Source organism: Ictalurus furcatus, chromosome 12 (genome assembly GCF_023375685.1).
Source record: "Ictalurus furcatus strain D&B chromosome 12, Billie_1.0, whole genome shotgun sequence".
Classification (NCBI taxonomy): domain Eukaryota; kingdom Metazoa; phylum Chordata; class Actinopteri; order Siluriformes; family Ictaluridae; genus Ictalurus; species Ictalurus furcatus.
This window is the reverse complement of record NC_071266.1, coordinates 25,630,191-25,774,369: the sequence shown is the minus strand read 5'-3', so window position 1 is coordinate 25,774,369 and position 144,179 is coordinate 25,630,191. Positions and strand designations below refer to the sequence as shown.

Genomic DNA, 144,179 nt, shown 5'->3' with positions numbered 1-144,179 from the left:
ATTATAAGCCGCTTCCTAGTCAGTGGCAAATGATGTCATACACACGTAATGCGATGCTGCTAGCTTTAGCAGACACCCAGAGTCACCGACAATTATTTTCTTCAGTTTACTCTTTATGTCAGCTGTACCTTTGTCGCGGAAATTAGACAACACTCGCAGACTCATCCTCTGAAGGTAAAAAGGGTTTATTACAGAAAGATGGTTAATACAGGATAGAATAAAGCAGGATAGAATAAAGATAGTGCACTCACGCCCTTTTACTAAACCACTACTATATATATGAAACGCAGACACATAATTCTGTGTGCCGATAAGAAGCAGTTTGAGGCAGTTCCAACAGGCTTTGTTTTAGGAACTTGGAAGATGTGCAGATGAACCTTGAACAGAAGAACATGTTTGTGTTTCTGTAAGCAGATAAACATTCTGTACTGATCTCAGTGACATTACATGGCCTTCTTAGGCGTTACCCTCACAAGAGAATGAAACAGAACAAGAACAAACTCATTACAAAGTAAAAATGAGTAATTTCTCTCACATTCCCCCATGTTATCATTACAAAATATGATAACTAAAATTAACAGAGAAATTACTATGCTGTGAATACATTAGAACTTCAGAATCCTTTCACGGCTCAACTGAATTCATCATAAGACAGAAATAATGAAGGCACTAAGGTTTTTTTTTGGCTGATATAAAGTATCCTGTAATCAAGCAAACTCATTTAGGGTGAAATGAGAATCATTATGGTCAAAGGAATATTTACAATTGGTGTGAAATGGATGTCAATGGGTCGTCATCATCAGTGTCACTGGGAGAATCTGATACCCAGTCAGGTTTAGGATACAAGTCAGGTTGGTCCTCATAGGGATCGTAATCAGTCTTTGTCAACAACAGCGTTTGGTCAGTCAAACCCCATCTCGCTAGTCTTTAGAGGTTTGCATATCACAGACCACATGTGTTTAATGATAGAGTAACCATAATGTTTCTGCTGCAACGATGTGATTGGCGTGATTGATCATTAAGTCTTCCACTAATAAACTTCAATATCGTGCTTTGGTTTATCTTTCTAGCTTAAGAGTCTACCCCCGGACTGCCAGTGTTGTCGGGAAAGGTCCCAGTGATTTGTGAGTTTATTTCTGTGACAGGGCTTAGTATCAGACACCACCTATACTAGGAATAGGGTGCACGATTAGGAATAGGTTTGTATCTATGAGTGGATGTGCAGGTCGACATCTAATGATTTATGTCTAGTCTGCAACAGTAGTCTGTGGTCAGGGAGCTTTGGGGCGTAAGAGGTGGGGTAGCAAAGTCACGTCGTCTAACCTTTGTCCTGGTCACGTGGCCATATAGTATGCACTAATGAAGTTCAGTCCTCCTAAGAGTACAGTTTCCGTGTTGTCAAAATTTTCTCCAAAAACTACATGTCCAAGATTTCTCAGGCTACTAGACACTTAAGACCGTCTATTGTGGAGTCTTGTGGGTTTGGTGTGTTGATGTGTCGGGGTGTAGTGCATCATGTGTGTGGGTGTGTATATGCAGATCGTTGCTCGTGAGCGTAGGTCCACCTAGAGGCCTCTTGAAAGAGAATTACGGTCTAATTCTCCTGTCGAAGTCCTGTCTTCTCCAGCTCATTGCACGGCTCTGGCACTCTTCTGCAGTGGCTCGCATGCATCCATGTGGCTGTCTGGTTGACTTTAACTGCCGAATGAGTGACAAAGAGAACCTGGAATGGCCTAAACCACCTTGGCTTGTTCCACCTGCTCCTGCGGAAGTCCTTGATCACGATCCACTCTCCGGGTTTCAGATCATGCAGTGGACCCGTGGCTGGAGCTGAAAGTGCTGCCTTTACTTGCTTGTGGATAAAGTGCAGAGCAGAGGACAGAGTTGCACAGTAATTTAACATTGCATCATCACATGCTGTAGCGTCGGGAAGAGGAGCTGTCACAGGTCCAATTCCTGTGTGTGGAGGTCTCCCAAGCAGTATCCCAAAGGGGCTAAGCCCATCCTAAGCCTGTTTCAGAACAGCATTTGCTCAATCTATTTTTTTAGTGTCCCATTTTCTCTCTCTACCACCCCACCACTAGCTGGATGATATACACAGTGCTGCTTTAAGTCAATACCCAAATATTCACCCACCTACTAAAGTGCATGGGATATATTCGAATACGGTGTTCGATGGAGTAAGACGCGAAGTTGGAGGCTCCAGCTGATTTCGATTAAAATTGTAATTAATTAGCACTTTTTAGTCATATAATATATTTTGACTTACAGTATTCTACTTTGTTTCCTTATTTGCACTTTTAACTTTGTGGCACGTTAAGATGTCTGGAAAGAACACGAAAACCCGTGGTAGCATTCAGACACGACTGAGACCTAGTGTGCGCGCCGTGAGCGAGTCCCCTTCTCCCCCTGAATCCGCGTCCCCGAGCAGTGACCCTGACTTCGCCGCACTCAAGCTTGAGTTGCTGGCTTCACTGAGGAAGGACATTGCCAATATTTTTAAAAAGGAGTTTCAGGCGATGTTCAGGGATGCGCTGTCTACTATCCAACTTGACCAGCAGGCCGTGAAAACACAGCAGGCTGGTGATAAAATCGCTACCGATTTTAACATATCAACACTGAAAGTTACTGTTGGGGAAATGGGGCACGCTCTCTCCGTTTGCACCGATGACATAGTTCATATGAAGATTACTATTGAGTCTCTCACTGACTCAATTAGAGAATAAATGTGAGGATTTGGAGTCGAGGTCACGGCGCAATAACGTTAGGATAGTTGGAGTACCAGAGGGTGCTGACACCTGTACAACTGCTGCTGTAACGGCCTTGTTAAAAGAGGCGTTTGGTCTGGAGAAGGAGCCGGTTCTGGACCGGTCCCACCGGACCCTTCAGCGGAAGCCCAAGCCTTGGTGAACGACCACGAGCTATTGTGTGCAGATTCCACTATTACAGTGACTGTGTTGATATTTTACGCCATGCGAGAGAGATCCAGCGGATTAAAGTGAGGGATTTGACCGTCTCCGTTTTCCCTGACTACACAGCCAAGACAGCCCGGGCCCGGTCTGCGTTTAACGAGGTTCGGCGTCAACTTCGTGGTATCGAGGAAGCTCGCTATGGAATACTTCACCCAGCTCACCATTCACATTCACTCACACACCAATGGTAGCAGAGCTGCCATGCAAGGCGCTAACTTGCCATTGGGAGCAACTTGGGGTTCAGTGTCTTCCCCAAGGACACTTCGGCGTTTGGAGTCATGTGGGCCGGGAATCGAACCGCTAACCCTACGATTAGTGGATTAGTGGACAACCCACTCAACCACCTGAGCCACAGACAGTGGCTCAGGTGAGCCACATGAGCCACATACATACTGTAATTTGTACATACTGTAATTTGGAGAGACTGGCTTTGTGTCCCTCTTTGGCAAGATGCTGCAACAATTTAATGGTGTCAGTTTCACACTGTGCCCTGGAGAAAGTGGTAGACTCATTAGTGACTCTCAATTTCCTTAACACAAGCGAGTGAAAGTGTAAGGACGTCCGTCAAATATGAATGCAAACCGAAACTGTCTTTATCAAGAGATATACTGAAAAAACGCATTAGCTAAATCTACGACTGAAAACCATTCGCTATTTGCTGGAACCTGGCTTAATGTAGTGTAAGAATTTGGTACGTCTGGAGCTCTCTGTTTGACTGCTGCATTAACCACTTGCAAATCTTGTACAAATCACCATTCATCAGTTTGCAAGGTTTTTTTTTGTTTTTTTTGCTTCTTACAATGGAAATATTGGAGTGTGCACTGACGAATCAGGACAGGGAACAATGACCCCTGCTTTCAATAATGAATAGAAATCCGGTCCAATGCCCTCAAAAGCTTCTGATTTAAGAGGGTATCAAGATTGTCTGGGCCTAAAGTCAGATTTGGGTGTGATCACAACTGGTGGTGCACTTCTAATCAGGCCTATGGCATGTTTCCCTTAGGCCCACAGCCCAAGAGGCACCTTCTTCAATTGTGGGTGTATCTCTAGGGGTGTGGGGCTTGTCCCAAGGTTCAGAAACATTCCCTTGTCATGACATATTACATCCAGGTTAACCTTGTACATTTCCAGAAAGAATTTTTTGATAAACTCCCAGCATCGGGCTGTGCCACATGTTGGAGGTGGGTTTCTGTTCCCAATCTGTAATTTTCCCACTCTCACATAATCTGACCCACAGTAACACGTCTTTCTACTGTTTGTTCTTTATTTTGACTAATGAGCCATGAGGCACTGATTCTGGGATGAAAAATACACGCAACTGCGTGTCATTCAATTTGACTGAACTTGCACAAAATTTGTCACACCAATATAGGTACAGCTCTTCACTTTCTGGGATATCCATAAACCATTCTTTCTCAAAATTAAAGTCTCTTCCTTCATGCACTTGTGCTTGTGCTGTCCTTCATCTTATCATGTGCCAACGTCAACAAACGAGCACAGGCTCTAGGCTTGTTATGCATGGACCATTGATAAACACAGAGCTCTGTTTCTTTAACAAATGGAGTTCCCAAAGATGAGTCATCAGTTATTGTTACTCCCTGAGGTGAGGACATCAAATTTAAGTGTAAAACACACAGTGTGTAAAACACACTGGGAAGTCCCTTCCCAGTAGATTGACTGGACATGAAGATGAAATTAGTAATTGGTGGGTAACTCTTTTCCCATTTTCACATTCACAAACTAGCAGTTCAGATAGATGTTCTAATACTGAATGTCCCACCCATGGATCGCAGTGACCGTGAACTCATTTTTTAGGGATTCTTTTAATTCGCAGTGTTTTACTTCTGAATATGTTGCTCCTGAATCAAAATGTGACACTTTGCCCATTAACCACAAGAGATATCCATGGCAACTGTGTGAAAGGAGAGGCATTATACTTTAAAAGGTTAAGGGTCAAGACTGGTTCAGACATTTGTGAACTGTCAGTATGACTAATGTTGGATGTGGGTGTGTGCATATATTCCTGTTCTTTGTGAGCTAACTGATAGTTTGGGTGTCTGATGTCACCTCTTCTGTTCCCAGGTGCCTCACCCTTCCCTTAGCTCTGCCCGTCAGTTCGCTTCTGCTCTGGACAGTCTCTTGCAATATGTCCAACTTTTCCACAGTTGTAACAGTTTAATACTGGTCCATAGCCCTGACAGCCAGGTCTTCCTCGTCTGTGTGCTTTTGGTCTTTCTCTCCTCTCCATCTTTCTCTCCTTTGCCTTTCGTAGGAGCTTCTCCGCATGGATTTCATACCTCTCCACTTGTGTGAGGTTTCTGGTATCAATGGTGATACATTGTTGTTTGATTATAGCGGCAATTTCTGGTTTAATGCCGTTCATAAAGCTGTTTCTGAGATGTGCCTCCCATGCTGTGATGGCCGCATGCTCATCTGCCAGAGCGTCGGGTTTCTCCAAGCCTGAGTTTGCATCATGAATTTCAGTGAGCCTGGACAGGTACTGTGATACAGTCTCTGAATCTTGCTGCTTGCACTCTGTTTTTTTGTCATGTCCAGTCGCACAGGAAAGGCGTTTACCACGGCGTGCATTGTCCCTTCTCTTTCCGATTTTGTTGGTCTAAAACCCTCAGGCAGCAATGTTGTTGGTCCCTTCACTTGGGATCTCATGTATAACGCCTCCAGTGAAATTAGGAAGGCTGGAGCATAGTTCGATGGGGGTTGGTCGCTCAGTTCTGACAGGTTCGGATGGAGTGGCTGAAACTGCAGGTTCCTCCCTCCTTACTGGCTGTGGGCGTCACGGTGGAGCGGAATCCAGGTCTGGATCGGCTTTCTGCAATTTAGCACACTGAGAATCATATGAGGGCCCTTTTATGTGCCTTGCTCTGCCATTCAGCAAATGCCTTCCAGTCAGTCAAAAACTGCATTTTGCTCTTTGTTTTAGGGGTCTCTCTCTCCTTTGTCTCTAAATTAAGTTTCAGTTGTTCTAACTGTCTGAGGCTAAAACTACCTTTTTCGGGAAAAGCACATTCTTTAACCTATACATCAAATTGGTTCAAACATCCTTCCCCATAATTCACACGCATAAATGTGATATTAGGACCAACATATGAGCACCCTGTACATACCATAGCATGTGTCACAGGATGTGCTTTGCTACATGTTTTTCCAATATTTTTTTTCTTTTCTTTTTTTTCCTTTTTACCCCTTCTATAACTAAAAGTTTTAGTCAATTTAAAATTCTATGAAAATCAAATGAATATGCATTCTCATGCACAGACAGAAAAGGTTCAAAATGTGTGCCAAATCTCTAGACATTCAATTAAACACATAACTTATAGGTTCAAAAGAGCAAATCTTAAGAATGTAAAAGAGTTTACCTGTGAGGGTGAGTCCACATACAGCAATTTGGAAGAACTTAGTTTTCTCTTCCCTTCTTTTTTTTTATCTAAGTAAAATTTAATTGTGCGTTAAATTTGCCAAACATATCATGTACCGCTGATATGATGGAATGAGTCAATGGGGCATGCCACTTAATAATCTGCTGTAAAAATACTGTGCCCCTTGCGCTTCTTAATAAGTACTCTCTTTACTTATTTATTCCTCGAAACGGACTCTTTCCGTTAGCAAATATTTTTACTGTTATTATCTCTCTCTATACATATACCCGTCGGTATAAGGCAGTGAGTAACAGAAATTACAAGGTGCAGTGAAAGTGAGTTTTTAATTTTCATTTAATGTAGTTTAATTCAGTGCTTTTTATGCAGCCATAAAAAATAATGCATACATGCTGTTATACAATATAAACACACACAATATATTTATGTTATACACACACACACACACACACAATATATTATATATATACATACATATATATATATATATATATATATATACACATATTTTTTATCCACAGTGGGGGAGGGAGGGTGGGGGATGGTTCAGCCTGGTTGGAAGGCTAATCCTTGACATACCGCAGAAATAATAACATCGTACTATATAATTATATTGTACTTATATATTCACTTCTTCAAAATATACTGTATTCGACTGATACAATTATGGAAAATATTGCAAGTAGAGTATACTTAAGTAATAGAGATGGCACTGATCCCATACTGGGTATGATCAGCTGATACTAGCAAACAAATGGGGATCAGATATCAGAGAAAATAAAGAACAGATTAGATCTGATCCTGTAACCAAAAGATCTACACTATATTAAATACCAACTAAAGGACAGAGGGATAAATGTGACTTGTAGTGAGTCTCCTAGGGGCTTCTTCACATAAACTCCTCAGATGCTAATCCTGTCAGGTGAGAATCCCACCAATGTCATGAAACTGTTCCTGTCCATTTCAGCTCCGTCTTCCACTGACTGGGTTCAGCTGGTGTTCGTGTGGTTTTTCACCTGCTGTTCCAAATAATCCCTCAGGTTTGCATTGGGACTGAGGATAATTTTGTCCAGGGACCACATGTCGTTCTACTCAGGCATCAGATGTCTAGTCTATTAAAATGTAAAAGACAGATGTCTGAATTAATAACCAAAAACTAGACTGTAGTACTTCATGATCAACAGCATGTAATCATCTCTGCTGCAAGGAAAACATTATTATCTCCTGTTCATAATCATTCAACATTTCTTCATTCTTATAGAATACATTTGTTAGAACATTTAGCTAGAACAGATGAGAACTTCCACAAGATCTAACAGGAACATGAGCAGATATTTACCATCACATCACTGCTCTTATACAATCACAGGCTGTAGAGCTTTATTTTGAAAACAGTGATCACTGCTGTGTGTTTTATCTCTTGTTCTACACGTGTATTTAAGTGCAGACGTTAAGAACAAGCGGAGGGGAACTTTACAGGAATGACAGAAGACACGGTGTGGAGGTGGAGTGCTGGAAGGAGTGTCAGAGTAAAGTGACTCCTTAAATTAAATATTTGTAGCAGTGTGGCATCAAAGATGATGATTTTAATTCGCTTTTATGAGAGCGGAGAAGAAAATCTGCTGCCGATCAGAAACGGGGAAAAGCCGAGATCATCTTATTCAGACAAAAGCAGCAGTATGAAGTCAGAGATAGCAGGGTGTCACAAGGAGACGAGGTGTTCATTTACAATCACTCTCATGCACTCAGTGCTGACATTTTGTAGACTCTGTCTGACTCCCTGTCTTCTGCTTTCACATCAATTTTAAATCAATACCAAACAGCATTAAAGCTCATTGTTAGAAAAAGTCTGATTAAATAGAATATAGTACAATTTTAACCCAGTATCTGATAATCTGATATTTACTGCAACTCAAATTAAATGTACAAAATAATACTAATGTACAAAATAATGTACAAAATAATGCTGTCAGTCTTTTAATTTGTTTCAGTGTTTATCTAAAAAAAGATCATTACTCACCCCAGTGTGTGTAGTTTGTAATGTTTATCTTTCTTTAGAGCAGAGAGACACTTCATTCCTGAGTCTCCTAGTTTATTCTGAGACAGATTCAGTTCTCTCAGGTGTGAGGGGTTTGATCTCAGAGCTGAAGTCAGAGCAGCACAGCCTTCATCTGAGACAGAACAATCCCACAACCTGCAGAGACACAATGACACACTCTTCACTCTCTCAGTTTATGAACATCAAGACATACTTTGTGTATGTTGAAAGGAGTGGTGTGTGTGTGTGTGTGTGTGTGTGTGTGTGTGTGTGAGTAAGAGAGAGAGCGATAAAGAGAGTGAATGTTTAAATGGTTTATTTATAAATTTATATAAAAATTGTATACATATATTTATAAATGGTTTATTACTTAATAACAAAATTTCCACTTTAAGAATTTCAACCTGCATCACACACAGTGTATTTAGTTTGTGTCTGAACTGCAGTTTGTGTGATTAGTTACAGTGTTGTAGTAAATTTCACAGTAATTTTAGACACATTGCAGTAGCATCAAGTCACGTTTTGTGCTGCAGCTTCTCACATACGTATATCTGACCCAAAGACTCTGTGACAGATCATCAGTGTGCAGTGAAAAGAAACAATCTTCCTCCTCAGGACATTGATGATGAACCTAAAACCTCTGCTTCAGTCTCACTATTAGAGGATGTGTCTTACTGAGGAGCAGGTCATGTGACTCTCAGAGAGATGATCTTACTTCAGTATCTCCAGTTTACAGTGAGGATTCTCCAGTACAGCAGAGAGACTCTTCACTCCTGAGTCTCCTAGTTTATTCCAGGACAGATCCAGTTCTCTCAGGTATGAGGGGTTTGATCTCAGAGCTGAAGTCAGAGCAGCACAGCCTTCATCTGAGACACCACAATTCCACAACCTGCAGAGACACAATGACACACTCTTCATCAACACATTTTCATTACTTTAAAGATGATGTGTGGGATTTTATTATTCATAATGACATGAGGATTTAATATCATCTGTTTATTCTAATTAACAATGTGCCTCATTTATAAAACTGGATATGAACGGGTTTGTGTGTAAATCGTTTGTACGAGCGTTTACACAAGAAATTTGCTATTCATGAAAATCCTGTTCATTCGTATTTTACTCGTGCTCCTGAGTGTGTGTACATTTATACATAAGAAGAAGTCTTTATTTATCACATATACATTACAGCACAGTCAAATTCTTTTCTTCACATTTCCCAGCTTGTTAGGAAGTTGGAGTCAGAGCGCAGGATCAGACATGATACAGCGCCCCCTGGAGCAGATAGGGTTAAGGGCCTTGTTCAAGGGCCCAACCTTCTGATCAGTAACCCATGGATTACTGCAATTTTACATCTAGAATATTCTGTTGAGTTTAAATTTTTTATTTTTAACATGTTTACAGCATTTAGCAGACTCCTTTATCCAGAGAGACTTATAGAAGTTCTTTGTTGTTTCTATCAAAAACACATCCTGATGCTAGTTCACTAGATCAGGGACTAAGAGCACCACTGAGAACATTTGTGAAAACCAGAAGTTTTATATTATTGGAGTTTAATAAAGAATATAAAAAGTGAGCCAATACAAACCCATAAATTAAGACAAATAAAACTAATCATTAAAGCGAGAACGAAGAAAATCAGACTTTCAGAGACTTTTGTTAATCCGGTGAAAAATTGAGTTGGGTTTGACTCACGCAAACATTTACACACAACTTTACTAAAAGATCGAAAAATGACCCCAAAGTCATTAAAATAATACTTTGGGTGTTGATAAGTCTAAAGGAGTGAAAACAACTGGAGAGGTTAGAGAACAACTGTGAAAGATGGTGGAAGGATTCTCCAGTACAGCAGAGAGACACTTCACTCCTGAGTCTCCGAGTTTATTCCAGGACAGATTCAGTTCTCTCAGGTGTGAGGGGTTTGATCTCAGAGCTGAAGTCAGAGCAGCACAGCCTTCACCTGAGATATAACAATAATGCAACCTGCAGAGACACAATGACACACTCTTCATCAACACATTTTTATTTTGGTTTAAAACGTACTGTAAAGATGATGTGTCTGTTATGTTGGACTGTCTCCCTTCTCTTGTCCAATCACAAGATATTATTAATACTGACCAATTATGGTGTAAAACTATTGATGGTTTATGTTAAAAGTAATGAATCAGGTTTTTTTTTTTTTTTTTAAAATCTCTGTTTAAATGTATTTTTATACACATATCTAAGAGCATTTAATTATTACTTTAATGCACAAGTGATATGTTTAGTGACTAATATATTTGTTCTGTATGTTGTACTGATTTAACTGAAAAAACAGATCTGTACACAACTATTAACTGCAGCTTTTAGTGAGTACTGTGTCTCTCAGAGAGATGATCTTACTTCAAACTTTTTACTTTACACTGAGGATTCTCCAGTAGAGCAGAGAGACGCTTCACTCCTGAGTCTCCTAAATTACTCTCCCTCAGATCCAGTGTATTCACAGTCAGATGCAGTTCTCTCAGATTGGAGGTTTCTGAGCTGAGCACTGAGTCCAGAGCTGACCAACCACTGTTTTGAATTGTATCACAATATGATAAATGTGAGGAAAAATGTATAAACTTTGATTATGGCCCTTCAGGGTCTCACAAAAATGCTGAAGTGGCTCAGGCAGAGTTTGAGTTTAACGCCCCTATTGTACTGATATTGCAGTGGTTTGATTTGTGTAAACACCGTCTCGTCAGTATCGTCTTCTGAAGCCTGTGTAGGGATATGTCTCGTATCGTGGCTTTAGTGTATTGTCTCATGTCTCTTTACTGTTCCACTGTATGGTTCATTTTCATAAGGACATCATTTTATTACAATCAACAGAATCTAGCAGTTTTTTCAAGTGATGACTGATAACTTCTCATGCTCAGTATAAATTTGTGTTATTATTTTCATATAAACTCATTATATATTTCAGATATGAATATTTAATGACTAAAATACTAGGACATGGAAGCTTACTGGTTGTTTGAGGGTGGAGTCACATTATCTGTGTCCAATTCAGGGGTCTCCATGTTTGAATATTAGTGTAAACACAGACAGCTCATGGACACACAGCTGAGTCCTGAAGATGCTGATCTCTTCTGCTGGAATTACTTACACTCCTAGAAAACACAAAATAAACACAGTTAAAATTGGGGAAAAAATCTCTCATCTCTCAACTAAAGAAAATGTTGCTCCTTTGATAAAACAAAATCTTGTGTGTGTGTGTGTGTGTGTGTGTGTGTGTGTGTGAGTGTGTGGGTGTGAGGTGAGGTGAGGTGAGGTGAGGTGAGCAGTTAAATAATCAAGGGAGGGAGACCTCTGCTGGAAGGGAGGAGACACAGTTTGAAGTATAAGTGTGACGCTTTAAATAAAAAGTCCGAACCAGAAGGCAGCTAAAATGATTTGTAGTTAATAGAAGTGCTATTTTAACTCTAATATCACTTTCTCTTTAACAGTATTACATGGGTTTTAGTTTAAATAAATGTACTGTAAATTCTTAGCCAGAAGTCAGTAAGTCTGAAATCAGTTGTACTAAACAGAGATGATTTCTGTGAGCCTAAAGTAAGGGTGTCCCGTATGACTGTTTTAGACCGTGAACGATCCATGATCTGTATTTACAGAGGGATCACATGTACCATAATACTAATTATATTTTGTCACTTGTGCTGAAAATGCTTAGACGTGGCATTGTTTTATGAACCAGACTTCACTCTATTCACTATAGAGCTGCAACAACTAATCGATGAACTCGATAATAATCGATTATGAAAATCGTCGTTAACGAATCTCATTATCAATTAGTCGGTCTGCGCCCGGCACGGGACACGTTTACTCACTGCGTTGCTTCTGTTCCAAAAACACGTTTTGGAAAGTAAATACTAAAATTGTGTCCTAAATGAAGTACACTATGCAGTCTGTACTGATTATCTATAACTTATCTATATAATTATCTATAACTGATTATTATTGAATGATTATCAATATGACTTTATTTCTTTATACTCGAGTCCAAGCTGAAAATAAACCTCTCTGAACCGCTGCATTGTGAAGGTGTTCTGTCTGAACCACCGCCCTGCTGCAGAGAGAAATTAAACCGGAAGTACTATTTGTACAAACACAACGACGGGGGATTATTATACATCATCATGGCCTTTTCTGGACTTCAGTAGAAGACAGATCTTAAAACATATGATGTTTGTTCCACACTAATAAATCTAAATCCCCCAAACACTGAATGTTCATCCAAGAGAGAAAGTTATATATAAAATATATAACACACAGCTGATAAACAGCAGCTTTACAGGGAAGATGACGTCAGTCCCGGGGAAGTGACGCAGTTTTCTTACTGCTGTTTTTACACGAGTAAAATAAAATATAAAGTCGTTTCTGTTAAAGAAATAACTTACTTTTATTCAGCAGTCCATGTTGTGTGACATTAATATCACCGTTTCTGCCTGGTGTTGAGGTTTTTCTGCTTTTCCAACAGAGACAAAATGGAGTCGAGTCTGAGAGAGAAACTCTTTCACTTTTACCTGTGACGTGTAGCTCCGCCCCCTACCTGCTGAAGCCTGCAGAACGGGGCGGGTCTTCGCACCGCTGAAAAAGAGAGTTGCGACACGCCCATAGAATTCTACAGGACTCGGAGGATGCGGAAGTGACAGGTTTGCTGAACCACTAGCTCTTCTACTAACATTTTGGTAATATTAGCAGCATTTTAGATGTTTATCGCCGGTAGTTTTCAGATGGATTGAGAGGTAATGAGTTGTAAGTACTAGCTACTAAAGTTCGTTACATTTCCAGACATGCACGTAACCTTGTTATATTATATGTAGGCAAGGGCGCATGGTATGGACATGGGGGGTCCATTAAAAAAACATTAGAGTTCATCTGTATTTCATCTATGGATGATTTTCCATAGATCTCACTGACTTTGACCCCAGTATGCACAGCAGTCTTTAGATTTTACAAAGAATGATTGGGAAAAACAAACAAACAAACGAACAAAAAATCCAGTGAGCAGCAGTTCTTCAAGAGAGGGCTCAGAGGAGAACATCCAGACTGATTCAAGCTGACAGGAAGACCACGGTCTCAAATAACTGCTTTACAACCACGGTGAGCAGAAAAACATCTCATCTTTATAAAAGTAAAGTATTTTATATAGAATTTTTGTGTATTAATTAAACATGTCTGTGGTTGCATGCCTCTATGAGCTAGATTAGAATGTCGTAAATGGCTATTATAGCTGGAAGTTTTATTTCCAGATTTATCTTTATTCATATAAACTGCAAAGACCAATTTTCAGCAGCCTTGGTGTCAAATGATTGAGTCTAAGCACTTTTAGCTCATCCTTAATTAATCTTTAATGTTTTAAAATCATACTGGTTATTAGAGACACCTTTGTAATTGGGTTAGCATACCTGGAACCCAATCTACTATTTATTTCAATAAAGCAGGTAAATTGTTTGCTCGGGATGCAAAGTTTACCAACGACTTTATTTCTTACTGCAGTAGGTTACATACAAAGTGGTATGAATATAAAGTGTGCTACAAACACTTCCCTTTTCAACATTTGTGACACTGTGTAGAGAATAAACATGTGCTGATAAACTTTACCACATCGGTAACTAACTAACCTTTTATCACAATCTATGGTCTCATTACCTTATTGCTGTACAGTAGCCAATTATAAATGGAATGTTTAGTATTTAGTATAAGGTTGTTTCTAGCAACTATACTTTTGCAAAAGACAAATGACCTTTACTCTGATTAATTTCCCCAGATGCATTCGGTACTTGCAGCAATGTTGCGATATTTTAAATTTCAAAAATAAAATCTGATGATGTTCCACCATAGTTTCTCTGCTGTCCAATCACCAAAACAGAGATGCGCTGCTCGGTTCCCAGGCTTCACCCTATAAATAGCCGCTATAAAGATGCGACTCAGCAGGACGACTCATTCACAAACCACACATCACTACATTTTTTTCACTTTATTACTCCCAGAGGAAAATTCACATCACCGTGACATAGACAAAAGTCAGAGGCTGTTAAGAGTAGGCAAAATGATGCACTTTAGTGGAACAGGACATCAACAAACAAACAGTTTATTCTTTTCACCGATTAGTACAGTTGAGTCATGCACATCTGACCATGAGCTAACAAAGAAATAAGGTCAGCTTTAATTTCAGGTCGTCTTTAAAAGTTCTATGGACATCAGTATTAGTACTTTACTACAAAGAAAATGCTACACTAAAAAGAAAATAGTATTAAGACATAACATGCTATTTGAACTAACATGGATCACAGGTTTGAATTGAATGTAATATTATATTATAACATGATTTGATTTTAGTACCACTTTTTTGTGCAAGTCAAAAACTGCCACCTGGTTCAAATGCAATAATGTTGGACAGCTAGCTCTAACAGACTTGTGTCCTGAAACTTTGATAAACAAGGATTATAGAAGCTGATAAATTCACTTGAATATTCGGACACTAACTACAGTATGTATTATCAACATAAGGTTCTACAGTCAATGCAAAATGTAACTTTAAAGAAGAGAAACACTACTGGATATTACAGGATATTAAAGACACTACTGGATATTAAAGATACAACAGGATATTAAAGACACTACTGAATTTTAAAGACACTACAGGATATTAAAAACACTACTGGATATTAGAGACACTACTGAATTTTAAAGACACTACTGAATTTTAAGGACACTTCAGGTTATTAAAGATATTATTGGATATTAAAGACATTACTGGATTTTATAGACACTACTGGATTTTAAAGATGGTGTAAAAATCCTGTACAAAAGTCTTGCTCAGTCTTTCTCCCATCTTGCCAAATGCATTGTCCTGTGCGTACGTACACACACACACACACACACACACACACACACATAGAGTCATTAGGTTTTTCCACAAATTATTTACCTATTTCCCTGATATTTCATATGTTTTAAAGAAAGACTTATTCCAATAATGCAGATATTATATATTATTAAAGTGAGCATTGTGTCACATATTTCTGAAACAAGGCACGTTTTAAAATGGTGCTATTAATGAATGATTTGCATGAAGCTCAACATTGGTACTAGCTATAATTTGTTACTAGTAAAAATGGGGTTTCTTGAGCTTTGTGTCTTCCCTCTGTTTTCCATTTGCATGATATTGCCCTATTACACCTCACATAATAAGAGGGATGTTATAATAAATAGTCTACATTATTAGCCAGTCTTTTGAACATACTGTTTAATAGATGGACATACCAAGTCAAGAGCCTTGTACTGAATGATATGATGCCATATCATTATATATTATCGTACTCCTGGAATTTGCATCTCACCTTGTTAAAAGTTTTGCAGTTGTTGAAGATGAGAATAATATCACACACAAACACTGCCATGGTTTCATACTCCTTATTCTGCAGTTTAGTTTTCACTCTGTTCAGCCACATGGGCTTGGAGATTACACTGCGGTATCTCTTCACCTGCACAAGGGCACAGTTTAATAAAGGTTATGTGAAGTAATATCATGTCTTTTATCCCATTTTGTATAGTGATTGAAAATCAGATTTGACCTGTATGACCTGTGCTAGTGTACTGGCACGTACATTTAAATTATTTCCTACTTTCTCCCAATGTACAGTTCATCCAGGGCTAAAAAACATAGCCAGGGCGTCCAAAATTTTTCCTTTTATTTCATTACAGTGGTGGAAATCACAACCTAACATTATCAAAAGATAATCAATGATACATTTGCATTTCTCTTTGTTAAACACTGTAGTCAATGTAAACAGATCAAACAGATCTGAGCAGAAACCCTGATGTGTTGAAAATGATCATTTGGGACCGTTGGATGGTTCGTGTCATGAAGCGATTGTACCATTCCTTTCCTCTTCCAAAACATATCAACTATGACTGAAATAATCAATGTAGTAGGCTTTTGTTAGACTTCAGGATATTTAATCTTCATGTAAGCATTTAGAAGAAATTCTTACTGTTGTAGTAGGATCGTCAGTAAACACACGCTCTGTGTCCTCCTTATACAAACGCAACAGCAAATACTCACACTGCTGATGAAGGAAAAAAACAGATACAATCGGAGACACAGCTTTGTATCCATTTGTTTGTGCGTGTGTGTGTGTGTGTGTGTGTGTGTGTGTGTGTGTACCGTAATATTTCCAGAAACAGGACTTTGCAAAGCATCTTGCATGCTCATTATTGGTTCCTCATTCCACAATCCCTGGTTAGTCTTTATCACACAGAAAGTGCACATCCATTTACCCCTACACACACACACACACACAAGTTTGTCTTACTATTCTTCAGGATCTACTTTTTATATAATAAAAACTCCATTTCCCCGGATGCACCACAAACTACAAACATGGCCGAAGAGGATTACACTTCCCACACACACGTTCACTTTCTCCGGAATTCTAGTCACACACACCTGTTGCCAATCTCACACTTACTCACTCCACCCTATATAAGAGACTTTTTGAACACTATGAGTTTGTGAAGTATTACGCTCAGTTGCCATAGTCTCTGTCGTATACCAAGCTTTTATTCATAGCATCATGTTTCATGCTTTCGATCTGGTTCTCATCCTCGTTATTTGAGTAGTGTCTTAGTCTAGTTTATCCTGTTTGCTGATCGCCTGACCATTTGCCTGTTTTGTCAAATCTATTGTTTGGTGATTTGCATTTGTCAGCCTGTATCTCCTATAATAAAACTCTTATCTGCACTTGCATCTGTACTCAACCTCCTTACGTGACATTATATCAAAACAATATTATAATAATTAATGTCTAACTGTCTATACACTACACGTAAACGTAACACTACACGTAAAAAATAAAAGTTACAGGTTTTGTAAAAAATAAATAAATAAGTGCCCAAAACGATCAAAAGCAATCAAAACTGTCACATATTCCTATCCTTGTGGGGAAATTCGACTCCCACCAGCCCAAACACAAATACACTGACACACACAAATGCATCATTAGCACTGGGATTGTGGCAGTATATTGATATAGGTTAGTTGTACAAATAATATTACTACGTCACATTATTTCTTGGTATAGTGCATTAATTGAAATGGCCTGCAAAGTTTTTAAACAGGATGGGTCTCGGTGCTTGTCTTGCGGGCATGTAGCGACTGAACATTTTTTATATATATATATATATATATATATATATATATATATATATATAATTAGTGTGTGTGTGTGTGTGTGTGTATAATATAATTAAAATGTTCAGTCACAACTTCATACATTTTAAATTCTGTTGAATTATCTCTGTTGGGTGACCAACAATTTTAAAAATGTGGCTATTTGACAAATGTAAGCCGATCCAAGTTCCATTGAATTGACAATTTTTTTATTTTGATGTTGCACAATCATGGGGCAGCGTGCTCATGGCCCCATTTATCTCCATAAAATTATCACACCAAGTGGTCAAAAATAGGAACTGCAAAAAGCCCTAATAGTGGACCACTGGGGTAGATATAGTACTGCCCAATGCTCACTGTATGAATATTTTCAGTGGAGGAGGAGCACTGGACAGGAGACTAGTTAAAAATAGACTGTGACTGACAAGGTCTTCTTTAATAGGAAATAATAAAAAAATTATTTATTAACTCGAAATTCCACAAGATTCCATATCTCAATGCCTCCATTTTTGGGTTAGTTTCACGTCTCGTTTTTGAGCTGTAGCTGGCTCAAATTTTTGCTGAAACCTGGCAACCCTGCATAATGATATTAGTTTAAAAGTTTAACGAAGATAAAAAAAAAAAGTATCTAAAACTGCTCAAAACATGCTGCTGGACTGTATGCTGAACACTGTATGTTGATGACTCTCAAATGCCTATTACAGGTTTACTCTAAATATTCACTACATAGTAGCTATTAGCAAATATATTCTTTAGTCAACCTTTCTCTTTCTTTGTCTCCATTTCTCTCTAGTTTCTTTTCTTTCTCACCCAAGTGTGTCCTCCTGTAGAGTTGGTAAGTGGCAGTGATGGTGAAAAGCTCGTGGACACTCGTCACAGCACACCAGATTTCCCGCCGAGTCACAAATGTAGCACACGTCATCATTATCCTGGTCCAGCTGGTTCAGAAAATGAAGAAAATTGAGTCATAATATGTTTATGCTTATGACATGTTTATGATGTGCTGTTCTTTAAAAATGCATGTTTAAGTAAAATCTCATGCTCGCATGACTTATTTTGTTCTGCAGGATCCCGGTATACTTGGTGGAACCAACTTTGGGTGCAATTACAACTGCATGTCTTCTGGAATCTTTTCCTTCAGTTCTTTAAACTGTATTCAATTATTAGTAGTAACCAAAAAAAAAAAACCCAATAACTAAACCTATCTAATCTAATTAAACCAGTATAATCCAACTTAAACAGTAACAGATGTTCAACTGTTTGAAGGACGCAATCACATTTTCTCTTCATTCTTTAGTACTGTATATGCACACTTCGGTACACTGGTTACTGTCAGAAATATAACACTTTGGATATTGTGACACAATAAGCTTTTCAGAGCAAGATAGTCAATGGAAAAAAATTGCATCACATTTTTGAAAAGAGACTAGTAATTAGATGGTGTCATGGGTTTGAGACTCACCCGGTTCTCAGGACAGCACAGACGACAGGGACACAGCAGTGAATGGATATACAGGATTTTTTTCTGAAAACATACACAAGAAGATACAATATACTTCCAAAAAGAGTTATAAAGTTTCTCTGTATCTAATCTGTCTAGTTACTCTGCCCTTTTAAACACAGAGAACGAGAGAGTGGAAATGAAAGTTCTAGTTGAAGACAGCAAACAGTGAATTGTAGGAGCAACACATACAATTAACAGTAGGAGCTACAATATGATCAAGCTGCGTATGTAAATATCTTCAATCTCTCACATTACCTTCACCAGGTAGTTAAGGGTTTTGCCGTGACACAGTATGTCTTTCTTCCAGTGTCCGTCTGTCAGCGTTAACCCCTGCTTTACGAACTCCTCAGGAGTGAACCAGTGCTCCTTTGTACGGATGCTCTTACTGCGTGACCCTGCAGCACAAACAATGTCTGGAAACACACTCCCAGAGACACGGCAAACTTAGCTCTGATTACCACCTACCTGCAAATCTGTCTTTATATAAAAACCCGCTGACAGAACCACAGCTGACTGGTAAAGCAAAAGCCTGAAATTCAGACAAATCCACTGGCTCGCTGTCTTCTTCCTCTTCTTCTTCTTGTTTATTGTCCTCTTCCTCTATCCACTTTTCATGGTCTTCACTGGATTCATCTGTCACCACACTGGATGCTGACTCTTATCGGGCAGCAGTGGAGCAACACATGCAAACAGAAAAATACAAAAAAGAAATGGTCCTAGCCTATGTAAATAACAAAAAAGGAAATGTAAATAAGACCCTGTGTATACTGACGAGGGCTGGAGCTTTCCACACAGCTAGAAGAAAATGTCTTGTTCTGCAGTAAGAAGAGCAAAGATATTTTACTGAAAAAGCAGGACAAAGATTTAAAACATGATACAACCGGAAACTACGAAATAGGTACAGCACCTTCTGACCATAGACTCTGTATGTGCGTGGACACTGCAAATGACCCTCCTACAAAACAAAACAAGGACAAAAAGGAAGGTTCTTAACATTCATTTTTAATAATAACTTTGTGTATGCCTGTGCAGTATGTGTACCCGGGCACATAGACACTTTCTTCTTCTTCAACTTCTATGGCTTACTCCTTTTCAGGGTCACGGGGAACCTGGAGCCTATCCCTGGGAGAATCAGGCACAAGGCGGGGTACACCCTGGACAGGGTGCATAGGCACTTTTAGTTCATCTTAATAGTGATAAACAGTAGATTTACCTGTATAAGTTTATGCAGTGTAGTGTTTTGGCAGGAGATGGTGTGTTTCCATTTCCTGCTATTTCTCTTTCCTGAAAATCTCTCAAAGTCACATGGGGTGAACCAGCGGTCCCGGGACAAAATACACTTCTCTCCTGTAGGAACAAAACTTTATTTAAATTCCAATTTAAATTAACTATAAAAGTAAATTGCTTCAACACAGCTTCATTTCTGTATGAAATCAGTTTTACTTACCCTCTTTTCTCTTTCATTCAAAATGTTCTAGCAACATGTGTTAACACAGTGCCTCCACTCATCTATAGCTGGTGTAATAACTGTGCTTAGAGGAATAGCCCTAATAAACACCTAATCTAGTCATAATAAAGCCCTAATCTATCACATCGTCTCTCATGCTGTATCTCACACATATACCCACATTTTATAGTACTAATGATGATTATGATGATGAGGGAGAAAAGTTGAGCTGTTATTTTTTATTACCTTTTTATGTTCTCTTAAACAAATATTAGGCCCAATGTTAAATCACGAATAATAACATTACTTATTTATTAAAGATTTTTGATCGTTGCAAGATTACAGAACAAGTGAAGCCATCTCTATATATTAGGATAAGGTTTGATGATATGAAAATGATGAAGGTGTACCTCTGGCAAGCTTGTCACGATACAGTGTGCCCTCTTTACCTCCACAGGTAACAGGAAGCTGATTCTTATCACAATCCAATGTCCAAATATCCTCCTTCTTTACTCTCTTTAATGGTAGGGCTATAAGAGAGAAAGAATACCATCTTAATATCTTAAAACTGCATTAAATCTCAATAACCCATTGACAAAAGGGTTAATGAGTAATTGATTCATGCATCATAGTACACTCAGCAAGCTGGCCTATACACACATGCATTGCTGTTTTAGAAGCGCTTGACTTTCCAGGTGCCTGAAACTGACAACTGATAACAGTAACGTTGTCCTGTAATCACTAGTCCCTTTTAACATTAGTCTTTAACAATTTTAATATATGATGCAGAAAAACTAGTCCAGGCTTTCGTTACCTCTAGGTTGAACAATAGTAATGCATTGCTGACTGGGTGTTACGTACCAGTAGGTATAAAACAAGCTCCAGTTAGGCCAAATTAATTATTCATATGACATTAATGAAAAAATAAAAGTAAAATATGGTTTGAATAAATAGGTAAAATATTAATAGCCATAATATTATTGTGCACATTTAAATATTGCGCCTATTGAAAACTTCTTTATAAAATAAATCGGTAACACTTTACAATACTGTTCTACAAGTCCATGGTAACTATGCAGGAACTAAGCAGGAATAAATTAGTAGTTCCTCATTAACACTTATCTTTCTCCAATTAACTACTAATAAGTGCTAATTAATTATGATGTTAGTAGGAGTTCGCTATTAACTAATTGTTACCCACATTGAATTATCACCAATAAATAATTCATAAAATGCATAAATATGCTAATAAGTTAAAACATATACATGTAAGAAACAATTAAGAATGGTTAAAAACAGTTTGACAGTGATTTAATGTAAACAAACAGAAGTATGGCTGTAAGGAATTGTGGTGACGCTTCCCCTTTAAGAGACTCGGTGGCCCATTTTGAAGCAGCACTGAGCAGAGAGCTGAGAGGAGAAGCAGACAGACTAACAAGCTAAAAAGTTAAAAGCTTTTGTGAAGAGTTGATTTATAAGCTCAAAAACAATACCTGCTTGTTTGGGAATTTATGAAGCTTAAATACAACAAAACCACAACGTTTTTGGTGAGTTTCAACCCCTTTTACTTGAAGTGTTGTAAATGCTATTGTGAAGTGAATGCTGTAAACGCTAGCAAAGAGCTAACGATGTAACTCTGGAGAAAGCCGCAAACACTATTTCCAGTAATAACTTTGAGTTAGTTAAAGAAGCAAAGTGTGAATTTATTTGGGTTAAGTTGATTAAATGTGAGTTTTAGCTTATGTAAAGGAAAAAGACGTTATCGGCCTGTTGCTATTCTGAGGCCTAGTTAAACATGAACAGTAATGTAGCAGTAATGTTACGTTTCACAGAAATTGTAAAAGAAGTATTTGCTTTATTCATGTGATTAGAATAATTTATTTCTTTTATGACCTGTTATACAAGTCAGGTTTTTTTTTGTTGTTGTTGTTTATGTTCCTTACCAGGTGACCGAACCACCTCAACTGGCTGCTTTCAACGCAAAGGAGCAGCGGCTCTACTCTGAGTTCCTCTCGGACAGCCGATCTTCTCACCCTATCTCTAAGGGAGAAGCCAGCTACCCTCTTGAGAAAACCCATTTCAGCCGCTTGTACCCGCGATCTAGTTCTTTCGGTCACTACCCAGCCTTCATGACCATAGATGAGGGTAGGAACGAACATTGTCCGGTAGATCAAGAGCTTTGCCTTCCGGCTCAGCTCTCTTTTTGTCACAACGGTGTGGTAAAGCAATTGCAATACCGCTCACGCTGCTCCGATTCTGTGGCCAATCTCCCGTTCAAATGTTCCCTCACTCATGAACAAGACCCTGAGGTACTTGAACTCCTTCACTTGGCTTAAGTACTCATTCCCTACCCAGAGTAGGCACTCCATTGGTTTCCTGCTGAGAACCATGGCCTCAGATTTAGAGGTGCTAATCCTCATCCCAGCTGCTTCACACTCAGCTGCGAACCAATCCAGTGAGTGCTGAAGGTCACGGACCGATGATGCCATCAGGACCACATCATCTGCAAAAAGCAGTGATGACATCATCAGGCCACCAAAACACAATCCCTCCCCACCATGACTACACCTTGATATCCTGTCCATGAATATCACAAACAGGATTGGTGACAAAGCACAGCCCTGGCGGAGAGCAACCCCCACCTGGAACGAGTCCGAGAATCTGGACACAGCTCTCGCTTTGGGTGTACAGCGATTGGATAGCCTTAAGAAGGGCACACCTCACCCCATACTTCCTCAGCACCTCCCACAGTAAACCCCTGGGAACTCGGTCATACGCCTTCTCAACATCCACAAAATACATGTAGACTGGATGGGCATACTCCCAGGCCCCCTCCAAGATCCTTGCGAGAGTAAAGAGCTGGTCTGTTGTTCCACGACCAGGACGGAATCCGCATTGTTCCTCTTCAATCCAAGGTTCGACTATTGGCCGAACCCTAGGTTCCAGCAACTTGGAGTAGACTTTACCAGGGAGGCTGAGAAGTGTGTGATTCCACACACTCTCTGGTGGCACACCCTGGTCTGCCACTCCTAGGGCACTGTCCCCGACTTCCACGCAATGTTAAAGGGGTATGTCGAAAACAAAGAGAGGAGGAATTACCTGCCTGGAGGATGTTCGGGGCCCCCGTCTGGAGCCAGGCCCAGAGGGAGGGCCCGAAAGCGAGCGCCTGGTGGCTGGGTTTGCCATGGAGCCCAGCCAGGCAAAGCCCGAAAAAGCAACGTGGCACCCCCCTCTCCATCCTATGGGCCCACCACTCGTGGGGTGAACGTGGGGGCTGGGTGCGCTGCTACACGGGTAGCAGTGAAGGTCAGGGGCCTCGACGGACCAGACTCGGGCGGCAGAGGCTGGCTCTGGGGACATGGAATGTCACCTCTCTGTGGGGGAAAGAACTGGAACTTGTGTGGGAGGTGGAGCACTACCAGTTAGATCTGGTGGGGCTTACCTCTACACACAGTCTCGGTTCTGGAACCGTACTCCTGGATAGGGGATAGGACACCGGGTGGGTGTGGGGATACTCACAAGTCCCCAGTTGAGCGCCGTTACGTTGGCGTTTACCCCGGTGGACGAGATGGTCGCCTCCTTACGCCTATGGGTTGTGGGGGGGGGGGGGGACTCTGACTGTTGTCTGTGCATATGCACCGAACACCAGTTCAGAGTACTTGGCCTTCTTGGAGACCCAGAGCGGAGTCCTGTATGGGTCACCAGTAGGGGACTCCATAGTTCTGCTGGTAGACTTCAACGCACACGTGGGCAATTATGGAGATACCTGGAAAGGTGTGATCGGGAGGAACGGCCTCCCTGATCTAAACCCGAGCGGGCGTTTGTTGTTCAACTTCTGTGCTAGTCATGGACTGTCTATAACGAATACCATTTTCAAACATAAGGAGGCTCATAAGTGTACGTGGTACCAGAGCACCCTAGGCCGAAGGTCGATGATCGATTTCGTAATCATATCATCTGATCTGAGGCCACATGTTCTGGACACTCGGGTGAAGAGAGGGTCAAAGCTGTCAACTGATCACCATCTGGTGGTGAGTTGGGTCAAGGGGTGGGGAAAGACTCTGAACAGACCTGGAAAGCCCAAACAGGTAGTGTTGCTCATTGCTATGTTACACCCTTGAACGTTTGTAGGTTGTTGTTGTTGTTCATTTCTTTTTTTAGACCTTGACCGGATAAATAAAACACTGTGCTTCTCCGAGGAGACCTATAGTAACTATTATAATATGTAGCATATAGTAATCTATAGTAACACGGAGACGTTTATATTTTAGACACTGAGATATTGCTATAGGATGAGGCATATTATGTAGTAAAGCTATTGGGATTTACTGTTGATGTGACAAGTACTGAATCAGTAGTTATTAAAAAGCAGGGTTAGCTAGTAGTTCTTCATGACAAATATAAGACTTATTAACTACTGTTAATTAATAGAGAACTCCTACTAATGTACTAATTTCCTAGAAGTTCTTAGTAGTTAACAGGAGTAAGAAAAGTGTTAATGAAGAACTATTAATTTAGTGTATGAGTATAACCTATGAGTATAACATAGAACAGTATTGTAAAGTGTTACTTATATGTCTGTACTGAGTGGGTCCATGATTTTTTTGTTTACTGTTAAAGCGGTCCCTGACTATAAAATGTTTGAGAATGTCTGCTGCGTTATATGCACATGTGGTAATTATAGTACTTTCTATCGAAGATATATATTATGTACATAGGCTACTGCATTTTGAACATTCAGACAGATTTTAAAACAATGTTTGGTTTTTCGTAGATCATGCGTATTTTTTTAGGTACAGGGACGCCTGAACACATGACAGTGTGACTGAACTTCAGTGACTGAACTTCAGAAATCACTGGGCCAAAGTACTGAATCTCAACTCTTACCAACTTTATTTATGCTTTTCAGGTAAAAAATAAAAAAATAAATAATTATACAATTACAATATAATGAAAACCCCCCACAAATTCTTAGATCCAAGCATATTTAGCCTAGTGTCTATCACTGTCACTTTGCCATAGACTCACAGAAGCCAGGCTTCATGGCTGCTTTCTTCTGGCTGAATCTGGATACAGAAGTGTGTGGTTCCTCCTTCTCTGTCTCATCAACACCTTGCTTTCTCTTGTTTTGACCCTTCTTTTTCTTTGCCTTCTTTTCTTCACTTCCTGTCAGTTTTTTTGCATCAGGCAACTGTCCAAGAAACCTGATGGACTCTTAAACAAGAGACACTCTCCTTCAATATAACATTCAGAAGAAAAAAATTCAACAGAAAAAAATAAAATAATTAACAGAAAAAGACAAAATGGAGAGACTGACCTTCCAGAAGGCTGGTATTGAGTGAGCACAGAAACGGATATTTCTGCAGCATGTGATCCTCAAACACACATCTAAAAAACTTCTCAATACTCTGCCCTCCCTGGTTCTCCACATAATTCAAAATCTTATACACACCTTTCTGCGTTCTGTCCTTACCTCTCGCATCTATTACCTCCTGCAGTGAAATAGAAAGAGAGAGAAAGAGAGAGAGAGAGAGAGAGAGAGAGAGAGATGGGGGGTGGGGTGTGTGAGAGAGATGATTTAACACACCTGTATATCTTTGCAAATACTGTGAGAATTAAATTTTGCGTTCATTAAAACAATTATTTTGATTTGTACAGCACATCCAGCTAATCCATATTATACATTCTTTTGGCCAAACCTATCCCCTATACAATTGGGCTAAAAACAAATTCCATTAAATTTCCTGTCCCAAGCCAGTTTACATGAGCTCAACTGCATAGTTGTTGCAGGTAACATCCCATCAAAAAATGAATTCAGTTATATTAATTTCAACATATAGTAGAATGGCAAAACATTGATGTGTAACATTATAGTTATTTCATTATTATTGTTTCAGAGACACCAAAATATATTTTTTAAAAACATGGTTTAACAGACCTACTTCCCACACTTTCCTGATAAAAATGTAAATCTTCGCTTTAGGAAAGCGTTTCTTTTGTTTCCACATTTCCCCCTGGCAAGGATGGATTACCAAATGGTCCAACCAAGCACAAGGGGTGCAAGGAGTCAGGGGGATTCAAAGCCAAGGAAATTCTTGTTAACTCCCCAGAGTCAAAGAAACAAAAGTCTCACTTAAAAACTGAAGAAATGGAAAACACATTAACTTTGAAGATGTCACAAAAATAGAAATCATCATTTTGTTGACTTGGTGAAGACTATGTTGCATGTCCTTAAACCTGTACTGTGTTTCATCCAGAATTGCACGTTCCATTTTTTTTATTAAGTCCTGAGTAGTTTATTGTTGTTGTTTGTTTGAAAGTGTGTCATCTAACATCATGCCCTTCCCCTGGGAGCATTTAGTGTGCCCATTATTTCATAATCTATCCCTGCTTGTTGCCACTAACAAGTCCTAAGTCCTTACTTTACATTCAAACTAGGCTAGAATTGAGGTTCCATTCTGCTGGAGCAAATACCTGCTGGAGACTTTCCTTGCAGAGAAAAACTTAAAGAAGTAGCTTTACCACAAAACACTGATACTGAAGTAGTCTTTTATATTTAGTAATTATACAAAATAAAATATAAAATAATGCATTTAGGCAGTGATTCATAAGCACAGTCATGTGTGGTAATGTGTTTAAGTTATTTGCATACTATTGTATCCCTCACAAATGCAAGTACAATGCTTTCACGTTACAGCACTGTACATGTAGGTCTTCCTGATTATGTTACCCAATACCAGTAATACTCATTAATAAAACATGGATCAGACATTAACATTAACACTAGACACTAAAATACAAAAAAGGAGTTATCAAATTAAAGGAATCTATTACCTTATTTCAGGAGTAGAGAAAAAAAGGAATAAAATAGGCTTTTATCTTTCTTGCCTGGTAGAGATCCTCAGCTATCAGATCATGGTCTTGGAGCTGCTTGAGGAATGTGAATGGTTTGACCATTTGAGAGGAGATTGCTGTTTTCTTGTGGTGGAAAAAACGAATAATCACAGTCTGTGGTGCCAAATCCAAGACAAGATCAATTGTGCGGTTCATCTCTCTACTCTGTACAATAAAACAACATTTATACAGTAGGTGTGAGTTATTAAATGTACAATAACATACAATAATGAACCAGTTATGCAAAACGCATAACAAAAAAGGTCCATTGCTCCATCAAACAAATCAATTAATGTTTATCTTTTTTTCAACTATAGCTGTATAACAAAATAAATTATTTAGACAAAATTTCAAGCTCTATCTTTGTAATAGCAATTAGAACTGAGTGAAATTGTCAAGTAATGGATGGAATGGACGGAATGGATGGCGCAGATGGAAGCAAGTGCAGGTATGGCGGTTTAATAAAATAACAAGTCCAATGGATCAGGCAGAAATCAATAAACAAAGACAGGCAGAGATCAGGCGATCAGGCAAACAGTCCAAACAAGGCAATGCAAAAAGCGGAGGTCAAAAACAACAAAGTCAAAACCAGAATATACAAGCAAGGTATCAAGGCTTGGTAACGGCAGAGACAAAATGTAACTGAATGGAACTGTTTTCTGTCTGCACCTCATTACTTGACAGAATACTTCGCCAATAACATGGAAGCAGCAGGAAAGCGAAGGAGACATCATGCCAAGGTAATAAAGAACACCCTACCGAGATTCAATTCTATCAAGCTTCCTCAATGGGTTTCCATGGATCCCCAGAGCCTTACAATGGTTTTTTCGGCTACACTGAGTATTTTCTGTTCAACTACCAATTAACTTTTTGAGCCTAGTGCACCCCAAGCCTGACCAGAGGCAGTGGCTGGGGTTTATACTGTTCTGGCTCGTTGGCCAAGCCCACCAAGTGGGCGGTACAGAATCCAAGGGTCTTCACAATGTAATTCAGTTTGTGGGAGCATTGATAAAGGAGTTAGGGAGTCCAGTGTGCACCCCCAACCAGGATTAGTTTTTGGGGAGGACCAGTCTCATGAGTGAACCTGTGAGGTCGTTCACCACCTACTACAAGATGACCTCCTTCCCAGAGCTCCAGTTGGAGGTCAATGTGGTAACCTCCTCTCCAGAGCCACAGCCAGAGGTCAACGTGGTGACCTCATCTCCAGAGCTCCAGCCAGGGACCCATGAGGTGTTTTCCCCAGCAGAGCTCCAGCTTGAGACCCACAAGGTGGTCTCCCCTGCAGAGCTCCAGCCGGAGGTCAATGTGGTGACCTCAACCACAGAGCTCCAGTCTGAGATCCACAAGTTGATCTCACTTGTAGAGTTCTTGCCAGATGTCAACATGGTGGCCTCATCTCCAGAGATCCAGTAGGAGGTCCATGAAGTGGTCTCACCTGCCAAGCATCAGCTGGAGGTCAATGTGATGACCTCATCCCCCAAACCACAGCTGGAGGTCAGTGTGGTGCCCTCATCTCCAGAGCCACAGCCTGAGATCCACAAGGTAGAGTGGATCACCTGCTGAATTCCCGTCAGAGGGCATCATGGCGGCCCTCTCCCCAGAGCCCCAGTCGGAGGACAACATGCCGAACTCCACCCCAGAGCTCCAGCACAAGACCCATGAGGTGGTCTTATCTCCAGAGCTCCAGCATTAGGCCAATAAGATGACCTCCCATGTCAAGGTCCAGTCGAAGGCAACGAGGTGGCCTCTCAAGCCATCTTTCTGTCTGAGGTCAACGAGACGGCCTCCTAATTCAAGTTCCTGGTAGAAGCTGACAAGGCAACCTCCCATGCCAAGCTACTGTTAGAGGTCGTCGAGCGACCTCCCACACCAAGTTCCAGTCGGAGGTCAAAGAGACTCTCAAACCGTGTTCAAACCGCCCGAGACTCCTGACATGGACAATCAAGTTTTGCTCATGCCCAAGTCAGCTGACACGGCCAACCAAGTTCTGCTCACGCCCGAGACTGCTGACATGGCCAACCAAGTTCTGATTGTGCTCAAGATTAATGACACGGCCAACCAAGTTCTCCTCATGCCTTAAGCCAATGTCACGTCCAATTGAGGATGCCATTCAGCTCACTGTTCAGCTGAGAATGTTTCTCCACCTCCCGTTACAGCCAAGAGATCCGCTTTGCTTCCTTACTCTGCCTTGGATGTCACTATGCTTCTCTACGGACGTCGCTCAACTTTCCCACGCAGCTGAGGACGTCGCTCTGCCTTCCTGCTCAGCTGACGACATTGCTCTGCCATCCTGCTCAGCTGAGGACGTTGCTCTGCCCTCCTGCTCCACTGAGTATGTCGTTTTGCCTCCGTGCTCCATGGAAGACATTGCCCCACACTCAAGAAAGGCTGACAAGATGGCCTACCAAGTCAACCCCCCATCTAAAGCTGATAACACAACTTCCCAAGCCAGGGTTTTGCCCCAGCCTCATGTATGGTCCTCGGCTCCTCGAGGAACCTGCTACTTGTTGGACAATGCCTGCATTGGAACTTGAAGGGCTGGGTGAACATTTTGACCAGAGGGCCAGGACCACCAGGGGAGGGAGTGTTTTTGGGGCATCGGGAGATGTGCCCCTGGAGAGGGTTCTGTCATGTCACGGCAAACCAGTGACTTCATTTCCCAGAATGCACCATGAACTACAAACATGGCCGATCACTACAACTTCCAAAGCAGCACACTGTCATGTCACCTTCTCTTGAGAAATAATCAGACCTGTTCCCAATTACAATCTTAATGACACCATACTACTTAATAGACTCTCACACACAAAGCCATTGCAAAGTATATGCTCAGTTACATTTTGTCTCTGCCATTAACAAGCATTGATACCTTGTTTGTTTATTCTAGTTTTGACTTTGTTCATGTTTTTGACCTTGTCTTTTTGCCATGTCTTGTTTGGATTGTTTGTCTGATCGCCTGATCTCTGCCTGCCTATGTTTATTGATTTCTGCCTGATCCCTTGGACATGTTGTTGTTGTTGTTGTTGTTGTTGTTGTTGTATTAAACTACCTAACCTGCACTTGCATCCGTCCTCAACGTCCATTACGTGACCGACGTTGACTGAGGATATGTTGTGGTTGAGAAAACCTCAAAGAGAGGCACTAAAAACACTAAGTTAGAGCCTGAGTGCGAGTAATTTGGGTATGGAAGCCACACCTTGGGTTTGTATAGAAAACCAAACCAAAATGAATTGTTCTCACAATGAAATATAATTTCACTGAGTAATTTGTTTGAACTGGTTTAGATGTACGTTTTGTCAACTTACAATAGGATAGAGTTAGTAGAATAAAGCGAGCTTTGAAAAAAATATAATAAAACACTTTCTTGCTTCGATAGAATAGATTTAAATAGAATAGAATAGAACAAATTAGACTGCAGTATAAAATAGAATATATCTTTGATAGAATCTGATAGTATGTTATGGAATAAAATAACTTACTAGTATAGACTACACTAAACAACACTACAGAATATAATAGAGCTAGGAAACTATATAATTTGCACAATACAGAATAGAATAGAAAAGAATAGAATAGAGTTAGCTAAATAAATTGAAATGCAATATAAAATACTCTACCTTTGTGATCCTGAAGAGGACTGAGTGGCGCTAACTGAAGATCTGAGAGATAGTGAAAGTTAACCTGTGAGAGCAAGCACATAATTTGGTTATGGCAGCCACACCTTGTTTTTGTAAGATGGACAGATGGACACACTCAAAATAACTCATTTTCACTTAGGGGTGTACTCACTTTTGTTGCCAGTGGTTTAGACATTAATGGCTGTATGTTGAGTTATTTTGAGGGGACAGCAAATTTACACTGTTACACAAGCTGTACACTCACTACTTTACATTGTAGCAAAGTGTCATTTCTTCAGTGTTGTCACATAAAAAGATATAATCAAATATTTACACAAATGTGAGGGGTGTACATATATGTGTGTGTGTGTGTGTGTGTGTGTGTAAAAAAAAAAAAAATTTTGCAAGAAACATTTATGTCTTGTTATAAAGTTATAAATTGTTATGTGACTGCCAGGGTGAGAGTTTTTGATATTTCTTATTTCTTATCATTCTTACGGGGATTTTTCCAATGAAATGTTGTAGAAGTGATCATCTCAATATTTAAACAATTGCTGAGATTAATAGAAATAAAATGTTGAATATTGATATCTGTTTCCCGCCTTGTTAATTCAATGTTGATAATTATTGTGAGAAATCATTAACGTGATCAGTGTCTTCACATAGATGAGTATCATTTTCATTAATTATAATATATAACTATAGGCAAACTGAGCAAATTTGTTATTTCAGAAGAGTGTATCAAGTAGACTTTGTATTTTTGTCTTCACTTGTGCTAGTTTAGGGTGGCTATTAAGCAGACACAATCTTTTTGACTCAAGGAATTTTATTCAAATTCACAGTTTAAATCATGGGGGGAAGCCTGTATATTCTGTGCCAACAGCAGCAGCAGATGGCCATTAAGGAACACAAAGGAGTGGGGGATCCTATTTCAACCAGAGCATTTATTCTCTGTGACATCTTGCCTTGTGCACACAGAGCATAGACCAGTCAATTCGGCCAGCTACCTGATAATAATATGTTATAAATATTTGAAAAGCTTAATTCTGTATGTGTGTATGTATATGTATGTGTATATATATATATATATATATATATATATATATATATATATATATATATATATAATATTACTGTATTTTTTATTATATTGTTTATGTAGAATGTATATATTACATATGGTGGACAGTTGTGCAATTGGATCTATTACCTTTTTAAATCTTAAGTACAGACCAAGAGACTATTCACTGCTGTGAATGTCACTAAACACTGTAAGCATGAGTTTAAAATTAATAGTGACTACATGCAGTACATATGACAACTGCATTTTAAATGGAATTCAAGTGATAAACTGGACATTTTCTCTAGACTCAGGAAATTTTTGAATGGTGTCTCTATGCCCATCCAAAGTGGAGAAAGCTTATCAGAAGTGATATGAGTTTGCATGTTCTCCCCGTGCTGCAGGGGTTTCCTCCGGGTACTCCGGTTTCCTCCCCCAGTCCAAAGACATGCATGGTAGGCTGATTGGCGTGTCTAAAGTGTCCGTAGTGTATGAATGGGTGAGTGTGTGAATGTGTGCCCTGTGATGGACTGGCACCCTGTCCAGGGTGTACCCCGCCTTGTGCCCGATGCTCCCTGGGATAGGCTCCAGGTTCCCCTGCGACCTTGAAGAAGGAGTAAGCGGTAGAAGATGGATGGATAAAAATATAGAAACCCAGTAGGGGGTGCCCTTTGGGTGTGGCCAGAAGCCCATTCAGACATCCTGTGATTCATCAAGGATGTGTCAAAGTCAGAAAATTTATTTGAAAAGTCAGGCTAGATGTTTTCTTCTGTTTTCCATTAAAAATATAGAATCCCAGTAGGGGGCGCCCTTTGGGTGTGGCCACAGACCCATTCGGACATACTGTGGCTCATCAAGGAGGTGTCAAAGTCAGAAAATAATCCCTAACAACCAGATAATAACAGGGCATTTTAGATTTGTAAGGGCAGAGAATTTCAACGTATGTGCTGCAACTTCGCTGACCTGAAATTCTCTGACCTCGCTGGCGAATGTGCTGGAGAGGTAAAAAAAATAGTAAAAATTAATATAAAATCATAAGCACATCCGACTGGATCACAAATGGCCCCGTTAGACTCGGGAGCTCACACTGCACGTGTAGACTCCCCTTTTATGCCTGTCAGTCTAACAGCACTTGCAACTTATGGAACTCATACAGTAGTGCCAGACGATAGACCCCGTATACTGGCCAGTACCTGATACACGCCCACCAGGGCCAATCGAATCGAAATTTGTTTTGGCGAGTACCGACGGGTAAGGCTGACGGAAATGAAAGAATTGAGCCGTAGAAATGAACATGCGATATATTTCCAGGGTCTCCATATATCAAATTTGCGGCATATGTACTGTTATATATTTTTTAAATTTTCAATTGAAATTTTTTTTTGCCATCTGAATTGTCTCGAAAAATTACGAAAAATTTGCTCAAAATTCTTAAGAATTTTAATCCACCACAATGTACTTCTGTAGGCTGTAGGATAGAGTCTCATTACTGCTTTAGTAGCACTATAATGCATGTTTAATAAGTACACCTCCTAAAGGCTAGTTCACACTACACAACTCTCAACATGTGCAGACCTCTGTGCTGTTCAGACACGGCTTGCTGTCTTGTAATCGGGAGTCATGAAGTCATTGTGGTGTTCACACTACACGATTGCTGGGCGACAAGGGGTCACACACTATACGATCTGACAACGATTCTGACAACGAAACCGGAGTTGTTTATTTGAAGATGTACATAGGATAGCAACAAGCGGTGCGAGCTGTTTGTGCTGAAGAACCCCCAAAAAGGAAAACACAAAGAAAGTGGGTGAAAGAATGGATTAGCAGAAGCAGGCAGCAGGTGTGCTACAGAGAGAGTTGGAGGTGAGTAAACAATGTTTTGTAATAAGTCTGTTCATCAGGTTTTGCAGGTTTCCCTTCCTCATGGAGACCTCATCCCATGCCTTGCTCTCTCACTGGCTGTAGCTCGTCGCTGCAAACACTGCCAGAGACAACACTTTTTACACTACAGGATGTGGAGTTGTCCGAAAGCTACAGATTTTTTGCAAGTCAAATATCTCTTTGGCGTTGGTGATGCCTCGGCGAGGCGTCGGCGAGTCTCTTTGATGCTTCGTTAAATAGTTCACACATAATGATCGACTGCCGATCGGCAAGCGCCGATTGCTCGGCGACTTGCATATCGGCCTTAAAATCGTGTAGAATGAACTAGGCTTTAGACTAATAGTCCTGTAATTATATTAGCTCTTGTAACACCAGTCTGTGTGGACTGTCAAAGCAACATAACAAAGACTGTTATTAAAATTATTCACAGTTTTTCATCTGCTGAAAATTGGGCATATAGTTTGTGTATTTATATGTGATAATTTCAATACTAAAAAAAGTGCTGTTCCTAATAAAGTGGATGTTCAGTGTGTGGTTACTATTCTGAATCTGTACAGGCAATGCTGATACTGCACATACTGGAAACCAGTAGAGATTGTAATGTTTAACTGGCATTATTCAGTCCTTCCAGGAGTTTGCAATTTTTCAAAATTACCGCCGATTTTCTGCAGATTTTCCACAGATGGGGCCAAGATGAATCATGTGACGTCATCACAATGCTCATTCAGCCAAAGCCACCTTTGATTCACGTTCGTCAAACATGAATACTAAAAGCTAAAAGGTCTCATTTAGAAACAAACATCACTGTGAAAAACAATTTCGTCCAAGTGCGATTTCACCAATTCAAGTAGTTTTCTGTAAAAATGCGCAACAGAGGTTGCAAATTGCATCTTTTTAAATGCAGAAGCAAAATCAAACTTTATTGGCCGTAACAATCACAAAAAAGTTCTGCGAAATCCTGTATGGACTGATAATTCACCCGAGTACTAACTCCCCAAAACCTGCTCTGACTTTACCACACTGAGCTGAGCAACATCACTGGTGTGACTTCTCTTTGAATATTTATCCTTTTCTCCAAAAGCTTAAGTTAAATGAATAAGATAAAATATTTCTAATATGAATTATTTTAGGGAGAAAAGTTTAGAAAACAGGGTAGAAAGAAGACATGATGCATAAAGTTCAAGTGTAATAGACAAGCACAGTTTAATGTGTTTACAAAAAAGTGAGTGTTATTTGTTTATTTTATAACGATTGGTCTCATCATCACAGGCTTAGTTAGAAACTGGACATAAATGTAATTAATATCTGTATTTTTGCTCATGCTGAATTGCAAACTTTGGGTTGTTCTGCTGTACTATGATTTGTTATTTTCTCGTTTCACAGTGGAGTCCACTGGTTTCAATCCCCAGTCCAGGAGAACCCCATGTCCTAATAACCCAGTGAGTCTGAAACCCCTGACCCAACAACCTGATGCAAATAATCTACCAGTCTTGCAAACCAGGCTTCTTCAACAACTTTTTAAATGCATGATGCCATTAAAACATCTGACCTTTTGCAACAGGTCCAGAATGCAGCTTCAGGATTTGTTTTTCAGTTCTCCAACACCACCCCATTGCTACATTCCATCCGAGTTAAAACACTCCTACCTAAAGCACTTATCACACCTCGCTCTGCACCATGCTCCCTTCACAGTGTTCAAAAGTTCTTTTTCTTCTGTTGGAAGCCAGTGAATGGGATTGCTCAAACACTAAAAACAAAGAGCCAATAAGGCTACAACCTCCAACACTCTAAACATGGACATTAGAGGAAGATTAGACTAAGGTTAGAAATGAATGGAACATGATACAAAGTCTGATACATTCTTTGATTCAGTTGGTGTCATGTTACGTATACCATGACTACATAACAGTGATTTTATGTGTTATATAAACTATATGGCCAAAAGTATGTGGACACCTGACCATCACACCCATATGTGTTTTTCCCAAACTGTTGCTACAAAGTTTGAAGCACAGTACAGAAAGTCTCTGTGTGCTAAAGCATTACAGTTTCCCTTCACTGGAACTAAGAGACCCAAACACTGTTCCAGCATGAGGATGAGACTGTACACAAAGCGAGCTCCATGAAGACATGGTGTGTAAATGAGGTTAGAAGAAAGTGGAAGAACTGGAGTGTCCTGCACAGATCCCTGACCTCAACCCCACTGACCACCTTTGGGATGAACTGGAACTGGAGCCTCCTCCACATCCCAACATCAGCACCTGACCTCATCCTCACTAACACTCTTGTAGCAGAATGATCACAAATCCCCACAGCCATGCCCCAAAATCCCCACAGCCACGCCCCAAAATCTAGTGGAAAGCCTTCCCAGAATGGGACGTTCAACAAGCACATATGTGTGTGATGGTCAGGTGTCTACATACTTTTGGCCATATAGTTTATGAGAATCGTAAAGCCAATATAATGTTATTGACCTATCTTTGAGCTTGGGATTGAGCCTTGTATGGTAGGAGACCAAAGGTGTAACTGTTGGGCATCTGTTACTGTTTGAGTTGGATTGGATTAGTTTAGTCTTCATAATTTTTATAGTTATTATAATAATTGGATATATTTTAAAAGGTGAGTAAAAACTACATATAATCATATAATGCCTCAATGTTCTTATTTTCTGTACCAGCTGGGTCAGGCTAACAATGATGCATGCTTCATTTGTAATGAAGAAGGAGTTCTGGTGCACTGTAAAGAATGTCCACGAGCTTTTCACCGTCGCTGCCACCTACCAATACCACAGGATGAAACATCTAGGTGAGTAACAGTGAAAACCAGAAAGGGAGAGAGAAACAGGGCACAACATTTTCATTTCAACTCATTTCAAAGAATTTGGTAACGCAGTAATAGAGAAGCTTTCAACCAATGACGGTGCATCAACTGAACCATGCTAATATACAAGTTTTCTATGCTTTGTTGGTTCAGTCTGAATTGGTTTAGCAGTTCCTGCTTGGGATTGTACATTTATTTGGTTCCTAAAAATTGTACTTTAAAATAGGTAAAGAAAATATTGTTTTACTACTGACCACGGACAGTGGTATTTTATTTTATTTTTTTCAATTTTAGTACATCACCTGTCACATTCAAAAAGGAAAACATTAAATAATATACTATCATGGGAAAAACAAAGTACACCATCCTTCAGTTATGTGTTTTAACTTATCAGGGCCTAAACAGCAATTGTGTGGTCCTCTCCAACTTCTATAAACAAACAAATTAGCTCAGGTGACAACAACAAAAAAAAATTTTGTAGTCAATTTTCCCCCAAAAATAAACCAACATTCAGAAAGCAGGTGAAAAAATAAGTACATCCTATAATTCAGTAACATGTAGAACGCCTTTAGGCAACAATAATTTGAAGTAAAAGTTTTATGTCAGAGTTTATCAGTCTCTGACATCGTTTTGGAGAAAATTTTGGCCCACTCTCCAGTTCATTGATGTTTGAGGGCATTTGTTTATGCACAGCTCTCTTAAGATCCCAACATAGCATCTCAGTGGGGTTGAGGTCCATTTTCTATTCCAACACCTTGATTTGTTTCTTCTTTAGCCATTTAGATGTCAGTTTGCTGGAGTGCTTGGATCACTGTCCTGTTCCATGACCAAATTTCAGCCCAGCTTAAGCTGCTGGACAAATGGCCTCATATTTGTCTCAAGAATATTCTGGTATAAAGTGGAGTTCATTATTGTCTCAATGGCCGCAAGTTTCCCAGGTCCCAGGTCCCAGCTGCAAAACAAGCCCAAATCATCACCCCTCCACCCCTCGTGATTTTCACCAAACATGGTGCTGTGCATGATGACCAAACCTCCAAAATGGTCTCATCATCAGTCTGCTAGTAAACAGTGGAGGTTTGTCGTTCTGCTAGTAAACAGTGGAGGTTTGTCGTTCTGCTAGTAAACAGTGGAGGTTTGTCGTTCTGCTAGTAAACAGTGGAGGTCTGTCATTCTGCTAGTAAACAGTGGAGGTCTGTGTAAGCCACTCCGGTTAAATTTTTTCAAGATATTTTAATCAATGCACCACCCTAGGAATTATCGTGATGTCATTATAACCTATAGCATAATGTTAACTACTGTATTTCTGATTTGCTCATCATGGTATACCCTCATTCCAGTGTGTGTGTGTGTGTGTGTGTGTGTGTGTGTGTGTGTGTGTGTGTGTGTGTGTGTGTGCGTGTGTGCAGGGACAACTGGAAGTGCACATTCTGTGTGTTAAAGGCTAACCAGCAACTGCAGATGCAAATGAGAAGGAAAGAAATTTTAAACAGTCCTGTTTCTGAAAACAAGCTGGTACACAGACACACATTCGCACACTTGCATGTACACACACATACAATAGTGCTTGAATGTTTGTGAACCCTTTAGAATTTTCTATAGAGCTGCATAAATATGATCTAAAACATCATCAGATTTTCAGACAAGTCCCAAAAGAAGACAAAGAGAACCCAGTTAAAGAAATGAGACAAAAATGATCCAATATTACATATCTGTGAGTGGCAAAAGTATTCACAAGGGTTCACAAACTTTCAAGCACCACTAAGTGCTAAGTTAGTCTCAACACAGTGTTTATTGTATTAACACATGAAAATGTACAGAATGCAATGAATTAAAGATGAATTTAAGCTTTTATGCTATAGTGCATATAGTCAGTCCCTCCAGGATTTACACTAAATCAATTTCCCAAAATCACAGACCCCCTCAGACTTAATTTATGAAGACAAATGAAGTATTAGTGTAGTATATAGTATTAGTAGTAGTAATATTAAAATATTAGGCGCATTATGCAGATGTGTAGAATAATATTGTGTCTATTTATTGCATCCATGGAGCTTTTTATTCCTGAATTTATCACACACAAAACATACTTGTATTCATACAGGATGCGGAATGGGGCAGTGTGATATCAGAGCCCATGTGGCTGGACAAAGTGAGGACCAAGCTGCTGGATCATGAGTACAGAACAGTCGGAGAGTTTGTGTGTGACATCAATCTCATCTTTAAAAACTGCCAAGCTTTGAACAAAGTAAGACACAAATGCAGATTAATTCTATATTATGTATATTTGTTGTTGTGTAATCTTAAATACTTAAATATTTATCACAATAATTTGACACGAAGTCAAAAAACAAAAGTCAAGAAACCCTTAATAGCAAATTACAGCTAGGAGAAAAGGTTAGCACTAGCCTCATTCATTATTTTTAGCACAGCTTTAAAATGTCTCTTGTTTGTGAAAAGTTTTATTTTGTTACTTTTGTACTAGGTGCATAATGATTTTGGTAAAAGTCTCCTTTTAAAACAGATAAACCATGAAAGTGCGGGCAAGAAGAAAAGATCAGTTACAAACTTGATAATCTAAAAACCAAATGTGTGTGTGTGTGTGTGTGTGTGTGTGTGTGTGTGTGTGTGTGTGTGTGTGTGTGTGTGTGTGTGTGTGTGTGTGTGTCTGCAGGGCAATGAATTTGGTGAAATGGGAGACAAGCTGAACAAGACCTTTGAGAAGGAGTTCCAGAGCATCTTTAAGCTTTAATAACATTTTTCCTCATTTACAAACTTTGGAAAGTTTATATTTAGTAACCAAAATTTAATGGTAATATTTTAATACAAGTATAGAGCAATACATTGAAACCAGTCAGGTAACATAATCAGGATGAACCAAGGGACAAGTTAGGACTTAAAAACAACCCAAATTTGGTTATTTTTAACCCAACAACTGGGTAAATATAGGACAGAACACATTTTGGGTTAGAAATTTGGTAGGCTGTTCATTTTAATCCACCAAATGGGGTTTTTTTTTTTTGTTTTTTTTTTTACAAAAATGCTGGGTTAATTTTATTTCATATTTTCAGGGTTATTTTTACCGTTTGAAAATGTCAAATATATCACATTATTAAAAAAAAAGTCATCATGGTATCTCCTTTATTTATACACAAGAAGGTGTTCAGAAATGTATCGCTAGAGCTGCTAAAGACTTGTATAATGTCGGCTTGATGTTGGACGTTCAATATTGGAAGATATGCGGAAATTAAGGGACCGTCTCTAAAGTGACATACGACATTTGTATACACGTTTCTAACTTCAATAGCATTTGAAGGGAATGACTTACAGTCACACATCCAAATGTAAAGTGTTCATCTAGGAGTCAGGTATGACGCATACTTTTTAGATTTTTTTTATATTTAACAAAAGAAACTACTAAATCATTATGTAAATTTTATTTGAATTTCACTCCCAAATGGGCTCATACAAATATACCATAATATAAAGCTCAATAGCATTTGAAGGGAATGACGTACAGTAACAAAACCAACTGTAATGTGTTTATCTAGGTGTCAGCTATAATGAACACCTTTTAAATTTCTGTTATTTAACCCTACTATGTATGAACCAAAAAACCTACACAAACTGACATTTTTGGTAACTGAGCACAATTTTTTGAAAACTGTGCATAGGGAACTGTGTACAGTTTGATTTATTTATGTACGTATGTAAATGTAGAATGCCAGTATGTTTTAGAAGATATTGGGCTGTATTCTGTTAGTAACTTCCTAATAAAGTAATTATTCCATATTCTATCAGTAATACAGTAATACTAACTAATCCTTTAATTGCAACATTAGGTCCAAGACTCACAGTCTCCTCATTCACATTTCCTTTAAACAGACACTTTAAACCAGACATTATAGCATCACACACTATACAATATTCTTTAGGAATTATTGGGATATTATACCTTTGAAGAAATTCTACATAGGTATAGAGGTGTCCATTTTCATTACATAACTGTTTAACAAATATAATACCATTTTCAACCCATTTTTGAAAAAACAAAGTTTTATGTTTAAACTTTGTATATCTGTTACTCCAAATTATATGTTTGTTTGGAGAAAAATTATGTTTATACAGTAGATAACCACCCGAGAGAGTAGCACCTGCCTGTGAAAATTACTTAATCTAACTGGAATCTTACTGATTTCAAAGTTGCATCACAACCGGAAAAGCAACCCCACCCATTTTTTCAAAGATTAGATTAGATTAGATTAAATGCAGAATTTTATTTTTGTATTGAAAGCGATGCTTGATCCAGCTATTCCTTAAAATTGTATTCGAAGTGTTGAAAAGTGAAGCACATATAAACCTGCATTACCAACCGAATTAATTAAGTTACATTTTTTTAATCTAATGGGATCTACTTCTCCAAATAAAACTGAAAAGATTTTTATCTACTTCTTTAATGATGTTATTGGGGACTTCTTGTGAAATAGCAAGATAGAGCAGAAGAGATAACATTCAGTTTTTGATAAAATAATTCTACCATTCATTGACAAGTCTCTCATTAACCATAACTTAAATCTATTTGTAACTTTTTCAACAACAGTTTGAAAATGAAGCTGACCCCTTTCCTTTTGATCTTTATATATTTTGATTCCTAAACAGGTAACGACATTCTTTACAGGGACGCCATTAATATCAAGAAGCACCACACTGCCAATATTTTGCACAACCTAATTAATTTAAGTAACATTACAGAGACAATGGAAAGCATTACAACCTACTGTAACCCCCAACCTCTCTTCTTGTCACGTTAACTTTGTGAAGAACTTTTGGCCTCAACATTACTGAGCTAGCGAAGTTCCGTTCAATTCATGAAGAAACACAGCTCTAACTCATCCTCCTAATGCTAATTACTACAGCTTGCCTTGTCCAAAACACTTGCTAAATGTAGTTAACATTAACCCACTCTCTGTATTACATCATGCTGAACAGCTGTAATGCTATGTTATCATTCAATTTCAAAAAGGGAATGGGAATGTCTAACATTACCGTGAGCTGTATGGTAAACCAGGGGTGCAGAATCTGGTTTACCATATGTAGAACAGTTTTAATAAAACATAAAATCATCCCCCACACTTTTTTTCATTGGCCATGACCAATTTGTGGATTTTTGATTTCTATATGTGTTTTTACGTGACCTGACATTGCCATGACAATTGGTCACTCACATCAAGTGTCATGCAGGGGTGCAACTGAAAATTTACTGAGGGGTATGCAAGATCAATGTTGGTGAACTGGTGATGAAATTAAATGACATTTTATGACTAATTAATGCAGAAAAGCAATTAATTCCATTAATTAGTTCACACACTTTTTCCTGCTACTGTATATTCTACCCCTAACTCTAACCCCAACAGAAAAAGTCCAACATTTTTACATTAAAAATCCTTCATTTTGTATGTTGTTTTTAAAGCATTTTGTCTTATGAAGACATGAAAGAGTTGCTAAAAACTTCCAAAAATATCATTTTAAAAGTGTTTAAAACCACTGTATAAGATATGGTTGATCAGGGTTTTAAAATAATTTAATGCTAAACAAAAGTTAAATAAAAATGTTTCCCATCATTATTTTTAAACAAATACACTTTTGATTTTTTTTTTTTTTAAATAATGTTTTAGGAAAGAAGATTTTTGTTTGTTGGAACATCTTTTTTTTTAGGAACCTGTGCAGTTCACAGACTTTTGGTAGGCGTGACATGAACTTGGAGAGGTATGTAGTGAAACCTATTAATCTTTGCACCCCTTTTGCATTTGTGGCTGTTGGCATTGCCTGAATGGCCCTCACCTTTTTGAGGGCTGCTCTACGGCCCTCTGCTGGCAGCACATGCCCATGGAAGCATACCTCCTTGAGCGTGATTTGCAGCTTATTGAGACTCAGTCTCAGCTTCTCTGGGGTGGTCCATGAGAACACTGAGTTTGGCATCATAGTCCCAGGTGGTCTCCTCTTGTGAAACTCCACAGCCACTGATCAATATATCATCTGTAATTGGCTCAACACCACTTAATAGAGTCGGTATCTCATGTTGCCTCCTCTGATACACTTCTGTGGACTGTGGTCCCAAATGACCACTTGAGCCAGTGCCTCCTGTCCCATAGAGTCCAGAATGTTATAAGAAGGCTGCATTTCCTATCGAGTTTGCACTGCAAGAATGTATTACGAGCACTCACCAATGTGAATTTGTGAGCCTTGGAAAGCTTATAGAGAACATTGTCTATGGTAGGCATATGCGCTGGGACTTTTTACGCACTTTATTTATCGACTTAAGACCATGCATTTCTAATTGAGCCTTAATCACTGTTTTGAGATTACTAGGACATTCCAGGGCATAGCTCACTGGCAAGCTTATGCTGGTTGCCAGATTATTTGCAGTTTTCTGTGTTAGCACTGAGCACATAGTTCTGAAGTAGCTGGGACTTGACTTGCTCAAGTCCACCTTGGTACATGAGTTAGGCACCTGCATGTACACTGCCCTCCAGTCTGCTCTGTGGGTGAGTTCTCTTTCTCTCAAAAGAGAGCTCATCAGCGAATCCCAGAACCTAATCTAACCTCTCTAATGAGCTCACTTGATAGTTTGCTGAATCAGTACCACAAAAGAAAATCTGAACTTAATTACATAACAAATACCTGGATAGAGTAAAAGCTTCTGCCACCATGTTTGGTGCAATCACAAACTTTTGGTGAAAACATGTTTTTTTTATGATCTCAGCCAAAGCTGTTTTTATAATGAACTGGCATCAGTAACACACATGTACTGCCTTCTTTTACAATGCTTACTCCCACTACTAGATGTCGGTAATCAACAATTAACAACAGCTGTTCTTTGTTGTTTCTAAGTAGTCTAAATCTTACTGTATTAGACAATAAGTATAGGTCAGTGTATATGAGTATTTATCATCGAGTATTTACCATCATCCATCCATCTTCTATACTGCTTATTCTTCAGAGTCACGGGGAACCTGGAGCCTATCCAGGGAGCATTGGGCACAAGGCGAGGTACACCCTGGACAGGGTGCCAATCCATTGCAGGGCACAATCACATACACACTCACACACCCATTCATACACTGGATGGATATAGTTTTATTGACCATGAAGGTTTCATTAAGCAATGCACATATGCAGGATTAAGGATTAAAAAAGACAAACATTTTAAAAAGCACAGCCTAATGGGCCTTCCCCACTTAACTGATCATAATAGAAATAACTGCTTCAGGAAAATGGTTCTTTTCAGAGTCCTTTCGTTATGTTCACCACAGAGCTTCTGTTCTACTGGTGTAACTACCTGCTGGAAACTCTACTCTGTGCACTTTGCTTCTCTAGAACTCAATTCAAAATCTTGTATGGTAGCACTACTATTTTGTTCTCCTCAGTGCACAACATAAATGATTTTGATTTACCTCAAAGCACTGACACTGAAGGCTTCTTTTATAGATTAAATAAACAAAGTAAAATATAAAATGTAAATATAGTGCATGAGTGGAGGTGAATGGGAGGGATTAAGTACAGTCACACATGCAAATACACTTACATTATTTGCATACTATAATCTCCCTTGCAAATGCAAGAACAATACTTTCACTTTTGAGCACTGTCAGTATCTTGGGAGCATCTTTAGCTCCCAACAGTAAGCCCCTTGTGGGATTAATAAAGTTCTAAAGTAAACTATCAATAAACACTGATCAAACATTAACATCCACACAGAGAATAAATAAATGTATTGGTATGATTTAGCAATAAGTCAAGCCAATCAGTTTAGGAATGTTGTAAGGTTTTTGCTCTCTTGCCCAGTCGAGATTCTCAGGTACCAGGGTGTGGTCTGGGAGCTGGTTGCAGTGGGAAAACTACTCAACTCCTTCTCAGCTAAAAAATCCAATGGAAACTGAAAGTTGACAGTTGAAAGTGGGACACAAAAGGCCGTAATTTGTGTACGGCACCCACACCTTGCTTTTGTAAAGAAAGCCAGAAAATTAAAGACAACAAAGTGAAAACAAAATGAAAGGAATTGTTCTTACAATAAAATATCATAAACACTTGAATAAAGTCCTAAATATTTTTTTTATTATTAATAACGTGCACATGTTTTGTCAACCTTTAATAGAACAGCATTAGTAGAATAAGTGAAATACAATATAAAACAGAATATAGCATTAATGGAATCTTATAAAATAACAGCTTAGTGGAATAGTATAGAATAGATTTTTATTGGGTCTAAGACTGGTGATTTATATGAGGCTATTCTTACACCTTTATTTTCTATTTATGGAACCATTTGAGACTCTCATTTGCAGTACTTTTGGATCATTGACTTGCTGGAAGGTCGACTCATCCTCATGATTCTGGTGGATGGCAACAGATTCTTCTCCCGGGACATGGCTCCTTTCATCTTACTTTTGATCATTTGGATTTTGCTGATACCATGAGAAGTGAGACAGCCCATGTCATGAAGCTACCACTTCTGAATTTCACTGTAGGTACTGTATTTTTAGGGTCATGTGCACAGCCATTTCGCCTCCAAACATGATGCATTATATTGTTGCCGAAAAAGCTGGGCCACGTTACGTTCTCTAAGTACTCTACAGGCTTCTCCAAATGTTTTGTAGCAAACTTCAAACAAGATTCACTATGCCTGTTCTTCATTAATGGAGTCTTCTGTGGTGATCATGAAAGGACCCCCTACTTCCAAGTATTTCTGAAGCTCTTTTCAAGTTGTCTTTAGCTCTAACCTTCTGACTACACAGTTGGAAATCTTGGAGCTCCTCTGCATAGCCAGATGATGGTCCAGTGATGTTCCTTGAACGTGCGGATAGTGGTCTCGGTGGTGCTTATTGGAACATTTAGGAGTTGAGAAATCTGATGGGTCGTGGGAGAGCGTTTTACCTCTATCTATCAGGAGATGTCTTGCATGACAGCTTAGTGACAAATGATTTATTTAACCGCAATCAGAGGGGGTTTCCCTGTTTCAAAGAGTCGAGGTATTATCCAGTAATCCAGTATCCAGTACAATATGATTAAACATAGGGATGCTTTCCTAAACAATTTATATCAGTATAATAAATGTTATTACCTAATGGTCCATTGTTTTTAAAAGTCTCTGTTTGCCATCTTTTTCCAAGAAACATAATTTTCTAGTCTTAAAACAATCATACACATGTATTTGATGACAGCTTTTGAAAGTCTCACAAAATGCTTATGTGGCCTAGGCAAACTTTTTTATTTTGTTGTAAATTAAACTGCTTTTCCCACATTGATGTATTAATTCTGTTCAGTCCTTCATGTAAAATAATATGATTGAGGTGGAGGAGGGGCTCCTGAGTTAATTGTCCCTTGGGGCCCACAAATGTTCTGATATGGTCCTAGGTAAACCTTTTTAAAAAGCCCAGTAAAGAGTACCCTGTTAACATCACTGCTTTCTGTGGATGATATGAAGCATGTTAAAAGATCTACGAAGATGAATTTGACCAACAGTGAAGTAGTGATAATGGTGCACAAAAGAGAATAAAGCAAACACATTTTATTTGGCACTTTTTCTAGAGCTTGCATATTAATATCATTACCCTTTAATACAAAAGGTTTAGTGTTTGAGTTTTAGGAGCAAAGTGAAATATAAATATGAATAAATCATTCAATGTACAAATAAAAGTGAAACACCACATGTGCAGGACGTTTGGTTTTATCTATTAAAATTTGATTTGTAAAGTTGACATCTCAACACATCCTTGATGTGTTTATTATATATTATTATATGCATTTTATGTGTTATGTATGTATTATGTATATGTATGTACATATGTATTATGTGTTTATAATATATATTTATTTATATATTATTTATTACTTTTCATTGTGTCTGCGACTATCACATTGGCAAACCGATGCAGTTCACTGGATCATTAAAGACAAAAAATATTATTATTTTAAGCTCAATGTAACCAAGAACTCAAGCAAACAAAATATGAACAGGTCTGGTTTCAGGTTGTCTTTAAAAGTAAAAAAAAAAAAAAATTTTAATCACAAGGTGTATTATAACGTAAAAAGCACACTTCTAAATCATTTCACACATGAAGTGCATCCGGAAAGTATTCACAGCGCTTCACTTTTCCCACATTTTGTTATGTTACGGCCTTATTCCAAAATGGATTAAATTCATTATTTTCCTCAAAATTCTACAAACAATACCCCATAATGACAACATGAAAGAAGTTTGTTTGAAGTCTTTGCAAATTTATTAAAAATAAAAAACAAAGAAAAGCACATGTACATAAGTATTCACAGCCTTTGCTCAATACTTTGTTGAAGCAACTTTGGCACCAATTACAGCCTCAAGTCTTTTTGAGAATGATGCTACAAGCTTGGCACACACATTTTTGGGCGGTTTCTCCCATTCTTCTTTGCAGGACCTCTCAAGCTCCATCAGGTTGGATGGGAAGCGTCGTTGCACAGCCATTTTCAGATCTCTCCAGAGATGTTCAATCGGGTTCAAGTCTGGGCTCTGGCTGGGCCACTCAAGGACATTCACAGAGTTGTCCTGTAGCCACTCCTTTGTTATCTTGGCTGTGTGCTTAGGGTCGTTCTCCTGTTGGAAGATAAACCTTCACCCCAGTCTGAGGTCCAGAGCGCTCTGGAGCAGGTTTTCATCAAGGATGTCTCTGTACATTGCTGCATTCATCATTTCCTCAATCCTGACTCGTCTCCCAGTTCCTGCCACTAAAAAACATCCCCACAGCATGATGCTGCCACCACCATGCTTCACTGTAGGGATGGTATTGGCCAGGTGATGAGTGGTGCCTGGTTTCCTCTAGACATGACGCTTGCCATTCAGGCCAAAGAGTTCAATCTTTGTCTTGGTCTTGGTCTGGGAGTCCTTCAGGTGCCTTTTGGCAAACTCCAGGCGGGCTGTCATGTGCCTTTTACTGAGGAGTGGCTTCCATCTGGCCACTCTACCATTCAGGCCTGATTGATGGAGTTCTGCAGAGATGGTTGTTCTTCTGGAAGGTTCTCTTCTCTCCACAGAGACACGCTGGACCTCTGTCAGAGTGACCATTGGGTTTTTGGTCACCTCCCTGACTGAGGCCCTTCTTCCCCGATCGCTCAGTTTGGCCGGGGCGGCCAGCTCTAGGAAGAGTCCTGCTGGTTCCAGACTTCTTTCATTTACGGATGATGGAGGCCACTGTGCTCATTGGGACCTTCAATGCTGCAGAAATGTTTCTGTACCCTTCCCCACATCTGTGCCTCGATACAATCCTGTCTCAGAGGTCTACAGACAATTCCTTGGACTTCATGGATTGGTTTGTGCTCTGACATGCATTGTTAACTGTGGGACATTATATAGACAGGTGTGTGCCTTTCCAAATCATGTCCAATCAACTGAATTGACCACAGGTGGACTCCAATCAAGTTGTAGAAACATCTCAAGGATGATCAGTGGAAACAGGATGCACCTGAGCTCAATTTTGAGTGTCATGGCAAAGGCTGTGAATACTTATGTAAATGTGCTTTTTTTTGGTTTTAATTTTTAATAAATTTGCAAAGATTTCAAACAAACTTCTTTCATGTTGTCATTATGGGGTATTGTTTGTAGAATTTTGAGGAAAATAATGAATTTAATCCATTTTGGAATGAGGCTGTAACATAAAATGTGGGAAAAGTGAAGCGCTGTGAATACTTTCCAGATGCACTGTACAAAAAAAAATTGTAAATGCAATATAAGGAAGTGAAACTATATAAATGCTGAGATAAAACAATAAGAAATCTAACATATTAAGATTAAATGAAATGATTATAAAACCAGTAATTCGTGAAATAATAAATGCATACAACATTAGAAAGATGTATGTTAAAATATATATATTATAATCAGATATACTTTTTTAGTATCCAAGTTGCACAAATTAGACAAATCACTAATAGACCTGTAACCTAACAATAATAAACAAGTAGGATTATAGAAGATAAGTTAAATTAAATAATCAGATGCTAACAATGTTATATGCAAATAATAAATAAATAAATAAATAAATAATAACATCAGTATTTGTCTTTTGATTATAAATCTTCCGATGAAATGCAGGTTTGTGAAAGAGGAAAAATACTACTGGATTTTAAAGATGGTGTCAAACTCCTCCTGAAAGATCTTTTTCATTATGGCTCCCATCTTGCCGAACTTATTATCCTACACACACACACACACACACACACACACACACTGAAAGGAATTCTCTTATATTATGTACTCTCTTATATTATGAACTGCTATTAAGACACCTTAGATACAGGGAATACTGGGTTATAGTTTGTGTGTCTCTGACCTATCAAATACCTATGATGAATATATTCATTTAATTATCTCTTTGAATAAGTTGATCAACTGCCATCCTTTATTATAGCTGACACATGTATTTTCTATATCTTGAAAGACTTATTTTCGTAGTGTGCTGTGTAGCACCTGCACAAGCAGAAACCCGCCTACTACGCAATGCTGTTATCAATGTGTATAAATACTCCTGTCCTAGACGAAATAAACGGGATGTCTCTGTGAACAGCAATGTGTCAGTGTGTGTTCATTTAGACTCTCCAGGCGCGCCTGAACGGTCTGTGGTAAATCATACTTTCTCTCTCATAGCACAGAACTAAGAGTTAATAGAAGTAAAGAGGATAAGGCAAAACAGAAGATCTGAAAGACATAATCTGAGATTCCTGAAAATCTAACAGTGACAACAAGAAAATGTCTTGTTCTGCAGTAAGAAGAGCAAAGACATTTTACTGAAAAAAGCAGGACAAAGATTTAAAACATGATACCACCGGAAACTACGAAATAGGCACAGCACCTTCCGACCATAGACTCTGTATGTGCGTGGACACTGCAAATGACCCTCCTACAAAACAAAACAAGGACAAAAAGGAAGGTTCTTAACATTCATTTTTAATAATAACTTTGTGTATGCCTGTGCAGTATGTGTACCCGGGCACATAGGCACTTTCTTCTTCTTCAACTTCTACAGCTTACTCCTTTTCAGGGTCACGGGGAACCTGGAGCCTATCCCTGGGAGCATCAGACACAAGGCGGGGTACACCCTGGACAGGGTGCATAGGCACTTTTAGTTCATCTTAATAGTGATAAACAGTAGATTTACCTGTATAAGTTTATGCAGTGTAGTGTTTTGGCAGGAGATGGTGAGTTTCCAGTTCCTGCTATTTCCCCTTCCTGAAAATCTCTCAGAGTCACATGGGGTGAACCAGCGGTCCTGGGACAAAATACTCTTCTCTCCTGTAGGAACAAAACTTTATTTAAATTCCAATTTAAATTAACTATAAAAGTAAATTGCATCAACACAGCTTTATTTCTGTATGAAATCAGTTTTACTTACCCTCTTTTCTCTTTCATTCAAAATGTTCTAGCAACATGTGACAACACAGTGCCTCCACTCATCTATAGCTGGTGTAATAACTGTGCTTAGAGGAATAGCCCTAATAAACACCTAATCTAGTCATAATAAAGCCCTAATCTATCACATCGTCTCTCATGCGGTATCTCACACATATACCCACATTTTATAGTACTAATGATGATTATGATGATGAGGGAGAAAAGTTGAGCTGTTATTTTTTATTACCTTTTTATGTTCTCTTAAACAAATATTAGGCCTAATGTTAAATCACGAATAATATTTATTAAAGATTTTTGATCGTTGCAAGATTACAGAACAAGTGAAGCCATCTCTATATATTAGGATAAGGTTTGATAATGTGAAAATGATGAAAGTGTACCTCTGGCAAGCTTGTCACGATACAGTGTGCACTCTTTACCTCCACAGGTAACAGGAAGCTGATTCTTATCACAATCCAATGTCCAAATATTCTCCTTCTTTACTCTCTTTAATGGTAGGGCTATAAGAGAGAAAGAATAACAGCTTAATATTTTAAAACTGTATTAAATCCCAATAACTCAGTGACAAAGGGGTTAATGAGTAATTGATTCATGCATCATAGTACACTCAGCTAGCTGGCGTATACAGACATGCATTGCTGTTTTAGAAGTGCTTGAGTTTCCAGATGCCTGAAACTGACAACTGATAACAGTAACGTTGTCCTGTAATCACTAGTCCCTTTTAACATTAGTCTTTAACAATGTTAATATATGATGCAGAAAAACTAGTCCAGGCTTTCGTTACCTCTAGGTTGAACTATAGTAATGCATTGCTGACTGGGTGTTACATACCAGTAGGTATAAGACAAGCTCCAGTTAGGCCAAATTAATTATTCACATGACATTAATATGAAAATTGCCCCCTATATAAATGCATAAACATAGTTTATGTTGGGGTTGGGGGTTTGACTCCTGCCTCCACGCTGTGTCCATGCACGCCATATCTGCCTAAAATCGTCTCAGCACAAAATTAACATGGATTAATTTATGAATAATTTTTTTTTAATTAAAATTTTATTTCCAGATTTCTGTTAAGTTCCTTTGTGACCTTGTCTATTTTAAAAACAAGGGAGAAAAGAAAACCTCCATATTATATTTCCACAGGTCGAACTGGTTTTCTACTTTTATGAGCTATTAAAGAAATCTTAGTTTAAACATTACCTCGCAAATAATAACATACAATAACATATCACATGAAACATCACTAATACCACCACTTTTCCCACATCACACACTATCCTACCTAATAGATAAAAGTTTAATGATATGTAAATGATGAAGATGTACCTCTGGGAAGCTTGTTCTGATACAGCGTGCATTCTTTATCTGCATAGGTAACAGGAAACTGTGTTTTATAACAATTCAATGCTGAATTATCCTGCTTCTCCTCTAATGGCAAGGCAAAGAGGGAGAAGGTTGAACACAATAGCATCTACATATTTTTATATAAAAAAAAAACTACATTAAATCTAAATAACCTATTGACAATTTTTAAGAAGGCTTTTCACTTATGGATTAACCCATTGCAGTACACTCTGCAAGGTGGGTTGTATAGACATGCATTACTGTTTTTGTCGAATTTAATTTTACGGATGCCTATCTGAAACTGACAATAGTACATATTGATTGTTGCATAATCATTAGTCCCTTTCAGCAACAGTCTTTGAAGAATTTCTGGTCTTCCCCAAGCTCAGTGACTTTACAGAGACCCTTTTTGTTTTAATATCACAATTTTTCTCTTAAACATTTAATATTCTAAAATGAGCTAAAATATCTAATATCTATGTCTATTCATATTGTAAATGATTTATCCTGTACATCTATACTTCTTAGTGTGGAGTCTGTGAAGAATAGCCCAGGTGTCTGTGGTATTTTATATTTGTATTACAGTGTTGGAAATTACAACCCAAAGTTATTATGCCTATTAATAATGGCAACTAGAATCTCATTAAAATTAATAAAATTGGTTTCCATAGGTGGTAAAATATGGTTTGAATAAATAGGCAAAATATTAATAGTCATAATATTATTGTGCACATTTAAATATTGTTCCTATTGAAAACTTCTTTATAAAATAAATCAGTAACACTTTACAATACTCTTTTACAAGTCAATAGCAACTATGCATGAACTAAGCAGGAATTAATTAGTAGTTCCTCATTAACACTTATCTTTCTCCTATTAACTACTAATAAGTTCTAATTAAGTATGATGTTAGTAGGAGTTCACTATTAACTAAGCAGTAATTACTAATCTTACATTTCTCTTGCAGAACTACTAGCTAACTATGGCTATGGTACTGATCACATTGACATTAATTCTCAACAGTTAAACTCTTCCTCCTGGAGAACTACCACCTAATATACCTGAACCTATTCTATATATAATATATTATAAGGGTCCTTAAAGGAGCACAGGGTCGGGGTGTCTTATTTTTAGTCAGTCAAAGTCTAAAGAAAGAAATGGACATCAAAACCTACAAAATTACAAGGCTGTAATGTAGCAATGAGTAATAAATATTCTCCATTAACACACTTTCAGACAGGTAATTTACTGTTCAAAGGTAATTTACTTTTAAGTAACAAAGCACTAGCACTTTAATTATTTATTAATGAATTAGTAATGAATTACCTAAGTAATAGTTATGAGTTTCATGTCATTACTAATGACTGAAGTGTTACTGTGTTGTTCTTCGGTAATTAATGATGATCCGGAACAGTGTTACACACGATCATTCATTAATATTGAATACTGAAGCATTAGTGTTTTGTTACTTAATAGTAAATTCCTTACAAAACTTTTGAAAGTAAGTTAATAGAGTATTTGTTGCTCATTGCTATGTTACACCCTTGAACATTTGTAGGTTGCTGCTGTTGTTGTTCTTGTTGTTGTTCATTCCTTTTTTTAGACCTTGACTGGATAAATAAAACCCTGTGCTTCTACGAGGAGACCTATAGTAACTATTATAATATGTAGCATATAGTAATCTATAGTACCATGTAGACATTTATATTTTAGACACTGAGATATTGCTATAGGATGAGGTATATTATGTAGTAGAGCTATTGGGATTTACTGTTGATGTGACAAGTACTGAATCAGTAGTTATTGAAAAGCAGGGTTAGCGAGTAGTTCTTCATGACAAATATAAGACTTAGTAACTACTGTTTAGTTAATAGAGAACTCCTACTAATGTACTAATTTCCTAGAAGTTCTTAGCAGTTAACAGGAGTAAGAAAAGTGTTAATGAAGAACTATTAATTTAGTGTATGAGTATAACCTATGAGTATAACGTAGAACAGTATTGTAAAGTGTTACTTATATGTCTGTACTGAGTGGGTCCATGATTTTTTTGTTTACTGTTAAAGGGGTCCCTGACTATAAAATGTTTGAGAATGTCTGCTTCGTAATATGCACATGTGGTAATTATAGTACTTCCTATCGAAGATATATATTATGTACATAGGCTACTGCATTTTGAACATTCAGACAGATTTTAAAACAATGTTTGGTTTTTCGTAGATCATGCTTATTTTTTAGGTACAGGGACATATGAACACATGATAGTGTGACTGAACTTCAGTGACTGAACTTCAGAAATCACTGGGCCAAAGTAGTGAATCTCAACTCTTACCAACTTTATTTATGCTTTTCAGATAAAATAAATAAATAAATAAATAAATAAATAAATAAATAAATAATACAATTACAGTATAATGAAAACCCCCCACAAATTATTAGATCCAAGCATATTTAGCCTAGTGTCTATCACTGTCACTTTGCCATAGACTCACAGAAGCCCGGCTTCATGGCTGCTTTCTTCTGGCTGGATCTGGATACAGAAGAAGTGTGTGGTTCCTCCTTCTCTGTCTCATCAGCACCTTGCTTTCTCTTGTTTCAACCCTTTCTCTTGTTTCAACCCTTTTCTCTGCCTTCTTTTCCTCACTAACTGGCAACTGTCCATGAAACCTGATGGACTCTTAAACAAGAGACACTGTCCTTCAATATAACATTCAGAAAAAAAAAAAAAAAAAAAAATTAAACAGAAAAAATTAAAACAATTAACAAAAAAAGAAAAAATGGAGAGACTGACCTTCCAGAAGGCTGGTACTGAGTGAGCACAGAAAAGGATATTTCTGCAGCATGTGATCCTCAAACACACATCTAAAAAACTGCTCAATACTCTGCCCTCCCTGGTTCTCCACATAGTTCAAAATTTTATACAGACCTTTCTGCGTTCTGTCCTTACCTCTCATATTTATTACTTCCTGCAGAGAAAGAGAGAGAGAGATGGTGGGTGGGGGTGAGAGAGAGATGATTTAACACACCTATGTATCTTTGCAAATATTGTGTACAGCATTAAATCATTAAAACAAACAATTATTTAGATTTGTGCATCACATCCAGCCAATCCATATTATACATTCTTTTGACCAAACCTATCCCCTATACAATTGGGCTAAACAAGAATTCCATTAAATTTCCTGTCCCAAGCCATTTTCCACAAACTCAACTGCATTGTTGTTGCAGGTAACGTCCATCAAAAGATGAATTCAGTTATATTAATTTCAACATATAGCTGACTGGCAAAACATTGATGTGTAACATAATAGTTATTTCATTATTATTGTTTCAGAGACACAAAAATATATTTTTAAAAAACATGGTTTAATAGACCTACTTCCCACACTTTCCTGATAAAAATGTAAATCTATTAATCTATTAAACCTCTTCTGTGTTTCATCCAGAATTGCACGTTCCATTTGTATATTAAATCCTAAGTAGTTTATTGTTGTTGTTTTTTTTGTTTGTTTGTTTTGTTTTGTTTTTTAAGTGTGTCATCTAACGTCATGCCCTGCCCCTGGGAGCATTTTGTGTGTCCACTGTTTCATAATCTGTCCCTGCTTGTTGGCACTAACAAGTCCTAAGTCCTTTCTTTACATTTAAACTAGGCTAGAATTGAGTTTCCATTCTGCTGGAGCAACCACCTGCTGGAGACTTTCCTTGCAGAGCAAAACTTAAAGAAGTAGCTTTACCCCAAAACACTAATACTGAAGTAGTCTTTTATATTTATTAATTATACAAAATAAAATATAAAATGGGGTGCACGGTGGCTTAGTGGTTAGCACGTTTGCCTCACACCTCCAGGGTCCGGGGCTCAAGTCCCACCGTGGCCATGTGTGTGCGGAGTTTGCATGTTCTCCCCGTGCTGCGGGGGTTTCCTCCAGGTACTCCGGTTTCCTCCCCCAGTCCAAAGACATGCATGGTGTATGAATGGGTGTGTGAGTGTGTATGTGATTGTGCCCTGCGTTGGACTGGCACCCTGTCCAGGGTGTACCCCGCCTTGTGCCCGATGCTCCCTGGGATAGGCTCCAGGTTCCCCGTGACCCTGAAAAGGAGTAAGCGGTAGAAGATGGATGGATGGAAAATATAAAATGTAAATAATGCATTTAGTCAGTGAGTCATAAGCACAGTCATGGATGTATGGTAATGTGTTTAAGTTATTTGCATACTATTATATCCCTCACAAATACATGTACAATGCTTTCACGTTACAGCACTGTACATGTAGGTCTTCCTGATTATATTACCCAATACCAGTAATACTCATTAATAAAACATGGATCAGACATTAACATCCACCCACTAGACACCAAAATATATTTATAGTCATGGTTATGAGTTAGCAAATCAAACCAATCGATTAGTTTATTTCAGGAGTAAAGAAAAAAGGAATAAAATAAAATAATAAAATAGGCTTTTTTCTTTCTTGCCTGGTAGAGATCCTCAGCTATCAGATCATGGTCTTGGAGCTGCTTGAGGAAAGTGAATGGTTTGACCATTTCAGAGGAGGTTCCTGTTTTCTTGTGGCGGAAAAAACGAATAATCACAGCCTGTGGTGCCAAATCCAACACAAGATCAATTGTGCTGTTCATCTCTCTACTCTGTACAATAAAACAACATTTATACACTAGGTATGAGTTATTAAATGTACAATAACATGCAATAATGAACCAGTTATGCAAAACGCATAACAAAAAAGGCCCATCGCTCCATCAAACAAATCAATTAATGTTTATCTGTATCTTTTTGTCAAATTTAGCTGTATAACAAAACAATTTATTTAGACAAAATTTCAAACTCTATCTTTGTAGTAGCAATTAGAACTGAGTGACGTTGTCAAGTAATGGATGGAATGGACGGAATGGATGGCGCAGACGGAAGCAAGTGCAGGTATGGCGGTTTTAATAAAATAACAAGTTCAAGGGATCAGGCAGAAATCAATAAACAAAGACATGCAGAGGTCAAGCGATCAGTCAAACAGTCCAAACAAGGCAAGGCAAAAAGACGAGGTCAAAAACAAGAACAAAGTCAAAACCAGAATAAATAAACAAGGTATCAATGCTTGGTAACAGCAAAGACAAAATGTAACTGAATTCCGTCTGCACCTCCATTACTTGACAGAATACTTTGCCGATAACATGGAAGCACCAGGAAAGCGAAGGAGACATCATGCCAAGGTAATAAAGAACGCCCTACCGAGACTCATTTCTATCCAGCTTCCTCAATGGGTTTCCATGGATCCCCCAGAGCCTTACAATTAATTTTTTGGGTACACTGAGTATTTCCTGTTCGACTAGCAGTTACATTTTTTTAGCCTGGTGCACCCCAAGCCTGACCAGAGGCAGTGACTGGGGTTTATACTGTCCTGCCTTGTTGGCCAAGCCCACCAAGTGGGCGGTACAGAATTCACAATGTAATTCAGTTTGTGGGAGTATTGATAAAGGAGTTTAGTTTACACCCCCTAGCAGGATGAGTTTTTGGGGAGGGCCAGTCTCATGAGTGAACCAGAGAGGCCGTTCTCCACCTACTACAAAATGACCTCCTTCCCAGAGCTCCAGTTGGAGGCCAATGTGGGGACCTCCTCTCCAGAGCCGCAGCCAGAGGTCAACATGGTGACCTCACCTCCAGAGCTCCAGCCAGGGACCCATGAGGTGTTTTCCCCTGCAGTGCTCCAGCTTGAGACCCACGAGGTGGTCTCCCCTGCAGAGCTACAGCCGGAGGTCAACGTGGTGACCTCAACCACAGCGCTCCAGTCTGAGATCCACAAGTTGATCTCACTTGTAGAGTTCTTGTCAGATGTCAACATGGTGGCCTCATCTCCAGAGCTCCAGTAGGAGGTCCATGAAGTGGTCTCACCTGCCAAGCATCAGCTGGAGGGCAATGTGGTGCCCTCATCTCCAGAGCTACAGCCTGAGTCTAACTCTCACCTGCTGAATTCCCATCAGGGGGCAACGTGGCGACCTCTTCCCCAGAGCCCCAGTCGGAGGTCAACATGGTGACCTTCACCCCAGAGCTCCAGCACAATACCCATGAGGTGGTCTCATCTCCAGAGCCCCAGCATTAGGCCAATGAGGTGACCTCCCATGTCAAGGTCCAGTCGACGGCCGACGAGGTGGCCTCTCAAGCCATGTTTCTGTCTGAGGTCGACGAGACGGCCTCCCAAGTCAAGTTCCTGCTAGAAGTTGACAAGGCAACCTCCCATGCCAAGTTCCAGCTAGAGGTCGACAAGGCGACATCCCACACCAAGTTACTGCTAGAGGTCGACGAAGCGATCTCCCATGCCAAGTTCCAGTCGGAGGTCAAAGAGACGGCCTCTCAAACCATGTTCATGCCCTAGACTGCTGACACGGACAACCAAGTTCTGCTCATGCCTGAGTCTGCTGACATGGCCAACCAAGTCCTGATTGTGCTCAAGATTGACTACATGGCCAACCAAGTTCTCCTCATGCCTGAAGCCAATGTCATGACCAACTGAGGATGCCATTCAGACTCCCTGTTCAGCTGAGAATGTTTCTCCACCTCCCGTTGCAGCTAAGACCTCCGCTTTGCTTCCTTACTCTTCCTTGGATGTCACTATGCCAGGCTTCTCTATGGAAGTCGCTCAACATTCCCATGCTACTGAGAATGTCGCTCTGCCTTCCTGCTCAGCTGAGGACATTGCTCTGCCATCCTGCTCAGCTGAGGACGTCGCTCTGCCATCCTGCTCCTCGGCTCCTCGGGGAACCTTCCACTTGTTGGACAATGCCTGCATTGGAACCTGAAGGGCTGGGTGAACATTTTGACCAGAGGGCCAGGACCGCCGGGGGAGGTAGTGTTTTTGGGGCTTCGGGTTGGTGCCCCTGAAGAGGGTTCTGTCATGTCACGGCAAACCAGTGACTTCATTTCCAAGAATGCACCATGAACTACAAACATGACCCATGACTACAACTCCCAAAGCGACACACTGTCATGTCACCTTCTCTTGAGAACTAATCAGACCTGTTCCCAATTACAATCTCAATGACACTATACTACATAAGAAACTCTCTCTCACACACAGCCATTGCAAAGTATACGCTAAGTTACATTTTGTCTCTGCCATTATCAAGCCTTGTTACCTTGTTTGTTTATTCTGGTTTCGACTTTGTTCATGTTTTTGACCTTGTCTTTTTGCGTTCCCTTGTTTGGATTGTTTGTCTGATCACCTGACCTCTGTCTGTCTATATTTATTAATTTCTGCCTGATCCCTTGGACTTGTTGTTTTTGTATTAAACTACCGAACCTGCACTTGCATCTGTCCTCAACCTCCATTACGTGACAGATGGTGACTGAGGATATGTTGTGAAAGAGAGACACTAAAAACACTAAGATAGAGCTTGAGTGCGAGTAATTTGGGTATGGCAGCCACGCCTTGGGTTTGTATATAAAACCAAACCAAAATGAGTTGTTCTCACAATGAAATATCATTTCACTGAGTAATTTGTTTGATTTTGTTTAGATGTAAGTTTTGTCAACTTAGAATAGGATAGAGTTAGTAGAATAAAGTGAGCTTTGAAAAAATATAATAAGACAGTTTCTTGCTAGATAGAATAGAATAAATTGGACTGCAATATAAAATAGAATACAACTTTGATAGAATCTGATAGAATGTTATGGAATAAAATATCTTACTAGTATAGACTACACTAGACAACACTTCTGTCACGTATCGTGACGCAACGGAGATAAGGTAGGATGCAATCGCAGGTTAAACAGTTTTATTTAAGAGAGAGACAGGCAGACAAATCCAAAACGTGATCCACAAATGTAATCCAGTAACATGCAAAAGGTCAGGCGATCGGCAAACAGGCATAAAGGGGCGAGGCAGGAATCAAGGTCGCGATCACGGGATACAGGGTCGAGAAACAAAACGTGAAACATAAGCTACATCGAGGGACTGCTAGCGGAGAAACCAGCGTGAACTAAACTAATGAACCTAAACATGACATGGCCCATGCCCATGAAACTATGAATTGTGGTTATCTATCGTAATTTCTTATCTATTCTAACTCAATATTCCGCGCCCTGTGCTGGGAGGTGCGCGGTATTTATACAAACATAATCAGCCTCGTAATGGCTGACAGCTGAGGGCAATTCAGACACACATGAAACAATAACAACCAATGACAGGATGGGGAGGAGACATAACAGAAACATAAACAAATGCACGTGTCGAAATGTCACGATTGTCCACAAGGGAAAAGCGGGTGCTCGTGCACCTGCTCGTGCACGCGCGCTCACATGCTCCACAGCGCGCTGCTCAAAGGGGAACTCGTGACAACTACAGAATATAATAGAGCTAGTAGACTATAGACTTTGCAAAATATAGAATTGAATAGAGTTTACAAAATTAATTGAAATGCAATATAAAATACTCTACCTTTGTGATCCTGAAGAGGACTGAGTGGCGCTGACTGAAGATCTGAGAGATAGTGAAAGTTAACCTGTGAGAGCAAGCACATAATTTGGTTATGGCACCTTGTTTTTGCAGATAGACAGATAGACAGATGGATGGATGGATGGATGGATGGATAGATTTGATTAAATGACAAAATAATTTATTTGATATTTAATTACATGTATAGGTTTTGTCACTAGCAGTACTTTGTGAGCAAGGTATACTAATACACATTGCTTACATTGAAATAAACCTAAACATGTGTATTCAGAAGAGCTGCATTATGGTATTGACCAGAAGCCAGGATTATAGGCTACTTGACATAACTGATACAACAGCAACTGAGCGGCATTGTCATATATTAACCTGCGTAACTTTTGTGTAGGAGTTTTCTTTTTTACATGCTATGCACTTCAGCAGACAGTTTTATTTCCCATTGTGTGGACTACTGCCTCATAAGTGTTTGTTATTATTAATGTTTTGCTCCTAATCTTTGCTCCTTCACAGGCACTATTGGGTAGTAACATTTACTTCGTTACACTTACTTGAGTAACTTTTTTTTACTCTCACTCTAGTTAATTTTAATCACAGAAATGTACTTTTACTTCGCTTCATTCAGTGGTGTTCCACTGTTATTGTTAAATGTTAATGAATATATGTCGTTTTAATAATTAGTTTATATCATGTATAATGAGGTCGCGAGTCTCACAATACGCTGCAGTGTCTGAATGCGTCCGCAACAACCGCTCACTTTTTAATGACTCAGTCCTGGAAGATAATGGCACACATGCACACACTTTCTCTTCTGTTCTGTTCCATAGTCTGTTCTTTTGTTTTCTGTTGTCTTGTTTAAATGCAGTTTGTGCTGTTAACATATTGTGAAAATAAAGACTGTCAACTGTTGAGAATTTTTTGGGGGGTTTTTAGGGTATGCGGGAGATATTGTGTTGAAAATGACAGGTTGCGTGTTATTGTAGCCATCACAAGACTGGGATATGCTGCTTCATCTTGACCCCAGGTTTTATATCATATAAACAGAACAGGCAGACTTTCACGGAGAGGTGTGACTTAGACACTTACAGTTCTGCATGTAGTCTGAGATTCAGGATTTTCCCATCATTTTAATCAGATCTGAAGTAACTAGTTCCTTGCTACTTGAGTAGTCTTCTCGTCGGATACTTTATTACTCTTACTCAAGTCATTATTAACATTATTACTTTTACCATTACTTGAGTAATTATTTTTACAAAGAGTTTTACTTGTACTTGAGTAAAACAGGCCATTCTAGCACGATAGAATTTGATAGTGGAAGTGGAATCCTATATCAGTGCCATAGTGAAAGTCCTAACAATACTTAACAATACATAACAGTATAATGTGAGAATTGCATGAGGGATCTGTTCTCTTAAACCACACTTGGTGTAAGAATAGAATAGTGATTGGTGATTTTACAGTGGTGATCAGTGATTAGTGATTTTACAGTGGTGAGCAATGATCAGTCATTTATTTTAACCTGGAGGAATGGTGGGTCCAGTTGAGCCATGCTAGATGTGCAAAGAAAGTGTGGTGCATAGTGAGGTATGATAATGTAGGTGGTATCTGGTATGTTTTTGGCTTTGCAAACACATTTTAAACTCCTATGTAGTGTCGTGGAAATTAGACAACACTTGCAGACTCGTCCTCTGAGGTGAAAAGGTTTATTACAAAAAGATGAACACAGGATTAAAGAATGCAGGATAGAAGAAAGCAGGATAGAATAATGAGAGCGCTCTAGCCCGCTTGTGCTGAACACGTACTATATATATGAAGCGCAGAGCATGATACACTTCTGTGTACCGATAAGAAGCAGTTTGAGGGAGTTCAAACAGGCTTTGTTTCAGGGTCTTAGAAAATGTGCAGACGAACCTTGAACAGAAGAATATGTTTGTGTCTCTGTAAGCAGATAAACATTCTGTACTGATCTAATTGACATGACCTTCTTAGGCATTATCCACTGATGAACATGAGCAGAACAAGAACAGAATTATTACAAAGTAAAAATTAATCATTTCCCTCACAGCAGGCATCTGAAGGAATATAATAGAACAGAATCACCAACAGTGATTAGTTGATTTATAGTGGTGATCAGCGATTGGATATTTTACAGTGGTGGCATTATTGATCATTTTACAGTGGTGATCGGTGAGTAATTTTTCATGACTTTCTTGAGCCTTGAGGAATGGTAGGTCCAGTTCAGCCATGCTAGTTGCTTGGATGGAGCATGGTGCAGAGCAAGATGTGATAAGGTAGGTGGTAGTTGGTATGTTTTTGGCTTTGTAAACAAGCATCAGAAATTTAATTCTTTAAATTTAATTAAATTATTTAAATAAAGCAACACACCAATCTCTGGGGGTGAATGGGAGTGTGGACAGGTGGGTTTTGCTTACAAAAAAAAGTTCCCTCTTTGCTTTTCCTTCCTGGATGCATGGTACCTCTGTACAATGGTTAGACCTCTCAAAGGGACTGAACTTTGTAGTGTACAGCAATAGAAAATGTAAAGAACATGACTAATATGTCAAACATAACATGGTGCCAGTCAGAGAAAGTAGTCATATCTGCAGTAGTCCGTCAGTAGCCAAACCCATTACAGTTTATACAACTAATGTACTGTTGCTTATTTTATCATTGTAATAGGTAAATATTGTAAATTAGTCTAAGTATAAAGTTATATTTGATTATGTTTGATTTTATTTGTTTATTTCTTGGTCCGGTCAATAGTTTCTTCAGTGAAACTGGGCTAGCTACTTAGCAGCTTGGCTGCTTTTTAGTGTGACACGGAAGATGTTAACAATTTTGTCAACCTGATTGTTGAAAACACTTTTCATGCTCTTATTTATGAAGAGAGATTTAAACAATAGGTCAAACCAACAGATGTGTCATATCACAGCAAACAGTGAATACATTTCCCATCCTGCACTGTGGCCTACTAACATGGCCACCATGGACCACAATTCCCAGAACACTCACCTTCATTTTAATCACGCACACCTCCATCCAACTCACAGCACAATCACAACCACATTTTAAAATGATTTTCAATGCATTCACTCTTTGCGAAGTATTACCTGAGTTTTCTGTATACCAAGCGTTTGTTTCTCGGTTCATGTGTTATAGTTTTGATCTTGTTCTTGCCCTGGTTCTCAATTCCTGTTTTGCCTTGTTTGTGCCCATTTGCCAGTCGCTTGACCTATTGCCTGTTTTTTGACCATGCTATTGTCTCATGTTTTGGATTACGTGACAAGATGAAGCAAGTTAAAGAACACCTACTATTTCATTAAAAGACGATTGTGCTTCCCCTATTTTAAAAACCACCAGCCACCACTGGATTGTTCTCACTTGTTTTCAGTTCCTCCCTTGATTAGTTGTCCTATTTATGTTTCTTTTTTAACATGCAAAGTCTTATTGTACATTTTGACCATTGTAGGATCAAACCAGGCAGCAAAGATGAGCCCTCGACCACTCAAACCATAATTCAAAGACACGTTCGGGATGGGTGGCAACAATTCCGGGATGGATGGACAAAACCACCATTAGTAAACACTAGCGGCCTTTGTCAGAGTGGCCACCTGCCGAATGTCGCAGTTAAACCATAACTCAACCCCCCAGAATGCCACAAGTGGGTTGAGAAGCAAGCCCTTCTCTTGGACTCACCAAAATCAGATAGCTTACCCAACAGATAAAACCCAAGGTCCTTCAGCCATAAAGTGATATCTGCAGGAAGAAAGGTTGGAGGAGACCCTGCACCCCACCAATCAGAATCATACCCCCAAAATTCACTGAAAATAACACAGCAATTAAATAATGACCCTTAGTGAAGTAAAGCCTAAGGTGCAGCAAAGAACTCCCTCCCAGCCTAAGGAAGCCCTCAGCTCCTACAAGGAGAAAACAAAACAAAACAAAAAAAATCACATTAAGAAAGAACGTCTGGGTTATGCATGTAACTCTGTTCCCTGAGACGGGAACGAGGGGTTGCATTTAGCATAACACTATGGGAGCGCCCCTCGTGCGCGACCGGCATCTCAAGCTTGTGTAAAATCATGCCTATTTATAGGCCTGCCATGATGAGGTGACGTGGCAATTATGTGCGTCGCATGATATATGTATGGCACCTGTGAACCGTCAAGGACTGGTTTGTGACAATAGATCTGAAAGATATATATTTCCACATAGGAATATCACCCAGTCACAGGAAGTTCCTGAGGTTTGCATTTGGAGACAACGCATACCAATATCGGGTTCTTCCCATCGGGCTAGCTTTATCCCCTCGCACCTTCACAAAGTGCATGGATTCTGCTCTGGCTCCCTTGCGACTCCAGGGCATCTGTGTACTAAACTACCTGGATGACTGGTTAATTCTAGCACGATCCAGGGAACTGGCGCTTCAACATCGAGATGCTGTTCTCTCCCACATGAGGAGCTTGGGGCTCAGGTTGAACCTCAAGAAAAGTATGCTTTCTCCAGTGCAGAGGACAACTTTTCTAGGGGTTATATGAGATTCTACTACGATGAGGGAGTTTCTATCCCCAACATGTGTAGGATTGATCCTATCAACATTGAGCAAGATAAAGCCGGGTCTGGGTATGAGCGGCCATCTGAATAGTATTAGTCAATTACGTCTGTCTAATGACCAAGACTGGCGAGTTTGTGAGCATGAGATCTGCGTACATGGCACCAGACTCTGAGCGACATGGAATCCGAATGAACGAGCACAAAAAAACCTTACAAGAAAGTATGGGATTAACTATAATTAATTAAATGTAAAAGATCAAAAGTATTTACAAACTCATGATCTACAAATAACTAAGAAATAAATACAACACTGAGGTTTTTCTATTATTTTTTTTTACAATTGGAGTCAGATTTAATTTAAGACAGAATCAAACAGAAGTGGAATAACAAATGTAATAATCTAAATAGATCCACATTGCTTTGAAAAGACAGAAACGCGCAATAATTCTTCCACCACGTCATTGGATACTGTTGTTGGACCAGTGAGTAGACCCCTACAAAATAAAGGCCTGTGTGTAGTGACGAGGGCTGGAGCTTTGCATACAGCTTAAAGGAAATCTCACTTTCTGCAAAATAAAATATATATATTTTACTGTATAAAAGCATAAAATATTTAAAGCATGAAACAACTGGAAAAAACACCAAATAGGCACATCACCTTCTGACCTTCATGTATCGACACTGCAATTTACCCGCCTTCAAAAAAAAGGGGGGGAAAAAGGAATTTTTAATATTGCAAAAAGTTTATGTATGTCAGTGCAGTGTGTGTTCACCCTTTTGGGGTACAACGTTTCATCTAGTTGGCATCTTAATACTTGTAGTGACTGTTAAAGAGGAGATTTACCTGTATAAGTTCATGCAGTGTAATGTTTTCGCAGCGGATGGAGAGTTTCCAGTTCTTGCTTTTTTCCCTTCCTGAAAATCTCTCAAAGTCACCTGGGGTGTACAAGACGCCCTCGGACAAAATACACTTCTCTCCTGTAGGAACAAAACTTTATTTAAATTCCAATTTAAAAAACAAACTATACTGGCAAATTCCTTCTGACACCACTCAACTTTATTTCTATATGAGAATGAAGAGTATGACTACGTGGCTTTTTTTGTTAAAAACATAACAGCTTTTGTTTTTGGCCCATCAAGGGCTCATTAATAATGCTGTAAGTTAGGACTTACTTAGTAAAGTTTTCTTTCAGGAAGGTAATAAATAAAGTTCACTTAGAAAAACTCTTAGTAGTAAGATAACATCTTTTTTGCTATCCACCTTCCATATCTACACTGTAAAGAATTGCTGTCAATTTTACAACCTGGGTTTGCCTGTAAAGTATGGAGAAATATACAGTAAACATCTGTAAAACATATTTATAGTAAAGTACTGTAATAGCTTAGATATTTTAAAATAAATCATATTCCAGTATATTTGTCTGATGCAGGATAAAACTGACCTGAAGGTTAAGGTCTTGCTCAAGGACGCAACCATGGCAGTGCTGGGATTTGAACACACAACCTTCTGATTCATAACTCAAAGCCTTAAACACTGAACCATCACAACCAGCTTAACTAGCTTACTGTGAATTCATTCGACCTGAATTAACTCCACCAAAAGATTGCATTGAATCAATGCAGGCACGTTGAGCCAGTACTGGTGGCACAGTTGTTAAGGCTTCGAGTTGTAGGTCAGAAGGTTGTGTGTTCAAATCCCAGCACAACCAGATGGCCATCTTCAGTTCATTCTTTATTCCATTTTCTGTACCTCTTTTCCCTACTGGGTCACGGGGAACCTGGAGCCTATCCCATGGGGATAGGGGCACAAGGCGGGGGACACACAGACAGGGCCGCAGCAGGAATCGAACCCTTAACCCTGGGTGTGAGGCAAACGTGCTAACCACTAAGCCACCGTGCCAATTGTACAGTTGTTTACTGTAATTTTTACGGTACTTTACTGACAAGCCAGGTAGCCATTAAATTACTGTAAAATTTACAATATTTTCTTACAATGATGGTCCAGATTTCCTCATTCCATATTTTACAGTACTAATGATCACCATGATGTAACAAAAATGATTGTTTTTACATCTATATTCTTCTTAATGGCAGTATTTCCTTAATTTAAACAAATAATAAATGAAACAAAAATAATGCCATGATATTTCTGCAGTTTCTCCTATTGATCTATCACTGTTTTATGTGCCATTAAAGAAACGTTAGATCAAGTGTTACACCATGTATAATAACATGACATGAGAAGTATTCATTAGAGATTTTTCGATCACTGAGAGTTTACAGAACATGTGAAACTATCAGGATAATGTTTAATGATGTGTAAATAAAGATGTACCTCTAGCAAGCTTGTCTTTATACAATGTGCCTTCTTTATCTCCGCAGATAACAGGAAGTTCTCCTTTCTTTAAATGTTTGGCTAAAAGGAAGAATGTCATGTCACTGCTGGCTTCTGCCTTAAATATCCCAGAATGCCCCACCACAGCACATCAAGTAACCAAATCCATTTACCAGTCACCTTCACCTTTTGAATAACCTGGACATGCAAACACTCTTTGACTCTTGGTTTGCCTGGTTTTTAAATTAAACCTACATCCAACTTCACCAGTTCTGTGGTATGCGGTAAACGGCAGTAAAAATGCAAGAGCATTGTTTTAACATTTCTTCCTGTTCATGCAAAACAATTTTTTAAATAATTTACTGTTAATTTGGTATTGATTACAAAAAAAAATAGGTAGATGATGGTAGGTGATAGTGATGCTGTATAATAAAGAACTGCAAATTATTCATGTTTGATTTATGCTTTTCAGTTAAAATAAAAGATGAGCTTACAAAATAATGAAGAAAGACTTTAACCCATAAATTATTATACCCCAACCACATTGCAGTGTTAACTCAGTGTCTACATTTAATGTTTTATCATTCATTTTCTAAAATTATTATTAGATGACACTCCATTTATTGTCCTTATGCTTAGATTAAAAAAATGCCAAACCATAAATTAAACAGCACATTTCTACTGACTTACAGAGTTTGGGGTTCATGGCCAGTTTCTTTCGATTGGACACAGAGGAAGGGCCTCGTTCCATCTCATGCGTCTCTTTACCACTTTTCTTTCGCTTTGTTGCACCTTTATTTTGCTCTTGCTTTTTTTTTCTTTCTATCAACTGTCGTATTACTGCTTGGTGTCTCTACATCGGGAAGATTTATAGCAATCTGAACGCAGCCTAAAACAAGAGACTCTGTCATTTAAGATCGTATTCAGAATGAAGAAATAAAGCACTCACATAACTATAACAGAGTTAAATTAAACAGCACATTTCTACTGACTTACAGAGTGGGGGCTTCACGGCTTGTTTCTTTTGGCTGGACGCAGAGGAAGGGCCTGGTTCCTCCTCATCGGTCTCTTCAACAATTTTCTTTCTCTTTGTTGCACCCTTCTTTTGCTCTTGCTTCTTTTTCTTTCTCTCAACTTCTGTATTACTGCTTGGTGTCTCTGCATTGGGAAGCTTTTCAGAAATCCTAAAGGTACCTAAAAACAGGAGACTCTGTCATTTAAGATCATATTCAGAATGATGAAAAAAAGCACTCACGTAACTACATTCGAGATAAGAATTCATATCCAATCATCCAACATTTGTTGAGGGGAAAAAAGTGGAAATACAACTGTAAAAATATAACAAAAACACATTTGCACAGAACAGCGAAGAAATGGAATGACTGACCATCAAGAAGCCTTTTTTTGAGCCCTCGGAGTCTGGGATATTCCCGCAGGATGTGATTCTGAAACAAATGTCTCCAAAACTTTCTCACATGCTGTCCTGGTTTATTCTCCACCCATTCCAAAATCTCATACACACCTTTCGGCTTATTTTTCATCTTTTTTACCTTCTGCAGAGAGACAGGGGGGAGAGGGGGAGCAGGGAGAGAGAGAAAGAGACAGACAGACAGTCAAACAGAACACACTCAGAACCCCCATTTATCACTGGTGTGCATGTGTGTAAGTGGTGTGAACAGCAGGCTTTGAACACTACAAATAAAGTACCATCAGAAGCTGAATTAAATTTTATTAATCCCAAAGATTTTCATTCCACAACACGCAGTGGTGATGTGCAGGATTATAGTTTTTACATCTTTAAAAAAAAACCACACAACTTAATAGGCCTACTCCCTCCACTTTACTGATCAACATCTCCACATTACTGATCAACACCTCCACTTTACTGATCAGATACAAATTAAATGTGCCCACATCCTGTGTTATACACAAAAGACTGATTGCATTGTTTAAATTTACTTTCACAAATTGAAGTATTTTTATTCAAGGCCTTGTTTTCCTACTCCTGCTTGGACAAGTCATCTCTGCTTTTCTGGAAGTCAGGCTTGATGGTGTTTGTACTCAAGACAGGTTGATGACAGATAGTGGCTTGTCAGTATTAAGTGTTTTTAAGTTTATGTTTTTAAAGGTCCATTATTTGCATCAAAGGATGTTTGATAGTTCACAGTAATTCAATATCACAAGTAAAATCATTTTGGCTTAAATCTTAATTCATTGAGTCATAAGTTTCTACATACACACATATATGTATGTGTATGTATATATTGCAGTGTTAGGACACAGTATGGATAAGTATTTTTTATAGCATATATATTAATGATGATATACCTTTTTATTACACATATAAACTTATTGTGCCATATAAAACCCAGGGATAGTCTTGTTGTTTTATTGCTTAAAGAATTTCTGTAAATAAATAGAAATGAAATAAAATTTTTATCATTCACACTATATTATACTCCATTCCTCTTATCACAGTTTACACATGGCTGTTTTTTTTCTTACCTGACATTGGGGGGGGGGGGTCTCTGTACAATCTCACTCACAGCACATACGCTGTATTGAAGGACTTTATCATTCAAGCAGACTTTGTGAATTAAACGATCAGTTGACTTGTTCTCTGCCTTTATCCAAGCATTAGTTCTCGTGTTTTGCCAAAGGGACGTTGACCGTTGTTTTGCTCTCGACCTTGCCTGGGTTTGTTTTTTTGCCTGATCGCCCGACCCCTGCCTGTTTATCGACCACGGATTTTGCCTTACCCCTTTGGATTATTGATATTTATCTGCCTACCAGCACTTGCTTCCATCTCCGACTACAAAGCATGACAGCTGTCCTCTCAGATTTACCTCAAAGCACTGACACTGAAGGCTTCTTTCAGAAATGTTAAATAAATAAAGTAAAATATACAATGTAAAAAAGCATATATTCAGTGGAGGTGAGTAAGAGGGAATCACAGTCATGTGTGCTAATGCTCTTACACTGAGTACTACAACTTATTTCGTAAACACACGCGCAATGTTTCAGTTTCACTTCCTGTCAGCTGTCACCTGATACTAGTAATGGTACATTTACACATACAGCGGGAAATTATACACTGGTGAATTTTATATAAGATTGGTCCTCCGATTTTATTGCTGCATGTGTGAATGTACCATCAGACCCAACAATAATCACTGATGAACTGTAACATCGACACTCTGCTTTAACAAGTCAAGACAATCAATTCCCTCCTGGAATGGAGGCATGGTGTAAAGTATTATGATCTCTTACCTGGTAGAGATTCTCAGGTACCAGTTTGTTGTCTCGGAGCTGGTTGAGGAAGGTGAGTGGTTTCTCTATATAAGACGTGATCTCTGTCTTCTTACATTGAAGAAATCTGATCAACTCCTCATCCGTTAGAAAATCCAGCAGATCCATTTCGCTGCTGTTTATAATAACAATAACAAATCTCTTCTTCTTAACGTCAGACTCCAGCTTCGTGATCCTGAGTAGGATTTGTTGTGCTTGAGAAACCCTGAAACACGCCCCCAATCACGTGACATCTAGTAGTCTACACACATATAATACATCGATGATGAGTCACCTAAGCCAGTGACAGGGAAACGGTGTAATTTGGGCGTATGAGTCACACCTTGGTTATGTGTGTAAATGGAAACCTGGACAGAGAACGGAATGAATTGTTCTCATAATATTTTGACTAAACAATTATATATAATTATATATATATATATATATATATATATATATATATATATATATATATATATATATATATATAGCAGTGTATCTCAAAAAATTTGAGTATCATGGATTTAATAAAAAATTCTGTAATTTAATTCAAAAAGTGGAACTTTCACATATTCTAGATTCATTACACATAAACTTAAATATTTTGAGCCTTTATTTGTTTTAATCTTGGTGATTACGGCTTACAGCTCATGGAAATCAAAAATCCAGTATCTCAAAGTATTAGAATAAAGAATTTATAATACAGAATTGTCGACCTGAGAAAAACTCTAATCAGCTAGTTGGGTCTGGTGTCTCTCATAGATTTTCTATGGGGTTCAGGTCAGATGAGTCGGCTGGACAGTCAAGCACAGTCATACCATGGTCACGAACCACTTACTAAAAGTTTTGGCACTGTGGGCAGGTGCAGAATCCTGCTGGAAAAGGAAATCAGCATCTCCATGAAGCTCGTCAGCAGATGGAAGCATGAAGTTCTCTAAAATCTCCTGGTAGACACTGCATCGACTCTCGACTTGAGAAAACACAGTGGACCGACACCAGTAGATGACAAGGCACCTCAAATCATCACTGACTGTGGAAACTTCACACTGGACTTCAAGCAACTTGGATTCTGTGTTTATTTATTTATTCATTTTTGTCAGAACAGCACAGTATTACTTCATGCTTTCGTCACCTCTAGGTTAGATTTTTTTAATGCCTCACTGTCTGGATGTTCCAGTAGGAGCATAAACAAACTCCAGTTAGTCCAAAATGCAGCTGCTAGAGTCTTTATTAGAACCTGAAGATATGACCACATCACCCCGATCTTGTCCACACTGCTTTGGCTCCCAGTAAAATCACGCATTAATTATAAAATACTATTATTGACCTATAAAGCACTGAATGGTCTCACGCCACAGCACCTGAGTAAACTTTTGGTCTTCTATGACCTGCCATGCCTACTTAGATCAAAAGGTGAAGGCTATTTATTGGTACCTCGAATAGTTAAGGCTACACTAGGGGGAAGAGCTTTCGCTTATAGAGCCCCACTGTTATGGAACAGTCTTCCAATTAGCGTTCGGGATTCAGACACAATCTCAGTGTTTAAGTCTAGGCTGAAAATGTATTTGTTTACTCAAGCTTACCATGAATAGACTTTCTTTTACGCAAAGTACACAGTCTATCCATCACGGGATAGTAAGAATACCTAATAATCTCTTCCTCTCTTTACCTCCCTCTCCCTCTCTCCTTCTGTCAAGGCACACATGATTTTATGGAAATGCCAATGATCCTGACCCTTTCTGCTGTCCGGACCTGCCTGATCCATCCTGATGCCCTACGTCTGGATGGAGCTCTCATCAACTGCATCTACAGCCTGGATATTACTGAGGATGATACCACTTGAAGTACCATGAAATAGTTTTGGACCTCAATTCCACATGGACATTCCCACTGTGGTTGGTGGGACTACGGTTGCTGCGATGGCCTTGGGACTGCAATTACCACATGCAGTTTTGCACTCAGGTCTCCTTTAGTGAACAGTGGACTAGTTCAACAAAGACTTCATATAAAACCATAATGAACTTTCTTTTACTTTCACACTATCCATTGTGACCCAGATGAGGATGGGTTCCTTTCTGAGTCTGGTTCCTCTCAAGGTTTCTTCCTCATATCATCTTAGGGAGTTTTTCCTCACCACCGTCAGCTCAATAGGGATAAATTCATACACTTAAAATCAGTATCCTGTGTTTATATGTTTCTGTAAAGCTGATTTGAGACAATGTCAAAATGTAAAAAGCACTATACAAATAAAATTGAATTGAACTTATGGGACTTGGGCTTCTTCTGGCTGGAGCTGGACACAGAACAAGGGCCTGCATTCTCCCCTTCTGTTTCATCAACACTTTCTTTCTCTTTGCTCCATGCTTTTTTTGCTCTGCCTTCTTTTCCTTATTTCCTGTCAGTTTCTTTACATAGGGTAACTTTTCATTAATACTGAGAGATCCTTAAACCAGAGACACTGTGTACTTCAGGATATGATTCAGAATAAAGCAAAAAACTTATTTCAAACTCTTGAAATTAAAACTTATTTCAATACATAAAGTACATTTAAAAAGTACTCAAAAAGCCCAGTTTAACCATAACAGTCATATGAATTCATATAATTTAATAATGAACACACAGGGGAAATAAAACTGGAGTGACTGACCTAAGATGGTCTGGAGTGAGCGCAGAAAAGGATATTTCTGAAGGATGTGATCCTGAGACCCACACCTCCAAAACGGCTTTATACACTGCTCTCCCTGCTTCTCCACCCAGTCCAAAGGGCCAATCACTAATCACCTCTGTAAATGTACTAATCACTGACCAATGATGTAAAATGACCTATCACTAATCATAGTTAATCACAGACCACCACTATAAATTGAGTAATCACTGATCATTACTGTTGTATTCTATTCCATTATATTCTGCTCCAGCCCAAGCCTATCATATCTCTATTTTATTCTATGTTGCTTTAGTCTACTCCATTTGAGTGCTATTATATTCACTACTGGCAAAATTTATACAAGCAATTAAAGATCAATACCATGCTATGAAGTGAAATGTTTTGTTATTCGTTTTATTTTGCATTCGTTTCATTTTGCATTCAGGCGACACATAGATAGACAAGGTGTGTCAGCCATGAACAAGGGGCGTAACTCTCTCACAGAGAGAGATATGTTACAGAGACTCTTTCAGGTTGCACAACTCTTTCAGGTTTTTTGGACAACAGTCAACACCCCGTTCAGGATACTGGAGAAGTGTTTTACCTGCATAAAAAGTAAGTAATTAGAACAACTGGCCTTTTCTGTTGAATATTATGTGCTTTATTGTACATTTAATAACTCTGAAAAAAATGTCCTTTTGTTGTATAGAGTAGAAAGATGTGCAGCGACCGAATATCTATTCAGTTGGATTTAACACCGCTGGAGGTGCTGATTAAGTTTTTCCGCTTGAACAAGGCACAGATTTCTTGCATAGATGAACCGCTCACCTTCCTCAACCAGCTCCGAGACCGCAATCTGGTACCTGATGAACGTTACCAGGCAAGACAGCAAGAAAAATAACATTATGGCATTTGAAGAGCTTTTTTCTTTACACTTGAAATAAGGAAATGGATTGGCTTGTTTAATCACACCTCTAGGGTATAAACGTATTTTACTGCCCAGTGCTTGTTCGGTGTTCGATCAGTGTTTGTTAACAGTGGTAGCTATGTGGTTAAGACATTGGGCTGTTGATTGGAAGGTCATGAGTTCAACCCCATAACCACCAAGCCACTGCTGTTGGGCCTTTGAGCAAGGCCCTTAACCCTCAATTGGTCAGATGTATAAATGAAATAAATGTAAGTTGCTCTGGATATAGGTGTCTGCCAAATGCTGTAAATGTAGTGATTTTAATAATAATAATTTACGCGCACAAACTGGAAACTTGCGAATTTATGATTTACGGCAATTGTAAAAGTTTGTGGCGAAAGAAAGTATGACATCCGGTATCGGCGGGGTGTGACGCAGAAATCTAATCAATTGTTTGTTTTGTTGTATACAACATTTATGTTTAAGTGTACATAAAATATATGCAGAAGGACTAGAAGATTCTCTCTCTCTCTCTCTCTCTCTACAGATGGCAATAAAAATGAGAAATAAGGAGAGGAGACAGGGTGTTGTGTATCAGATTTTGGATTGGCTGGAGAAGCAGGGAGGGGAGAGTGTGAAGATGTTTTGGAGATCTGTGTTTCAGGATCACATTGTGCAGAGATATCCTGCTCTGCGCACGCTCCAAACCAGCTTTCTGGATGGTCAGTCACTCCATTTGTTTTATTTCCCCTTTCTTTATTAACTGTTAAAAGATAGGATTTCGGATGACTCTTGTGGTTAAGCAAGTGTCTTTTTACTTTATTGTTTTCTTGAAGTCTTTGTGTCTTTCGTTCAAGGATCTTTCAGGTCTCATGAATTCCTGCAAAATTTAGAGAAACCGATTGGAAGTGAGGAAAAGGAAACAGAGCAAGAGAGGCCTGGAACAAAGAGAAAGAAAGGCACTGATGAAACAGAGGAGGAAGAAAGCCCTTCTTCTGTGTCCAGCTCCAGCCAGAAGAGACCTGCCATGGAGCCTACATTAGGTGAGTCTATGGCGAAGTGATAGGGATAGACACTGGGCTGAATAAGCTTTTGTTTACAAATTTGTGGGTTTAAGTTTTATTTTTCATTATATTGCGATTTAATAATAATTTAAGTATTAGTCAAACCTAAAGCATGATTTGAATAAAGAGGATTGGTAAATTCAATAATAATAAATATTAGAAATTGAATTAGAAATAAATCCATCTAGAAATTGTGAGATCATGGTCATCTTTACCCATTAGGAAATTTTACGGTAACAGCTATGAGTTCAAATGAGTTTAATTTTGTTCTGATACAGAGTGCTTCTCTGTATCGCACATCCAAATATCTGCTTTCATCACCTCTTTTGAAGGGAGTGGCAGACAGAGAGAAACAAAATAGGATCTAGAAACATTCATACAAAATAACAATAATGTAAAACAATAAAATAAATTCTTAAGAATTTTAATCCACCACAACACTTTTCTGTAGGATAGAGTCTCATTACTGCTTTAGTAGCACTGAAATGCATGTTTAATAAGTACACCTCCTAAAGACTAGTTCACACCACACGACTCTCAATGTGGGCAGATCGTGTGCTGTTCAGACACGGCTTGCTGTCTTGTAATCGGAAGTCATAAAGTTATTGTGGTGTTCACACTACACGATTGCTCGGTGACAGGGGGTCACACACTACACGATCTGACAATGACTCTTGAGAGTTGTCAGAGTTGTTTATTTGAAGATGTACATAGGATAGAAACAAGCAGTGCAAGCTGTTTGTGCTGAAGAAACCCCAAAAAGGAAAACACAAAGAAAGTGGGTGAAAGAATGGATTAGCAGAAGCAGGCAGCAGGTGTGCTACAGAGAGAGTTGGAGGTGAGTAAACAATGTTTTGTAATAACAATTCTGTTCATCAGGTTTTGCAGGTTTCCCTTCCTCATGGAGACCTCACCCCATGCCTTGCTCTCTCATTGGCTGTAGCTCGTCGCTGCAAACACTGCAAGCAATGACACTTTTTACACTACAGGATGTGGAGTTGTCCGAAAGCTCCAGATTTTTTGCAAGTCAAATATCTCTCTGGTGTTAGTGATGCCTCGGCGAGGCGTCGGCGAGTCTCTGATGCTTCGTTGAGTAGTTCACACATAATGATTGACTGCCGATCGGCAAGTGCCAATTGCTCGGCAGCTTGCAAATCGGCCTTAAAATCGTGTAGAGTGAACTAGGCTTTAGACTAATAGTCCTGTAATTATTTTATCTCTTGTAACATCAGTCTGTGTGGATTGTCAAAGCAACATAACAAAGACTGTTATTAAAATGATTCAGTTTTTCATCTGCTGAAAATTGTGCGTATAGTTTGTGTATTTATATGTGATAATTACAACACTAAAAAAGTGCTGTTCCTAATAAAGTGCATGGTGAGTGTGTGTATACTATACTGAATCTGTACAGGCAATGCTGATACTGTACATTCTGAAAACCAGTAGAGATTGTAATGTTTAACTGGCATTATTCAGTCCCTCCAGGAGTTTGCAATTTTTCAAAATTACCGCAGATTTTCTGCAGATTTTCCACAGATGGGGCCAAGATATATTATATGACGTCATCACAACGCTCATTCAGCCAAAGCCACCTTTGATTCACGTGTGCGAACATGAATACTAAAAGTTAAAAGGTCTCATTTACCATCAAACATCACTGTGAAAGACAGCGTAAAACAATTTCGTGCAAGTGCAATTTCGCCAATTCAAGTAGTTTTCTGTAAAAATGCACAACAAAGTCTGCAAATTGCATCACAAATTTTTTATAATGCAGAAGCAAAATCAAGCATTATTGGCCGTAACAATCACAAAAATATTCTGCGAAATCCTGTATGGACTGATAATTCACCCGAGTACTAACTCCCCAAAAACGTCAGGGTTACGCATGTAACCCTGTTCCCTGAGAAGGGATGGAGACATTGCATAGCACTGTCATACCAGGGCAGGCCTGTGAATTGCGTCTTCGCTTCAGATAATAGAGGCTGGCGGCGTGGTTCACAGGTGCCATATATATACCTTCTCAGGGAACAGGGTTACATGCGTAACCCCGACATTCCCTTTCAAAGGGAACTTCGACATTGCATTTAGCATAACAGTATGGGAACGGGAATACCCACTCCGTCAATCCGAGGGTACGGCCTGTTCAAAAATACCCAAGCCCGAGGGTCACTGCAAGACACTCGAGCCCGGGGTGGAATGAATATCCAGGCTGTAATAACGAGTGAATGTGTGTGGCGTAGACCACCCTACAGCCGCACACACATCCTTCAAGGATACCCCTTTGGACAAAGCCTTCGAGGAGGTGACCGCCTTAGTGGAATGAGCTCTTATGCCCAGAGGCGTGGCGAGACCATGTGTCGTAAGCCCTAGAGATTGCTTCCACTATCCAATTAGAGATACGCTGCTTTGACACAGCATCACCTTTCCTGTTGCTGCCAAAGCAGACGAGTAGCTGCTCCGACTTACGCCAGTGGCCGGAGTGGTGGACGTAAGTACAGAGAGCCTTTACTGGACACAGCAGGTGCATCCTCTCTTGTTCCGTTGTTAGGAACAGAGGAGGGAAGAAAGCCTGCAACACTACAGGGTGGGCAGCTGATGTAGACACTTTAGGAATATAATCCGGCCTAGGATACAGGAAGTCCTTGGCTAATCCAGGGGTAAAGTCAAGGCAGGAAGGGGCAACAGAAAGAGCTTGTAGACCTCCCACTCGCTTGAGAGATGTCAGGGCCAGTAAAAGAGCTACATTTAGAAACAGAAGCTTCTCAGAGGCTGACTCTAAGGGCCCAAATGGGGCCCCTGACAGACCTTCCAAGACCACAGCAAGGTCCCAGGAAGGTATGCATGGCCTGCAGATGGGCCTCAGCCATCTGACACCATGCATGAACCTCGAAGTTAGAGGATGTTGCCCCACAGAGGCTCCAACAACAGGGGCATGGCTGGCCGAAAAGGCGGCCAAGTAACCCTGATTATAGAAGGAGCCCAGCCCGCTGAGAAACGTTCTTGTAAGAACTCCAGGACTGTAGCTATTGCGCAGTTCACTGGGTCTAGCTGACGTTCCTCACACCACAAGACAAAAAGCTGCCACTTGAGTGCATACAATTTCCTTGAGGATGGTGCTCTAGCATATAACATGGTTTCTACAATCTCAGTTGTGAGACCAGAATCTATGAGCTGGTGCCCCTCAGGGGCCAGACCCACAGTTTCCATAGTTCTGGCCGAGGGTGATAAATCAGCCCTCTGGCTTGAGACAGTAGATCCACCCTAAGGGCTCAAATGGGGCACCTGACAGACCTTCCAGGACCAAGAAGGTCCCAGGAAGGTATGCGCGGCCTGCAGATGGGCCTCAGCCGTCTGACACCACACATGAACCTCGAAGTTAGAGGATGTTGCCCCACAGAGGCTCCCTCAACAGGGACGTGGCTGGCCAAAATGGCGGCCACATAACCCTGATTTTAGAAGGAGCCCACCCTGCTGAGAAATGTTCTTGTAGGAGCTCCAGGACTGTAGCTATTGTGCAGTTTACTGGGTCTACAGTGGATCCCTGCGGATGGGAATCTCCCAAGGAGTGCCATCTTGCAGAGCCAAAAGGTGCTACTAGCAGACTGTCTTGGCGAACTCTCGCTAGAGCTTGTGAGAGCAGAGCGATGGGGGGAGCAGCATACAGATTTGACCTCAGCCACATGTGTGGACTCCACCCCAAAAGTCTCCCAAGATCCAGCTTTATCTTGCTCAGTGTTGATAGGATTGACACTATGCATGTTAGGGATGGAAACGCCCTCATCGTAGTAGAATCCTATAACCCCTAGAAAAGTTGTCCACTGCACCGGGGAAAGCATACTTTTCTGAGATTCAACCTGAGCCCCAAGCTCTTCATGTGGGCGACAACATCTCGATGTTGAACCGCCAGCTCCCTGGATCGTGCTAGAATTAACCAGTCGTCCAGGTAGTTTGGTACACAAATGGCCTGGAGTCCCAGTGGAGCCAGAGTGACATCCATGCACTTTGTGAAGGTGCGAGGGGATAAAGCTAGCGATATTCCTATGTAGAAATATGCACCTTTTAGATCTATTGCCACAAACCAGTTCTTGAACTGAATCTGTGGCACGATAAGTTTGAACGTCAGCCTCTGAACCTGTATGTCTGGATCTAAAATTGGCTGCATACTCCCACTTTTTTGCGGAACAGGAAATAATGGCTGTAAACCTCCCTCCCTTCAGGAACGGGATACATGTTCTATGACCCCATTGTCCAAAAGGGAACTTACTTCCTGCGTTAACATCGGGCTCTGGTTTGTGCTGACTGCTGTGGTGAGCAGACCTGTGAACAGGGGGAGGTCGAGCTATAAACTGGACCCGGTAACCATCTACGGTAGACAGAACCCATGGAGACACATTTGGCAGTAGTTTGCACGCTGCCCGATGGTCTTTCAGTGACGTTAACTATTCCACATTCTATTGGAGGGAAAACATCAGATTTTCATTGCCCTGTGACAGCTTGCTGACCAGAGAACACTGAAAACTTGGGGACCGCCTTGGCTAGGGGAGACCCTACAGTAACACTGGAGGCTACCTGCCCTAACAACCTCATGTCCCCAGATACATCCCTCCATGGCCCCTCAGGACCGCTCTTCTTTGCCTGCTTGGCCTTTATGACCATTCTCAGATCAGGCCTAGTAGCAGACCTAGACTGTGGCCGCCTGGCTGTCTGCGGGGGTCGGCAGGCTGCCATACTCGCCTTCTGGGTCTCCCTCACACTAGTGCTGGCCCAGGCTCCACTTGTGGACTCCTGGGTGAGCTTGAGACAACATTGAAGGAACTGGCTTTTTTTTTTTGAATGCCGCCATATGTCTCGCAAGCGCCTCCTCCACCTTGAGCATAGCTAAATAGCCATGCTGTTCATTCCCACAGTGGCCAAATAATCCAACATTGTGGGGTTATGAATATGGCTTATGTGTGGTTTTCCCCCAGAAGCCTGAGATTTTGTCATGCACTTCTGGAAGACAGGGGCGTTTCTGCAGTGTGAGGGATTTACTTTCACTGGGTAATCACTTCAAGCAGCTCTTTATATGCTGCTCTCAGTTTTTAACACATCCTTCTAACTCCTTGGAGTCAGAGAGGAATTATTACCTTTTGGCTTTCCATAGCGGAAGAAGGAGTCATGACACAAGCCCCAAAATCCAGCGGAGAGCAGAACCCGGAAGACAGAGCAAGAGATAGAGCCGCGCTCGTCTCCGGCTCCTCTGAGATCCCCCGAACCTGAGACGGCTGGCTGCAATCACATACTACACCGCTAACACTTCACCCAGAAAGTGTGCACTATTCCCGTGATGAAACAGGAGCAAGCCGTAACACACTTCTTGAATTCTTTCTCGCTCATTACTTACCTGTCTTTTCCTCTAAAAAGGATAGAAAAGTTAAGAGATTTTGAGAAAATATCGAGTAGAACTGAAGCGTTTTTGTCACACAAACAACAGACATGCAGTCTCGCTGAAGATAACAAGGCTGGCGACGTGGTTCACAGGTGCCATATATATATCATGCGACACGCTTAATTGCCACTTCACCTGATCATGGCAGGCCTATAAGTAGAGGCATGATTTTACACAAGCTTCAGATACCGGTCACGCGCGCAAGGCGTTCCCATACTGTTATGCTAAATGCAACGTCGAAGTTCCCTTTAAAAGGGAACTGGTGTGACTTCTCTTTGAATATTTATCATTTTCTCTAAAAGCTTAAGTTAAATGAATAAGATAAAAGATTTCTAATATTAATTATTTTGGGAGAAAAAGAAGTAGGCAGTTTAGAAAGCAGGGTAGAAAGAAGACATGATGCATAAAGTTCAAGTGTAATAGACAAGTACAGTTTAATGTGTTTACAAAAAAAATGTGAGTGTTATTTGTTTATTTTATAACGATTGGTCTCATCATCACAGGCTTAGTTAGTGGCTGGACACAAATGTAATTAATATCTGTATTTCTGCTCATGCTGAATTGCAAACCTAGGGTTGTTCTGCTGTATTATGATTTGTTGTTATCTTTCTCATTTCATAGTGGAGTCCACTGGTTCCAACCCTCAGTCCAGGAGAACGCCATGTCCTAATAATCCAGTGAGTCTGAAACCCTTGACCCAACATCCTGATACAAATAATCTATAAAAATCTATACAATAATTTGAAAAAAAAAGTCTTGCAAGCCTGGCTTCTTCAACAACTTTTTAAATACATGATGCCATTAAAACATCTGACCTTTTGCAACGGGTCCAGAATGCAGCTTCAGGATTTGTTTTTCAGTTCTCCAACACCACCCCATTGCTACATTCCATCCGAGTTAAAACACTCCTACCTAATGCACTTATTACACCTCGCTCTGCACCATGCTCCCTTCACAGTGTTCAAAAGTTCTTTTTATTCTGTTGGAAGTCAGTGAATGGGATTGCTCAAACACTAAAAACAAAGAGCCAGTAAGGCTACAACCTCCAACACTCTAAACATGGACATTAGACGAAGATTAGACTAAGGTTAGAAATTAATGGAACGTGATGCAAAGTCTGATACGTTCTTTGATTTAATGGGTGTCATGTTACTTATACCATGACTACATAACAGTGATTTTATGTGTGTTACATAAACTATATGGCCAAAAGTATGTGGACACCCGACCATCACACCCATATGTGGTTTTCCCCAAACTGTTGCTACAAAGTTTGACGCACACAATTGTAGAGAAAGTCTCTGTGTGCTGTAGCGTTACAGTTTCCCTTCACTGGAACTAAGAGACCCAAACACTGTTCCAGCATGAGTATGGACCTGTACACAAAGCGAGCTCCATGAAGACATGGTGTGTTAAGTGTTGAGGTTAGAAGAAGGTGGAAGATCGTGAGTGTCCTGCACAGATCCCTGACCTCAACCCCACTGAACACCTTTGGGATGAACTGGAACTGGAGCCTCCTCCACATCCCAACATTAGCACCTGACCTCATCCTCACTAACGCTCTTGTAGCTGAATTAACACAAATCCCCACAGCCACACCCCAAAATCTAGTGGAAAGCCTTCCCAGAATGGGATGTTCAATAAACACGTGTGTGTGTGATGGCCATGTAGTTTATGAGAACATAAAGTCAATATAATGTTATTGACCTATCTTTGAGCTTGGGATTGAGCCTTGTATGGTAGGAGACCAAAGGTGTTGAGCATCTGTTACTGTTTGAGTTGGATTGGATTAGTTTAGCCATCATAATTTTTTTTGTTATTATAATAATTGGATATATTTTAAAAGGTGAGTAAAAACTACATATAATCATATAATGCCTCAATGTTCTTATTTTCTGAACCAGCTGGATCAGGCTAACGATGATGCATGCTTCATTTGTAATGAAGAAGGAGTTCTGGTGCACTGTAAAGAATGTCCACGAGCTTTTCACCATTACTGCCACTTACCAATACCACAGGATGAAACATCTAGGTGAGTAACAGGAAAAACCAGAAAGAGAGAGAGAAACAGGGCACAACATTTTCATTTCAACTCTAGAATTTGGTAATGCAGTAATAGAGAAGCTTTCAACCAATGACGGTGCATCAACTAAACCATGCTAATACACAAGTTTTCTATGCTTTGTCGGATCATTCTGAATGGGTTTAGCAGTTCCTGCTTGGGATTTTACATTTATTTGGTTCCTAAAAATTACACATAAAAATAGGTAAAGAAAATATTGTTTTACTACTGACCATGAACAGGGGTAATTTTATTTATTTATTTATTTTTTCATTTTAGCACAGCACCTATCACATTCATTACATTTACATTACATTTACATTTATTCACTTAGCAGACGCTTTTATCCAAAGCGACTTACAAATGAGAAAATACAAGCAAAGCGATATATCAAGCAGAGAACAATACACGTAGTGCTACCATACAAGATCCATTAATTGAGTTCCAGGAGAAGCGAAGTGCACAGAGTAGAGGTGCAAGTGTAAATTGTTGTTTTTTTTTGTTGTTTTCTTTTTTATTTATTTTTTTTAATTTTATGAGTTGGTTAGGTGTTCACAGAAGAGGTAGCTGTTTTATGAAGATGGTGAGAGATTCTGTGGTCCGGATTGAGATTGGAAGTGCATTCCACCACTGAGGAACAGTTAGCGTAAAGGTTCTGGAAAGGGAACCTGCGCCACGCTGAGTGGGAACTACTAAACGTCGGTCGCTAATCGATCGCAGATTGCGAGAGGGAACGTAGGCCTTCAGGAGAGAGTTGAGGTAGGAGGGTGCTGTTCCAGACAAGGTCTTGTAGGTGAGCATCAAGGCCTTGAATTTGATGCGGGCGGCTACAGGAAGCCAGTGGAGGGAGATGAAAAGGGGTGTGACATGGGTTCTCTTGGGCTGGTTGAAGACGAGGCACGCTGCAGCATTCTGAATCATCTGAAGGGGTTTAATGGAGCTGGCTGGGAGGCCTGAAAGCAGTGAGTTGCAGTAGTCCAGTTTAGAGATAACAAGAGATATCTAGAGATATCAAGAATCACCCCAAGGTTCCTGGCCGTCCTGGATGGCATGAGTGTGAGTGAGCTGAGCTGTACAGTGAGGTTGTGGTTGATTGAGGGACAGGCTGGGATGACGAGAAGCTCAGATTTTGCTGGGTTAAGCTTAAGATGGTGTTCCCTCATCCAGACCGAGATGTCCAACAGGCAAGCAGAGATGCATGCAGAGACGGATGGATCATCAGGCTGGAAGGACAAATAGAGCTGGGTGTCATCAGCATAGCAATGATATGAGAAGCCATGAGACTCAATCACCTGCCCTAGAGATGTAGTGTAGATAGAAAAGAGGAGTGGACCCAGAACTGACCCCTTTGGAACGCCATTCAAAGAGAAAAACATTAAATAATATACTATTATGGGAAAAACAAAGTACACCATCCCTCAGTTCTGTTTTTTAACTTATCGGGACCTAAATAGCAATTGTGTGGTCCTCGCCAACTTCTATAACCAAACAAATAAGCTCAGGTGACAACAATAACAACAAAAAAAACCATAACATATTTCAATATGTAGTCATTTTTCCCCCAAAAAATAAACCAACATTCAGAAAGCAGGTGGGGAAAAGTAAGTACATCCTATAATTCAGTAACATGTAGACCCATTTTGGCAACAATAATTTGAGGTAAAGTTTTCTGTCAGAGTTTATCAGTCTCTGACATCCTTTTTAGAGAAAATTTTGGCCCACTCTCTAGTTCATTGATGTTTGAGGGCATTTGTTTATGCACAGCTCTCTTAAGATCCCACCACAGCATCTCAGTGGGGTTGTTGTGGATAAAAATGTCATAAAATAAACATGAGGGAGACCTAGTATCCAGTAAAGGGGAGAAGAAGAAAAAACGGGCACTAAGACACACAGAAGCGGTGTGAGGTGGATATTGACGAATTGGATGCACACTTTAAAGATCTTAGATCTTTAAGAGTAACACACGATAGTTTATTAGTCAAAAAGTCAAAAAGAAGTATACGAGCTGAGGACTGCTAACACAAACACACACACACACTCTCGTACAGTCAAGGGCAGGCATGTAGACATAACACACACACACACACACTCTCTCTCTCTCTCTCTCTCTCTCTCTCACACACACATACTACTATAACTTTATAAGAATAATAAAAAGGAATATTAAGATAATATAAGGGTAATATCTTATAATAATAATAATATATATACACTATAAAAAACAGAATAATAGGATATGTAGGACAGTAGAAGGGTAATATAATGATTTTATGAAGTAGGAAGTACAGTAAACCGTTTTTCAAGCAGTATAACTACATATAGAATAGAGATATGGAGCAAATATGAAAGTAAATTATAAACTAGAAATACAGAACAATGTAACTTACTCATAATTCAGATGGTGAAGATTCTTGTCTCGCAAGGAAGGCCGTAATTTTAAGAGAAAACCATGAGGAGCTATTTATAAGGGTAGCTGAGTCTAGCTGAGTCAAGCTGAACCCCCCCCCCCCCCCCCCACGAGATGATAGTGAGACCAAGGTCACTCTAAATTGTTTTGTCTCTCCACTTTTGAAGCTAATGGTAATTTGAAAACCCCTGGTTTTGATTCTATATGTAAGTTGAAAAGCCCTGTTTCTTTAACTAATGGAAAGTTGAATAGCCCTTTTTTAGAACATAAGAGGAAGTTGAATAGCTTTTTTTTAGAACATAATAGTAATGTAGATGAGCTCTTTTTTAACCCTATTGGTATTGATATCATAGTCTTCTTGAAACATATTGGTTATTTACTGTGTAAATACAGTATAAATACTGGAGCTTAAGCTCAGGGTATCAGATCACTTCTGAGAATTCTCATCGGTGTGGATCTCGTGTGGTGGAACGGAACCAATAAAGCTGGACCCTTGCTTCTTCTCACTCACGGCTGGTGTCTTTTTTTCTATCTCCAACTGGGCTCAGAGGTAGATGTGAGTATTGGCTTCTATGTTGAATTTTAAGTGTTTTTGGGTAATAGGCTAAATTTGAGCCGGCATTGTTGAGGTCCATTTTCAATTCCAACACCTTTTTTGTTTCTTCTTTAACCATTCAGATGTCGGTTTGCTGGAGTGCTTGGGATCATTGTCCTGTTGCATGACCCAATTTCAGCCCAGCTTAAACTGCTGGACAAATGGCCTCATATTTGTCTCAAGAATATTCTCATTCTAGTTCATTATTGTCTCAATGGCCTCAAGCTTCCATGTCCTGTAGCTGCAAAACAAGCCCAAATCATCACCCCTCCACCACCATGCTTAACAGTTGGCATGAGGCGTTTGTGGTGATATTCTGTGTTTGATTTTCACCAAACATAGTGCTGTGCATGATGACCAAACATCTCAAACTTGGTCTCATCATCAGTCTGCTAGTAAACAGTGAAGGTCTATTGTTCTGCAAGTAAATAGTGGAAGTCTGTCGTTCTGCTAGTAAAGAGTGAAGGGCTGTCATTCTGATAGTAAACAGTGGAGGTCTGTCATTCTGCTAGTAAAGAGTGGAGGTCTGTCATTCTGCTAGTAAACAGTGGAGGGCTGTCATTCTGCTAGTAAACAGTGAAGGGCTGTCGTTCTGATAGTAAACGGTGGAGGTCTGTCATTTTGCTAGTAAACGGTGAAGGTCTGTTGTTCTGCTAGTAAACAGTGTAAGCCTGTCGTTCTGCTAGTAAACAGTGGAGGCCTGTTGTTCTGCTAGTAAACAGTGGAGATCTACAGTGGAGGTCTGTCAATTCTGCTAATAAACAGTGGAGGTCTGTTGTTCTGCTAGTAAACACTGGAGGTCTGTCGTTCTGGTAGTAAACGGTGGAGGTCTGTCGTTCTGCTAGAAAACAGTGGAGATCTACAGTGGAGGTCTGTCATTCTGCTAGTAAACAGTGGAGGGCTGTCGTTTCACTAGTAAACAGTGGAGGTTTGTCGTTCCGCTAGTAAACAGTGGAGGTCTGTCTTTCTGCTAGTAAACTATGGAGGTCCGTCATTCTGCTACTAAACAGTGGAGTTCTGTCATTCCGCTAGTAAACAGTGGAGGGCTGTCATTCCGCTAGTAAACAGTGGAGGGCTGTCGTTCTGATAGTAAACAGTGGAGGGCTGTCGTTCTGCTAGTAAACAGTGGAGGTCTGTTGTTCTGCTAGTAAACAGTGGAGGTCTGTCATTCCGCTTGTAAATAGTGGAAGTCTGTCGTTATGATAGTAAACAGTGGAGGCCTGTTGTTCTGCTAGCAAACAGTGGAGGTTTGCCGTTCCGCTAGTTAACAGAGGAGGTCTGTCGTCCTGCTAGTAAACAGAGGAGGTCTGTCGTTCCACTAGTAAATAGTGAAGTTCTGTCATTCTGCTAGTAAACAGTGGAAGTCTGTCGTTCTGCTAGTAAACAGTGGAGGTCTGTGTAAGCCACTCTGGTTAAATGTTTTGAAGATATTTTAATCAATGCACCACGCCAGGAATTATCATGATGTCATTATAACCTATGGCATAATGTTAACTACTGTATTTCTGATTTGCTCATCATGGTATACCCTCATTCCAGTGTGTGTGTGTGTGTGTGTGTGTGTGTGTGTGTGCGTGTGCGTGCGTGTGTGTGCGTGTGCGTGTGTGTGTGTGTGCAGGGACAACTGGAAGTGCACATTCTGTGTGTTAAAGGCTAACCAGAAATTGCAGATGCAAATGAGAAGGAAAGAAATTTTAAACAGTCCTGTTTCTGAAAACAAGCTGGTACACAGACTCACCTTCACACACTTGCATATACACACACATACAATAGTGCTTGAATGTTTGTGAGCCCATAAATATGATCTAAAACATCATCAGATTTTCACACAAGTCCTAAAAGAAGACAAAGAGAACGCAATTAAACAAATGAGACAAAAATGATTCAATATTACATATCTGTGAGTGGCAAAAGTATTCATAAGGGTTCAGAAACTTTCAAGCGCCACTGTACATACAGAGCTGTGGTTCTGATCATTTGTGGGGTTTTTTCCTTCATCAGCACTGTGAGTATTTGCTGTTGTGTATGTACAAGGGAGACCAACTGCACGTGTTTTCTGGAAACCCTACCAGAGCAGTAAGAATTTCTTCTTAATATGTCTCATTCGTATTTCAACACATTTTTTATGATTTGGTCATTGTTCATTTCATTTCACATAGGAAGTGCTTAGTTAGTCTCAACACAGTGTTTATTATATTAACACATGAAAATGTACAGAATGCAATGAATTAAAGATGAATTTAACCTTTTATGCTATAGTGCATATAGTCAGTCCCTCCAGGATTTACACTAAATCAATTTCCCAAAATCACAGACCCCCTCAGACTTTATTTATGAAGACAAATGAAGTATTAGTGTAGTATATAGTATTAGTAGTAGTAGTAGTAATATTAAAATATTAGGCCCATTATGCAGATGTGTAGAATAATATTGTGTCTATTTATTGCATCCATGGAGCTTTTTATTCCTGAATTTATCACACACAAAACATACTTGTATTCATACAGGATGCGGAATGGGGCAGTGTGATTTCAGAGCCCATGTGGCTGGACAAAGTGAGGAACAAGCTGCAGGATCATGAGTACAGAACAGTCAGAGAGTTTGTGTGTGACATCAATCTCATCTTTAAAAACTGCCAAGCTTTGAACAAAGTAAGACACAAATGCAGATTAATACTATATTATGTATATTTGTTGTTGTGTAATCTTAAATACTTAAATATTTATTACCATAATTTGACACGAAGTCAAAAAACAAAAGTCAAGAAACCCTTAATAGCAAATTACAGCTATGACAAAAGGTTAGCACTAGCCTCATTCATTATTTTTAGCACAGCTTTAAAATGTCTCTTGTTTGTGAAAAGTTTAATTTTGTTATTTTTGTACTAGGTGCATAATGATTTGGTAAAAGTCTCCTTTTAAAACAGATAAACCATGAAAGTGCGGGCAAGTAAAAAAAGATCAGTTACAAACTTGATAATCTAAAAACCAAATGTGTGTGTGTGTGTGTGTGTGTGTGTGTGTGTGTGTGTGTGTGTCTGCAGGGCAATGAATTTGGTGAAATGGGAGACAAGCTGAACAAGACCTTTGAGAAGGAGTTCCAGAGCATCTTTAAGCTGTAATAACATTTTTCCTCATTCACAAACTTTGGAAAGTTTATATTCAGTAACCAAAGTTTAATGTTAATATTTGTATTGAATACAGAATCAAATTCAAGCTTCATCGGTCAAGTATAGAGCAATACATTGAAACTAGTCAGGTAACATAATCAGGATGATGTACCCTAGATACTGAAAGTGCTCTAAAGTGAAACCATAGTACTCGCATTTGAGGAAATACAAGCAAAGATCAAGCTGAATTTTCTCAACATAAATGAGGTGTGTAGTTTGTTATCAGATTATCTAGACGTACATCACACATCTGATAAACGAGATTTCCTCTCCCGTGCTGTAATGATGGCTGGAAACTAGGACTTAATGGCATATACTGTAGAAAGGTCATATAGAACATAGAGAAATCTCATTGGGAATTAAGTCACCTTTCACGTTGCCTTTTATTATGATCACAACCAGATAGTTATATTGTTTCTGAGTTTAATAATAAGATTAATGTTTAGACTTTTTTTTTTTGTTGCTGAAGAAGCAAAAAATCTAAGTAACCCTTAACCTTCTGACTGATGATTTGCAATGTCTGTGTTACGACACGGCGAAATCGGCGGGGCAGCTCACAAAGTGTAGTGCCGCCCAGGGACGTGGCGGAGGAGGACTACACTTCCCAGTCATACCCGCGCTCGAGTTCGCCGGAGTTCTGATTATGAACACCTGTACACACCTAAGGTTATATAAGGGCCTCCCTAGCATGAGCTACTTGCGAAGTAACCGCTCAGCAGCCTCGTCTCTGTTTGATTACCAAGCCGGTTTCATTATAAGTGTTTTCCCTGGTGCTCGACTTCACGCTCGTCTCTCACTACGCTTTTGCCTACGTCCCTGATATACAGCTTACCTGCTCGGTCCCGAGTCGATTCTCGTCCTGTGTTCAGTCACACGCCATCTCTCCGCTCGCCCGCGCTTGTCTCCGTCAGCGCCTCGTAACAGTCTGAACACGATGCTTGAAAAGAAAAATGTATAACGAACTTGAAAAGGTGGAAAGGGGTTCTATTATTAGTAAATGGGTATCTCAGGTGGAAAGGGGTTCTATGAATTAGTAAATGGGTATCTCTCTCTCTCTTTATATCGCTATTACAGCAGTGTTTAACAGATACATAGCAGACAAATATACATATAGACAGTTTTATTTTGTACACGCATACCAACTTAATCTTCACCTATCATCGTTCCCTGTTAATGAAATCTGTCAATACCTAATAAAACAGTTTAAGTCAGTAGTTATATCATACACTTTCTGTCAAACTGTCAATCAAAGTGTTGTGTGTGATAATTTATGACCCTCTGTGCTTCCCTGACTGGCAGGTCTGTAGGGGTGGTGAGGAGGGTAACCCTGTGGAGTTTATCAGCTGGTCAATCTGGCTCCTTTGTGTCTGGGGGGGTTGTGGAGAGGTGTGTGTTGGGGGGAATAGCCCCCCTCCCAACAAAAGGTGTTTATGTTAATGAGTTTGGTTTTTGGTGGGGTGAAATACGTCTGAAAAGAAATAATGTTTTTAATATGGGGCTGTGTTTGTGTTACTTTGTGGCGTTATTTCGTTTGTGTAAACACATTGTTAGAAAAGCATGATGTTTGAATGTGTACATATATGAGTAGAATATTTGTTTTGTGAAATAAATGAAAACAAATGTTGATTATGTTTTTTAGGGATCCCGGTTTACCTTTGAATAAAAAGTTTAGGAGTTAAAGCGTCTTTTTTAAAAAAAGAATCTGTTTAAAAAAGAATCTGTTTAAAATAATCGTTTGTATTACATACATTCTAAACACAAACCTTTAGGATGTAAAAAATGATCAAAAGAGCTGTTTAAAAAGAAGCCGTATTACTAGGTTTCCAAAAAAAAAAACACATAAAAACTTTAGGAGGTAAAAATGGTTAAAAGAGCTGTTTAAAAAGAATAGCACCTATTACACGGCTTCTAAACAAAGATCCTTACGAGGTAAAAATGTTAAAGTGCTGGCTAAAAGAATCTCCGTAATGTTTAAACTAGGAGAGAAGTATTTTCCAGAGATGTCTTCCAGTCGCTGTGTTAAGCAGTAATGAAGTTAAACGGAGACGCCTCACTCTCGCTAAACCCCGCCCACACATACGCGTTTTCAGACACGCCTCTCTCTCTCTCTCTAAACACACCCATTCACATGTTTTCATCGTAGCCAGTACGTTCTGTCAAAATGTCAATCACGGCGGTAGAACTAGAGGGCTAATTTATGGCCTCGTCCTTGACAGGCCTGCGTTTCTCTAGGAGTGCTTAATTTATGGCTCTTTGTTTCTTCCTGACCAAAGAGTTTTTTTATGACTAGGGGGGTCGTGGTGTGATCCTACAGATTGTTTATGATAATGAGTGTCTGCGGGGGTGTTAATGGGTTTTAAATAGCTTGTTAAGACATTATGGTTAAACAGAAGACAGTCTGTAACTAACTGCTACAATGGCTACACCGAGAACTCCTAATATCTCTAGAAGACGGTTCTGCATCACGCCTATAAGAGACTCTGAGGAAAAGATTGAGGAGCTAACTTTCGCTCCGAGAAAAAAACAACAATGTATTAGTTTGTCAAAAAATCTTCGTGTGGGCGATGAGGTTGTAAAGGAGCTGTCGTTTAACCCCGAGCAGGGCGTTACCAACTCCGGAGATCCTCTCTTAAGACCGCCCTCATGCTGTGATGATTAAAACGGGGTGGCCTGTGTCACAGTTAAACACATATTACGAAGATATCTCAAGATTCTACATACGCCTGCTACAGCAACACCCCGGAGACAGCGCCGGCTCTGCCCGACGACAACGCGACAACGCTAGAATCCACTCTGCAAACATACGACAAGAAGTGGTTGGATAATTTCTGTAAGGAATTAGGATATCACAACCTAAGTTTTCTTCACAACTCCGTACGGAATCAGCGGCTCTTTAACTGGCGCCTCAGCCTACATCGGTGTTGATGACACAGACGGCTGTATTCGATCTGACGCGTTCAAGATTATAAAAGCGACAGTCGTGGTCCTTCTGGAGCATGTTATCAATAAAAAACTGAAAGATCTCTGTTTGGGGTGCGAAGTGGATCATCCGAGTCAGCTTAGACACTCTTGTCTCTTCGAACCTGACGCGTATTTCTTTGACAAATACTTTGAGGAACTATCGCGTGATCTGCTCAAACCTGGGCTTAAATATTTCATCGCTCAAGCCTTGAGTCGGTTTGGTTTGAGGGTTAACCCTCAGAGAATTCAAGGATCGGTGGATGCCGTTCTACACGAGCTGCGGGACGAAGTGTACATCGTGCAAAGGCTTAACGAGGTCAGAGAGAAACTTGTGGATGTCAGCAGCGAGCAGATCGTCTACGACGCCGTGGACAGCTGGAAGGGAGTCACACCAACCGTTTGAGATGGGGAATGTGTGCAGCGCTACAGGATTAGCAAAGAGTCTGCTTAAACGCCGTATTAGGTGCGAGATGTCCGGTCTGTTGTACAAATGCCTTACGGACCGTGTTGGTGTATCCGTAGTTGTAAACGGATGCGATGTTGACCCGAGACGTCTAACAAATCTCGTGAATCAGATGTGTCTTGTGCGAGGTACGGTGTGTGATTGGACTGCTTTGGTACATATGTGTATTAACGCATGCAAACCGATTTTGGTTTCTATCACAAAAATACTAGATATTGTGACTGAATGTGGCAGACGTATTAGAATTGCAGACATTTTATGTATGTGTACGTATGTCTATGATGTGTGTGAAATTCTGCTGTCGAGAAATGACCAGACAGATGTCTGTGAAATAATAGACGCATTTATAGCGTATGTGGTTGACAAAAACATTGTGATGTGTATAAAATTCCTACACTCCCTCAATGATGTTGTATGATAACGTTTATGATCTTTTACTGAAATAAATACCAAGACGTTTAAGACCATCTGTGTTATTCTTTTGTACTTGTTAAAGTGTCGACATGTCAGGAGACATGACAGCAGACCTGAAAAAAGTCTATTACACACCTTCAAATGCGGGGTCTTTTGGTGGTAAAAAACGTTTAAAAGACGGTGTTTTAAAGGAAACAGGGGTTCGTTTAACAGATAAACAAGTTTCGGATTGGCTCGCCGGCGAGGATGCTTACACGTTACACAGAACTGCACCGCTAAAATACAAAAGAAATCGTGTTTTTGTTTATGGTATTGATATGCAGTTTCAGGCAGATCTGGTCGATATGTCTGCATACGCCAAGGAAAACGACAACGTTCATTTTCTGTTGACGTGCATAGACATGTTTAGTAAATATGCGTGGACTCGGGTTTTAAAAAACAAATCCGGTGTCGATGTGTCTAAAGCTTTCCAATCTATACTGGATGAGGGCAGGGTGCCCCGTAAACTACAGACAGATAATGGGAAAGAATTTTTTAATAAACATTTTCAAAGCATGACAAAAAAGTACAACATACAACATTTTGCAACAGCCACCGATTTAAAAGCGTGCATCATCGAGCGGTTTAATAGAACCTTAAAAGGGCGGATGTGGAGATATTTAACTGCTACAAACTCCAAACGCTATATCGATATTCTACAAGACATCACGGACGGATACAACGCCAGCTATCACAGGAGCATTAAGATGAGACCTATTGATGTGTCCAAAGAAAATGAATCTGCCGTGTATAAAAACCTATATGGATCTAAAGACGGCCCCGGCGTAACCCCTAAATTTAAATATAAAGTTGGCGACATTGTTAGAATTTCTAAAGTAAGAGGGCCGTTCACAAAAGGTTATAAAGAAAACTACACGCACGAGTTCTTCACTATAACAGAATGCATATCACGCGAACGTCACGTCTATAGGTTGTGTGATTATGACGGCGATGTCATCGATGGTGTTTTTTATGAAGAGGAATTACAAAAAATATTTGTGAACAAAAACAAAACATTTAAAGTGGAAAAAATTTTAGACAAGAAGAAACAAGGTCGAAAAACAATGGTTTTGGTTAGATGGCTCGGATGGCCCTCAAAATTCGCATCGTGGATCGACCAGAAAGAATTGGTCGATGTACAGAACCCATAAAAACAGACGAAACCTCGTAGATGGCACACATTCATGTAAAAACCAACCATGACTGCTGGTGGTTTTTATGTAACGCTTCCCTGTAATGCCTCAAGGACCGTTTATCCGGAAAATAGTATCTCGTGTTATACAACTCGATTATCAAAAACTATCAATCTAAAAGGAGAATGGCAAGTCGGGTTAATCGAATTTGAATATCCGCTGTCGTGGTACACATTTAATGAGGAAGATGCTACGTTCATTTTCAACTATGGTGAAACAACGAAGACTGAGAATCGGGTCACCGAATATAATATTGAAGGCAGTATATCAAACGCATCTTACAGGTTAAAGACTGGATATTATGACGACGTCGTTTTTTTGATCAGGGAGATCAACGCGACTCTCACACAACGTGCGAGTCTCGGCTATGACCATGTTAAAAATAAAATTTTTCTCAAAGGCCCCCCGAAGACATCGCTGACATTTTATGGAAAGGTGGCCAACATTTTAGGATTAAAACCGGGAGTTGCTATTGAAACTACGGACCATGCTGTTGAAAGATCTGGCATGACTTATGCACCTTTTCAGGCTGATATTAACGCGGGGTTTTACAGTATGTATATTTATACCGATATCATAGAATACCAGAACGTGGGGGATTTCTACGTGCCGCTACTGAGATGTGTACATATAGAGGGGGAGAACCACAAGAATGTTAGTGTTAGATACGACACCCCACACTATGTATCGGTTAATAAATCGTCCGTCAGTAAGATAACCATACAGGTGAAAGACGATCAAAATCGAGACGTGCGCTTCAGTTACGGGAAGGTGTGTGCCAAGCTGCATTTTAGGCCTGTGAAACAATTTGTTTAAAAAATAATCATAATGGCATATTTCAACAATCACCACACAGACCCTTTGCGTTATGTCCAATATTACCAGAATCAAGCGGGGAATGGGCTCCCCGGTTATGCAGGGGGCGGAGTTATGTACGGAGCCGGGTTAGGGGGTGTGTTTAGAGGTCTCTTTAGAATGGCCATTCCTTTGCTAAAACGCGGTTTTAGCATAGCCAAACCACATCTTAAATCAGCAGCAAAAAACATACTAAGCGATGTTGTTAGCAATACATTATCGCATACGTTTAATAATAATAACAACAACAATAATAACACTCAAGATGGATCCGGACTAATGGTGATGGCTCGCAGTAGAACATCTAAACCGCCAGGGACTCGGAGGAGTGGCCAAACGACGAAGAAAAGAAAACATAACACCAAGAAATCGTCAGTTGTAAAACGCAAGCACAAGAAGACGCCAACCAGCTCTACAGCAAAAAGACCAAAGACCTGCGTTAAAACAATATTTTAGACCATGTCTTTACTACACAATATGTCAGAAGAATGTTTAAAAACCGAGCTGGACCTATTCACAGTACCATTAACACAGACCGTTATTGAAAAAAATACATATATAGAAGTACCACCGTTGTCAGCAATATCAGAAACATCGCCTCTGGAGTTTTTTATAGCGGGGACTGGAGAGGATTATGTGGACCTAAACAACACCCTGGTTTTTTTGCGTCTCAAAATCACTAACGCAGACGGCACAGACATAGCAGACGGAGCCCCCGTGGGGCTTATTAACTATGCCGGATCTACGATATTTTCACAAGTGGACGTGTCGCTTGGAGACCGTCTCATATCACAAAGTTCCAACACATATCCTTATCGATGCATAATAGAGTGTCTCACCAATTATGGAAAAGACGCTCTTGAAACGCTGTTCTCAGCGGGGCTCTTTTACAAAGACACGGCCGGTCACATGGACGTAACGGACCCCGCTGGTGGTAATAGAGGTTTGACCAAACGAGCTGCATTTACCAACGCCAGCAACGTTGTTGAACTACTGGCCCCCATTCACAGTGACATATTCTTTCAAGAAAAACTAATGCTTAACGGCGTGGACATTAAAATTCGCATGACGAGGGCGAAAGATGAATTCTGTTTGATGAGGAACGACGCTGTGGCCTATAAACTAAACATCGTGTCAGCTTCACTGTTTGTGAAAAAAGTGTCGGTATCACCAGGTGTGAGATTGGGGCACGCGCAAGCATTGCTCTCGACGCCAGCCAAATACCCCATCGACAGGGTGTGTGTGAAAAACTTCTCAATCCCTGTAGGCTCACGTGTTTGTAATCAAGAAAACTTGTTCTTAGGAACTCTACCAAAATCCGTTGTTCTGGCTATGGTTGATAATGATGCGTTTACAGGCTCGTATGATAAAAATCCGTTCGCCTTTAAAAACTATGACCTAGAATTTTTGGCAGTTTATCTGGAGGGCCAGCAGCACCCCGCTAAACCTCTGCAGCCTGAATATGGAAGTGGCTCTGCGGTACGCGAATTTTACCAGTTAGCGCTGGCTTCTGGAAAGCATCTTAAAAATCAACCTCTAGCTATTGATAGGGAGGATTTTCTGCATGGGTATACCCTTTATGCGTTTAATCTCACGCCGGACGAAGACTGCAGTCAACACGTGTCGCTTATCAAGTCTGGGAACATTAGGCTAGAAGCACGTTTTAGACAACCTCTACCCCGAACGATCAACTTAATCGTTTATGCCATATTTGACAGCATCATCGAAGTGTCAAATCGCAGACAGATCCAGGTTGATTACTATTAATAGGCAGAATGGACACCATCCAGCTTACGGCAATAATGGATAAGCTCTAGTGTAACACCCATTTTCTCGGCGTACTACCGTGTGACCACCTACCAAAAGCCCCCTTGAGAAAATTACCATCCATGGTGATAATCAACACGCATCCTTCAGGACTCCCGGGTGAACACTGGTTAGCCATCTACATAAACGAGGTCGGCGTGGGTTGTTTTTTCGACAGCTTTGGTAATAAACCAGATGACAATCGTTTTCCACAGAATATCAAAAACTTTTTAAACCGAAATTCTAGAGTGATTCAACATTCAGCAGTACAAGTCCAAGATTTTTCATCAGAGACCTGCGGGCAGCATTGTGTGTTTTTTCTCTATCACATGGTGAAGGGACATGATTATGACCGAGTGCTGAAGATGTATACCGGCGATTTTATTAAAAACGACAAGATGGTGTCAGCATTTATGAAAAAACTAAAACTAAAAAAAGGTCTTTGTAATGAAAATGTTTTCAAATGTATTCGTTGTGTTCAGACAGGTGAAATGTTTATGTCTAACACCAGATATTTTCAATAAAAACAAAGAAAAGAGATTTCTTCTTCTTTTTTGACTCTTTATTATTATTATTATTAACATCATTATTATTATTGTTATACAAACACCACATACAGTAATACAGATAATAACAAGATCATAAACAAAAGAAAACTCATGGTTTAAAAACGTAGCCACTGACTCGTGTCAAGAGTGGGTGATTTGAATACAGGGCCATCTGAATAATTTGATTTTGCTGATGGTGTGCTCGGAAGTATTTTCTGCTTTTTACGCCTCTTAGACGAATTGGTTATAGGCGAAGTCGATTTGGTTTTGAAAGATTTAATTGCGTGTCTGACATAATGGTTTGGCACCGTTGAGTATGGTATGTTTAAAGTAGCAAAAGCCTCCAGAAATTCGAGCCAGCCGACAGGTCTTCGGGCATCGGAAATCTTTTGCGGAGCCGTGATGCCTTTAACTAAATCGAGCATATGTGAGCCGGGAATAGTTCTACCCTTAAACACAAACTCCCCCGAATCGTCCCAAGATGTGACATCTTTCATTTTAGACATCTTATCTAAAATGTAGCGAGCGTTTTTTACACTCCTCTGCGGAATATTCTTCAAAATATCCGCCGCTACGTTATCTAAACCGTCGTGGTGGTTTACGCCGGGCGGCGCAGACGGCTTTTCTTGTTCAGGATGCTCAGTCTGCATAGGTGTCAGTGTTAATGTGCTGTTTTCACGGTCCCCTTGTCTAGCGACTGTTAAAAAGCGCTGTAAAACGTTTGTGTACAGCTTCGCTTTTTCATAACTGTCCAAGTCAGAGCGGTGCAAGATATTTCTTATAGCAATGTCCAAATCATTCTCCACGATTTGTTGAATAGATTCGCGTGCTGTCCCGGTCTTTAGTTTGTCCAACTGGTGCTGCGGGACTAAAAACATTTTCTCTGCGTGCTCCATTCCCTCTGTTATCTAGATGCAATCAGGCTGGAGATGAAAGGAATAGCCACGCTTAAGAGCGGTAGAAGAAAGCCCCCTTGTTGATTTATTACACGTCTCTTTCTTTTAACACCAACAGTCTTATCCGCTACAAATTTGATCACGCTTTTCCTTTTTCTGAGCTTCTGGTATTGTTGAGATGTGAGAGGTATATTGCCGTAGAGAACGTTAAGAGCTACTTCACACAATGTCGCAATGAGCTCGTCTGTGGCAGTTTGTAAAATAATCCGTCTTTGTTTGGGTGACGCTTTTAATAATATTTTTAAAAGCGGCAGGTTTCTACAAAGTCTGGCAGACATTTCGCTATCTTCTTTTCTGGAGATATACCACAGGGTGTGGCGCAAGTAAATCTGTTCTGAGCCGATAGTGTTCGGGAGTTTTTGTTTTATAATCAATCAGCAGATACCCGAAAGGCTTGCTGGTTGCGTCTTGATAACATTCCATAAAAAATTTTGTGTTGCCGGGATACATTTGTCTTCCTAGAACACTGACTTGATTAGCATCTCGGGGATTTTTAAACAACATTAGATAATTTGTGTTTAAACTGATGGTCCTACTGGATTTCCCTTGGCAAAATAAATTCTGTACAATATAAATAGCGCTAAGATTTCTATGATGTACATATTGGGTAAAGACCTTCTCCACTTCGTTGCTCCCGCTGGCCTCTTTCATCAGATCATCGAGGATTAACAAATTAACCGCGTTGGCCGGAAACAGAGCATCATCATTCAGAGTCTGTGGTAATCCTTCAACAAATTTTATTTTGTACATTTTCAACAATTCATCATACAACGGTTGCCAACAATCATAAATATACACAATATTTTCTATTTTTTTAGAAATCAAATGTACAGCATTTTGCAACAACATTTTTACAAAATATGACTTCCCCGAGTTTGAAGGACCGCTTATCACACACGAGAAAGGGTGATGTAATCGGAAATCAAACCCCTCTGTGTCTCGCACACCCCTATGTCCAAAGAGATTGTCAGAAGCCATATGGGATCGTTGTGAAATCTGGGAGCAGTACGCGTTTGTTGTACACAACCTTAAACTTTTTAACAACTGACCTGTTGTGTAGTGTGAATTGTTTTTTATTACGTACAATGGTATCTGTGTATGCCAGTATATGACGACTATTATCCTCCCCCACGACGTAGTGATCGACAAGTCCAATCAGGGTGTCTAATCTAATGGCTTTTGAATTTACTGCGTTGAGCGTGACACCTTTGGCTTTCATGCAAACCTTACCCTTCGCAGTGCGGTAGCCGTATGTTTTCGGGCCGCCTGAACAAAATTCTACAATATGATCACCAGCTCCAACCTTGTCAGTTAAATTACCGAGATAGGGGCCCAACGGAGGTTCCCAGTCGCCCTCTCTAGATGTAAAGATCACACTGTCTGTGTCACTGTACAACAGCCTGTCACCCAATTTGTCCATTAATTCGTAAAGTTCTAGACGGGCATGAGCTGTTGTGAAAGCCCCAAGAAAGATGTTGATGTCGCGAGTCTGCCCCCCTTTCCCATCCGCATAACACCACTGAATTAGAGCCACGCTGTCTGAAACGAAGGAAAAGTGTTTAACATCATACCCGTCACCGAATATGTGCTGTGTAAATTGTTCCGGATCTGAAATTAACTCTGTACACGGCAAGTTTTCACGCATGGAGAAACGACCCCAAAGTGAGTTCAGCAGAAGTTTGTTAATAGAACGCCGTGCTGGATTGCGACTTATCTTACCGGCGTCCATCTTAATCCCCTCTTTCTCAAAGTAGTCTGAGATGTAGGATTCCTTGTCTGCGTCTGTCATAACGTGTGCGGGGAAACCGCTGGCCTCTTGTTTATATTGTAAAAATGTTTTAACATAATCACAAAACAAAGTTTCTGACCGTTGTGGAAAATGCCACACCTCGTCCACGTTCGTTACAATATAACCCTTTTCCACACCTTTCAACAGCTCTATGCTGACCCAACACCCTGAAATAGCTCTTTCCTCATCAGTATGACCACACGGGTCTGTCTGATTCTGATGTTCGGCGCATGTACGACAAAGTGGAAACATAAGCTTACCACCGGTCCTATAGGGAAGGACGGGGTGAAGCAGTTTTCGCGGTGGCAGTACTGTAGCCTTGACAAACCCATAATAATTTTCAAGAGGTTCAAAATCCTTGAAAATTATTTGTGGATGTCCTATGGGGTAACATTTTTTGGCCTGGCAAAAGGGATACAAACTTGTAAAGTCGACATATCGTATTTTTTCACTATTGTGGGCTTTGTGATACAATTTGTACGCGTTAGTACGACCACCGAATAGCGCGTTGCGCGGTTTCAATCGTTCAGGATGTATATAAGTGGACATAAACGCCATTACAGCGACATCGTTCTGTTTAGCGTTATTCCAATCACATTCCCACATCACCTCAACATCGAGACCATACGCCTTTTCCAAAATTTCGACCTTATCATCAAACTGTCTTCTGAGCAAACCGTAGGGCACTTTTGATAACGGATGTAAATGGTTTGGGTTATAACGACATTCATGCCCGTGAAACATGCATCCGTTGAATTCGAAACCATATTTGACACCATCCTTTTCATAATAACCATCGAGATGATATTTTCCAATCACCATCTCTCCATGATTTAAAGCGTGCTGAATGTTCACGCCTCGTGTTGTTTTGACATATTCAAGCCATTCAATGGAAACGGCTGAATATGTCTTGTTCTGATTTGTGTATGCATTGTTATGGGTCAGAGCTAGTGTGTCTTTAGGTAGATAGTGGGTTTTATACACGGCCATGCAGCACGCTGCTAAAGTGGTGTATCTGAATGGGTCGAGTTTGGTACATTGTATGAATTCGTCACGGTACTTCATGCATGCCTCACGGAGCAAAACGACATCGTTCTTGCCGTACATGGCGAGCTCTTTTTTTAAATCAAAAACCTTACCCGACACCGTAACATACCACTCATCAAACAGAGCCCTCTCTTTGTCAGACATTGTCTCATAGCCGTAGAAATGCTTATCAGGGTATGGGCCTACGTAGTCTTCATTTTCGGTTCTATTGAACAGATGTGGAAAATGACCTTTCGCAGCACAGGTTAGATTTAACGCGGCAGATGTCATGGACAGACGCATAGGGATGAAAGAGTAGTTATCGATGAAACGTTGCTTGAATGTCTTATCATACATTAAGATGATCCGACAGCCTTGCATAGTAATTTGGAGTGTTAGCCCTGCTTTTGCAAAATATTCCAATAGTATAAAATTGTCAAACCCTGAAGCGTTGTGTGCAACCCATGTGTAATTCTGATAATGAGGCTGTCTAAACTTTTTAACAAGTTGATCTATACAGTCTGTACCAGCGGCTGTGAACTCTTCCCCTTTAAATGTAATGGCGCATACGAAATTTGCCACGTGTTTACCGTCCGTGTGTTGTGTCTCAAAATCATAATAAATGTATTTGTCGCTAGGTGGTTCCATTTTTATCGGTTGTATGAAACATTGGTGTACTCCGTCATTAACCAACTCAGCTTTACAATGGATACAGTGTTCTGCAGGGCACACATGTTTTTTTGGTACTGCTCCGTTGACGTGATATCGCCTATTACATTTCTGACAGTATTTAGTGACATCACACTGAGCGTACTGTTGTCCTGTTTGCGTTTGTTTATGCGCGTTGTAACAGTAGGTTGATCTGCAGTACCGCAAACAATCGTGACATTGCCTCGTTTTGCCAGCGTATTTATGACAATCAGGTGCATTACATACATCGCAAACGTATTTACACCTGTGGTCTCTGCGGCTAGTAAAACCACGATAGCAGTATTCGCACACGTATGGTGTACCGATGAATGCTTTTAGGTTCTTAATCAAGAAATAATGTTCGTTGTGTAAATACGAGAACACGGTCTTATTATGAGGCTCGTCATTGTTCGTAAAGTGTTCCAACAGACCAGAACATGTCCTATGGAACACCACTATTTTAACATGTAACAACCGTTCAAATCGTGTGATGTCATTAAACCCTATCTTTTGTTGTACCGAATACCCTGCAGTTTTCTGTAGAGACGCTGCTAACGACTCGAGTTCACCACATGACGCATGCGGTTGTAGAAAATGGGACAGACAGATCGCAAAACACAGATTGTTAGATATGTTGTTGGGACAGAACAGATTCATTCTGTTTCTGGCAATCACCTCGTTATGAGCTAAATCACGTACCTTTCGATAAGCGCCACCGTGTTTACCGCGAGCTATAGACACGTACAGATCTAGACATTCATCAGCCCGTACGTCAGAATTACTCTGCATAATGTTCTCTAGTTGTTGTGTGAATATGTGCAAATCGTAATCGTTATCAGGTGACAAGACAGCGTTAACGTCAGAGGGTAGACTAGGGCCTCTCAAGGTAATGTTGATTAAGCCCCCATCGCCGGCCAGCAGTCTGGAAAACGACACTATTTCAGGCATGATATCATGCAGAAATATAGCGTACGCTGCCAGGTCTGGAGCGGTTATCACACGCATGTTTATACGACGCCGTATCTCCAAACCATTAAATCTGCGTCTCGGTACCACCGTATAATCACCAACAGACCCACCCTCTCTTACGATAGACTCAATAGCGGCTTCGGATAACCCAAAATTTGGTTCCGAAGGATTAAACGATTGACTGTCCGACCCGCACCCCACCTGCTGTGAATTTGAATCGCTGTCTAACAACGAATTTGAACCGATGTCTAACAACGAATTAGGCAGCGGCTCTGTTTGAACCTCAGCCATTGATCTAACAATGTTTAATAAGTCCAACAAAGTATCGGTGGTAGACTGCTGTCTATTCAGATCCTCCATTGTCCGAATTAAACCCTGTAACGTCTCTGTATTGCAACGCTGTTCAAAAGTACACAGACCATCGTCGTCGCATCTTCTAAATTTAATTGCAGCTCCCAGATTACACGAGTTTTCACCACACCGCTTTGACATTTTTATTATTGAAACAAAAACTAGTAAAAATCACACACAGTAAACCAGATACACACCAGCAAATAAACGCACCACACACACACACACACACACATACACACACACACACAGGGGTATAAAATACTTATTGTACAACTCACCCGAGTTTCTTGTTTTTAACTAACTGTACAAACTGTTTTAACAATTCCGCCGTCAGGTGTTGATTGTGATCAACGCGACGAATCTCCCCAATAAGACGCCTCTGGTTTGCTATGATTTCTTTATGTGTGATGGTATGTTTTTGTAAAGTTTCCACAAGACTTTGATTATAAAGACGCTGATTCTTCTCTATAATGTCCAGACGCTCGGTGACGCTGGCAAAAGTCTTTTCAAAACCAGCAATACGGTCCTCGATGACCTTGAACCCGGTTCGTATCACCTCCGCCGAGTCTCTGTTATTGTCTATAACATCAGTAGCATCGCGACCAAATGCTTCTTGGTTTGAAGGCAGATCGTCTCCGGGAACCGGGGTAAATACACATGCGTCCCACGAATCTAACAGCTCCTGATTCCAGTTCAAACAAGAGTCTATAGTGCTCGGTTCATTCACAGCTGACTCTGTTTGGGGAAAAAAACACAAAACATTGCTTAGGATACCGGCACTAATTAGGATGATGAAACACTCTTTAAAAAAATAAAATAAAAAAATAAAAATACATGCTACACACCGTCTGTCGATCGTGGGGGAGATCTTGATCGTTTACGTTTAGACGTAGCGACACCCGCGCTGTGGACCTGCGCGACTGTTTTACGCTTGGCTTTTCCAGAGCTCGTTGGTATACCGCGTTCAGTGGAAACCGCAGCACTATTTTTGAACTCGGGTGCAGCGATCTTGTCTACAAGATTTGACAAGCCTTGAACAGTAAACAAACGAACACAATACGTAAGAAAACATCTTAAACCACTTTTTAAACATAACAGATAAATATCTCGTTATTACAGATCTTACCCAGCACGGGGTTTTCAAACCTGACTCGCGGGACTTCTGTGTTCGACCCTTTGTGAAAAAAAGAAGTAAGAGCATTAAACACATACACATCATACATAGGATCGAACAATTATAAAGAATAACAACGCACGTACCGCTTGCCTTGTTCAGAAACCTGATTTCGTCTACGATGTCCGGGATAGACACAATATCATCATCACCTGTAGCGTTAGATACCTGTTTTATTCACCACAATAAACCCATAAATTCGTTTATAAATAAAAACATTCTTAACTATGTGTAATAATAATAATAATAATAATAATAATAATAATAAAAACAAAACACTTACTGTTACGACAGACAGCCATCTCCTCTTTGAAGTATTCTCAAAAATAAAATATAAAACTTTAGCGGTGAGTTAAAACGAGAATCGACGATTCGCCTAAAATTACACAGCGCTCTGATACACGGCCGCGATCTTAGAGACTTCTGCGTAACTGACCCTACTTTTAAACATAAAGCATACCTATTGTAGGGTGTGTCGTAAAGCAATTAACACCCCCACAGACACTCATTATCATAAACAATCTGTAGGATCACACCACGACCCCCCTAGTCATAAAAAAACTCTTTGGTCAGGAAGAAACAAAGAGCCATAAATTAAGCACTCCTAGAGAAACGCAGGCCTGTCAAGGACGAGGCCATAAATTAGCCCTCTAGTTCTACCGCCGTGATTGACATTTTGACAGAACGTACTGGCTACGATGAAAACATGTGAATGGGTGTGTTTAGAGAGAGAGAGAGAGGCGTGTCTGAAAACGCGTATGTGTGGGCGGGGTTTAGCGAGAGTGAGGCGTCTCCGTTTAACTTCATTACTGCTTAACACAGCGACTGGAAGACATCTCTGGAAAATACTTCTCTCCTAGTTTAAACATTACGGAGATTCTTTTAGCCAGCACTTTAACATTTTTACCTCGTAAGGATCTTTGTTTAGAAGCCGTGTAATAGGTGCTATTCTTTTTAAACAGCTCTTTTAACCATTTTTACCTCCTAAAGTTTTTATGTGTTTTTTTTTTTGGAAACCTAGTAATACGGATTCTTTTTAAACAGCTCTTTTGATTATTTTTTACATCCTAAAGGTTTGTGTTTAGAATGTATGTAATACAAACGATTATTTTAAACAGATTCTTTTTTAAACAGATTCTTTTTTTAAAAAAGACGCTTTAACTCCTAAACTTTTTATTCAAAGGTAAACCGGGATCCCTAAAAAACATAATCAACATTTGTTTTCATTTATTTCACAAAACAAATATTCTACTCATATATGTACACATTCAAACATCATGCTTTTCTAACAATGTGTTTACACAAACGAAATAACGCCACAAAGTAACACAAACACAGCCCCATATTAAAAACATTATTTCTTTTCAGACGTATTTCACCCCACCAAAAACCAAACTCATTAACATAAACACCTTTTGTTGGGAGGGGGTCTATTCCCCCCAACACACACCTCCCTACAACCCCCCCAGACACAAAGGAGCCAGATTGACCAGCTGATGAACTCCATAGGGTTACCCTCCTCACCACCCCTACAGACCTGCCAGTCAGGGAAGCACAGAGGGTCATAAATTATCACACACAACACTTTGATTGACAGTTTGACAGAAAGTGTATGATATAACTACTTAAGTCACTAACCAAAGTAAGTATACAAACTGAAGCGATGATAAAAGAACAAAAACAATGAACCTTTCTCAAAGAAATTCCTAAATCCTCTGACCAAGTATATGGCTGTACCATCTGTCTATTAAATAAATGCCAGTCCTTCATGCTGAAAAAGAAGGATCAAAATATAATACCAGTAGTTTGGCACTGTGACTCAAAAAGTTGTTTTATATCTGACATCTGAAACTGCTGTACAATACTGATGATGCTCTTACAGTTAAGAGGGCTGAACGGCAGACCTTGTTAAATAATATTTTATGTTTCTTCCTCATAATGTGTTATATTTTATAAATATATTCTTATACATCTTTTATTACTTTTTGCCTTTTCTTATACTTTGAAATGGGATAAGAGGGGATCAATGCTTGTGTGAAGGTGATCCTGCACAAGGACATGTCTTTGTAACTGTAAGTGACTAGTCAACTTAATCCTTCACATGGTATTCATGAAGTGCCATAAGTTTCTGCTACTCTATGGGTCATGTATCCGCAGCAGTAGTGCACAAGTCATTTCTTCCTAATTTTTTATTAACTTTTATTGTATGCCTAAATGCAATAAAAGTTATTTGCCAGATTCAGATGCTCCTAAGCAAATTATTATAAAGTATGAGTTGGTAACTGATCAACAAAGACTGTACTATCATTTCTAATATAATGCATTAAATATGGACCACTATTTTCACTGAAATATTTCAGAGATTTTATTTTTTTTTACACTAGTTTACACTAAATGTCTAATATTCTGTTCTGTTGGAAATATGCCTGAACTGTAATTCCCCCCCCCCCGAACCCCCAGATCAGGAGTGGATAAAGACAGACTGGTGATCTGATCTATATTATATATACGTGTACCATAGATAACGCCTCTCTGAACGCCATGGTGGGACGTTCCCGAGTTGAAGTATTGTACAAGTCCTAAGCATTAGATCACCCCAATTACTCTTGTATACTCTTTCCATACCATCGTGATCTTTGCCTGATGAAGCCATACACAAAACATATTTGACATTTGGGGCCTAATTCTAAAATCACCAGATACCAAATGCACAACCGTTTTGTCTTGCTGCCATCACAAAATAAAAATGTTTAAACCTTAAGTAACATAGTCACGGAGGGTGTATATATTTTTCCACACTACATGAACTTTGGGGATCCTTATAGACTGTGGAACAGAAATGTACTCAGTGTGTCTCCACCGTTTTATTTCATATTGGAGTACAAACACTTTTCTTTTTTACCATTAAGGATGAAACACTTGTTTCTTTTAAAACACCATCTTTAAATGTTTTTCTACCTCCTAACTAAACCCTCGGACTTAAGACACTATCTTTGGAGTTGTTGACGCCCTGCTCAGGGTTAAACAACAACGTCTTTACATTACCTTCATTAATAAATTGTCAAACTAACCTCTTGGTTTTTTTTTGGTTTTTTTTTGAGCAAAAGTCAGGTCCTCTCTCATTTCAACAGATCCTCTTGTTATTGAATACACAGCAATCTTCTAAGGGTAATAGGATTTCTCGGAGCAGACATTGTAACAGATAGTTGCAGAGTTTCTTCTGTGTTTTAACGACAATGTCTTAACCATTATTTTAACACTTTGACACACGACTCCCTTTAATTCGTTAACAAACACATTTGTAAGAATTCCGGTCAGCAAAACCCCCAAAAGAACACCTGTGTCTCTCTCTCTCTCACACACCCACCCCCGCACACCACATGGTCATCAGAGGTCATAAATGTACTGCTGGGACATGGGATGTCAAAGCATAGACAAAAGCTTATGTATTTAGTGATAGTTCTGTGTAAGTATCCTCGTTGGCGAACCATTTTCTGAAATCTTGTTTATAGTTTAAACAAAATGCACGACTCTTTTAAAACACCGTTTTAAATGTTTCTCTACCTCCTAACTAAACCCTTGGACTTCAGACACGATCTTTGGAATTGTTGATGCCCTGCTCAGGGTTAAACAACAACGTATTTACAATACCTTCATTAATAAATTGTCAAACTAACATCTTGGTTTTTAAAAAAAAATTTTTGGAGCAAAAGTCAGGTCCTCTCTCATTTCAACAGATCCTCTTGTTGGTGAATACACAGCAATCTTCTAAGGGTATTAGGATTTCTCAGAGCAGACATTGTAACAGATAGTTGCAGAGTTTCTTCTGTGTTTTAACTACAACGTCTTAACAATTATTTTAACACTGAGACACACGACTCCCTTTAATTCGTTAACAAACACATTTGTAAGAATTCTGGTCAGCAAAACCCCCAAAAGAACACCTGTGTCTCTCTCTCTCTCACACACCCACCCCCGCACACCCACATGGTCATCAGAGGTCATAAATGTACTGCTGGGACATGGGATGTCAAAGCACAGACAAAAGCTTATGTATTTAGCGATAGTTCTGTGTAAGTATCCTCGTTGGCGAACCATTTTCTGAAATCTTGTTTATAGTTTAAACAAAATGCACGACTCTTTTAAAACAGCGTCTTTAAAAAAGGTTTTTTCACCCTTAAATTAACCTGGTTAGAAGGTAGGATATGTAATACATATTTTCATTTTCTTCAGACATATTGTCACTTCAGTCTCCACAACACACCGATGGTTTTGACCTTTCTCTCAGTAAAAGAGAACAACGACATCATACAGCCTTGAAGGACTGTAGAAATGTTTTACACATCACAATGTTTTTCTCAACAACGTAGCCAATAAACAGTTCAATTATTTCACAAACCTCAGTCTGTTCATTTCTTGACAGAAGGATTACACATAGATCATACACACAGGGAGCTACACATGCATAACATGTCCAAAATTCTAATACATCTACCACATTCAGTCACCAGGTCTAGTATTTTCTGATAGATTAGTTACACAAACTGATAATTACCACAGAAGTAATTTCAGAAACAAAGATTCACTTAAACCACAAATGTACACATTGGTAGGGATCGTAAAACCCTGAAACACACGACTCGTCCCTTAATTCATTAACATAAACACACTGTAAGCATTCTGGTCAGCAAACCCCCAAGAAACACATGACTGACACACTCACTCTCACTCTCTCTCTCTCTCTCTCTCTCTCTCGCTTTCTCTCTCTCTCTCTTGCTCTCTCTCTCGCATACCCACACACCCACATACACACACACTTCAGACACTGTCACCAGAGCTCATAAATGTAAAATTTACACTATCTACAGAACTGTCACCCCGGGAAAACACATGTGTAGGACAGTGTGTATAGGCCTACAAGACATCACCCGGAAAATGTGTCTTCTAGTTTAAACAAAACTCTTGATTCTTTTAAGCAGCACTTTAAATATTTCACATCCTGAAGGGTTAGGTTTAGAAGGCATGTAATACGCGCGTTTCTTATAAAACACCGTCTTTAAAACGTTTACCTCCTAAAGGGACCTATTTAGAAGGTATGTAAAAACTTTTTTTTTTTTTTTTTTTTTTACACTTCTGAGGACTGTGGTCCCATGTGACCACTTGAGCCAGTGCTTCCTGCCCCATAGCGTCCAGAATGTTATAAGAAGGCTGCATTTCCTATCGAGTTTGCACTGCAAGAATGCATTACGAGCATTCACCAATGTGAATTTGTGAGCCTTAGAAAGCTTATAGAGTACATTGTCTATGGTAGGCATATGCGCTGGGACTTTTTAAGCACTTTATTTATCGACTTAAGACCATGCATTTCTGATTGAGCCTTAATCACTGTTTTGAGATTACTAGGACATTCCAGGGCATAGCTCACTGGCAAGCTTATGCTGGTTGCCAGATTATTTGCAGTTTTCTGTGTTAGAACTGAGCACATAGTTCTGAAGTAGCTGGGACTTGACTTGATCAAGTCCACCTTGGTGCATGAGTTAGGCACCTGCATGTACACTGCCCTCCAGTCTGCTCTGTGGGTGAGTTCTCTTTCTCTCAAAAGAGAGCTCATCAGCGAATCCCAGAACCTAATCTAACCTCTATAATGAGCTCACTTGCTAGTTTCCTGAATCAGTACTACAAAAGGAAATCCAAACTTAATTATATAATAAATGACTAGACAGAGTAAAAGCTTCTGCCACCATTTTTGGTGAAATCACAAACTTTTAGGTGAAAACATGTTTTTTTATGATCTCAGCCGAAGCTGTTTTTATAATGAATTGGCATCAGTAACACACATGTACTGCCTTCTTTTACAATGCTTACTCCCACTACTAGATGTCTGCAATCACTTAACAACAGGTGTTCTTTGTTGTTTATACATATTCTAAATCTGGCAAGCTTTCTTGCAAAAACAAAAACAAAACAGCCAAATACTCAATCTTACTGTATAAGATCATAAGTATAGGTCAGTGTATATACACTGTAAGTATACACCATAAGTACCATCAGTATTTACCATCATCCATCAATTTTCTATACTGCTTATTCTTCAGGGTCACGGGGAACCTGGAGCCTATCCAGGGAGCCTGGGGCACAAAGCAGGGTACACTCTGGACAGGGAGCCAATCCATTGCAAGGCACAATCACATACACACTCACACTCCCATTCATACACTGGATGGCAGTGACGTGCGGTGAGGTTTGTGGCTGGGGAGGCACTGACTCTTTCAAAGTCAGATTTATCAATAAATGAATTCAACAGAGTAGCATAAATTCACCATTCAACCAGCTGCTTGCACATTGACTACTGGTAATGTTTCATATCCCATATCAGCATTCTTTACAGACACACAGGTAGGGTACATATTTGGCCAAAGAAGAACGTTAAATTTATAGCGGCTCAGAGAGAGCGCATTTGCTCTGCACCCTCCGTGTCTTCTTAATTTGCCATCACAATTCCACAATTCATACTCATTCAATACAAATGAAAATATATTCAGTCCACAAAAAAGACAAATATAGTTTTATTCTTTAAAATAACTTTAAAAAGGGCTGGTCTTTTTTTTTGTCGTGGAATGTACAGCAGTGTATGCATGGTCTTACCTTTACTTGTAAATTAAGTCCTTTCGCCTATCCTTATGGACAAACATCTCTATGACTTTGGCGTAAAAGTTCTCTTTATCTTCTTTTAGTTTTAAAAGTCTCTCTGTCTCAATAGAGATCATTGCTAGGGATGAAAGTCGTCCTTGGTCAGTCTGATTCCGACTGTATGTTTTCAGTCTTTTCAAAGCAGAGAATGACCTTTCCACGGACATTGTTGTAGCCGGTATAGTGAGCACCAGCTGAAGTAACAGGAACAGTCTTCATCAGATCCTTCTGGGCCAAAAAGCTGAGAAGCTGTCCAGGAGATTTATATTCATTCCTCACCATTTGTGAGCTATAAAGTCTGATGAGACCAGCCTTTAGCCTAACAAAGTCAAAGAATCTAGCATATTTTGACAGGCTCTGCATTTTGGTGTCATCAAAATGGTGTGACATTTCCTCAAATTTTGTATAATTGACCAAACCCAATCTGTGGGGCCCTCTCTATCTCCCTCTCTCCCTCTCTATCTCTCTCTCTCTCTCTCAACCATGGACCCTTTCTGTCCTCTTCTGTTCTTTTTGTCTTTTCCATTGTTGTCCTTTTCTTTCACACAATCTTAAAGCAACGACTTCAGGCTTAACACAAGCACCGTGCTTCACTATTTGAGGAACGATTTGATTTAATTTTATTCAGCTGATCCAAGACTATGCATAACAGTAAAATCAACACATTTAATTAACATTCTATTTGCAATGAACAGACATTGGTACAGTTAATACAACACTGATTGTATACATTTTTATAAAAACACTTTTTAAAGAAACTCTTCAGGACCATGTTTTGCTAACCTCATAACATGATTAATAAGATGACAGACTAAGAAGAAAACACAGAAAAAAGGCAGGGCGAGGAGGGTTCGCATGGGGTTGCAGTCAAACATAAGATGACTAAGAAGAAAACACAGAAAAAAGGCAGGGCGGGGAGGGTTCGCATGGGGTTGCAGTCAAACATGAGACGCACTGGTAAACCAAATGACTCATCCTGAACTGGATCAACATGTTGCAGCAACACTAGCCGAAGGCATTGAGATGAACGAGAACATCTGTGTCCCAGTGATTCCTAACACTGAGGTATGTTATTCAGTATCTACCATGAGTCATACAGTAATGACTGTGAAAATAATAATAAAAAATATAAAAGTAGCTGAATGTAGAGTGAAGAAAGTTTAGTCTGGACACGCAGACAGGTAAAATATGATGATATATCCAAAGTTCTGTCACACCGCTGTGTGCTTTCAACTCTTATTGACCTCTCATGCAGTAGACATGATTTCCTCTCTCTGAAAAATGTCCTAACCTGCACAATGCTCCTTAAAATGACTCCAAAATCCTCAAATACTCCAGGAGACAGGTATTCTATCCAAAAGTGTGTGTTTAACACTCACACACACACACACACACACACACACACACACACACACAGTTCAAAAGATTATATAAGCATTCAATTATGTTGCTTTACGTTTGCAGTAACTGTGCTGTAATGCTATATCTCATACTGAATATATTAAATGGAAAAAAAAAATCCAGGCACTGTAAATGTACAAATTTGAGATGTCCCCCTACACTAAACGCCCGCCCCTTCCCAAATCTGCATGCTGGAATCTGACTGGTTCGTATATTTTGTGACACAGTAACACTACTCATATTTTCCTTTGGCAAAACCACTTATACTTTGACTTTTGACTAGTCTGACCCCCTCCCCCCTCCCCCAAAACAAATCTGAAATCTTTGGGTTTTACTAGTAAACCAGACGATTGGGTTTGTGAAACAGGAGAATCGCTACTGGATCTTAAAGATGTTGTGTAACTTCTGCTCAAAGATCTTGCTCAGTCTGGCTCCCATCATGCCCAATTTATTATCCTGCACACACACACACACACACACACACACACACACACACACACACACACAGAAAAAGACAACAAAGAAAATGTAAATCTTTGATTATGGTGAAGTTTTCTGTAAGGAGATGTTTATTTCACATTTATGGAAGGAGGCTCCAGTGTCAGAGGTAAAGGTGTAACTTTAAGTTTTCAGGACAGAGAAGTTTATGCTTTGCGCTTTCTAAGTAAAATAAAAAGCTGCATTATTTTCATCTTATTAACTTCAAGAAAGAGAAAAAAAAGAGGCTGGTGAGGGAACGACTGTTTCTAGATGATATAAATATAATATAAACTATAATATAAGTGAGAACAGGAACTATCACTGGTATATTGCTATGGTACAAGAGGAATAAAACACTCCAAGACACGCTCTAATATCTTATTTTATACATTTTATATATTATACATCAAAACCAAAATTCTACAAGGCCTATATTTTCAGTCTCCTGGACCGAGTAACTCTTGCACTGCTGTAGCAATGTTATATCATTTTATTACGATATTAAGATATAATGATATTAGCACTTCTGTGTGAGCCTCACACACTCCAAATATTAAGCACAGTTAGCTACTAGACAGTATGCAGGAGCACAGGTTATAAGCCAAGTGTTTTGTTTTTGTTTTTTTATAAACCAAATAAGTAAATAAATGAAAAGCCCCAAGCTGGGACTGCTAAGTAAGTTCGGACTTAACCAACAAATTGCTTCTACTGTTGCATTACAATTTTTTTGCTCAGATTCTTGAGTTATGTCTGCATTCTCTCTAGTTCCTTTCTCTCTCACCCAAGTGTGTCCTCCTGTAGAGTTGGTAAGTGGCAGTGATGGTGAAAAGCTCGTGGACACTCATCACAGCACACCAGATTTCCCACAGAGTTACAAATGTAGCACACATCATCATTATCCTGATCCAGCTGGTTCAGAAAATGAAGGAAATTGACAATCAGGATTTTTACTGGTTGATTTACACAATATGTCTAGGGTTTTTTTTTTTTTTTTTTTTTTGAGTAAACAAAAAAGCAGATAATTGTTGGTTGTTTGGTGTACATAGGGTGAATATTTTTTTCCTTGGGACAAAACTGGGAAGGACCCTCAAGTCTTCTGGGAGCTGTACTGAATCCATAAGCTTTTAAAATCGATTCAGTTATTATAAGAACCAATAACTAAATCAGTATAATTTAGTTAAACCGGTCTAATCCGATTCAAACAGTAACAGATGCTTCACAGTTACACCTTTGACGTGCTACGAGGCTCAGTTTCGATCTCAAAGATAAATTGATATTGAATCGATGACACTTGTAGTAATTCAGTAATGAATAAGTAAATCATAAAGAAACACTTAAGTAGCTATAGTATAAGTGACATAATGCCCACCATAATGATGGAAATATTAGGCTTGGAATCATGGCACGTTATTTTATAATCTTAGTCTCAGAAGCTCTGCCTAATATCTATGTTTAGAATCTTGGAGGTTGCAGTCTGAATGCTGTTTGTCCTTTAGTGTGTGTGCACTTCCATCCTCTGGTTTATGACAGAAAAAAAACAATACTTTTGAACACTGTGAAACTAAGACTTTAGAGAAAGATATAGTTACTGTAAAAAAAAAAAAATCTAAACGATATCATGCTTTTAAGACTCACCTCATTCTGAGGACAGCACAGGTTACAACGGCACTCCAGTGGATGGATATACAGGGTCTTCTTCTGAAAACATAACATATGTAAGAAGATATGATATACTTTTCTATAAAAAAAAGTTTCTCTGTACCTAATCTGTCTAGCTATGTTGACCTTTTTAACACAGAGAAAAAGAGAGTGATGAAAGCTTTAGATGAATACAACATTCAGTGACTTGTAGGAGCAACACATACAACTAACAGTAGGAGCTTTAATATGCTCAAGCTGCGTATGTAAATATCATCAATCTCTCACATTACCTCCACCAGGTAGTTAAGGGTTTGGCCATGACACAGTATGTCTTTCTTCCAGTGTCCGTCTGTCAGCGTTAACTCCTGCTTTACGAACTCCTCAGGAGTGAACCAGCGCTCCTCTGTGCGGATGCTCTTACTGCGTGACCCTGCAGCACACACACACACGTACGGAAACACACTAACACATTGATCATTTACATATTTTTGTTGTACTGTCCAGTCATGCACTATTCTATCATAAGTGTCATAATATGTACTCTTATGTGCTGTAATTCACGTAATGCAGTTGTATTCTGCATTATTATGATATGTACCGTTTCCCAGAGACACGGCAGACTTAGCTCTGATTACCACCTACCTGTAAATCTGTCTTTATATAAAACCCACTGACAGAACCACAGCTGACTGGTAAAGCAAAATCCTGAAATTCAGACAAATCCACTGTATCGCGGTCTTCTTCCTCTTCTTCTTGTTCACTGTCCTCGTCTCCTGTCCACTCCTCATGGTCTTCACTGGATTCATTTGTCTCCACACTGGATGCTGACTCTTCACAGGCAGTAGTGGAGCAACACATGCAAACACAAAAACACAAAAAGAAACGTAAACAACAAAAGCAACAACAACGTTATTACAAAAAGTTAACTGTATCAAGGATGATCATTAATGTACATGGAGAAAGTTCTTACTTTTAGTATAAAAAAAGAATTGTCACAATAGTTAGTTAGTTACAGTTACATTTATAAAGTGCTTTTAATAGTATGGGGGGAGGGGGAATCTCTTCAACCACCACTAGTGTATAGCATCCACCTGGACGATGAGTGCGAGCAACACACAGACCACAGGGTGAGTGCCCCCTGCTGGCCTCACTAATACCTCTTTCAGCAGCAACCTTAGTTTTCCCCCAGGAGGTCTCCAATTCAGGTACTGGCCAGTGTAAACCATTCTTAGCTTCAATGGGAAACCAGGCGAGAACTGCCAGAAGATATGGCTCAATTATTTAAAAAAAATAAAAAATAAAAAATGTAAAAATAAATACTGCAATTTACCCTCCTTCAAAAAAAAGGGGGGGGGGGGGGTTGAGGGATTTTTAACATTGCAAAAAGTTTATGTATGTCAGTGCAGTGTGTGTTCACCCTTTTGGGGTACAAAGTTACATCCTAGTTGGCATCGCAGCACTTGTAGTGACTGTCAAAGAGTAGATCTACCTGTATAAGTTTATGCAGTATAGTGTTTTGGGAGCAGATGGTGAGTTTCCAGTTCTTGCTATTTCCCCTTTCCGAAAATTTCTCAAAGCCACACAGGGTGAACCAGATGTTTGTGGAGGTGCGTGAGCAGTGTGTGGAGGCTTGTGCTGCAGATCCAGGTAGAAGTATAAACAAGGCTTTAGCCACATGAGGATGAAGTTGGTGGTCCAGAAGCATTTAAGAAATCTGTCCATATTCTTTTGCACTACACACGCATCGTCTCACACAAATTATTAGGACAAAACGCATGCATACGTTACACATACTGATGTTCACATGCTGCTGACGGGTCAGCGAGGGGGGTCGAGGGAGAGGGAATAATTATTATTTTATATATAATTTTACTGTTTATGTCAGCTTTACCTTTTTATATTAAATTTTATATTAAACACCGCAGAAAAGATCAAACTTTACAAAGCAGAGTTTGTGTAGCACTGAAACACGACAGTGATGCACGAGCACAAACTTATGTTTATATCCAAAATGCTCCACTGTGTACAAGGGCTTGGGGAAAGTGGTGCAAGTTGCTGGTTGGAAGGCTCTTCCTTCACATACCCCATGATGTTATATAATATAAACACACACACACACATTCACATGCTGGAGATATATATATATATATATATATATTATATATATTTTATATATATTTTATATAATATATATAAATATATATATATATATAAATATAAATATATATATTTATATATATATAAATATATATATATATAAATATATATAAATATATATATATATAAATATATATAAATATAAATATATATAAATATATATAAATATAAATATATATAAATATATATAAATATAAATATATATAAATATATATAAATATAAATATATATAAATATATATATATATATATATATATATATATATATATATATATATATATATATATATATATATATATATATATATATATATGCGCACATTATTTTTTATCCACAGTGGGGAGGGGGATGGTTCAGCCTGGTTGGAAGGCTCCTCCTTGACATACCCCATGATGGAGTACATCATGTCGAGCCACTCTCGGTTGACTTTAATGAGGGAGAATTTCCCTTCGTTCACTTTTGGCTTGGCCCCTTGAACTCTTAAAAAAAAATCTGCTGCATCTATGTTAGGGTCTTGGTTTCTGTCATGGTTTAGAGGCGGAGACGGATGCAAGTGCAGATTAGGTTTAATAAAAATACAAACAAAACGGTAGCTAAGAATTTGTGGTAAAAAACACTAAGGCTAAGAATAAACAAACCATATATACACACAAGTGCTGCTAACATGAACGATTCAGGTGCAGGTGGTCATGTGACCATGATGCAGTGAGGTGCAGTGGCTGCTGGGAACTGTAGTCCAGAGTTAAATCTTTGATCATGACAGACACAAATTCATGTTAAATACATGAACTAATTTTATACAGCACAAGTAATAACATTGTATTACATAATTATATTGTACTTATATATTCACTTCTGCAAAATATACTGTATTCGACTGATACAATTATGGAAATTATTGCAAGTAGTGTATACTTAAGTAATAGAGATGGCACTGATCCCATACCGGGTATGATCAGTATGATCAGCTGATATGAGCAAAGAAATAGGGAACAGATATCAGAGAAAATAAAGAACAGATTAGATCTGATCCTGTAACCAAAAGATCTACACTATATTAAATACCAACTAAAGGACAGATGGATACATGTGACTTGTAGTGAGTCTCCTAGGGCAGGGGTTCCCAAACTTTGCCAGGGCAAGGCCCCCCAAATGGCATTAACATTTGAACGAGGCCCCCTGTCTTTAAAACGCATTAAAAATACAGACTTCTGAATATATTCCCCTTTTTATATTATTAATAATTACATCTTTACATTATATTAGGAATTGATTGCGTGTGTGAGACTGAGAATTTATTTTTCACACCAAATTGTTGAGGCCTCCCGGGCACCCCCGGGAGTGTTTCAAAACACTTTGAAAACCACTGTCCTAGGGGCTTCTTCACATAAACTCCTCAGATGCTAATCCTGTCAGGTGAGAATCCCACCAATGTCATGAAACTGTTCCTGTCCATCTCAGCTCCGTCTTCCACTGACTGGGTTCAGTTGGAGTTCGTGTGGTTTTTCACCTGCTGTTCCAAATAATCCCTCAGGTTTTCATTGAGATTGAGGAAATTTTGTCCAGGGATCACAGGTCATTCTACTCAATGTAGAGATGTGTGTCTAGTCTATTAAAATGTAAAAGACAGATATCTGAATTAATAACCAAAAACTAGACTGTGGTACTTCATGATCAACAGCATGTAATCATCTCTGCTGCAAGGAAAACATTATTATCTCCTGTTCATAATCATTCAACATTTCTTCATTCTTATAGAATACATTTGTTAGAACATTTAGCTAGAACAGATGAGAACTTCCACAAGATCTAACAGGAACATGAGCAGATATTTACCATCACATCCCTGCTCTTATACAATCACAGGCTGTAGAGCTTTATTTTGAAAACAGTGATCACTGCTGTGTGTTTTATCTCTTGTTCTACACGTGTATTTAAGTGCAGACGTTAAGAACAAGCGGAGGGGAACTTTACAGGAATGACAGAAGACACGGTGTGGAGGTGGAGTGCTGGAAGGAGTGTCAGAGTAAAGTGACTCCTTAAATTAAATATTTGTAGCAGTGTGGCATCAAAGATGATGATTTTAATTCACTTTTATGAGAGTGGAGAAGAAAATCTGCTGCTGATCAGAAACAGGGAAAAGCCGAGATCATCTGATTCAGACAAAAGCAGCAGTATGAAGTCAGAGATAGCAGGGTGTCACAAGGAGACGAGGTGTTCATTTACAATCACTCTCATGCACTCAGTGCTGACATTTTGTAGACTCTGTCTGACTCCCTGTCTTCTGCTTTCACATCAATTTTAAATCAATACCAAACAGCATTAAAGCTCATTGTTAGAAAAAGTCTGATTAAATAGAATATAGTACAATTTTAACCCAGTATCTGATAATCTGATATTTACTGCAACTAAAATGAAATGTACAAAATAATACTAATGTACAAAATAATGTACAAAATAATGCTGTCAGTTTTTTAATTTGTTTCAGTGTTTATCTAAAAAATATCATTACTCACCTCAGTGTCTGTAGTTTGTAATGTTTATCTTTCTTCAGAGCAGAGAGACACTTCACTCCTGAGTCTCCTAGTTTATTCTCATACAGATCCAGTTCTCTCAGGTGTGAGGGGTTTGATCTCAGAGCTGAAGCCAGAGCAGCACAGCCTTCACCTGAGACATCACAACCACACAACCTGCAGAGGCACAATGACACACTTCACTCTTGAACTTCACTTGACTTCACTCTCTCAGTTTATGAACATCAAGACATACTATTTTTATTTTTGTTACAGTGTTACAGTGTTGTAGTAAATTTCACAGTAATTTTAGACACATTGCAGTCGCATCAAGTCATGTTTTGTGCTGCAGCTTCTCACATACGTACATCTGACCCAAAGACTCTGCGACAGATCATCTGTTGCGACCCGATCTAAGTCGGGTCGCAACATACAAGAAAAAAAAGAAAAAAAAAGGGTTGGCGAGACCAAGATTGTGTTTGCTTTGTGTTATTCTCCAAACAGAGCACCCCTCACTCCCTAGCTAACCCAAAATCAGGAGAAAAGAAGAATCAACACAAATGGCGTGCAGGCAACCAATCCTGTCACACAAGGCTGGAGCAGGCGTCGACAAGATGTGATCATCCACTAGCAAGCCGGAACGTGATACGTACAGTGGGCAGGGTCTAGAGAAAGGGGAGGAGACAAAAGAAACCCATCCCACCACCGACATAGACACACAAATGGCACATAGAGCAAACAGAAATACATTGGATAACGTAACACCTCCTCCCTTAAGAGTGAACGTCAGGTTCACAACTGTCATTAAAATAACACCAAGATAGTTAGTCAGCCACAACATTTTCAGACCCTTTCTTATGCTGAATGGTTATGTTCAAATCTTGCACAATCAAGGACCACTGCTTGAGTCATTGGTTGCTGTTTTACATTCGATGTAAAACACTAGGGGGTTGTGGTCTGTAAAAACAGTAACAGGGTCAGAGCTAGAACCAATATAAACTTCAAAATGCTGGAGCGCAAGCAAAAGGGCAAGGGCCTCCTTCTCAATAGTACTGTAGTTCAACTGATGACGGTTAAACTTGTGAGAAAAGAAGATAACCGGGTGATCTATGCCCTGAGCATCTTCCTGAATCAAGACAGCACTGGCACCCGTACCACTGGTGTCCACTTCAAGTTTGACGGGCTTCACAAAAGACGGAGCAGAAAGAACAGGTGCACTACATAACATCTTAGCCTCAAAAGCAGCCTTACAGCTAGACCACACAAATGAAACAGAGTTACGGAGAAGATTTGTGAGAGGCAACACAACATCTGAAAAATTCTTACAATAACTCCTATAGTACCCTGCCATCCCAAGAAACCGTCGAAGTTCTCTTTTTGTCTTAGGTGCAGGAAAAGTGGCAATGTACTTAACTTTAGCATCCAGTGGGAGAACAGTACCATGTCCAACCTGTTTACTGAGGTAGATTACAGTGGCATGACCAAACTCACATTTTGTGAGGTTCAGAGTAAGAGAAGCTGTCTGGAGTTGAGCAAACACACAGGCTAACACACAAATATGACTATCCCAGGTGTCTGTAAAAACGACCACATCGCCGAGTATCTCCCAATACCTGTGCCATTAGCCACTGAAATGTAGCTGGAGCATTTTTCAGACCAAAAGCCATGACCGTATATTGGAGTAACCTGTCTGGCGTAGCGAAAGCAGAAATCTCAGATGCATGTGGGGTGAGGGGAACCTGCCCATAACCCTTTAGAAGGTCCAGTTTTGTGACAAACTTTGCATTTCCAATTCGGTCAACACAATCTTCCATTCTTGGGAGGGGAAACGAGTCCGCTTTAGTTAAAGCCTTGACTTTTCTATAATCTGTGCAGAACCTATAGCTTTTGTCAGGCTTTAGAACTAGCAGGCAGGGCGAGCGTCATGGACTACAGCTAGGTACAGCAAGACCATTCTCAAGCAAGTAGTCGGTTTCTTCTGTCATAATGGCACGTTTAGTGGGATTAGTCCTACAAGCATTTTGTTTAACTGGAGCATTATTATCAACATCAATGTCATGACTGAGGACAGTAGTACGAGAAATGGGTATCAGAAAAAAGAGATGGAGATTTCTTTAAAAAATTATTTAAATCACCCAGGGCTGGCTCTGACAAGTGTGCAAGTTTAGACTGGATATTTGCCAGCCATTCAGAGTTTGGTAACTGAGCACAGGGGAAAACAAGCCCTACCTAAACTGAGATCATCCACCTCAAGAGAGTACTTAGACGGTGGCACACTCATAGAGGCAGCAGCTACTGACGTGACAATAGGAACTGAAGAACCAACATCCATAGTAGCATGAAAGATACAAGGCTTGAGCATATTCACATGGCACACACGACACTTTCGTTTCCGGACAGGGGTTTTCACAACATAGTCTGCATCACTCAACTTAGACTCAATAACATAAGGACCTGAGAACCTAGCCTGGAGAGCAAAGCCGGGTAATCGCAGTAAAACCAAAACCTTGTCACCCGCTTGGAATGTATGCACCACAGCCTTTTTAGCAAAAAGGCCTTCACACAGGCCTGAGAGGATGCCAGAGAACTTTTGGCTAACTCAAAATCAGTATGTAGGCGCTCACGAAAGGAACTAACATAATCTAGGACATTCCGAGTCAGGGGTTTCACTGGACTTGGAGACAGGGACTCTTCCTGTAAAACATTTAAAGGTCCATGAACAGAGTGCCCAAAGACTAACTCGGCAGGACTGAAAACAAGTGACTCTTGTACAACATCATGGATAGCAAATAATAACAGGGGAATGCCTTCATCCCAATCTTTTCCCTGACCTAAACAGTACGTCCTACGCATAGATTTAAATGTCTGGTGGAAGCATTCTAATGCACCCTGGGACTCTGGGTGATAAACACTAGAAACCTGATGATGCATGTTCAGTTGTGTCATAACCTTCCTGAACAGAGCAGACATAAAATTTGAACCCTGGAGTGACTGAATGTATTTTGGCAAACCAAAAGTGGTACAAAACCTGACAAGACCTCTGATGACAGCACAGGACTTTGTGCTATGCAGGGGTATAGCTTCAGGGTACCTAGTAGCAGCACACATCAGAGTTAGTAGGTATGAATTACCAGACCTGATTCGAGGAAGGGGACCCAAACAATCTACTAAAATTCTTTCAAAAGGTTCTCCCATAACAGGTATAGGTTGAAGTGGAGCAGGGGGAACGACCTGATTTGGTTTGCCTGCAACCTGACACACAAGACAGGAGTGGCAATACCTGAGAACCTTTGACCTCATAGCAGACCAAAAAAAATTCCTTAATACACGGTCATATGTCTTCCTCACACCAAGATGACCAGCGAGATCATGGTCATGGGAAATACTCAACACTTGGGTCCGGTATGGTTTTGGAAGCACAACTTGAAAAACTGACCTTCAATCATGCTCAGAGTTCGGGGGTGTCCACTTACACATTAATACATCCCGATCAAAGAAATACGCTGTAGAACACTGAGGTAACTGTGCCTTATCTACAGCAGCAGCCATACAGTAAGAGAGCGAAACATCTGTTTTCTGGGCAGCCACAAGCTGTTCTCGACCAACACCCCATTTACCACACTCTTCTTCCAATACTGAAGAAGTTTTCAAACAAGGGATTGTCACTACACATAAAAGAGTCTGAAATATCGACGGCATCTTTCATTTTGCGAGCTTGGGCATGTGTCATGACACAGGAAAACTCACGTAAAAGCTCTTCGCTCTCATGCAACACGGGAGCCTCCTTTCGCCGAGCCCCACATGAATTTATGGAGATACTAGAGATCCAGATCCTTTCTGCCTCTGGATGGAGCTCAAATCTTCTTTAATTCCAGACTGCTGGGACTACGGCTGCTCCTAAGGCCTTACAGACTTCATATAAATCCATAATGAACTTTTTCACACTATCTGTTGTTACCCAGATGAGGATGGGTTCCCTTCTGAGTCAGGTTCCTCTCAACGTTTCTTCCTCTTAAAACATCTTAGGGAGTTTTTCCTTGCCACCGTCGCCACTCAGTGGCTTGCTCAGTTGGGATAAATTCGCACCTTTAATATCTGTATACCATGTTGATATTTCTGTAAAGCTGCTTTGAGACAATGTCTATTGTAAAAAGCACTATACAAATAAAATTGAATTGAATTGAATTGTTACAACAGGTAAATGGAAAACCTTTGCACCGGCTAAATCATTACCCAAAATAAATGAAACTCCCTTAACTGGCAACTGAGGTCGAACTGCAAACTTAACGAAGCCAGACACAACCTCAGAACGAAGATAAACCATATGCAATGGGGCCTTCACTACACCAGGTTCAATACCCTGAACTAGAACATCTGCACCACAGCTAGTGTTCAGACAAAGCAAGGACGCCTCCCAGCATAAAGGACTGAGCTGCTCCGGTATCTCTCAGAATACGCAGTGGTTTACGGTCCAAATCGGTATCAGAGAGTGAAACTACACCATCTAGAATAAAAGGTTCAAATGCAGAATCAACTGAAGAATGTGAATGCAAACTGTCACAGTGTTGTCGTACATGCACTAAAACCAGACTCTTAGGACTGTTTTGTGTTTTCCGTCGTGAGCACAAACTCATCAGCCAAAACGGCAGCATCAGCGACCGAAGAGACTTTTTGCTCATTCAAATAAACCACAATTTTGTCAGAAATACAAGTCTTAAATTCTTCAAGCAGGATCAATTCTTTTAACTGATCAAAAGTACTTACTTGCGGTGCACCACTTATCAAATAAAGCAGACTTTTCACACGCGAACTCAACATATGTTTGGCTGATGGTTTTGGCATGCTTTCGAAATTTCTGCCGATAATCTTCAGGGACAAGTTCATATGCCCGTAACACAGCTGATTTAACTGTTTCATACTCCAAGCTTTGTTCCAACATTAGAGCAGAACATATTTCTTGAGCTTTTCCCACAAACTTGCACTGTAGCAATAAAGACCAAATATTTCTAGGCCACTGCAAAGCAGCAGCAATGCACTCAAACACAGGGAAATAGGTGTCCACCTCACTTTCCATAAACATAGGAACTAACGCAATATGTTTACTAACATCAAAACCAGCAGGACTTACAGACGAGGTGCCACGATGCGCAAGCTCTAGCACAGGCGATGACTGATGAACAGGTGCAGGAAGCGCAGGTGCAGGAGACGCAGGTGAACTGGGAGCTGGCCTGTTTCGCAGTGCCAACTCTAACTTCAGCTTTATCTCCTTCTTGGTTTCCAGCTCCACTGTTTGGAACTGCAGTAGCTGAGCTTGGTACTGCTGATGACTTAACTCAAGATCAAGTTTATTTAGTTGCAGCGCGAGCATGGGTTCCTCTAATGGAGAGTCTAAACACCTGCCTCGGTAGTTTTAAAACTCGCTGTTTTACAAGCTCCTCATACAGCAGCTTTTTGAGGTCTCGCTTAGTGGCGCTCTGTGCAACCGATATGCTGTAAAAGTCCGCATGTAGCAACAGATCATGCTTACGGCATCGCTCAAACTGCTCTAAAGTGGGACAAATGGTAAACTGATCCAGGTTAAATTTAGTAGCCATATCTTACCACACACACACACACACACACACACACACACACACACACACACACACACACACACAACCACCACCACCACCAAAGACAAAACCGCCAGACAAACGTGCCGAAAAAGAAACGGTACGAAACATTGATGATGAACCTAAAACCTCTGCTTCAGTCTCACTATTAGAGAATGTGTCTTACTGAGGAGCAGGTCATGTGACTCTCAGAGAGATGATCTTACCTCAGTATCTCCAGTTTACAGTGAGGATTCTCCAGTACAGCAGAGAGACACTTCACTTCTGAGTCTCCTAGGCTATTCCAGGACAGATCCAGTTCTCTCAGGTATGAGTGGTTTGATCTCAGAGCTGAAGTCAGAGCAGCACAGCCTTCACCTGAGACACGACAATTCCATAACCTGCAGAGACACAATGACACACTCTTCATGAACACATTTTCATTACTTTAAAGATGATGTGAGGGGTTTTATTATTCAGAATGATATGAGGATTTAATCCATCCATCCATCTTCTACCGCTTACTCCTTTTTCAGGGTCACAGGGAACCTGGAGCCTATCCCAGGGAGCATCGGGCACAAGGTGGGGTACACCCTGGACAGGGTGCCAGTCCATCGCAGGGCACAATTTAATATTATCTGTTTATTCTAATTAACAAATGTCCCTCATTTATAAAACTGGATATGAACGGGTTTGTGCGTAAATCGTTTGTACGAGCGTTTACACAAGAAATTTAGTATTCATGAAAATCCTGTTCATTCGTATTCTACTCGTGCTCCCGAGTGTGTGTACATTTATACATAAGAAGAAGTCTTTATTTATCACATATACATTACAGCACAGTGAAATTCTTTTCTTCACATTTCCCAGCTTGAGCCCCAGACTAACGAATGTAAACCTTGACTTGATCAACTTCAAATCATATAACTTGCATAGATTATTGCAAATTTATATCTGGAATATCCAGTTGAGTTTAAAGTGTTTATTTTTAACATGTTTATGGCGTTTAGCAGACTCCTTTATTCAGAGCGACTTATAGAAGTTCTTTGGAGTTTCTATCAAAAACACATCCTCATGCTAGTTCACTAGATCAGGGACTAAGAGCCCCACTGAGAATATTTGTGAATATCAGATGTATTATATTATTGGCATTTATTTAATAATATTTTAAAAGTGAGCCAATACAAACCCATAAATTAAGACAAATAAAACTAATCATTAAAGCGAGTACGAAGAAAATGAGTCTTTCAGAGACTTTTGTAAATCCGGTGGAAAATTCGAGCTGGGTTTGACTCACGCAAACATTTACACACAACTTTACTAAAAGATCGATAAATGACCCCCAAAGTCATTAAAATAATACTTTGGGTGTTGATAGGTCTAAAGGAGTGAAAACAACTGGAGAGGTTAGAAAACAACTGTGAAAGATGGTGGAAAGTCGTCAGTGGCCTGTGTTCCCCAGAGGGAAAAAAGTAAGTATGATACTGATAAATTTACAGTCAAGTCCATTGGGCAGCTTCTGTAAAGCAGATCTGGCAACCCTTTTCATAGCGACTCCATTTTTAATTAAAAATGATTTATTGAATGTTTTACACATAAAATGTATTGACGTGTTAAGTTCTATGACATTAACTTATTTTAATTTATAAATTCTATATTTTGAGATCATTTGCACCGTTTCCCTGCTGCATTTAAACCCTGCATCACACACAGTGTATTTAATTTGTGACTGAGCTGCAGTTTGTGTGATTAGTTATAGTGTTGTAAATTTCACAGTAATTTTAGACACATTGCAGTCGCATCAAGTCACGTTTTTGTGCTGCAGCTTCTCACATACGTACATCTGACCCAAAGACTCTGTGACAGATCATCAGTGTGCAGTGAAAAGAAACAATCTTCCTCCTCAGGACATTGATGATGAACCTAAAACCTCTGCTTCAGTCCCACTATTAGAGAATGTGTCTTACTGAGGAGCAGGTCATGTGTCAGAGAGATGATCTTACTTTAGTATCTCCAGTTTACAGTGAGGATTCTCCAGTACAGCAGAGAGACTCTTCACTCCTGAGTCTCCTAGTTTATTATGAGACAGATCCAGTTCTCTCAGGTGTGAGGGGTTTGATCTCAGAGCTGAAGCCAGAGCAGCACAGCCTTCAACTGAGATATCACAACACTCCAACCTGCAGAGACACAATGACACACTATTCATCAACACATTTTCATCTTAGTTTAAAACTTACTGTAAAGATGATGTGTCTGTTATGTTGGACTGTCTCCCTTCTCTTGTCCAATCACAAGATATTATTAATACTGACCAATTATGGTGTAAAACTATTGCTGGTTTATGTTAAAAGTAATTAGTCAGGGTTTTTTTTTTTTTTTTAAATCTCTGTTTAAATGTATTTTATACACATATCTAAGTGCATTTAATTATTACTGTAATGCACAAGTGATATGTTTAATGACTAATATATTTGTTCTGTATGTTGTACTGATTTAACTGAAGAAAAAACAGAACTGTACACAACTATTAACTGCAGCTTTTAGTGAGTACTGTGTCTCTCAGAGAGATGATCTTACTTCAGATTTTTTACTTTACAATGAGGATTCTCCAGTAGAGCAGAGAGACGCTTCACTCCTGAGGCTCCTAGATATATCTCACTCAGATTCAGTGTATCCACAGTCAGATGCAGTTCTCTCAGATTAGAGGTTTCTGAGCTGACAACTGAGGCCAGAGCTGACCAACCACGTTCTTGAAGTGTATCACACCTGATACTGAAGGAAATAATACATAATGAACTAACAGTAATGCAAATTATCAAACAAGTCCTCAAAGCTTTCACTGCAAATTCTCAGTTTCAAAAGCACAAACATCAGTTAGACAAAAGTCCCACACAGTCAGAGCTGTTCAGATTCGGCTTGGTGGGAGTTTTCAGCTGCGTACATCATCACACACACATTGTATAAACATGGAGTATAAGATCCGGGACACCAAATGGGAAAGCAAAAGTCTGATCTAAAATGTTATTAATAGGAGAAAAGAAAGAGTCTAAAGTGTCATGAAGATTTAGATTGATCTGAACAGCTAAGACATTTGATTTGTTCTCTTAACACTGTAACAGTAGAACAGTTCTATTCAGCTTTACTTACATTGCTTTTCTGGATGCTGCAATCACAGGCATCACCTTCACAAGAATCTCATCTCTTATTTTATCTGTAGAGATATATTTACTCAGGTCAAATTCCTCCAGCTCCTCTGCTGATGTCAGTAAGACAAACACCAGAGCAGACCACTGTGAGGAAGAGAGTTCACTTTGTGTTCCAGATTTCAGGTAGCGTTGGATTTCCTCCACTAGAGAATTGTCCCCCAGTTCATTCAGACAGTGGAACAGATTGATGGATTTCTCTATAGGGGTATTTCTATTGATCTTCTCCTTGATGTACTGTACTGTGTCCCCCTTTCCTGTCTGGGAGCTACTTCCTTTATGTGTTACTAAGGCATGTAAGAGTTTCTGATTGGACTCCAGTGAGAGACCCAGAAGAAAACGGAGGAAAAGATCCAGATTTCCGGTCTCACTGTTTAAGGCCTGATCTACAGCACTCTTGTGGACATCTGAAATTGTCTTAAAGACCCAACTCTGTTCAAGAACATTTCTCTTTTCCTTCATGCATGTCAGGTGCACATACAGAGCTGCGAGATGCTCCTGAATGCTCAGATGAACAAAGCAGTACACTTTACTCTGGTGAAGTCCAAACTCTTCTCTGAAGATCTGTGTACACACACCTGAGTACACTGCTGCTTCTCTCACATCAATGCCACACACTCTCAGGTCTTCCTCATAGAAGATCAGGTTGCCTTTCATCAGATGCAGAAAAGCCAGTTGTCCCAGTTTGAGAAGCATTTCTTCATCACTCTCCTGCTTCTTTGAGTACTTTTCTCTTATGATGTTCGTCTGAATGATGAGGAAGTGTGTGTACATTTGAGTCAGAGTCTTGGGGATCTCTCCACTCTCTGCTTCATCCAACATTCTCTCTAGAACAGTGGCTGAAATCCAGCAGAAGACTGGGATGTGGCACATGATGTAGAGGCTTCTTAATAACTTCAGGTGTGTGATGATGTCATTGGCCAGGCTCTGATCACTGATCCTCTTCCTGAAGTACTCCTCCTTCTGTGGATCATTGAACCCTCTTATCTCTGTGACTCGATGGACACACTCCGAGGGGATTTGATCAGCTGCTGCTGGTCGGGAGGTGATCCAGATGAGAGCAGAGGGAAGCAGATTCCCTTTGATCAGGTTTATCAGCAGCACATGCACTGATGCTGATTCAGTTACATCACACACTCGCACTGTGTTCTGGAAATCCAGAGGAAAACGATACTCGTCCAATCCGTCAAAAATGAACAGAACCTTTTCCAAACTGGACATTTCTGTTTCTTTTGTCTCCTTAAAACAGACATGAAGGAGATCCATCAGACTCAGTTTCTGGTCTTTCATCAAATTCAGCTCTCTGAAAGGTAGTGGAAACATGAGCTGGATGTCCTGATTTACTTTCCCTTCAGCCCAGTCCAGAATGAACTTCTGCACAGAAACTGTTTTTCCGATGCCAGCGACTCCCTTTGTCAGTACAGTTCTGATGGGTTTGTCTTGATCAGATACAGGGTTCTCAAGCACAGTTCTGATGGGTTTGTCTTTTTTAGGTGAGGGCTTTGTCAGCACAGTTCTGATGGGTTCGTCTTTTTTAGATAAGGGCTTAAAGATGTCATTGCATTTGATTGGTGTTTCCTCTGTTGTTGTTCTCCTGGATGCTGCCTCGATCTGTCTCACCTCATGTTCTTTATTGACGTCTCCACTGTCTCCCTCTGTGATGTAGACCTCTGTGTAGATCTCATTCAGGAGTGTTCGGTTTTCCAGGTTTATCATCACTCCATTTAAACACTGAAACTTCTTCACCAGATTTAATTTGAACTTTTTCTGGAAGTCATTTACAGCAGCAGGTTCTGGGTCGTGTCTGTGACAGGGTGAAGTAGGAAGACATGGTCAGACATGGGGTCTAATTATTAGAGTTTAAGATCACACTTTTTTCTGACTGTTACCACAGATAACCATTCTTTATGATGTACTCACTGTGTATTTGCCTTATTCTACAGTATGTTTTCTATGATCTAATCACTCTGCAGGAAATAACAGCAGAGATGTTTATAATACCAGCGTGTCAGTGTCACAGTCATGTTGTTGGGTTTGATCTTACCCTGTAGCTGTGATGATGTTCTTTTCTCTTCTGTCTCCTGACTTCTGTAGAACACTGGGAATAAAAACTGTAGCTGTTAAGGACAATAACTTTCATCAATTTAATACTGTAGTCTAAAATTTAGCCCTAATTTTAGACAAATAATTGTAATAAGGGCATTAATATTTAGAGAACACACTGCTAAATACAACATCACCAACATTGTAGACCTGGAGAAAAAACATACCCATTTTAATTTAAGGTTTTCTAGATTTTTTTTCTTTATTTACATCTAGATGTGTTAAATAACTTAGAACATGGCAGCTTATCATTCAGGAAATGAAAGCTGAAATTCTGATCTATTGTCTCATTCATGTTTTATCTCCAACCCAAATGTCTTCAGTGTATAGCGAAAGTGAAAGAATTGGCCTCGCTGTTCCAATACTTGTGGAGGGGACTGTATATGGTCATTATGGTTGTAACAGAACATGAGGACATCATTCAGAATGAACAGATAATGTGTCCTGAATGGATGCAAACACAGATAATTATTATTTTAAAAACCTGCTAGAAAGGTTCACAGGTATGCTTTCAAAAGACTCAGGTGTGGCTTCTGCTTGGTTGGAATGAAAACCTGCACCCACACCGGTGCTTGGACACCCCTGCTTTACACTATGAGAACTATGGGATGTTACCTGTGTATAGATGAGGAGTCTTTATTTCTAAAGCTCCATGGAGGAACCATAGACTCATCACTCTTCATGGAGACACAGCTGGGTTCTGGTGAGTCTGATCTCTTTCTCTGTAGTTTACTGTAAAACAGTATAGAATATTCTTTACATACACTATTTACAGATTTTGACTGACTTGTTAATTTGAGTTAAATTGCTCTAATAATGAACAGTGGAATGTACAGTCTTAATTAGTTGATTTAACTATGTTGTTAGCCATTACCACTACTCTTATTGTCACATCAAGATACATTAAGCATAAACCGATAAATATCAGAATGCTGCTAATGACCCTGGACTGGATAAAAGAATGTGTAACACGGCCTTTCTCTCTGCAGTGACTAACTATGAGAACTATGGGATGTTACCTGTGTACAGATGAGCAGTCTTTATTTCTAAAGTGCAGAGGACGCTCCATAGAAGCATCACTCTTCATGGAGACACAGCTGGGTTCTGGTGAGTCTGATCTCTTTCTCTGCAGTTTACTGTACAACATTATAGAGCGTGCATGAGACACAATTTACTTAATTAATGCTTACTTAATAGTCCACAGCCTTGTTTCATTTGGCCTGCGTGAACTTGGAAAAAATAACACTGAAACGGCTCGTAGTGCACTACTGCTCAACATTTTCAAACTGTCCAGAATTCACAGCAGATATCCAAAGTGTAGCCGTCTGAAGGCAGTTACCATAAACCTTTGTATGAGTGCACTAGAGTTTCTATCACGGTTTGGCTTGACCACAGTCTGAAATGAGGGTTAAATAAACACCTGTGTGCTGCACTTGATGTAAGTCTCACTCACGTCTAAAACGATTCAGAAGCACGTGGTGTTTTGTGCTGGCAGTGGCGTAACCACAAATTAATTGTTTGTGATGAGGAAATATACAAAATATAATCAGGACTGTTTTCCTCATCTGTACAGTTAAATGGTTTAGTGATGCGCTCGTGTATTTCAGGTGGATGTCAGACAGCAGAAGGAGCGCTGATGACACTAATTTGTTATTCTAATCATTTAAGGCACAATCTACAATCTTTCTACATTAATAACGGTACCATGAAACAGCTTTATGACAGCTCCACTGAAAAAGATAAAGATTACATGTTAATAACAGAGAAAAATGACACCTTATATTATAAATCCTGATCTACTTTTCTTCTTCAGTAAACTCCAGCAGCTACTTCACCGGCTCTCACCTCCATATCTCTGTGCTTATAGTGTAGATATCTGACTAGTGACTTTCTAACAGAAACAGGAACAATGTATCATCACAATAGACTAATCCTGTTTCTCATCACAGCAGCTGATATCAAATAAAATGGGATTAAACAAAGGAATGACTTCCTAAAAAATGTTTTACATTATAGTCAGTATAATTAATATTATTATAATTATTATACTGATTTTCTTATTATTTTTATAAATGTTATGCATACACTTTAATAGTCCTTCTTTTTCCTATAGAAACATCGTATTCCAATGTCAGAGACTACAGATTATTGGTGTTATTTGATAAAATATGATAAATGTGAGGAAAAAATGTATAAACTTTGATTATGGTCCTTCAGGGTCTCACAAAAATGCTGAAGTGGCTCAGGCAGAGTTTGAGTTTAACGCCCCTATTGTACTGATATTGCAGTGGTTTGATTTGTGTAAACACCGTCTCGTCAGTATCGTCTTCTGAAGCCTGTATAGGGATATGTCTCGTATCGTGGCTTTAGTGTATTGTCTCATGTCTCTTTACTGTTCGACTGTATGGTTAATTTTCATAAGGACATCATTTTACTACAATCAACAGAATCTAGCAGTTTTTTCAAGTGATGACTGATAACTTATGCTTAGTATAAATATTTGTTATTATTTTCATATAAACTCATTACATATTTCAGACATGAATATTTAATGACTAAAATACTAGGACATGGAAACTTACTGGTTGTTTGAGGGTGGAGTCACATTATCTGTGTCCAGGTCAGGGGTCTCCATGTTTGAATATTAGTGTAAACACAGACAGCTCATGGACACACAGCTGAGTCCTGAAGATGCTGATCTCTTCTGCTGGAATTACTTACACTCCTAGAAAACACAAAACAAACACACAGTTAAAATTGGGGAAAAAAGCTTTCACATCTCTCAACTAAAGAAAATGTTGCTCCTTTGATAAAACAAAGTTGTGTGTGTGTGTGCGTGCGTGCGTGTGTGTGTGTGTGCGCGTGTGCTCGGAGGTGAGGTGAACAGTTCAATAATCAGGGGAGGGAGACCTCTGTTGGAAGGGAGGAGACACTTTAAATAAAAAGTCTGAACCAGAAGGCAGCTAAAATGATTTGTAGTTAATAGAAGTGCTACTTTAAGTCTAATACACTTTCTCTTTAACAGCATTACATGGGTTTTAGTTTAAATAAATGTACTGTAAATTCTGAGCCAGAAGTCAGTAAGTCTGAAATCAGTTGTACTAAACAGAGATGATTTCTGTGAGCCTAAAGTAAGGGTGTTCCATATGACTGTTTTAGACCGTGAACGATCCATGATCTGTATTTACAGAGGGATCACACGTACCATAATACTAAATATATTTTGTTCGCTGTGCTGAAAATGCTTAGACACGTCATCTTGTTTTATGATCCAGACTTTATCCACTAGTTCTCATGTTCTCACTGACACACACACGGACAAACCAATAATAACCAGTGTTTCACATTAATCACCTAGAGTGTCTAATATTTTTACACATCCCATAATAACAATAAAGATCTCTGTTCGTGCCATTGCTTTGGAAAAGCATCTCTCACACCACGTCAGTCAATCATAGTTCATAGACAAATCTTATTTACAAGATAGCAATATGACTTCTATCTAAATCTTTCACTAAAATGAGTATTTCATCCTCTTGAAGTAATGTTGAAATCAGTGGCTTCAAATCACAACAGTAATGTCACAACCCTCTGTTACTAAACCAGTGATTTATTATCATGCATCATCAAGATGTTTTAGTAAATGTGTTTATTTGGTTTACTACTTTATAGTGTCTCTTTAAACTTGATTGATTTTGCCATTATTTAAATGTAAAGGGTTATAAAGACGTTTTTCCTGTACACTCATAAATACTGTCAATTGTTGTGTTTGTTGTGTTCCTTATTTATTTAAAATGATGGTTTAGTATAAAAGTGAAGGAGCTTTTTCTGCTGCTGTTTATGTGCATCTAGATGAAGCGAGATTTCAGGAAGAGCTGCTGCTTAACCGCAGTGTGAAAACCTTCAACTAACCACTGACTTTATTTCTTTATACTCGAGTCCAAGCTGAAAATAAACCTCTCTGAACCGCTCCATTGTGAAGGTGTTCTGTCTGAACCACGGCCCTGCTGCAGAGAGAAATTAAACCGGAAGTACTGTTTGTACAAACACAACGACGGGGGATTATTATACATCATCATGGCCTTTTCTGGACTTCCGTAGAAGACAGATCTTAAAACATATGATGTTTGTTCCACACTAATAAATCTAAATCCCCCAAACACTGAACATTCATCGAAGAGATAAACTTATATATATATATATATATAATATATAATATATATAAAATATATAACACACAGCTGATAAACAGCAGCTTTACAGGGAAGATGACGTCAGTTCTGGGGAAGTGACGCATTTTCTTACTGCTGTTTTTACACGAGTAAAATAAAATATAAAGTCGTTTCTGTTAAAGAAATAACTTACTTTTATTCAGCAGTCCATGTTGTGTGACATTAATATCACCGTTTCTGCCTGGTGTTGAGGTTTTTCTGCTTTTCCAACAGAGACAAAATGGAGTCGAGGCTGAGTAAGAAACTCCTTCACTTTTACCTGTGACGTGTAGCTCCGCCCCCTACCTGCTGAAGCCTGCAGAACGGGGCGGGGCTTAGCGCCGCTGAAAAAGAGAGTTGCGACACGCCCATAGAATTCTACAGGACTCGGAGAATGCGGAAGTGACAGGTTTGCTGAACCACTAGCTCTTCTAACATTTTGGTAATATTAGCAGCATTTTAGATGTTTATCGCTGGTAGTTTTCAGATGGATTGAGAGGGAATGTGTTGTAAGTACTAGCTACTCAAGTTCGTTTCATTTCCAGACATGCATGTGACCTTGTTATATTATATGTAGGCAAGGGTGCATGGTATGGACATTGGGGGAGTCCATTAAAAAAACATTAGAGTTCATCTGTATTTCATCTATGGGCAACGAAATCACTTATTCGTTTGTCAATGCTAATATGATTGAGAGTAAGTGGGATGGTGGCTCCTCATAATAAATTTGCCTGTGATTACACTTTTCTACCACTAGGGGCTCGTACATTTCATATGGGACAACTATACACCTGCTCTTCATGCAATCATCCAATTAGGCATGTGCACAGATAGACCCCAGGTGGTGCTCAAGCACCTGCCATTTTGGCCTCTGAGTAGATAAGTACCATTTTTCCAAGACATTTTTATTTATTTATTTATTTGTATTTGAGTTTTTATTTAAATTTGGCCCAGGGCATCAATTCTCAATGAACTGTTTAAGCATTTAAGTTCTAATTCCCCTGCTCCTCCCTCTTTGCCTTCCCTTGTCACAGCACGCAAACCAAGTGGCCTGCGGATCAGCATCCACGTCTCCCTGACCTGCCGTCATTGGTGACAGCCAGGTAACGATAGTGTTATAGTGCCCTGAACTTCTGCATTGCTTGTTAGTTGAATGAATGATTGATTTAATGACGTACTTAGGAAGACAGGGACTTGCCTACTTTTCATAAGGGAGATTTTTTTTTAAGCTTATAAAATGTATGTCATCTTTCATGTCAAATTCTTAAATTTAATCAGATTGATTTTAATATAACATTTCAAATATAGAAAGATGAAATGTTGGAAAAAATGAAAAGATATTTTTATATATGAAACTAAAAGTAGGTAAAAATGACCCTGGATCTAAATTTAAGGGGGTAAATATCACCCCTTAATGGGGAACTCTAGTTGTTGAGTATTAAACATCTGCATGAGTGTATGGATAAAATAAATGAATAAATAAATATGTAAGTAATTCAAAGATCTACAGTATGTAACTTAATTTTTTTAAATATAAACAATTGAGAGGGGTGCCTTTTTATTTCTCTCGAGCACCTGCCCCCCAAAATGTCATTACATGACCCTGCAGACAATCACATGGCAGCAGCTACAGGTCATCATCTCACTGACTTTGACCCCAGTATGCACAGCAGTCTTTAGATTTTACAAAGAATGATGGGGGAAAAACAAACAAACAAAAAAATCCAAGATTCAAGGTGACAGGAAGACCATGGTAACTCAAATAACTGCTTTACAACCACGGTGAGCAGGAAAAACATCTCATCTTTATAAAAGTAAAGTATTTCATATAGAATTTTTGTGTATTAATTAAACATGTCTGTGGTTGCATTCCTCTATGAGCTAGATTAGAATGTCGTAAATGGCTATTACAGCTGGAAATTTTATTTGCAGATTTTTTTGTTCATATAAAACTGTAAAGACCCATTTTCAGCAGCCTTGGTGTCAAATGATTGAGTCTAAACACTTTTAGCTCATCCTTAATTAATCCTTAATGGTCATACTGGTTATTAGAGACACCTTTGTAATTGGGTTAGCATACCTGGAACCCAATCTATTATTTATTTCAATCAAGCAGGTAAATTGTTTGCTCAGGATGCAAAGTTTACCAGGGACTTTATTTCTGCAGTAGGTTACATGCAAACAGGTATGAATATAAAGTGTGCTATAAACACTTCCCTTTTCAACATTTGTGACACTGTGTAGAGAATAAACAGGTGCTGATAAACTTTACCCCATTGGTAACTAACTAACCTTTTATCACAATCTATGGTCTCATTACCTTATTGCTGTACAGCAATGGAATTTATTTTTAGCTACTATACTATAAGACAAATGACCTTTATTCTGATTAATTTCCCCAGATGCATTTGGTACTTGCAGCAATGTTGTGACATTTTAAATTTCAAAAATAAAATCTGATGATGTTCCACCATAGTTTCTCTGCTGTCCAATCACCAAAACAGATGCGCTGCTCGGTTCCCAGGCTTCACCCTATAAAGAGCCGTTATAAAGATCTGACTCAGCAGGACGACTCCTTCACAAACCACACATCACTACATTTTTTTTCACTTTATTACTCCCAGAGGAAAATTCACATCACCGTGACATAGACAAAAGTCAGAGGCTGTTAAGAGTAGGCAAAATGATGCACTTTAGTGGAACAGGACATCAACAACCAACCAGTTTATTCTTTTCATCGATTAGTACAGTTGAGTCATGCACATCTGACCATGAGTTAACAAAGAAATAAGGTCAGCTTTAATTTCAGGTCGTCTTTAAAAGTTCTATGGACATCAGTATTAGTACTTTACTACAAAGAAAATGCTACACTATAAAGAAAATAGTATTAAGACATAACATGCTATTTGAACTAGCATGGATCACAGGTTTGTATTGAATGTAATATAACATGATTTTTTAGTACCACTTTTTTTGTGCAAGTCAAAAACTTCTACCTGGTTCAAATGCAATAATGTTAGACGGCTAGCTCTAACAGACTTGTGTCCTGAAACTTTGATAAACAAGGATTATAGAAGCTGATCAATTCACTTGAATAGTTGGACACTAAATACAGTATGTATTAACATGAGGTTCTACAGTCAATGCAAAATGTAACTTTACGTAAGAGAAACACAAGATATTAGAGACACTACTGAATTTTAAGGACACTTCAGGTTATTAACGATATTATTGGATATTAAAGACAATACTGGATTTTACACACTACTGGATTTTAAAGATGGTGTAAAAATCCTGTACAAAAGTCTTGCTCAGTCTTTCTCCCATCTTGCCAAATGCATTATCCTGTGCGTACGTGTACGTACACACACACTAGGTTTTTCCACAAATTATTTACCTATTTCCCTGATATTTCATATGTTTTAAAGAAAGACCTATTCCAGTAATGCAGATACATTAAAGTGAGCATTGTGTCATATTTCTGAAACAAGGCATGTTTTAAAATAGTGCTATTAGTGAATATGCGTGAAGCTCAACATTGGTACTAGCTATATGCTACTAGTAAAAATGGGGTTTCTTGAGCTTTGTGTCTTTCCTCTGTTTTCCATTTGCATGAAATTGCCCTATTATACCTCACATAAGAAGAGGGATGTTATAATAGTCTACATTATTAGCCAGTCTTTTGAACATATTGTTTAATAGATGGACATAGCAAGTCAAGAGCCTTGTACTGAATGATATGATGCCATATAATTATATATTATCATACTCCTGGAATTTGCATCTCACCTTGTTAAAAGTTTTGCAGTTGTTGAAGATGAGAATAATATCACACACAAACACTGCCATGGTTTCATACTCCTTATTCTGCAGTTTAGTTTTCACTCTGTTCAACTATATGGGCTTGGAGATTACACTGCGGTATCTCTTCACCTGCACAAGGGCACAGTTTAATAAAGGTTATGTGAAGTAATGTCTTATCCCATTTTGTATAGTGATTGAAAAACAGATTTGATCTGTATGAAAACTGACACTAGTATACTGGCACATACATTTAAATTATTTCCTACTTTCTCCCAATGTACAGTTCACCCAGGGCTAAAAAACATAGCCAGGGGGTCCAAAATTTTTCCTTTTATTTCATTACAGTGGTGGAAATCACAACCTAACATTATCAAAAGAATCAATGATACATTTGCATTTCTTTGTTAAACACTGTAGTCAATGTAAACAGATCAAACAGATCTGAGCAGAAACCCTGAATGTGTTGAAAATGATCATTTGGGACGGTTGGATGGTTCGTGTCATGAAGCGATTGTACCATTCCTTTCCTCTTCCAAAACATATCAACTATGACTGAAGTAATCAGTGTAGTAGACTGTTAGACTTCAGGATATTTAATCTTCATGTAAGCATTTAGAAGAAATTCTTACTGTTGTAGTAGGATCGTCAGTAAACACACGCTCTGTGTCCTCCTTATACAAACGCAACAGCAAATACTCACACTGCTGATGAAGGAAAAAAACAGATACAATCGGAGACACAGCTTTGTATCCATTTGTTTGTGCGTGCGTGTACCGTAATAGTTCAAGAAACAGGACTTTGCAAAGCATCTTGCATGCTCATTCCTGGTTCCTCATTCTACAATCCCTGGTTAGTCTCCATCACACAGAAAGTGCACATCCATTTACCCCTACACACACACAAGTTTGTCTTACTATTCTTCAGGATCTACTTTTTATATAATAAAAACTCCATTTCCCCGGATGCACCACAAACTACAAACATGGCCGAAGAGGATTACACTTCCCACACACATTCACTTTCTCCAGAATTCTAGTCACACACACCTGTTGCCAATCTCACACTTACTCACTCCACACTATATGAGACTTTGAACACTGAGTTTGTGAAGTATTACGCTCAGTTGCCATAGTCTGTCGTGTACCAAGCTTTTATTCATAGCATCATGTTTCATGGTTTCGAGCTAGTTCTCATCCTAGTTATTTGAGTAGTGTCTTAGTCTAGTTTATCCTGTTTGCTGATCACCTGACCATTTGCCTGTTTTGTCAAATCTATTGTTTCATGATTTGCATTTGTCAGCCTGTATCTCCTATAATAAAACTCTTATCTGCACTTGCATCTGTACTCAACCTCCTTACGTGACATATCAAAATAATATTATAATTGTCTATAATGTTACACTACACCTAAATGTAACACTACACCTAAATGTAACACTACACATAAAAAATAAAAGTTGCAGGTTTTGTAAAAATAAACAAATAAATAAATAAATGCCCAAAACGATCAAAAGCAATCAAAACTGTCACATATTCCTATCCTTGTGGGGAAATTCGACTCCCACCAAGTTAAACACACGCCCAAACACAAATACACTGACACACACAAATGCATCATTAGCACTGGGATTGTGGCAGTATATTGATATAGGCTAGTTGTACAAATATTACTACGTCACATTATTTCTTGGTATAGTGCATTAATTGAAATGGCCTGCAAAGTTTTTAAACAGGATGGGTCTCGGTGCTTGTCTTGTGGGCATGTAGCAACTGATATATATATATAAAAAAAAATTAAGATGTTCAGTCACAACTTCATGCATTTTAAATTCCATTGTATTACCTCTAGTGGGTGACCAATTTTAAAAGTGTGGCTATTTGACAGATTTAAGCCGATCCAAGTTCCATTGATTTGACAATTTTTTTTTAAGATGTTGCACAATCATGGGGCAGCGTGCTCATGGGCCCATTTATCTCCATAAAAATTATCACACTAAGTGGTCAAAAATAGGAACTGCAACAAGCCCTAATAGTGGACCACTGGGGTAGATATAGCACTGCCCAATGCTCACTGTGAATATTTTCAGTGGAGGAGGAGCACTGGACAGGAGACTAGTTAAAAATAGACTGTGGCTAACAAGGTCTTCTTTAATAGGGAATAATTAAAAAATTATTTATTAACTCGAAATTTCCACAAGATTCCATATCTCAATGCCTCCATTTTTGGGTTAGTTTCACATCTGGTTTTTGAGCTGTAGCTGGCTCGAATTTTTGCTGAAACCTGGCAACCCTGCATAATGATAGTTTAAAAGTTTAACAAAGATAAAAAAAAGTATCTAAAACTGCTCAAAACGTGCTGCTGGACTGTATGCTGAACACTATGTTGATGACTCTCAAATGCCTATTACAGGTTTACTCTAAATATTCACTACATAGTAGCCATTAGCAAATAATCTTTAGTCAACCTTTCTCTTTCTTCGTCTCCATTTCTCTCTAGTTTCTTTTCTTTCTCACCCAAGTGTGTCCTCCTGTAGAGATGGTAAGTGGCAGTGATGGTGAAAAGCTTGTGGACACTCGTCACAGAACACCAGATTTCCCGCCGAGTTACAAATGTAGCACACGTCATTATCCTGGTCCAGCTGGTTCAGAAAATGAAGAAAATTGAGTCATAATATGTTTATGCTTATGACATGTTTATGACGTGCTGTTCTTTAAAAATGCACATTTACGTAAAATCTCATGCTCGCATGACTTATTTTGTTCTGCAGGATCCCAGTATACTTGGTGGAACCAACTTTGGGTGCAATTACAACTGCATGTCTTCTGGAGTCTTTTCCTTCAGCTCTTTAAACTCTTACTACTAATAATTTAACAAAAAAAAATAAATAAATAAAAAAAATAAAAAACACAATAACTAAACCTATCTAATCTAATTAAACCAGTATAATCCAACTTAAACAGTAACAGATGTTCAACTGTTTGAAGGACACAATCACATTTTCTCTTCATTCTTTAGTACTGTATATGCACACTTCGGTCCACTGGTTGCCGACAGAAATATAACACTTTGGATATTGTGACAGTAAGCTTTTCAGAGCAAGATAGTCAATGGAAAAAAATTGCATCACATTTTTGAAGGGAGACTAGTAATTGGATGGTGTCGTGGGTTTGAGACTCACCTGGTTCTCAGGACAGCACAGATGACAGTGTCACTGCAGTGAATGGATATACAGGATTTTTTTCTGAAAAAATACACAAGATACAATATACTTCCAAAGAGAGTTAGAAAGTTTCTGTATCTAATCTGTCTAATTACTCTGCCCTTTTTAACACAGAGCGAGAGAGTGGAACTGAAAGTTCTAGTTGAAGACAACAAACAGTGACTTGTAGGAGCAACAAATACAATTAACAGTAGGAGCTATAATATGCTCAAGCTGCGTATGTAAATATCTTCAATCTCTCACATTACCTTCACCAGGTAGTTAAAGGTTTTGCCGTGACACAGTATGTCTTTCTTCCAGCGTCTGTCTGAGTTAACTCCTGCTTTACGAACTCCTCAGGAGTGAACCAGTGCTCCTTTGTGCGGATGCTCTTACTGCGTGACCCTGCAGCACAAACAATGTCTGGAAACACACTCCCAGAGACACAGCAAACCTAGCTGTGATTACCACCTACCTGCAAATCTGTCTTTATATAAAAACCCACTGACAGAACCACAGCTGACTGGTAAAGCAAAAGCCTGAAATTCAGACAAATCCACTGGCTCGCTGTCTTCTTGTTTATTGTCCTCTTCCTCTATCCACTTTTCATGGTCTTCAATGGATTCATTCGTCTCCACACTGGATGCTGACTCTTATCGGGCAGCAGTGGAGCAACACATGCAAACACAAACACAAAAAGAAATGGTCCTAGCCTATGTAAATAACAAAAAAGGAAATGTAAATAAGAGCCTGTGTATACTGACGAGGGCTGGAGCTTTCCACACAGCTAGAAGAAAATGTCTTGTTCTGCAGTAAGAGCAAAGATATTTTACTGAAAAAAGCAGGACAAAGATTTAAAACATGATACCACCGGAAACTACAAAATAGGCACAGCACCTTCCGACCATAGACTCTGTATGTGCGTGGACACTGCAAATGACCCTCCTACAAAACAAAACAAGGACAAAAAGGAAGGTTCTTAACATTCATTTTTAATAATAACTTTGTGTATGCCTGTGCAGTATGTGTACCCGGGCACATAGGCACTCTCTTCTTCAACTTCTACGGCTTACTCCTTTTAAGGGAACCTGGAGCCTATCCCTGGGAGCATCAGGCACAAGGCAGGGTACACCCTGGACAGGGTGCATAGGCACTTTTAGTTCATCTTAATAGTGATAAACAGTATATTTACCTGTATAAGTTTATGCAGTGTAGTGTTTTGGCAGGAGATGGTGAGTTTCCAGTTCTTGCTTTTTTTCCCTTCCTGAAAATCTCTCAAAGTCACATGGGGTGAACCAGCGGTCCTGGGACAAAATACAATCCTGTAGGAACAAAACTTTATTTAAATTCCAATTCAAAAAACAAACTATACTGGCAAATTCCTTCTGACATCACTCAACTTTATTTCTGTATGAAATCAGTTTTACTTGCCCTCTTGTTCTCTTTCATTTTGTTACGGAACGAGACTGGAGGCGGATGCAGGTGCAGGTCACCGTCTTTATTATTTAAACAAGAAACAAACAAACAAACAGATAAACAAACAGATAAACAAACACAGGGAGCGCGGTCTCTACGGACTATACTCACTCTGGTCCCCTAGCTACGACCGCTAGCATGTTACACATTAGCACATACCCGTATACTTCACGAACTAAACCAAGTTTAAGACTGCGCGATGTGCGCAGTCACACGGGGGGTTTAAATAACAAACCTAATTAAACTAAAACATTAACACCTGGGGCAAATCAAAGACTTAAGTCAGTGTCCAAGCGGGAAGTGAACGAAAACAAAAGAGTCACGTGACCAGTCAGCGGCCGTACCGCAGTGCCCTCTGCTGGCCGTGGCGTAACACATTTAAAATGTTCTAGCAACATATGACAACACATTGCCATCACTCATCTGTAGCTGGTGTAATAACTGTGCTTAGAGGAATAGCCCTAATAAACACATCTATCACATGGTCTCTCATGCAGTATCTCACACATACACCCACATTTTACAGTACTAATGATGATTATGATGATGAGGGAGAAAGGTTGAACTGTTATTTTTTATGACCTTTTTATGTTTTCTTAAAGAAATATTAGGCCTAATGTTAAATCACGAATAATAACATTACTTATTTATCAAAGATTTTTGCAAGATTACAGAACAAGTGAAGCCATCTCTATATATATATTATGATAAGGTTTGATGATATGAAAGAGTACCTCTGGCAAGCTTGTCATGATGCAGTGTGCCTTCTTTACCTCCACAGGAAACTGATTCTTATTACAATCCAATGTCCAAATATCCTCCTTCTTTACTCTCTTTAATGGTAGGGCTATAAGAGAGAAGGAATAACATCTTAATATCTTAAAACTGCATTAAATATTAAAGTACTGAATCTCAACTCTTACCAACTTTATTTATGTTTTTCAGGTAAAAATAAATAAATAAATTATACAATTACAATATAATGAAACCCCCCCACAAATTCTTAGATCCAAGCATATTTAGCCCAGTGTCTATCCCTATCATTTTGCCATAGATTCACAGAAGCCGGGCTTCATGGCTGCTTTCTTCTGGCTGGATCTGGACACAGAAGAAGTGTGTGGTTCCTCCTTCTCTGTCTCATCAACACCTTGCTTTCTCTTGTTTTGACCCTTCTTCTCTGCCTTCTTTTCCTCACTTCCTGTCAGTTTTTTTGCATCAAGCAACTGTCCATGAAACCCGATGGACTCTTAAACAAGAGACACTCTCCTTCAATATAACATTCAGAAAAAAACTATTTAAAAAAATCAACTGAAGAAAATAAAACAATTAACAGAAAAAGACAAAATGGATAGACTGACCTTCCAGAAGGCTGGTATTGAGTGAGCACAGAAAAGGATATTTCTGCAGCATGTGGTCCTCAAACACACATCTGAAAAACTTCTCAATACTCTGCCCTCCCTGGTTCTCCACATAATTCAAAATCTTATACAGACCTTTCTGCATTCTGTCCTTACCTCTCACATTTATTAGCTCCTGCAGAGAAAGAGAGAGAGAGAGATGGGGTGTGTGAGAGAGATGATTTAACACACCTATATATCTTTGCAAATACTGTGAGTATAAAATTTTGCATTCATTAAAACAATTATTTAGATTTGTGCAGCACATCCAGCCAATCCATATTATACATTCTTTTGGCCAAACCTATCCCCTATACAACTGGGCTAAACAGGAATTCCATTAAATTTCCTGTCCCAAGTCAGTTTCCACAAGCTCAACTGCATTGATGTCAAATCAAAAGTTGAATTCAGTTATATTAATTTCAACATATATCTGACTGGCAACACATTGATGCGTAACATTATAGTTATTTCATTATTATTGTTTCAGGGACACAAAAATATATATTTTTAAAAACATGGTTTAACAGACCTACTTCCCACACTTTCCTGATAAAAATGT

The 144,179-nt window shown here is 39.3% G+C and overlaps 7 protein-coding genes across 13 annotated transcripts; 2 read left to right on the top strand and 5 right to left on the bottom strand.

Moving 5' to 3' along the window:
• Positions 1 to 6,904: 6,904 nt before the first annotated feature.
• LOC128615549 (ribonuclease inhibitor-like) lies at positions 6,905 to 11,481 on the bottom strand. The gene is made up of 4 exons (XM_053637736.1): positions 11,394 to 11,481; positions 9,121 to 9,294; positions 8,388 to 8,561; positions 6,905 to 7,479 (listed from the first exon to the last, which is right to left on the bottom strand). The coding sequence occupies exons 1-4, from the start codon at positions 11,444 to 11,446 to the stop codon at positions 7,467 to 7,469; spliced, it is 414 nt and encodes a 137-aa protein (XP_053493711.1). The 5' UTR covers positions 11,447 to 11,481; the 3' UTR covers positions 6,905 to 7,466.
• Positions 11,482 to 15,856: 4,375 nt separating this feature from the next.
• Positions 15,857 to 26,061, bottom strand: LOC128616282 (uncharacterized). The gene is made up of 10 exons (XM_053638859.1): positions 25,873 to 26,061; positions 25,584 to 25,769; positions 20,966 to 21,085; positions 20,322 to 20,455; positions 19,881 to 19,923; positions 19,567 to 19,765; positions 19,364 to 19,532; positions 19,067 to 19,129; positions 18,415 to 18,542; positions 15,857 to 16,714 (listed from the first exon to the last, which is right to left on the bottom strand). Exons 1-10 carry the CDS (start codon positions 25,922 to 25,924, stop codon positions 16,423 to 16,425), a joined length of 1,386 nt encoding a protein of 461 aa, XP_053494834.1. The 5' UTR covers positions 25,925 to 26,061; the 3' UTR covers positions 15,857 to 16,422.
• Positions 26,062 to 34,937: 8,876 nt separating this feature from the next.
• LOC128615548 (sp110 nuclear body protein-like) lies at positions 34,938 to 40,835 on the top strand. Its single transcript, XM_053637735.1, has 5 exons — positions 34,938 to 35,446; positions 36,685 to 36,812; positions 38,234 to 38,339; positions 38,929 to 39,072; positions 39,499 to 40,835. The coding sequence occupies exons 1-5, from the start codon at positions 35,327 to 35,329 to the stop codon at positions 39,574 to 39,576; spliced, it is 576 nt and encodes a 191-aa protein (XP_053493710.1). The 5' UTR covers positions 34,938 to 35,326; the 3' UTR covers positions 39,577 to 40,835.
• Positions 40,836 to 48,848: 8,013 nt separating this feature from the next.
• On the bottom strand, positions 48,849 to 70,450 carry LOC128615542 (nuclear body protein SP140-like protein). 4 transcript variants are annotated; one of them, XR_008387223.1, is made up of 12 exons: positions 70,218 to 70,450; positions 68,335 to 68,500; positions 67,944 to 68,141; positions 66,948 to 67,028; positions 65,457 to 65,590; positions 60,047 to 60,110; positions 56,079 to 56,168; positions 55,447 to 55,693; positions 54,099 to 54,572; positions 51,592 to 51,630; positions 50,012 to 50,765; positions 48,849 to 49,753 (listed from the first exon to the last, which is right to left on the bottom strand). XR_008387223.1 is itself a non-coding variant. In XM_053637723.1 (7 exons), the coding sequence occupies exons 1-7, from the start codon at positions 70,362 to 70,364 to the stop codon at positions 56,245 to 56,247; spliced, it is 795 nt and encodes a 264-aa protein (XP_053493698.1). In that variant the 5' UTR covers positions 70,365 to 70,450; the 3' UTR covers positions 56,106 to 56,244. The 4 variants fall into 4 exon arrangements, 3 of the variants coding, with proteins under 3 accessions (XP_053493698.1, XP_053493697.1, XP_053493699.1); XM_053637723.1 differs by lacking the exons at positions 48,849 to 49,753; positions 50,012 to 50,765; positions 51,592 to 51,630; positions 54,099 to 54,572; positions 55,447 to 55,693 and having other exon boundaries at positions 56,106 to 56,249; XM_053637722.1 differs by lacking the exons at positions 48,849 to 49,753; positions 50,012 to 50,765; positions 51,592 to 51,630; positions 54,099 to 54,572; positions 55,447 to 55,693 and having other exon boundaries at positions 56,106 to 56,244.
• A 2,974-nt stretch (positions 70,451 to 73,424) lies between these two features.
• On the top strand, positions 73,425 to 90,199 carry LOC128615540 (autoimmune regulator-like). 2 transcript variants are annotated; one of them, XM_053637718.1, is made up of 10 exons: positions 73,425 to 73,497; positions 73,592 to 73,762; positions 74,337 to 74,511; positions 74,647 to 74,832; positions 80,903 to 80,958; positions 82,186 to 82,313; positions 86,964 to 87,069; positions 87,347 to 87,421; positions 87,853 to 87,996; positions 88,389 to 90,199. In XM_053637718.1, the coding sequence occupies exons 2-10, from the start codon at positions 73,601 to 73,603 to the stop codon at positions 88,464 to 88,466; spliced, it is 1,110 nt and encodes a 369-aa protein (XP_053493693.1). In that variant the 5' UTR covers positions 73,425 to 73,497; positions 73,592 to 73,600; the 3' UTR covers positions 88,467 to 90,199. The 2 variants fall into 2 exon arrangements, with proteins under 2 accessions (XP_053493693.1, XP_053493694.1); XM_053637719.1 differs by lacking the exon at positions 73,592 to 73,762 and having other exon boundaries at positions 73,442 to 73,497.
• Positions 90,200 to 101,794: 11,595 nt separating this feature from the next.
• LOC128616280 (uncharacterized) lies at positions 101,795 to 106,294 on the bottom strand. Its single transcript, XM_053638858.1, has 5 exons — positions 106,268 to 106,294; positions 103,838 to 103,919; positions 103,704 to 103,751; positions 103,423 to 103,608; positions 101,795 to 103,312 (listed from the first exon to the last, which is right to left on the bottom strand). The coding sequence occupies exons 1-5, from the start codon at positions 106,292 to 106,294 to the stop codon at positions 102,852 to 102,854; spliced, it is 804 nt and encodes a 267-aa protein (XP_053494833.1). The 3' UTR covers positions 101,795 to 102,851.
• A 10,382-nt stretch (positions 106,295 to 116,676) lies between these two features.
• Positions 116,677 to 141,997, bottom strand: LOC128615531 (NACHT, LRR and PYD domains-containing protein 12). 3 transcript variants are annotated; one of them, XM_053637705.1, is made up of 17 exons: positions 141,937 to 141,997; positions 141,642 to 141,689; positions 141,509 to 141,551; positions 141,220 to 141,396; positions 141,014 to 141,149; positions 140,724 to 140,786; positions 140,059 to 140,183; positions 132,113 to 132,255; positions 130,550 to 130,666; positions 130,146 to 130,262; positions 129,472 to 129,525; positions 127,372 to 129,231; positions 126,802 to 126,996; positions 126,228 to 126,401; positions 124,452 to 124,625; positions 118,637 to 118,810; positions 116,677 to 117,729 (listed from the first exon to the last, which is right to left on the bottom strand). In XM_053637705.1, the coding sequence occupies exons 8-17, from the start codon at positions 132,163 to 132,165 to the stop codon at positions 117,702 to 117,704; spliced, it is 2,946 nt and encodes a 981-aa protein (XP_053493680.1). In that variant the 5' UTR covers positions 132,166 to 132,255; positions 140,059 to 140,183; positions 140,724 to 140,786; positions 141,014 to 141,149; positions 141,220 to 141,396; positions 141,509 to 141,551; positions 141,642 to 141,689; positions 141,937 to 141,997; the 3' UTR covers positions 116,677 to 117,701. The 3 variants fall into 3 exon arrangements, 2 of the variants coding, with proteins under 2 accessions (XP_053493680.1, XP_053493681.1); XM_053637706.1 differs by lacking the exons at positions 140,059 to 140,183; positions 140,724 to 140,786; positions 141,014 to 141,149; ... (2 more) ...; positions 141,642 to 141,689; positions 141,937 to 141,997 and adding an exon at positions 133,896 to 134,124; XR_008387222.1 differs by lacking the exons at positions 116,677 to 117,729; positions 118,637 to 118,810; positions 124,452 to 124,625; ... (6 more) ...; positions 132,113 to 132,255; positions 141,937 to 141,997 and adding an exon at positions 135,731 to 136,273 and having other exon boundaries at positions 137,531 to 140,183; positions 141,220 to 141,551; positions 141,642 to 141,923.
• Between the last annotated feature and the right edge of the window lie 2,182 nt (positions 141,998 to 144,179).

Bases quoted from the DNA above. Each gene is read 5' to 3' on its own strand.
- LOC128616280 (XM_053638858.1), bottom strand. From the start codon at position 106,294: ATGGCGTTCAGAGAGGCGTTATCTATG. The intron at 103,752-103,837 runs GTACGTGCGTTG...TTTTTCACAAAG, and splicing joins GTTTCTGAACAAGGCAAGCG to GGTCGAACACAGAAGTCCCG. The intron at 103,313-103,422 runs GTGTGTAGCATG...TTCCCCAAACAG, and splicing joins TCCCCCACGATCGACAGACG to AGTCAGCTGTGAATGAACCG.
- LOC128615548 (XM_053637735.1), top strand. From the start codon at position 35,327: ATGCTGAATTGCAAACTTTGGGTTGTTCTGCTGTACTATGATTTGTTA. The intron at 35,447-36,684 runs GTGAGTCTGAAA...TTTCTGTACCAG, and splicing joins CCCCATGTCCTAATAACCCA to CTGGGTCAGGCTAACAATGA. The intron at 38,340-38,928 runs GTACACAGACAC...GTATTCATACAG, and splicing joins CTGTTTCTGAAAACAAGCTG to GATGCGGAATGGGGCAGTGT.
- LOC128616282 (XM_053638859.1), bottom strand. From the start codon at position 25,924: ATGCTGCAGAAATATCCGTTTCTGTGCTCACTCAATACCAGCCTTCTG. The intron at 25,770-25,872 runs GTCAGTCTCTCC...CTCTTGTTTAAG, and splicing joins CAATACCAGCCTTCTGGAAG to AGTCCATCAGGTTTCTTGGA. The intron at 21,086-25,583 runs GTGAGTCTATGG...TCTCTCTTATAG, and splicing joins AGCCATGAAGCCTGGCTTCT to CCCTACCATTAAAGAGAGTA.
- LOC128615542 (XM_053637722.1), bottom strand. From the start codon at position 70,364: ATGGATCTGCTGGATTTTCTAACGGATGAGGAGTTGATCAGATTTCTT. The intron at 68,142-68,334 runs GTCAGTCATTCC...TCCTGTTTTTAG, and splicing joins CAAAAAAAGGCTTCTTGATG to GTACCTTTAGGATTTCTGAA. The intron at 67,029-67,943 runs GTAAGTCAGTAG...TCTTCCTTTTAG, and splicing joins AGCCGTGAAGCCCCCACTCT to CCAAACATTTAAAGAAAGGA.
- LOC128615549 (XM_053637736.1), bottom strand. From the start codon at position 11,446: ATGGAGACCCCTGAATTGGACACAGATAATGTGACTCCACCCTCAAAC. The intron at 9,295-11,393 runs GTAAGCTTCCAT...GTGTCTCTGCAG, and splicing joins ACTCCACCCTCAAACAACCA to GTTGTGGAATTGTGGTGTCT. The intron at 8,562-9,120 runs GTAAGATCATCT...GTGTCTCTGCAG, and splicing joins TGTAAACTGGAGATACTGAA to GTTGTGGGATTGTTCTGTCT.
- LOC128615540 (XM_053637718.1), top strand. From the start codon at position 73,601: ATGTGCAGCGACCGAATATCTATTCAGTTGGATTTAACACCGCTGGAG. The intron at 82,314-86,963 runs GTGAGTAACAGG...GTGTGTGTGCAG, and splicing joins CCACAGGATGAAACATCTAG to GGACAACTGGAAGTGCACAT. The intron at 87,422-87,852 runs GTAAGAATTTCT...GTATTCATACAG, and splicing joins CTGGAAACCCTACCAGAGCA to GATGCGGAATGGGGCAGTGT.
- LOC128615531 (XM_053637705.1), bottom strand. From the start codon at position 132,165: ATGGAGACCCCTGACCTGGACACAGATAATGTGACTCCACCCTCAAAC. The intron at 130,667-132,112 runs GTAAGTTTCCAT...AATGTTGTACAG, and splicing joins ACTCCACCCTCAAACAACCA to TAAACTGCAGAGAAAGAGAT. The intron at 117,730-118,636 runs GTGAGTAATGAT...ACATTTTAATAG, and splicing joins TACAAACTACAGACACTGAG to ACTAGACACACATCTCTACA.